A 144179-nucleotide genomic window follows, 5' to 3' on the forward strand; every position below is an offset into this window, starting at 1 on the left:
ACATATCGGAACCTGACGACGCAGATTAATATCACCCTTTCTCCCCCCTTGGAAGCCCACTGCCACTAGCAATCCCATTCACATATAACAAAAATAACAGAAATTTTTTTACATTAGTATAACTTATTCGCTCCAATGCTTTACATAAGCAAATATAGACGTATGCTTCACTGTTACATCCTACTTCTCTAATGTCTTTGCATTGACATTCTGTAATCGTTTCCATACTTCTAGTACTGTTTCCGAAAACTTACATACCAACTCCCCAGCTTTACTTTTCTTTAATTTTATCAGATCGAGCGGTGATGACATTTTCCGACAGTACACCCCCTCACAGAAGAAAAACTCAGACCCGATTGGAGTGTACTTTTGAATTACACACTGTCAAGACGTACCTAAGACATGTATTCCAATTGCTGCAATGTTCATTCAGGTAGTACCTTAACATCTTCCCAATTATTCTATGCACCCGTTCCGTTCTACCAACGGCCTGTGGATGAAGATATCTAGTTCCTAACTTATTAACATGCAACAACTGCCAACAGCTTCTTCAGTATGTCTGATACGAAATTCGTATCCTGGTCCATAGTTATGTACCTGGCACTTTACACTTTATACTCATTTCTGAACCATTGCTTGTTCAGCTATGCCTGCTGATTTGACATGGCAACCATCTCCACATACCAATAAAAGTGATCCATTACTGTTAATAAGAATTGGTTTCCTGTTGGTGTACGATTGAACGGTTGGAAATCGTCGATTCCAAGCATTTGAATGGTTTTGATGCTTTCGGTAGACTCTGCAATGGCAGTTGCTTATGATTCAAGTTAGCTTGCTGTACACACTGCACGCAGTTGCTCACGTATTGATCAACATCGACATTCCTCCCTCTCCATCAATATCTCTAGACCACTCTCTGGTTTGTTTCCCCGTACCCTCTATGATCAGCTAACATCTGATGATGTGCTTCCTTCAATACCTTCTCCTTATACAACGCTGCTACCATGGCCCCAGCTTCATTTCCTTCCTCAACAGTCTGTCGCATGTGCTAATCTGTGATTATGTTCTGTACTGTTTACAGTCACTGTCAGCACCCTGCATGCCTGCCATTCAGCAATATCATGACCCATAACTTTCAACACTGTTACGTTCCTGCTTAACACATATGCATTCCCATGCTTCTTCCCTGATTTGTGTAATACTTCATAGTCGAACTCACTCACAGGGAGCCTCTTGTCAGTCCGTTAGATGGGTCCCTCAGTCCCAATTACCAGTTCAAAGCAGCATGGTCTACTCGAAATTTTTTCTGTAAAGATAACATCTAAAGTACATGATACCATAAATTAGACTCAACCTCTCTCTCTCTGACGTTGAACTGTTCTTCTCTGCTACATTCAGCTGTCGCGATGTCTAGGCTACACGATGTGATTTACCATTAATCTCCTGGTTTAAGACACGTCCCAAAGAATTATTAGATGTGTCACATAAAAAATAAATTCCATCTGAAACTCTGTAGGTACTAGGATCAGACATAATGTCTCCACTCTTTTTAATTCTTCAATGCACCCCGACAATCTTCTGTCCATATGAGCAACTGCATGAGTGGTTGTGCTATGTCAGCAAACTCTTTCACGTTTTCAGATCTCTCAATAACCGACCAATTAACTCTGAAACAATTTAGGCGCATTTTTGAGTCCTGTCGGCATTCTCTTTAACTAATAGTGCCACCATGGTACCGAAAATGCTGTCTTTGGCCAGGCTTCATGAACAGTCAGCCTTTGATGCTAACCACTAATTAAACCCTTGGTTGGAAAGTACGGACATTCTCCCAAGCTATCAGTAATGTTGGGGATAGGGTGTGCATCTATTAGTCTTGCTCTTCAGGTGAAGGCAGTCGCAGCAGAACCTGCATTTTCTGTAACTACCTGTAGACTTTTTCTGTATGACCATGATTCCTACACGACATAGACTACTGCTACATTCTATTATCCTATCAACTATATACTGGTTGGTAATATCTTCTATACTCACCTGCAAATATTTAGGTAACTAATATGGTTTCTGATACACCAGTGCTTTTTTTTCCCTATTGATATTTGTTGTTGAGTCATGGGCCTTACTGGCAATGGGCCTAATGAAAAAGATCCTCATCTTCGAACAGCAATTCTTCCATCTGCTCTATCTCTATTCCCTTTAGATGCTCAACTTTTCTATGTAATGCAGTCCTAACGGTGGCTTGTGGCTGCTTCTGGTTCACACTCCACACGCACCACTCATCCTCATCTCAAATGGCGTAGCTTACTGTTAACATTCCCTTCCTTGACTTCACAATTTTGGAGCCAAAACTACCTATGTTTATGGGTAACACTCTCCTAAAATTCCTATCTTGAATGTTTACAACACTTCTCTTAATAAATAAGTTGCTGGATGCGGTATACCGCTCTCTTCCAGTGGCTCTACAACACATAACACAGCCACGGATAAATCAGGCTGCACATTCACCTTCAGCGACTTCCCAGTGCCAACTGGCACACAGTCGTGAATAATCAAGCCTTAGGGCAGTTGTACATTGGTCATCTGGTTCGTCCAGTATACTAGTTGCCCCTCGTAACAGTTCTACACTGGAGACAGTTATCCTAATTGGAATGTCACTCTGCTAAGATCCACTATTCGCTGTCAAATGTCAATATTACCGCAATGTTGATACAAAAAGTCTAGCCCAGGATCATGGTTTAGCTCCTATTTACATGCAGCACCAGCTCTATGCACTGCTAAGCCACCATTGTACAAAAATCTACATCCACCAAACTCAAGGGCCTCACATCATTATCCCTGAACACCATATAACCTATAGCGTGGGTTCCTTTGCCTCTGATCCACTAGGTCTCTATTGGAAACTGAAACATCCGTCTCTGTGTCCAACATAAACTTGTACTCTTCTCCTCTTACAATACCCTTTAGTACACGTTCCATCACTGTATATGTATTCACTGCATCTGTTTTTAATGCGAACGCCCTTACATGCACTTTGGTTGCCCCCTCGCATATACCGGCTGCTCACCATCTCCTCGTCCGCCACCACATCCATTACCAAACAACTGGTGCTGGTATCTTCCGTTTCCTCTCTTTCCCTGTGGCAGGCAACGCTGTCTCTGCAAATGCCCCGTCCGTCCACGCCTGTAGAAAATGCCCATCTATTCTGCACCCCTGTAGATATGTCCATTTCTTCGCATTCCATCGCTAACCTAATAAAATTCAGATGCCTCAGTGCTCTTTTACGCAGCCTTCTTAACATATCTGACGGCAACCCCCTCAGAAAATCGTTGAGTGCCCTCTACTCACTGCCTGTAACAAAACTCTGCTTGCTGTACCCCTCTGCCCCAATTCGTACATCTACATCTACATCCATACTCCGCAAGCCACCTGACGGTGTGTGGCGGGGGGAACCTTGAGTACCTCTATCGGTTCTCCCTTCTATTCCAGTCTCGTATTGATGGTAGAAAGAAGGATTGTCGGTATGCCGCTGTCTGGGCTCTAATCTCCCTGATTTTATCCTGATGGTCTCTTCGCGAGATATACGTAGGAGGGAGCAATATACTGCTTGACTCCTCGGTGAAGGTATGTTCTCGAAACTTCAACAAAAGCCCATACCGAGCTACTGAGCGTCTCTCCTGCAGAGTCTTCCGCTGGAGTTTATCTATCATCTCCGTAACGCTTTCGCGATTACTAAATGATCCTGTAACGAAGCGCGCTGCTCTCCGTTGGATCTTCTCTATCTCTTCTATCAACCCTGTTTGGTACGGATCCCACACTGCTGAGCAGTATTCAAGCAGTGGGCGAAGAAGCGTACTGTAACCTACTTCCTTTGTTTTCGGATTGCATTTCCTTAGGATTCTTCCAATGAATCTTAGTCTGGCATCTGCTTTACCGACGATCAACTTTATATGATCATTCCATTTTAAATCACTCCTAATGCCTACTCCCAGATAATTTATGGAATTAACTGCTTCCAGTTGCTAACCTGCTATATTGTAGCACATTACACTTGTCTACATTGAGATTCTTTTGCCATTCCCTGCATCATGCGTCAATTCGCTGCATATCCTCCTGCATTTCAGTACAATTTTCGATTGTTACAACCTCTCGATATACCACAGCATCATCGGCAAAAAGCCTCAGTGAACTTCCGATGTCATCCACACGGTCATTTATGTATATTGTGAATAGCAACGGTCCTACGACACTCCCCTGCAGCACACCTGTTATTTACTTTCGTTATCCCGTATTCGAAATCTTTCACAGTTTCCCTTGCCTCTTTACAATCCTGCTCAATTGCTTCCAAAAAATCTTGCACTATTCTGGTTTTTGCGCCTTTGTAAGAGCCCCTTCTCCAACAGCTCAAACTTTGCTCTATTCTTTGACGATTCTATACACTTGAACACCCTGAAATGATTTTTCAGAAAAATTAACAATTAACCCTGCGGTAGCTGGATCCACTTCACGCTGTGGTGCCTGAAGCAATGCTAACTGCCTATCCCTAGCTGTCAGCTACCCATACACCCGTGTATTGTCTGCTGCCCGCTGTGCTACCTTTTCTAACAGAGCCCTTACTGTTTCCAACTCCAGCAGCTCCTGTGTTTCTGACACTGCCATTGCGACACTAAGTTGGGTTGGGTTGTTTTTGGAGGAGGAGACCAGACAGCGATGTCATCGGTCTCATCGGATTAGGGAAGGACGGGAAAGGAAGTCGGCCGTGCCCTTTCAAAGGAACCATCCCGGCATTTGCCTGGAGCTATTTAGGGAAATCACGAAAACCTAAATCAAGATGGCCGAACGCGGGATTGAACCGTCGTCCCCCGAATGCGAGTCCAGTGTGCTAACCATCGCGCCACTTCGCTCGGTGCGACACTAAGTCTCCTTTACATGCAGTAGTACAAAAAGACATCGCAATACCAAAAAATCATCACAAACTAGCCACCTAGGCGCTCCACGCTGCCTTACAGTATGGCCATACTGATGACACGTTTAACAGTTTAGAGACGCTTTTCTGTGCATGGAGCAGTGGGCCCAAGCAGTTTTGCATACACCTTACAGGAACCAAATTTTGCTCTCTACGATTACCCCTAAACTCAAATCAGTCAGTTGTCTCTTCCGGCCTGAACAAGATAAACTTTAAAGTTGAGAGGACTACCACACCTCACTTTCAGGTCTATAACACCCTCTAAAATATAACCAAATAGTTCATGACTCACCGCACTGTGTTGACACCATAGGCCATTGTCCAAATGCAGTGCTGAACGTAAATGATGCCGCCAACTCTGTCACCAAACTGTAGCGCCCCCCCCCCTTCCCACTGCATGTAGGGGCAGCTATGAGCCATGATGATGCAAGCAGGTGGCGAAGGTGACGCGGGAGCCCAGTGGGCTCAGTAAAGGTGGCTGCAATGTTAACAGATTCGTGATTGAAACATCTGTGCTTTGTAGTATACCAGTGCAGTGGTCAACTGGCCACTGAGTTCTGCTTGACTGGCTGCATGCACGCCCACAATACTGGTGAGGAGCCTGCACCACGTGCCAGCGTTTCGTCATGTAAGCCAGCAGTGAGGCTACTGTGGCAGCCACATGTATACACATTGATGCCACATCTCCTGAGGAAGTCCAGGAGGGACTTAGTGCAGAAAGCTGTTGACCTGTCATTGCCTTGTACTCGTGACTTCTACTGCCATTTCCGTGTGGTGGCCTCATCTGGTTTAGCCTCATTATCCCGTTTGAACTGCAAGACAGAGAATAACTTCAATACAAAATGCCTAGTACTTATAGTTGGCAGTGGCATGCTTGTTGTGGATTTGCTTCGCTACCAGTCACGCCTCTTCAAACACCATTGCAACTGCCAATGTGGATATCCGCCTTGGCTCTTGCTACGCAAACTTGTGCCATACTGCTGAGTCTGCTGTTTCAGCAAGCTAACCTGCCTCGCAACACTACATCGGCCTTGTTGTGCTATTACAGTAACAAAATCCTGTACTCGTCTGCTGTCAGTACAGCAGCAAGCACAGCAAGCATGCTCCATTATGTTCATATGTGGTCGATGTGCTACAGCAGTGAAAGTGTTACCGCCTGCCAGTTGAAGACACCCTAGTTCCCCTAGAGGCAAAAACGTCCACCTACTAATGCATTTGCCACAAGAATACTGTTTGTTTTATAATTCTTTTTCTAATTAATTTGCAAAGTAGTTGTCATACGAGTATTTGTGTGTGCCAAGAATTAGCAAAACATGAAGAGTGCTAAACATTCATAAAATAAATGAGAATGGAGTGAAAACTAATGGGTGAAATGATATAAATTACAATGTGTTCAAGAAAGAAAAACTCTCTAACTTACGTATGATATCCACTGAAGATAAAAGAACTTAAACACACTATTTCAATCATAAGGTACACGTATTTCTGTTGCCAACTGTTCTTATGACTGGCACTTTCTTTGACATGCAAGAATTTTCTCCTTCTTTCACTTAAGTTTACTTTCAAATTGACAAATATTTGTTTAGTATCATGAGATATTGTTTCATTTCTGACTCTGTTGTAGCAGCAGTTGCGGAATTGGCTGTTTTTGAAGGAAAAGTTTTATTGTTTTTGTCATTTTGTTATCGCGCCTGAATGTAGTTTTTCATTTCAGTTACGGTAGCTTACCTGGAACATCAAATAAAGCAGGTACTGGAACATCGCAAGGGGCTGCCAACAATACGAATCTTTGCATGCAGCGGTTTTTATAAGATATGTATGTCTTGTGGTATCTGTGTAATTGATAAGTTTCGAGACGGCCATCAGTAATTTTGCGCCGTTGGCGCAGATATTGTTCTCAGTTTTTCGGTTGTAGCAGAGAGAAGTTGTGAGTGCATGACATGGTGTTTTCGAGAAGCTTAGTGTCAGTAACTTTGTGACGAGTTGTTCGGATTGTTATTTGAGGTATAAATTTGTGCTGTCGAATGGTGGACAATGACGAACTTGCATCGAAATTTAAATTTGGGTTTGTTTATTCAAGGTTGTGTTGGATGCAAATTGTTTAACTGAGACAATAATAGGAAGGGGTGCGTTAGGCTTCTTTTATAACCAGCTGGATTCCAACTGGTGCCGACTGATCAGTAGGATACTGTTTGGTTTAATGAACTACTTATGTGCAGGAAATACGGGCTATTTGGTCAGAGATGTGAGGACTGTGATGTCAGTGGGCAAGTGCTTGGGCGGAGCGAAATAACTACAGCTTATGGAGTTCCACCATTTTTTAATTTTTCCCAGCATCTCATGTGAGCCCAGTGCACATGCGCCAGGTCAAAGTGGTCGCAGCTCTCTGATCATCTGGATATTCTACCTGATATCAAGTTCAGGCAAACTCGCAACTGTGCAGAGAGCGTTTCATCCTCCATTGTAGTAAACAAGTAAAATGTATAGAAGACGTGACTAACAAAGAACTGCTGCTCCTGGGACTTGAAGTTGATCATTATGGATGTGAAAGATGGCGATGTCTGTACAGATAGAATGGCACAGTATTTATATCGCTCACATTGTTTACTAGTCGAAAAGTTAATCTGTCACGATACAAGCCACTGTCTCTCCCCCACAATTTCCGTCCCCCTACTCTCCCCTTCCACCCACTTACTCTGTCCAGCCAATTAAAATCAGAGATGGTGGAAGTAGTCCATTTGTGCTTTGTACACCACCCTCTCCCCTCTCTCCAACCAATTACAGCACAGCATTAAAGCGAGGCAACAGACGAAAATGTAGCTGTGGAAATTATGTGTGGTTTTGTCGTCACGTTAAAAGATATACATAATTAAATTACGCAATCTCCTCTTGAATAGGCGCCAAGGTCAAATATCACCATTATTCCAGAATAAGATTTTCACTCTGCAGCGGAGTGTGCGCTGATATGAAATTCCTGGCAGATTAAAGCTGTGTCGGGCCGAGACTCGAACTCGGGACCTTTGCCTTTCGCGGGCAAGTGCTCTACCATCTGAGCTACCCAAGCATGACTCACGCCCCGTCCTCACAGCTTTACTTCTGCCAGTATCTCCTTTCTTACCTTCCAAACTTTACAGAAGCTCTCCTGGTAGAGCACTTGCCCGCGAAAGGCAAAGGTCCCGAGTACGAGTCAGCCCGGCAAACAGTTTTACTCTGCCACGAAGTTTCGTAAGCATTATTTCCAAAACTTTCACTCGAGAGTCAAAGATATTTATGTAAAATGGCGTAAGATATGTACCTCTGTATTGTACACACACACACACACACACACACACACACACACACACACACACACACACACAAAATATGTGACTGCCTCCTCCTTTGCACCAAAAAATATTTTCATTTCTGCCTTGCTAGTTGTATCTGCAAATTTCACTGGAAATTGTATAGTATTCGCTTTGTAATATGAGAACGTGTATGAAATATATTCTCCGTAAACAGTTAACATGCAACATTGCTTATACATTATAATTATTGGGTTAGAAATATGTAGTTGCTGAAGATGAGTTTTACTTTAAATGCTGTTCCACGAAAGATCAAAAAGCAAAATAAGATCAACTTCTGTTTCATGCTAGTGTTGCTTGTTGTCACCGACACAAACAGATGGTTGGACTTGTTAATGCTCATAGTTCGATTAATGTATCATAATGCTAGGCACTAAAGAGCATAAACTAATTAATTTTCACACCAATGACTCTTTGAAAGTGTCACAGTGTTCTTTACAAGTCTAAAATAATTGCAAACATACGTCAGCAATACAAAAAAGTGCAAAGTTTATGTCAGGTATCAGAATGTTATTTTCCATCTACATACACATATCTGTCAAATTCGTGTCTAAAGCATGATTTTGAACTACCCCAGTGCTACTTCCATGCCAAATAGTTACAATTAACAGAGAGCTGAAATTTCAGGTTAGTCATAATAGTTAAACAGAGTAAATCTAACCTGCACAGGCAGAATACACTAGCTAGGTAAACTACCGGGGAAACGCATAAACAAATAGGCATTTTAATATAATTAATTAGGCCCACCCCTGGTGTAAGACTCAATGCACCTCAAATCAAATATTTTCATATCTGTAAGTTTTACAAAGGGATCCAATACATGGAAGTTGAAATAGTTTAAAGTGTGTGTTTTAGAATGTACTGTCATTGCATAACTTCTTTTTAATTGCAAATATAATCAATGCCTAACATTGTTTTTGTACTAGAAACAGTAAATTTTATGCGCAAATGAAGCGTTACAATTGCAACTATTGCTCCCTAAAACAATAACAAAGTGCTAAATACCATACACACATAGACACACCATTTAAAGAAGCAAGAAAGAGGTGCTTTTCTTATAATGTATGACTTAAACAGCGATACACAACAAGAATGTCTGCTTTGTTTACACACAACATGGCCAAAAACAGTTACAGAGATAACGCATTGCCAAAGATGATGACAGAGTCAATGTCTCGAATTTAAAATTATTTACGATAACACATAGTAGTATAATTACACATCTCGAAAATCCAAACATTAAAGCAAAATAAAATTCAATTTATCGAACACAAAACCCCTTTAAATTAAATTTTTCCATTTCTAAATTGTCTGTATTACATATTAAAATACATGCAGCTTGCATTTTGGCATTACTGGTAACAGCTTTTAGATTAAGCAGGACGAAAGTTGGATTGCTGTTTGGAGGGTCTGTGGACCCTCAAATTAAATATTTCCATGTCTGAGTTGTCTGTGTAAGTTATTAAAATGCATGTGAGTCGCTTATTGAAGCTACTTAAATAAATTATAGGTTAGTAGACGAGTGCAGTTCGATCTGTGTACCACACATTAAATACATCGAAATACACACATGAGCACTTCTGCTGGCATAACTTGCATACTAAAACGCAATGAGATTTAGCAAAGTAAGCAGTGTCATAATCTTATGCTCACAAGAAGCTGTTCGCCATTTACCCATTCGTTTTAAAAGACATAGCAATACCATATGAATTCCTATCTGCAGAACACATATGAACACTATTGGTGATTTAACTTATAGCTTAAAGTGCACTTGTCAATGAGAATTAGCAAAGTAAATATTTATAGTATCTTAGGCTCACAAAAAGCAGCCTCCATATATCTTGAAATGTATAACATTATCAGAATGCAAATGCTTTTTGTTTATCTGACATAAACCTTTGGGAATGTGGATGTTTTTTCCTCATACTCTCACCCCATCTCGGTATGTATCCAAGGATCTGGCTCAAAGAGGTAACTTCATCATTATTTATCTAAATATATCTCAATTTACTCATATGCAACTTACCATTGAGTATATGACTTTATTTTCTCCAGCTTCAGGCAATTACTCACACTTTTCAGAGCTCCTCTCCAATAGATATTATTTCCTTTATGTGTCAGTTAATGCCTACTACTTCAAAAGCCAGGAAGAAGAGTGATCGTTCTATCATATCATTAGCATTATTACAATCTAAAGTGTCCCAGTACAAAGGCAAGGTTGTTGTGAGCATAGCACTGTATAAACACCCATAACATAAACCAGAAAGTCATTATTCAAAGCAAGATCGATACCTGAATGGCGGTTATCTGAGACTTAACAGTGTCCATGTGCTGTTATAAATAAGACTGGCCCGTGGTCGCTTGCTTAGCTCCATGTTGCTGTTCGTCAGTCCACGTGACCTTGTGACTCTGTCCAGAATTCATAATACTTGGGACAGATGGAGTGGTTCTGTCTCAAACCATGAACCCCTCACCCATCTAGGTACATGTAGAATGGAGGCCATAGCCAGGCACAGGGGTATGGGTCGTGGGTGTTAGCCTTGGCTGGAAGCAACCCTGGTGTCCAGTCTGTGGGTTGGAGGTGGAGTCAAGGACAGGGACATCAACTGGAACTGCAGTTTGCCTAGATCTAGTTACAGTTGATGGTCAGATGAATTGCGTGGCAACAACAGTGAATAGCCGACAGTTCCTGTGTATGACAACTACCCCTTCGGTCTACTCCAGATGACAGCCAAACATGTGTGTGCCAGTTGGAGGTGGGCCTGTAGGTAGAATTAACATACGGCACAAGATGCAGGAGGCCTAACAAGATGCGATGCCTGCGCCCACACAGGATTTTGGAGCAGCTCTGGAGAAGTATGTGCCAGGTAAGTGGTTTAGGAATGGGAAAGACCCATCACAGTTTAATAACAAAATTCGGAATTTGCTGAGGAAGCAAAGAGTGTTGAACTATCGGTTCAAAGGAGGACATGGAAATGACGACAGCAAAAGCAAACAGAGATTCGTGTGTCTTTAAGAAGATCAATGCACGAAGCATACAGCAGCTACCATCGTCGTAGTTTTGCAAAAGATCTTGCCAAGAAAATTCTAGTCTTATGTAAATTCGCTAAGTGGATCTAAGGCTTCTATCGAAATGGCTCTAAGCACTATGGGACTTAACATGTGAGGTCATGAGTCCCTTAGACTTAGAACTACTTAAACCTAACCAACCTAATGACATCACACACATCCATGCCCGAGGCAGGATTCGAACCTGCGACCGTAGCAGTCGCGCGGTTCCGGACTGGGTGCCTAGAACCGCTAGACCACAGCAAACGGAAAACTGAAGTTTTATATTTCACATTGAAGAAATCGTACACACATGAGGATTCTAGAAACATACTGTTGTTTGACCATCGCACCAACTTCCATACAGAGGACACAGTAATAGGCGTAGTGAAACAACTGAAAGAGTTGAAAACGAATAAGTCGCCAAGTCTATGCTACTGCCCCTTAGCCTGCATTTATCGCGGATTTCTCGACTAGAGCAAAGTCCCAAGGTATAAAGAAAATCGCAGGTGACTCCTGTGCATAAGAGTGGAAAAAATGGACCTAGCAATATTACACACCAATATTAGTATGCTGCAGAATTCTTGAACATATTCTCAGCTCGAATTTAATAAATTTCCTTGAGTAAGCAAAGTTCCCATCTACTCATGCAAAACTTAGCTTGCCCTTTACTCTCATGATAACCTGCGTACCATGGATGTTGGACAACAGGCAGATTCCATAGTCTTAGATTTCCGACAAACGTTTGACAAGGTTTCTCAACGCAGACTGTTAATGAAGGTAAGAGCAGTTTCTCAGATATGTGAGTGGCTTGAAGACTTCTTAAATAATAGGACCCAGTATGTTGTCCTCGATGGCAAGTATTCATCAGACACAAGGGTACCATCAGAAATGCCCAGTGAAGTGTGATGCAGCAGCTGTTATTGTCTATCCAAGTAAATGATCTGAGAAAAAGGGTGATCAGCAATCTGCGTTTGTTTGCTGATGATTCTCTCAAGTACAGGAAGGTGTTCTTTGTTGATGGACTGTTGGAGGGTGCAAGTTGCTTAGACAGAATTTCTGGTCGATGTGATGAATGAGAGCTACCTGTAAATACGGAAATACGTAAGTTAATGCCGATAAGAGGGACAAACAATCCCATAATGTTCGAATACAGTATTATTTCTGTGCTGCTTGGCAGCATCCATGTCGGTTGAATATCAAGGGATAATGTTGCAAAGTGGTATGAAATGGAACAGACATGTAAAGATTGTAGTAGGTAGAGTGAACTGTCGACTTCTTTTTTGTGAAAATTTTAGGAAAGTATGCTTCATTTGTAAGGGAGACCACCTATAGAACACTAGTGCGACCCTGTTTTGAGTACTGCTTGCGTATTTGCACTCCCCGCCAGTCAGATTGGTGGGGAACGTTGAGGCAGCTCGGAGGTGGACTTATAGATTTGTCACCATTAGGTTCGACCAACACACGACCATTATAGAGGTGCTTCTGGAACTCAAATAGGAATCCCTAGAGGGAAGGCGATGTTCTTTTTGAGGAACAATAGTAGAGGGAGACAGGCTGATATGAGACCAGTCTCCATTATTGCCAAATTTATTTAAGATGGCGTCAGTAGATGCAGGAGCGTCACTCTAATGACATCAGTGGATGATGTCATGAGTTCCCCCTCCCCTCCCACCTCCCCCACACTCTCTCCTATCCTCTACACTCTCCAATCCCCACCCCCACTTATCAGTTGGTGGGAAAGCACAGTCTGCGCTGGGATTTTGTTGTGGAAGGATTTCTTTATTTCATAATTTTCTGGGATGTGCAAGTGTTATCCTGTTGAAAAACTTGTCCAATACCACTCAAAATTGGCGAGAAAAGTTCAGACAGATGAAGGTGTTATCCTGTTCAACAACTATTTGTCCTAATTACACTGCTACAGACCATGAATCTAAAAAAAAAATTAAGCACAGCTACAGATCCAATAACATATTGCAGAAAACAATAACAACAATCTCACCTACAGATCATAAAAAGATTCGTGAAATAATGCAGAAAATAGTACCTCAACACAGCTAAAAAAGTCACCCATGGATCATATTAAGATCTAAACATATTACAAATATAGTTAAATAATGTACGCTGCACTCCTAAACTTCACCTACAGGTCATAAACACATATCCTACATACTGTAAATGGAGTCTATAATAACAATGGCATCAGCACCTAACAGCTCTGAGCAGACGTGTGTTGCTAGAAGATACCGAAACTGCACTGTACTGCGTGCCTTGACCACTGACAGCTCCAAGTAGAAACATTGTTACTGCACTGTGCAGGGACACTGACAGGTTGAGAGGTTCCATTCCCTCCTTTGCATGTCGCCTCTCATTTTCATCAATTTTATTAATGTTTTATGTCATTGCACGGTGGTAACAGGCCAAATAAGGTTATTGTAATGAGAGTATTTGTAGTGAGAGCTCAAAATACTTTTCACTTGATTCCTATGCATGTTGGATTACTTCTCTTGCTGGCCTGAGCGAGGCGAGCACCGGAGGACGCGGCACACTGCGTTTCCAGTTGGGGGCTGCACTGCTGAAAATACTGAGAGGGTCATACATCAATGGTCTTAAGCGCCTAGTGGAACGACTGACGTCGGTCGAGTTTCGCCTAGTGTGTGCAGGGCGCAATGACCTGCGAGATGTCTGAGTCTGCTGGCACCGACTGACTGGGTTGTCCTCATGATTCTGAGAATACTTGTGGACCATGCCCTGCTGGGTGCGACTATCTGGCGCCAGGTGGCCAGTGGTCTAGGCCTGTTGTTTCCATAGCTGGTTAAACGGCAAGTTCATTGCCCTCAGCTGATTAGCAGAGGCATGATTCGTCAACTTAAACTGAGGCTAGTCGACGTCATAAAGCCCTGCTCGAAATTGGAGGGAACGGTCGCTATTGGCGCGAATGATGTTCTTAGTCAGTGTGGGGTAATTTTGAAATCAGCACTGAATGCTGATTCGTGGTTTTCGAGTATAGTAGGGAGCTGAGCAATGTTGGCTTCGCTCTTGCGTTGCGCGGGCGCAGGGGATTCTGGATCTAATCTTCATCAGAGTCGAACAGTCTTGTGACTTAATCGCACTTTTTCGGCAGAACTTAGAATTACAGATTTAAGGATTGGTAAAGTATTTTGCGGCTCCGGCATTATAAGACATGTTGTTTGTTGTTGTTGTTGTGGTCTTCAGTCCTGAGACTGGTTTGATGCAGCTCTCCATGCTACTCTATCCTGTGCCAGCTTCTTCATCTCCCAGTACCTACTGCAACCTACATCCTTCTGAATCTGCTTAGTGTATTCGTCTCTTGGTCTCCCTCTACGATTTTTACCCTCCACGCTGCCCTCCAATGCTAAATTTGTGATCCCTTGATGCCTCAAAGACATATCAATTTTATACCGAAGTCCTCAACAGCATGCGCGCTCGCTTTGCTACAAGTCCACCTTGCTTGTTTCTCCATGTGATCCCATTTGAGCTCTCACTACTAATCATGATACTGCAATATAGTCGGGAGAGTAATATTTGATTCATTAGGACCTCCAGTCATTATCGTCAGTCTATTGCATCACAGAGAATAGGAGCCCCTTCTTCTCGAGCCAACTCTTATTCTCATGACAGTTCAGTATACCCTATCCTCTAACCTACTGTTTGTGTCGGTAATCATGTGCCTTTATGTTCTGATGTAGGGTAAACCTTGGTAAGTTCGCGACATTGCTTATTTCGTGATACTTTGTGGATTCCTCTTCACGTATTTATCAACTACGCTAGAAGTGCAGTCGCTTACCCACAAATAGCAACGCATGTCCCCTACCTGCAGCGGCATTTCATGCCGCGCTACCAGCGGCCTTGGCAGTACAGCGAGTTGTTTTCTTCCGTTGGGGGTAGTTATCTTTTGCTTTCGTGCTGCAGAATCCCACATCTTTTCAGAGTGCTGATTACTCCTCATATTAACAAGATAAATTTTTTTCTTTTTGCACAGTTGTTTATGTGATATAAATATTTTTTTCTGATTAAGGTTTGTGTTTTTGCGTTAGTTAGTTTGGACATAATAGCCTTAGTAGCGCTTGAAAAATCTTAGCATTTTAACTGCCATCTTGCGCCACTCTAGACAGTCTTCGTAAATACTGGCTAATAAACGTATTTAAAAGCGGATATTTAATTATTTGTAGTAGCATGCCCGTGGTATAGATAGAGCACTTCATTTTAAGCCAGATAATACATTTAATTTACATATCACGAATTAACCAATCTATCACGAACTTAACCAGTTTTTCTCTTCTGCATGTTAGATGCCTCCAAAATATCTCAAATATGCGAACCCAAATATTCTTACAGCAGCAAGGTTGGTAAAAGAGGAGAAGTGCTCAATTTACAAGGCATCAAAGCAATGTGAAGTGCCATAGTCTACTCTGTAAGACTTTCTTAGCAGGACTAAAGGTGAATGTGTAGGTCTACCTAAATTACGGAAACCGTTTGCTTTACCTGTACAAATGGAACAAAGAATATGCAATTACGTACTTTCCATGCAGGAATTACTATTCGGATTGGCTGTAATTCAGATTCGAAAACTGGCATATAACCTAGCTGCAGCAACTGGTAGGAAACATCCCTTCAATGAAGAAGAACAAGCTGCAGGGGACTGGTGGTGGAAAGATTTTAAAACACGTTATGGGCTTGGCTTCAGAGTGCCTGAAAATATAGCTGCTTATAGGTCTTCAATCGGAAATAGGCCAATAATTACTGACTTTTATCAAAAATTAGAAGCATTAGCCACAGATCTAGGAGTTCAACATCGTCCAGATCTAGTATGGAATTGCGATGAGACAGGGCTCTCATATGTGGTGAAAGCATCCAAGATCGTTACAGCAGTTGCCAAAAAGTTTGCTGATCGAGGTGAAAATCACTCATTGCCTCCCTGTGTCAATGCTTGTGGTCACTGGATACCACCTCTGGTGATATTTACGAGTGTTCGAATGTCAGAGGATCTTCTGAAAGATGTAATTCCTGGCACCATTGTGAAACTATCACCAAAAGGGTGGATAAAAGGAGAACTTTTTCTGGAATGGTTCAATCATTTCATACAATGTATACCTCCTGCAAGACCTATAATTTTAGTAATGGATTCCCATGGATCTCATATTTCAGAGGAGGTCACTGATCTGGCCAAGAAGAACCAGATCTTTCTTCTGACATTTCCTTCTCACATTCTGCAACCATTCAATGTAGGGGTGTAAAGGCAACTTAAAACATCGTTGGGAAAATCTTTAAATAGCTACATGGTCAAGAATCCAGGTCTCAGATCCAACAGATCTGGTTACCACAAATTGTTGAAACCTGCTTACTACAGTGCTTTCAGCCCTGAGATCATCATATCAGCTTTTAGGAAGACTGGGATATATCCATTTAATCCTGCAGCTGTGACTGATGAGGCAATAGCAACATCATAGCTGACAGACAAACCTGCATAAGACAATCTGGAACCAGCATTAGATGATTCAGAAAGTCATTCAGAGGTGAATGAACTTCTTGCTCTGCCTGTCTTAACAGATGATGGGAACAAATGCAAGTGGAGGAGAAAGACAGATAGCAAGGCAAAATGTCTGACTCCAATTCAAGAAGCAGCTCCCAAAAGAACCGGAGGTAGGCCTATGCATTTTCTAAAATATTATCTCACGTGCTTCATTAACAGAGTTGACAGTTGTTGTTTATTTATTTAAATGAAATTTATTGATTTATAGGTAGGCCACGAAAGGAAGATACATTAAATCCGCAACCCAGCACCTCTGGAGTGACAAAGAAGAGGACGAAGGATGACAATAAATGTGGGTCCCGTGGCCACAGTTATTTAGAAGACGTGAGGAAAAAATCAGGGGCACTATGGATTCAGTGTAGTTTTTGTTTAATGTGGTACCATTCGAAGTGTCAACATACTTTTGAAGAGAGTGAGGACGTTTTTATCTGCAACAGGTGTCAAAACCTTTCTGATGAAGACTAAAATGAGGCTTTCATTTAATCAGTAAATTCTATTCAGTGTTTTTGCTAAGTACTTCGTCAGTACTTTATCATTATTATCATCAATAAGCCTCAATGTCGTAAAATGTCAAAATAAAATCTTTTATAGAGATACAATGCTTTCATTATTTAATTAATGTATTATCACGAAATTACCCAAGTAATGTCACGAACTTACCAAGGGGTATCACGAAATAATCTACCAAATTCTTAGTTGATGAAATCATAAGGGAGAGAATGTAGAATCAACTAATCATAACATTGTGCATATTGAGTAATGCATTTAAGGACAGGCTTACATATGTAATTCAGCATCCTTTCAAAATATTTTTATGTACTTTAAATTAACTTAATATAGAAATCCTCACGAAATTACCAAGGTTTACCCTATAGTAAATCTCATTGTAATATTTCATTCGCATATCATTTCGTAGATATATGCAGAATCCCGTTTCCTGTTGTTTGTTATGATAAAGTTCCTCTTTTTTTTCCCTGAGTAGATTAAGATTTTTATTAAATTATTGTGAGTGTGCACTCCTTATTTTACCAACTAGTAGAATCCACCATCATTTCCTTTCGTTACCATTGTGCGCGTAATTAATTAGCTGGTAAGTAAGGAGGGGGTCGAGTGCATGTCTCGTTGTCATGCAAAATTCGTCAGAATTAAAGAGGTACAAACTCTTCTCCACCCCTGCACCTCGCAAGGTTAGTGCAGAGCTGCCCGCAGCCTGCAGTAAATGCCGGAGGTCTGACAGCATAATAGGCAATTTCCACCGATCCAGCAGGTGGGTAATATTATTCTTAGATAATACATTGTGTGGTTAACAGCACACTGATAGTAGTAACATGCTGAATTAATAATGTTTCTCCCTGCATCCAAAGAGACAGTGTTGCAGTGATTTGTCTCTTCCACAACCCAAGACCAACTGACGTGTTTCCCAATGCTGGCTCCATAAGGTGCTCGAAATTCTGACATCATAAGTTTTTCCCACCTCCCTTCCCCCTACGCCACTCTTCCCCCATCCCATTTCTCCGTTGTCCCATCCCCTCCCCACCGCCCCTGGGATATCATGGGAAGCTCTGTTTGTGCCCAGTGGCCAGTGTAGAAGGACATAGGTTGGTATTTTCTTTATCTCATCATTTTTGGGGATGAGAAGGTGTTATCCCATTGAAAGAAAAAATCAAAATATCATCCCCCCATCCCCACTTTCGACCACCTCAAGCCCTCATCTTTTTCCAAAGACATGTGCTCGATTTTACATGTGGAGCTGATTGGCCTAGTTGATAATACCACCATCAGAGGTTATTCAAAATTCTGATTTCAGGGGTTATCCACCTCACTGCTTGACACAGGCCAGTCACCAGTTCAAACCTACTGGGCTGTTTATATAACCATCTGGAATTCCAGCTTAGTCTTGAATAGGATTTGTCTGACCTAGTTCACAATACTACCACCCAACCCAACATTCTAGAGCACTCACTTGGGAATCGATGGGAAATAGTCTGTGCTGTCGAAGGACATTTGTGGAGGGTGCAAGTACTGTCCTGTTGAAAGAAGAATTGACAATATCAACCCATGCACCCACTTTCTGGCATCCCCACCTCACTTTTTTCTGATTGCGGTTGTGTGTGTATGTGTTAAGTCCTCTCTTTCACAATACCGCCACCAGGGGAAGCTCGAAAATGTAACACTATGGGTTTTACCGCACGAAAATTGATGGGAAAAGCTGATTGTTTGTGGGGAAGGTGCAAGCGTTACCCTGTTGGGGGATGTTCCAGTTACGTACATGATCATTAAAAAAATCGTAAACATCTGTATGCACAGCTACAGATCAGAATATACTGCAAATATCGTGAAAAACCTCATCTGGAGATCATAAACAGACACCATACATACTACAAATGACACGCTAAAGGCTTCTGGCTTGGAGCTGTCCTTGAAGTAACCGATTTGTAACAGTTCGTTGCGTCAGGTACTTAATGGCTACTGCATCAATTGAACTACCGTTGGAAGTTGCTCCAACATCTTGAGGGGTCGCGCAGACACCGTCTGCTAACAGTTCCAAGCAGAAACACCTTTACTGCATTGCGCTGGAACTGCTGACAGGTTACTCCAAGTTGGAGAGACACAATGAAAGTAGATCATGGAATACTCGCACGTAAATACACTGCTATATATCATCAATATAAACATCTGTTATGAAGTGGTACCTTTCACATCACTTGAAAATATCTTTAAATGTATCCAGTGTACCCTTTTCACTGTAAATAGACTGTAACGTGATAAGCCTAAATCTGCTGTCTTGTAATTTTTTTTTTTTTTTGATGCATCGCTCTCAAGCACTGGTCTTGTCTGCCTTGTCTGTCACATGTGGGCTGCAGTAACAGTTGCACCAAATACCACTCTCCTTTCTACCACGCACCACTACTGCAAGGCCTAAGAGTCCATGGGAAATAAGTGTACATGAGCTACACAGCCTGAGGAGCTACCTGCAAAGCATGACCCTGAAGACAGTACAGACATACTGGGGCCGCAGCTGCCGACCTGTGAGCACTGCAAGTTGTGGGCACCACATGATGGGGGCCAGGGTAATCACTCATCCTTGGGTGTCCTGCACCGCTTAGCTGCAGTTGCTTCATGGATCTTGTACATGTCCACTCATATGTTTATCATCAAGTGTGTATTGTGTATCAAACCGAGGACCTAGAAATGATGGAGAAGCTTCATCCCGCCTTAGTTCTCAGTGGTTCACAGCCTCACAATAGGCCACAGCAGTCCACCCACCCCACCGCCGCCCCACACCGAACCCAGGATTACTGTGTGGTTCGGCCTCCAGTGGACCCCTCAGGGAACATCTCATACGAGACGACTATAACCCCAAATGTTTGCGTGGTAGAGTAATTATGGTGTATGCATACGTGGAGACAGTGTCTGTGCAGCAATCGCCGACATAGTGTAACTGAGGTGGAATAAGAGCAACCAGCTCGCATTCGCCGTAGTAGATGTAAAACCACCTTAAAAACCATCCACAGGCTGGCCGGCACACGAGACCTCGATACTAGTCTGCCAGGCGGATTCGAGCCTCATTCGACATTGAACATCATTCCACATTGTAAGGGGTCCGTAGGCCCTTACTATAACTTTGCACTCGGCACAGGTCGATAGGGCGAACAATCGATTGTGACGTGTTGCGAGAGCGAGTGTCGAGGTGCGCTAGAGTGGTTGGCGGGAATGGTGTGTGTGTGGAGGCCATTATTGGAATACAGGGTTTTTAATCGAGGGGTGACCATCGCCGTGGTTAGACCCCTAACGCATAGTCGGTTCTAAAATTTTAAACCCTGGTAAAATTTGAAAGGAAAGCATTGATGACAGTTTGCCACAGTATTTTTGCAGTGAAAGTTCACGGCAAATATGGTGTCAGATACGACCTGGGAACTGATTGATTCGGTTTATGTCTAAACTGCATAAAATTGTATCAGATGTGATGGTATACATTACAGTTTCGATTCAGTGTTACACGAAACGAAAATGTTGCACTATCGTACATCGAGAGGCAATTAACCAGTAAGTATAACCCAGACAAACTCAATGTCGATGTTTGCTCCAGCAACAACAGTCATCTTAGTGCCTCTTACATCTCGATCCGGATTGTAAAGCCAAGTCTCTAGGTGAAATGCCGATTTGCGGGCACTCGCCTCCTACACTGTCACTTCTTAGTGGGTGGATTACACCCCAAGTAAAAATCCATGCTAATTAATTTGATCCTGACATATTCTTCTGCTTTAGCTCATTGACTTATCTGTTCTCAGTGTCTGGGTTACTTCCCTTAAATTTCTAGTCACTTAATAAGAGCCCAATATACGCTTTCAACTTCAGTTCGTCCAGGACGCTTACTGCTAGGCGTTTTGCTGCAGTTAATGCTTCCAACGACAGTTTATGGAATTTCTAACCCTATTAATGTTCAATAGGTTTAGTTATGTTCAGGTCAATAATAAACTCCACCACAGGTCTTCGCACCTTCTTGCAGGCAACTCCATCAACTGCGAAAATTCTACATCTAAAACAAATACACTTCATGGGGCTGCACAGTGCATGGCGGAGGATCCATCCCAGCAATATTCTACGCACTGATAGAGTAAAAAAATGATTGTCTATATATTTCCTTACATACCCCAATCCACCCTTACGTTTCCAGGAGAAATATGTCGTCTTTCCCAAAGACCTTTTATTTCCATCCATATTCCAATGGAGTATGCAAACCTATACAATCCTAGCAGCATCAATGTGATGCTTTTGCTTTGCAGATCAACCATGTAATGCGAACAGATGTTAGCCCACAGGATTGGCAGACAGCGACTATGAAGCGCTGAGCTGTCGAATACATGTTACTGTTCACCAGTATATATCATCTAACAGCAAATAAGTCTATGCCTGTTTATGTCGAGATTCCAACTGACAATTAACTCAAAGTTGAAAAGCGGAAATTGAGAATGTATAGTGAGGTACGACAGTGGAGCTCGTTCAAACATGGTGGCGGAAGCTGTGCAGCAAACTGACATATATATCAAGGGGTAGTACGACACACTCTGTCTCAGCGCCCCTGTCTTTTTTTGTTGTTGTAAATCGTCAGGACAGCGCGAACGCAATCCTGACTGCCAAAAATTATGCGCCCGAGTGACGCGAATTGTTTTAATTTTTTTTATTTTTTTTATTTATGAACATAACATCGTTACAGCAATACATGAACAGAAAAATGTAACTGTGAATAGCTGGTTAATATTTCACATAATCGAAATGCTTTAATAACAGAAATAAATAGAACTTAAATGTGTGACAAATTATTCACAGAGAGCATTCTAAAAAAAAAATCAGTTTAAGTTGTGGAATGTAAACAAAGATTTAAAAAAGTGTATCAGGTAATAAACTAAGAGAAAATGGAAAACTCAGATGAGAAAGGAGAAACAAAAGGGATACTCCCAGTGAAAGTATTCACTGTAAATGAAGCGCCCTCTGGTATCCGTACAATAATGCAACCGATGAAGTGTTGGCAAAATGTTCGCGGTACTGCGGTGAACGTTGCAATCGCTGATGACATTCGCACAGGTAGGCCATGTACTGCACGGCGTCACTGAGTTGTAACTCAAAAATGGCGTAGGCAGTGTGTCCCAGTAGCCAGGCCACGGTGTTGCTCTTCGTTTTTGGGTGCAGTTTAAGATTAGGAAGGATAATCCACATTGGTGTTACACTGGAAGGTGCAGTCTGGTTGATAAGCCCCACCATCAATCGGCATAACTCCCATACTCTCCAGACGTGGCGGCACGCTATACGGTGGTCTCTGGTGTCGGCAACTCCGCACTGGCTGCATTCGTTCGTCTGGCTGAGGTTAATGTCTGCTAGTCGCTGCTTAGTCGGAAAGGTGTCACTGACGACTCGGTACCACAACGAACTGATGTTCCATGGCAGGAATGAGTTGTTAATGTTAGCCCATACCTGCTTCCAGGCGACGGTTGGCATCCGTATTTCCAGTTTGTGCGCTGGTGGACAGCCTAGGAGAGCTTCGTAGATCCGTCGAGCCGACGTATTCCGATCTGTAGCCGCCTCCAAGACGTAACTGCGTGCGAGATAAAATTCCCTGGCATAGACATCTTGAAGGGGATGTCCACTACAGAAACTGGAGCTCATTGTGACTGAGGCCGGTATCGATCCAATATGGCTGCTATTGTCCCGTTCAGGTGGTCGGTCTGAAGCGTCGCTGTTCGGTGGATGAGGAGTGCCGTGAACTTGCGCGGGAAGTCGGTCAATCCCAGTCCCCCGATTGACCGATCGAGGATGCAGGTGGTGGCTCGCAATTTGAAGATGGAGTGTCGCCACAGCAGCCAGTAAACTGCTTTCATAACCGAATTTCCCAGCACCTGGGCGACGTACCACGCCTTGGCGAGGATCGTCGTGTTAATGACCGCCACTGCCTGGTGAAGGTTCAGACGTCGGTTGGCTTGGCAACGGCACAATCCCCTGATGGTGTGGAGGCAGTCTCCACGTGAGGGCCTGCATTTTCTGAGTGTGGCTCACACCTTCAGTCCCAGCAGTTTGTGCTCCTGGACAATATTATACAACTGTCGTTCGTCAGGAAGGTGCAGACTGAGTGGAAGCAGGACAGTTTTACTTTTGTTAATTGCAGCTCCAGATGCACGTTCATAGATACTCAACACTTGGCGTGTGGATTCTATGTCTCTCGTGTCAGCCAGAAATACGCCGACGTCGTCCATGTAGGCGACGCAGCGGACAGTGATGATGTGAAGAGTTACTCCACTGACTGCAATTCCTAAGGCCCTCACTAGCGGGTCGATAGCCAGCACAAAGGAGAACATCGATAACGGGCATTCCTGACGTACAGAGCGACGTCTTTGACAGCTGCAGTGTTAGTGCATCAATACTAATTGTGCCAAGTGTTGCTACGTTAAAATTAACAGCTCGAGAGTCGTCACAGGACGTATTTCTGAAATAGTAATGTGTAGTGAACACTCGTGCTCTGCAGGAAATCGTATGTGCTGCAGTGGAGCAAGAGTAGATCTGTGGTACGGTTTTGCTTAAGACAGTCGCAGTATTGAGATGGAGATGTCCTGTTCATGATTTTTGCCACTCTATCGTTCTGAGATCAGCGAAAGTTCATTGCAAGATGGTGTACCTACCACATCAGGTTTTGCATGCAATAAATGTGGACTTCAAAGCATACAAAAATCAATCATTTGCGAAATACTGTCGCTTAGGTTTCAAATGTCAGTCAGAGCTATTTAAGTATAGTGATCCTGTGTGTGATACCCTCTCCCACCATTAAGAAATCTTCCATTAAAACTATAGTCTTCCATGACATTTAAGTGCATCCTGATTTCGAAATGTTATTTGCTAACGATAAAATACCAACCCATCCAGGGAAGCAATGGAAGCAGATGCATGTAACACAGTTACAAAATATCGGTTGGGGCTAAGTAAAGTGATGCTGCAGTATGTGGGTGTGTATGTGTGTGTGTATGTGTGTGTGGTACACCCTCCCACCATTAACAAATATTCCATTAAGACAACAGTCTTCCATACCATGCATACAAATTGCCTCCTGATTTCGAAATACAATTTTCTTAGTAAGAAAAGAAAAATTACCCAGCATTCCAGCGCTGTAAAGAAATGAGATGCATGTAACTTAATCTCCAAACGCCTGTCAGGGTTATTTAAGATCAAAAAATGGTTGAAATGTCTCTAAGCACTATGAGACTTAACATCTGAGGTCATTAGTCCCCTAGACTTAGAATTACTTAAACCTAACTAACGTAAGGACATCACACACATCCATGCCCGAGGCAGGATTCAAACCTGCGACCGTATCAGCCGTATTTAAGTTGACTGGTGCTGTGTATGTTGCACCCTTCTTTCATTATTAAAGGTTCCATTAAACCTTCCTCATAATATATGTCCTATGGTGATTTTAGAAATGTACTTCTGAATCGCTAGCATTTAGACAGGATCAAACTCGAACAGTCAATTTGCATAGCTACAATTCAGAGCTTTAAAACCAGGTAATTTTTAGCAGAGGAAGATTCAAACGTTTCTCCCAAACATCATGTAGTAGCACATGTCTATCCTGATAAAAAAGTAGCCTTTTATGCCACTGCTCAAGTTAGCAATCATCTGTTGAAGACCATTGCAAATGTAAAGGCTGATAGTCCATTTCAGCGTCAACCAGTTCTGCATTATGCGGATTTTTTATATTCCCGCTACATCCATAAGAATTTCTCCTAATGTACACTATGTTCTTGACTATAGAATATGATACAATACCTCTAGAGTGCATAGACATTTCACTATTAAAGTACTGATACATGGCATCATCCTTCCATCTAACATATAGTGCACACATTAAGAAACTAAGCACCTTCAACTGCCAACTCCGATTACATATGCTGCATAATGCTTTATACTAAAGTAATGTGATGCATAGCCTTAGGCAGCACTCAGATTTCCTTTTTCTCCCTGCAGTACCCTCTATACAGAAGCTAGTCGCTACTAGCTTTGTATGTGTGTGTGTGTGTGTGTGTGTGTGTGTGTGTGTGTGTTGTTGTTGTTGTTGTGTGTGTGTGTGTGTGTGTGTGTGTGTGTGTGTGTGTGTGTGAAAGGGGGCTACATGTAGCAAAGCACCTGTTACCGGATCATATGAAAAAGCTCTACAGCACAGATCTTAACAGTATTACTCTGCAGGGGAACGAAACTATGTTTCTTAACCCTATGGAAGACTGCATACGTTATCAGACCGCTGGTATTGTATGTCACTTCCACACTTCGGCGTAAAAAGTCACACTTAACGATAGACATAAGCTGACAAGCGCAAGATTTGTGAAGCGACTCTATCTAAGCAGTGCAGTATGACTACAAACTATTGATACCCCAGCCACTACCAGATGGTGCCCACGGCTTGCAGTGCTCGAAGGTAGCGGCTGCGGTCTCGGGATATCCACACCGCCTTCCAGCTTATGCTTTACAGGTAACTCCCAAAGTGTTTCCCGATGACACTTATGTGTTGCGCCAGTGGTGCATGGTGGAAAGGTTGAGTGATATTTGGTGGAATTGTTACTGCAGCTCACGCAACAGACCTGGCAGCCACAGCCAGTCCATGAGAGAAATATGTCAGTAAAATAAACGAGACAGCATATTTGGCATTATCATATTACAATCCATTTGTTTGTAGAGGTTTAACTAGATAAATTTAAAGATTTTTCGAGTGTCATGAAATGTACTACTTCATAGCAGATGTTAATGTTGATGTCTTTAGCAGTGTGATTATTTGTGAATATTCCCTGATCTATTTACGTTGTGTGTTTGCCGCCTGTGATAACCTTTCAGCGGCCCCAGCTCAGTGCACTAATGGTTTTTCCGCTGGGAACTGTTAGTGAATGGTGTGCAACCCCCTGAGATCGTGGAGCAGCCTCCAGTGACAAATCGGTCGATACAGCAGCAGTGCAGGTACCTGACATAACGAATTCCAAGATTGGGAAGGGGAGGGGAGGGGGAGGAGTGGGTGTGGGGAAGACGGGAGAAGAGGTGGAAAAGAACCCTGAAGCCACAATTTCGAGCGCCCTCTGGTTGAGGTCGGTTGGTCTGGGGTTGTGGAAGATGACAGGTCACTGTAACCCCATTTGTTTGGCTGCAGGGAGAACCATATTTATTTCGTCATATTACTACAGGGTTGAGGGAATAAAAGTGGCCCGGGTGAGTGCATATGACTGAATGTGAATGTATGTGTATACCCCGCGATGCACGCAACACACATACGCCAGCCACGTGATCCACACCAGTTCAGAGTGTAGTGCAGGCTGTGTCAGTGTGATTGGAGGAGTGCAAAGGGGATGATGGCACTCACAGTGGAGCAGGTGTTGTTGTGGGAAGTTACGTGACAACTAAGTCACAGAAGCAGTGTGGTCAGTTGTTTGCTGGAAGGTTTAATGTTGTCAAAGTGCCAGCAAAGAGTGCCACGTAACACATAGTCAAAAAATGTTCCCAAAAGAGCCCAACGCACACACCGGAAAATGTGGCTACAGTTCACCAGAAATTCTTTCAGAGTCCTACCAAATCAACCCAACGTCTGTCTCAAGAGACTAGTATATCGAGCAGATGAATACTCCACCTAGACCTGCACATGCATCTGTACCAAGTGCTCATGCATTAAAAACCAGCAGATGCGCCTCAGCACCTCCAGTTTTGTGAGTGGCTGTTCACCGAGGTAACGATGAATGGCTTGGACATGGATCTGTTCTTTATGTCTGATGAAGCCTGGTTTCACATGATTGGTTACTCAACACACAGAAACACAGGATCTGAGAAGTGGAGACTACATAGCTTCCACAACACACAACTGTGTGATCAGAAGGTTTGTGTTTCGTGTGCAGTGTCTGCACGCCGCTTTATTTGTATATCTTTCTCGTCAGATGCTGACTTAGGTGCGTTACATTGCGCACATTTCGAAACTGTTTGTGGCAGCATTAACGGAGGAGGAAAAGGCCTACAGCAACTTCCAACAGGATGGAGCAGTTGCCCATAAGACAGCAGAATCTTGGAGACCATTTACACAATCTTCACGCCTGACAAAGTTGTTAGTAGAGACCAGTCTGGTCACGGCCTTAGCTGGCTGACCAGGACACCTGATCTGTCAGTGTGCGATTACTTTGTGTGGAGAGCCCTCAAATCTAAGGTGTACTGCAATAACTCTCATAGCCTTCAGAGTCTGCAACAGAACATTTCAGAAGATACTGCAGCAGTTTTAGCAGTCCATCTTCGCTCCGCCTTGAGCAACTTGCTGACAAGGGCGCAAAAGTGCCAAGAGTTGAATGGTGGTCAATGTCAGCAGCTGCTATAATCCAGTTAGTACTGTATTTCCTTTCCTCTGCTGTGTTTCTTTGTAACCTGGAACTCTGTTCTCCAGGCCACTTTTATTTGTCCCATGCTGTACTTTCGGTGTGCTGTCCACCACTCAATGTAACACCTAAGAATGATATTTCCTAACTGCCGGATGAGTGCCTGTCGCCTCTAGTGCCGCCAGACCCCGGCAATTAGCACTGCCTCCAGGCAGCCATGCAGCAATATGTCGGCAAAACCGGCTTAGTGCGCGACATGTTTCTGTTCGAAGGTGTCCCGGCTATCAGCACATTGCAGTAACAGTGTTTTTCAGCATAGCGTATCTGTTTGTAGCTGGTTTCAGACAGTGCAAGTATTATTATAGATTACATTTTCAGTATGTATGGTGCGTATTTATGATGTCTAGGCGAGGTCTGGGAGTGTTGTATTTCATTATATTTGCAATATGTTCAGATCTTTATATAATCTTTGGGTGAGCTTTGTAGCTGTTTTCGGGTACTGTTTTCTGCAGTATTTCAGAAATCATTATATGATCGGTAGGTGAGGTTTTAGTTACCCTTTTTTGCAATATGTTATTTGATCTGTACCTGTGCTTATGAATTGTTTTTAGACTTATGATGTTTAGCAGTGCAATCAGGGCATGTAATTGCTGGACAGGGTAAAACTTTCACCTTCCTGAGCTTTTCCCGCTATTTCGAGCGGTATTGAAAAATTCTTCCAGTAGGATAATACCTGAAAATCCCAAAAAAAAAATGTTAAACTCTTCCACACTAACAGCTCAGCACAGATAGAGCGTTGCCGCCAATTCCCAAATGTGGGAATGGAGGGGGGACAGAGAGGGAGGAGGGGAGGGGAAGGAAATATGCAGGATGGAGGATGTGATGCATGAACTAGCAGAAAGATGTGGTGCCAGAGCTGGGGACCTGTAGTCAGACTCCTCCATGGCGAATGTTAAAGAACCCTGTGCGACATAGTGCGCAAAATAATTGTGCAAAACGCAGTCGGCCTGGCAGGGTAGTTTGCCACTGCAGATATGGGAGAAATTTCGCTGACATCAGCGTCAGCGGTTTCTTATCTGTGATGTCATATTACAGCTTGGACAATTGTGCATATCATATTTCGCTAACTTGAGCACCAGATTTCCTTATCTCCAAGACCGTACTGGGATCTGTAGCTGCCCAAATTGCTCTCCAGCAGCAGTGACACAGTATCTGAATTTCCTAAAATATTAAAAAGGCTATGTTTGCATTACTGAATTCCCAATATTCATTTAAGGACTTGTCCACCAGTCACACTGGTAAATTTCTTTAAAGCTGTATACTCTTCTTCATGTAGTACTGGGACAGTATTTAATATTACCGGTTTTTAAAAAAAATAATCATCACTTCTGTTGGTGGCATGCTTCTAAAACATTAAAAGGGTGCATAGAAAATTTTTACTTGTGGATAATGAAATTAAACATCCATCCAACCAGTCTCAGATCCCTATCAGACCGACGAGAGCGTTGACCGACGGCAATGTTTAGAGTCCAGTGACCGATCTAAAAAATTACGCAATTTGCGTAATTACATTGCCCGGATACTGACAGAAAATACCTGTAAAAGAGATCTCAGGGACGCTGAAATGGCTCAAATGGTTCCAATGGCTCTGAGCACTATGGGACTTAACATCTGAGGTCATCAGTCCCCTAGAACTTAGAACTACTTAAACCTAACTAACCTAAGGACAGCACAGACATCCATGCCCGAGGCAGGATTCGAACCTGCGACCGTAGCGGTCGCGTGGTTCCAGACTGAAGCGCCTAGAACCGCTCTGCCACAGCGGCCGGCTGACGCTGAAATAAAAGTTTGATAAAGTAATAGCCGACTGAACTCTAGTAGCTGTGGCCACCAAACAATTCGTCGGCAACTATCCTTCGCTGCAGCCCGAGAAAGTTCTAAAATGCATCATAATAATTTGATACGTGGTATTAATGGAAAAGGAAAGCAGATGCGTAGATGAGGAGACAGAGAGAGCTCACAGCTACTTCCTTTATGTAATCCAAAAACAAATTGCGGCAACTGCCTTCAACTTGCTTTACAGTTTCAATATATAAACATTTCTCTGGAACATTCTTTATCGGAACAGCAAAAAAATACATTCCTTACATTAAATCGTGACCTTTTCTCCTTACTTTAGAGATTTGTTTACCTAGAGAAAATTTTTTCTTAATGTATTTTGGCCGTAATTAAACGATTGGAGTATATTCTATTTATTATTCAAAAAGCAACGATTCAAGTAGATAGCATAATTCTCCATAAATAATGAAAAACTGACATTTGCTTCTAAAATATGAATAACGAAATAAAAATTCACATTTGTTGAATATGGATTTCATCTGAAATACTGTCCCACAAACACCGAAAACGCAAAATAAAAAGAAGTCCTGCTTCACGTCTCAGTTGCTCCTGTCACCAACTGATAGCTGAACTGGAATAGGGAAGATAGTTCGACCTTTGTAGCACAATTTTCTTTGAGATTATTACTGTTGCCAACAGATGGCTTCACTCTAAATAACGTGAATTGTTCTTTCGTTGTACCGTGAGTAATCCTCACTGTCACCAACAGATGGCTTCACTGTTAAAAAACCCAACCCAGTAGTAAATTAAATATTTTGCACATCTAAGATGTTGCAGTATTCTGAAACGTCTCAAAAAAATTCGTTATCTCAATAAAGTGCAATGTTCACGCCAATTATCTAGGACCCAGTTGAGTTTAAGTACAAGAAATAACGCTTTGAGACTGAAATCAATTATTGTATCTCATCTATGGTGACAACGTTCCGAAACTTCTGCAAAAATACGTCTGAAATGTACAGAAAGTGGAAGCTGATTTCCACATATACGAAATTCGCCAAATTAGTGCCCAAAATTTGACAGTATGTATTCCAAAGCTAGTCCCCCTTGCATAAAACAATTGTCATTTTGTAAGGCAGGCCTAAGGAATCAATGTCGTAAAACTGACTTGGTAAGATTTATAACTGCAGAAAGATGTGTGTTACCTTAAATACTACACTAAACAGACAAGGCATTAGCATGTTGACAGTCTGAATGTCACTAACTAAGCTTACTCAAAATACACCCTCAAAGTAGATATTTCCACATTAAAGCTGTTCTCAAGCACCATTTTAGGATGGACAAAGGTAATGCATCATGTCATACACAACAAAAAAAATAATTGACGATACTAACACTTACTGCTACTATTGCAAATGCTGCTGCAGGGTAAGTACAATAGAAGCCGTTTGCAATCACAACTACGGAGGCAATACTTTTTAAAAGCCTTATAGACTGTATTTCCTATATTACTTTCTGCATCTGTGACGTCACAATATTATAAAAGAGTTTGCAAAGTACGTCAGCAACGCGAAAAGTGCATTTTTCATATAGATTATCATGGGCCCAGTTGAGGTTACGTACAAGAAGAAACTCTGCAAGGGTCAAATTAATTACCTTATCACATCTGCAATGTCACAACATTCTAAAATGAGTCGTAAAATTTAATAAAATGCAATGTTTACGTTTCAGCAGTACCTAAATATGTAAAGTATGCATTCAATCTGTGCAGCTGCATTTCGGGATAGTTTGGTTCGTGAAAATTAATCCTGTCATCAACACCACCACCACAAACACATGCACAACATATGCGTTTTATCAGGGAATGAAGGAACAAGGTGGTCGTTTTTTAGGAAGGAGTAGTATGCTTTATGGCAATCGACTAAACTGGATTGTTTATAAACACGTATTCATGAGAGAGCCGACCAACGACGGTAACAGGTTCAGGTATGACATTTCTAGAGACAATTATTATTGGAGACGTCTCACACATTAAAAATCCAATGAGGCATCAAAGACACATAGTGCAAGACATTCTTTGTAAGCACAACATTGTATGACCACCCTCCACTGCTATAAATGCTAAACCTATTTTGAACTGCTTTCGGCAGTATGTCTTCCATTTTAGCTCAGAGTTCAGGTTGTTTGGTATAATAAATTATTGCTCTACAGTTCAGTAATACGCAAACACTCCGCCTACTACTGTAATGCACCATAATTTTAGCTGATTACCACAATAACATCACTATGAGTCCACTCCCTTCAACAAAAATTGGCTGTAAAAATTATGAGATGCGGTGTTTCAACACTTCAAAGTGTGTAATTGTGACGTCATGACATTGCTGATTTGCAGAGAGTTAATAATAAAGTACTTAAAAGAAAGATTAAAGTCATCGTGTGCATACCATGAATAATAAAAGGCCGCTACTTATTTTGAGCTGCTTTTGGACATTACGTTCTCCATTCTAACTCAGTGTCCAGGTATTTGGTATAACAAATTAATTCCACTCTACAATTTAGCAATATGCTGGACCCCATCTACTTTTGTAATGCAGCATAATTTAAGCTAATACCCTCAATGCAAAAAATACACTATCACTTGCATCCACCTTCATAGATGTGAAGACAAGTATAACGGGGGTTCGGACTTATGGTGAAGGAAAAAGATAATGCTGGGGTATGGAAATGACTGGTGAAGTAAGAAAAAAAGACATTTCTCAGTAATTATCGTTATAGATCATTTATTGAAAAATATTTTTCAATCAACAAAAAAATTATAAAACGCCATTTGATTTAACTCTTCTCCACACATTTTTAGGGTTCGCTACTTCAGCTAGTGAAGAAGAAACCCTTACAGGATCACTTTGTTGTCTCTCTGTCTGTTCGACTGTGAAAAACTCATTTTCTCACGATCAGGTAGACGTCTCAAGTTGATATTGATGCCACATACTAAGGTCTCCAGTCTCATTGCAGTTTAAAAAAGTGAAGCTAGTGCGCCAATGCAATCAAAAGATACGGCCATTTATGCTATATACTCTGATATTTGCAAAGTCACTCATCAAAACCTATACTGTACTCCCGATTTCCTAGAATAATGCAATTAGGCAAGAAGTAAGTTTTTACAGTACAAATAAAAGAAAAAAAATCCGAAAATTGTTTATTTGTATTTTTTTTCTTTCGTCATTTGTTATCCGACTGTTATTGTGTCCTTCTGTTAAGATCCCTCTTTCTCAGGAATGGGTTGACGTATTAAAAATAAATTTACATCAAATACTAGAGTCTAAGGTCCCTTGGCGATGTAAAACTTTAACCAATACAATCAAAAAATACGGCCATTTATGTTACATGTTTTGATACTCGCAAACTCACTTATCAAAACCTTTAGGGTACTTTCAGTTGACCTACAATCATCAAATTTTACAAGAAGCGATGTTCCATAATACACCTAAATTAACAAATCCAAAAGTTTATTGTCTCTTATTATGCCAATCGATATAAGCAATCAGTTGGCTCTTATCCAACTGCCTGTCTGTTCGTCTGTTAAGACCCCTTTTTCTCAGGACGTATTGACGTATCACGACATTTGTGGCACATACCAAGGTCTATGGTCTCTTGGTTATGGAAAAACTTTAAGCTTCAAAGTCAATGCAATCAAAAGATACGGCTATTTAATTCACATATTTTATAATAGCAAACGCATTCATCAAAACTTCGAACTAGAATCATGAAATTTGGCAACAAGCAAGGTTTCACAGTGCATGAACGGAAATAATCACAGAACTGTTAATTTTTAATTATATCACTCGAAAAATACTTTTTTCGTCATTTGTTATCCGACTGTCTCTCCTTATGTTAACAGTCCTTTTTCTCAGGAATGGGTACGCGTATAGCTTGCCTGTACTGAAATCGATAACAGGCAAAAACTGTCGAGATTCTCTGCTTCCACGATGGATGAACTGTCTAAATACACAACTAAGTTTGTATTCCAAACTCTGTGCGCGAGATCTTCTCGCACTTATCTGAATTGTTTTTTCAGATCCTATGCAAAAAAAAAAAAAAAAAAAAAAAATTCAAATTCCTACGTTCCATACAGCACCTCTTAATATATGGGTAGTGGAACACAATATTAAAGGAGTTTTTGGCGTAATGTAATGTGGCCGTTCATGAAAGGGCCGTCGAAAACTTTGGACCATCCACTATAATTAATCTACTATTTACACATTCTTGTAGTCCAAAAGTGTTGAATTTATTAGTTTTATTGCAAGTACCTTAAGGGGCTCCGGAACACCCTATACTTGCAATGTTAAAATAACGCTTATAAATTACATCTTTCCTCACAAAGTATTTGAGGTAGGAAGTTGAACTTTTTACAGATTGTTTATTGGAATATGGGCTACAACTTAACACAGGGATTTTACAAAATTTTAGTTCAGTTATTAAAGATGATTTTTTTTCAATTGTAATGAAAATTCACAACAGTTTTTTGGAAAAAGGCTGTGTTAAATTAAGCAGAAGGTACTGTGTAACATTTACTGAAAGTTTGAAACAAATATGTTTGGAAGATCCTTAGAAAACATGTAATTAGTATGAGAAAATAAAAGTTTTGGGAATCGAGCGACAAAGATTGGATTAACTTTTTAGTGCATTACAGGTCCATAGGATGGATTATCTTCATCCTCTGCAAACTCCTCCTCCAGCTACCTCTTGTTCCTCCTCCTGTTTACTCTTGCTTGTATTTCTAGACTCTTTACAGCCCTATCTGCAGCCCGAAGGCGTTCCTTGTCTAAAGCAAGCATCGCTCATACCATGTTAGAACCTATCTTCATTCCCATATTTCTAAATACCTTTGGCTTTCCAACATTTCTCCTGTTCTTAAAAGCCTTCAGAGGATTTCTAATAACTTTACTTTTACTCATTATTATACTTCAACAAAACAGAGACTCAAGAAACAGAATTAATTACGAATATTTTCGAGATAACGACAGAGTAAATAAACATGAAACAATCGACAATCACACCAGCGATATATATTGAACCATCACAGGTTAGCCACAACACATACTTTATCTCACATCACTAAAATGTACCTGATGAACACGGACGTTAATAATAACACCATTTGACAGCAGTTTAACAGCGCCACAGTGGGTCACGCCCAAGTAGAACACATTTCAAAAAAAATTTAAAAATAGTTGTAGTCTTCGGAATTGAATAAATTATATATCTGTTAAAAGGTAATAGTCTGCAGATTCAGAAAACGCAAAAAAGTAAAAATTGAACTTTTCATGATTTTGAGCCTTTCCGGAGCCCCTTAACCATGTGCAAAATAGAGCATTCATGGAAAAGTACTACAGAATGGATGTGACTGGTTTCACTCGTTTTATGAATGCAAACATTGCAGATACAGTACAGTGCTTTAAAATTATCTGAATATGTTTCAGTACTTTCTCTCAAAAAAAGTTGGTTTGATATCGGTGTCAGTGAAATTTCACTAACTGAGTCTCGTTCAGACGAACATTAACCAATAACACACATGTAGTTTCTTGCGTTAATTGTACAATGCTCTGAAAAATTAAACTAATGCCTTCGATGGCAACTAATCTTTGTCTTGTTTACAGATGGATTACCTCTAACAGTGCTTTTTTTCTGTAATTTTGTCGTTTTGGACATGATCACTTTATTGAAAGGCAAAGCAAGGGTTTTCACGACTACCACATCATAAAATTTGCTGCATTTGATGATCCATATAAAAGACATCTTTCTTATTATGGCATTTAATTTTACCATGCTGTTTTTCAAATTTCTGTTGAACTGGTGCGTCTAGAATACCTTCATAATCATCCATTTTTGTATCTAAGTGATCGTAGCTACACACAGCTAATGAAATATTATCAAAGCATGAAACAAAATAATTTAAGTAGGAACCGTCACATAATGTCTGAATCACATTAGTATTATGAACTTTGCTGTGACATTTGCAATAACTAAATATAACTTACAGACTGAAGAAATTCGCACACTCGGACTTCGCTGCGCGATTCACTAGCAATACAAAACAGTCTCTCACAAAATTTCGTCCTGCGCATATGTCCGGCAATAAATGGACGTTGAAGATTGGCAGCCTGCCAACACTGTAATCATATGTATCGTAAATACCTTAGCCAGCGGAGGGCAGTACTGCTGGTGCAATAGATAGCGTTTTGGATTTTCAGCAGGCGGTCGAGGGCTCGATTCTGAGCCAAGGCGTATTTGGCTTTATTTGCCATTTTCATTCTGCCACATAATATTGTAGTATACACCTTTTCTTTAGCCACGTATATCCGACATTTACATAGTACATACCTAACGAAATGTAACGTACCTGAACGAGGCAAGAACAATAGTTGGTACTAATAGATGGAACGTTTGGGGAGGGCGCACAGAAAACAGGTTTGGAATCTAGTAGATGCAGTGGTGCGAAACAATTCGCGTCCACGACGTGCAAAAGGCTTCTTTAAACGCTGGCCAATGAAAATGATTATACTTCCATTTCTGTGGTCGTAGCATTTAACTGCAAATGTTTTGCAGAAGATTCACTGTAATCGCTGTATGTCGATTAGGACGACAGATATCATACCATGAAGACTGCATTTAGCACATGAAAACAAATTCACCTCGATCCAGAATCGAACTCTCGACCTCCCGCCTGCTGATCCAAAACTCTAGTCACTGCACCGACTGCACAGCATGCAACTGCCCCCTGACAGAGGTACTTACCGTCAAGTGGATTACAGTGTTGCCAGACTGCCAGTCTTTGACGTCCATTTACTACTGAAAACATGCGCAGAGCGAAATTTTATGACAGACATTTTTGTGTTGTTAGCACTTGAGGAATCGCTTTGCGAAGTCCGAGTGCGAAAATACACTCCTGGAAATGGAAAAAAGAACACATTGACACCGGTGTGTCAGACCCACCATACTTGCTCCGGACACTGCGGGAGGGCTGTACAAGCAATGATCACACGCACGGCACAGCGGACACACCAGGAACCGTGGTGTTGGCCGTCGAATGGCGCTAGCTGCGCAGCATTTGTGCACCGCCGCCATCAGTGTCAGCCAGTTTGCCGTGGCATACGGAGCTCCATCGCAGTCTTTAACACTGGTAGCATGCCGCGACAGCGTGGACGTGAACCGTATGTGCAGTTGACGGACTTCGAGCGAGGGCGTATAGTGGGCATGCGGGAGGCCGGATGGACGTACCGCCGAATTGCTCAACACGTGGGGCGTGAGGTCTCCACAGTACATCGATGTTGTCGCCAGTGGTCGGCGGAAGGTGCACGTGCCCGTCGACCTGGGACCGGACCGCAGCGACGCACGGATGCACGCCAAGACCGTAGGATCCTACGCAGTGCCGTAGGGGACCGCACCGCCACTTCCCAGCAAATTAGGGACACTGTTGCTCCTGGGGTATCGGCGAGGACCATTCGCAACCGTCTCCATGAAGCTGGGCTACGGTCCCGCACACCGTTAGGCCGTCTTCCGCTCACGCCGCAACATCGTGCAGCCCGCCTCCAGTGGTGTCGCGACAGGCGTGAATGGAGGGACGAATGGAGACGTGTCGTCTTCAGCGATGAGAGTCGCTTCTGCCTTGGTGCCAATGATGGTCGTATGCGTGTTTGGCGCCGTGCAGGTGAGCGCCACAATCAGGACTGCATACGACCGAGGCACACAGGGCCAACACCCGGCATCATGGTGTGGGGAGCGATCTCCTACACTGGCCGTACACCACTGGTGATCGTCGAGGGGACACTGAATAGTGCACGGTACATCCAAACCGTCATCGAACCCATCGTTCTACCATTCCTAGACCGGCAAGGGAACTTGCTGTTCCAACAGGACAATGCACGTCCGCATGTATCCCGTGCCACCCAACGTGCTCTAGAAGGTGTAAGTCAACTACCCTGGCCAGCAAGATCTCCGGATCTGTCCCCCATTGAGCATGTTTGGGACTGGATGAAGCGTCGTCTCACGCGGTCTGCACGTCCAGCACGAACGCTGGTCCAACTGAGGCGCCAGGTGGAAATGGCATGGCAAGCCGTTCCACAGGACTACATCCAGCATCTCTACGATCGTCTCCATGGGAGAATAGCAGCCTGCATTGCTGCGAAAGGTGGATATACACTGTACTAGTGCCGACATTGTGCATGCTCTGTTGCCTGTGTCTATGTGCCTGTGGTTCTGTCAGTGTGATCATGTGATGTATCTGACCCCAGGAATGTGTCAATAAAGTTTCCCCTTCCTGGGACAATGAATTCACGGTGTTCTTATCTCAATTTCCAGGAGTGTATTTCTTCATCATGTATATGGGCCATCAGTTAGTTGCATACAAGATACACTAACGTAATTTTTTGTTTGAAACTGCTTCGTTTGTCCACATAAGACCTTGGAATGTCTTCTAATTCCACATGCACATTGTAACACATACGACTGCAGTAGTCATATCGCCTACATTCTGATAATGTTCAACGTTCAAATGTGTGTGAATTCCTAAGGGACCAAACTGCTGCGGTCATCGGTCACTATACTTACACACTACTTAAACTAACTTACGCTAACAGCAACACACACACCCTTGCCCAAGGGAGGACTCGAACCTCCAGAGGGAGGGTCCGCTCAATCCGTGACATGATACCTCAAACCGCGCGGCCACTCCGCGCAGCTACATTCTGATAAAGCATCACGTTCGCCATATATTTTGTTAGAAATGTATTTATAGCAAGTTATGTGATACTTTTGCATTTGTTCTGGTTTGCAATTACCCCAGCCTAGTCAGTATATTTCGCCAGCCTTTAAACACAATGACTGTCATTTTTGATTACATGGTATCGTGAAGTGCTTGTTTTCCATTGAACAAAAATTTTATTTTCACTGTCTGTATCGTACAAGTGTCCAGGGCGCCATTTAGCATCCATTTCATTTATGTCTTCACTAACAGCTGGATGAATATCTGTTGCTGTCGAATAACACTTCAATAAAATTGGTCTTCTGTAAGTTGGTAGTGTAAAAGTTTCCGGTGATGACTGCGACATCTCACCAGCTGAAGTACAAAGTGATGTGAAGACCTCGTGGAAAGTCTAGAAAATGACGTCCAGTAGCTCGACGTGCCCCTAAACGGCAGCGCTGATTATTTATAGACAGTGACCAGGACGCGTGCGCATCTAGTTTTTGGTGTAAGTGTACTGAGATAAATTATTTCATCATCATCATCAGACAAGCTTCTGCTTCTGCGTAAATCGCTGCGCGCCTGTCGGTGGACAACACTTGTGTAGACGTACGGCGAGGCTGCAGCGGAACCTGAAAACGACGAGTCGGCACGTCTCTTCCAGTTATCAGCCGTTTAACTTGAGAGACGTACCGGGTCTGTAAAGCTCTTCTCGGTATCAACCAAGGTCGAGAACCAGAGGACCGATAACTTAGCACCGTGCCTGTTGGGACCTGCACCGCGTCTGCTGGAGACATGAAAACCAGAGAGCTCCTAGCGCCTCTGTCCAAATCTCTTATTCTTTGAATAAATAATGTATTTAATGGCGGACTTCTTGGTGGTATTTTCGTTTGCCACAGCCGACCACGTTCATTTTCGCTCGATCGTGGCGCCAGACAGCCGTCAGCAATCGCGCTAATCACAATACATGTACCGGATAACAGGTATACATGCACCGGATATCGGGTAATATCTAACAGGAAAAACATAATGTCTCAAGCGTAAAAAGTAACGCCTATCGCAAGATATTCTCTGTAAGCACACCATTGTACACTAAAGAGCCAAAGAAACTGGAACACCCACCTAATATCGTGTAGGACCCACACGAGCACTCAGAAGTGATACAACACGACGTGGCATGGACTCGACTAATGTCTGAAGTAGTGCTGCAGGGAAGTGACACCATGAATCCTGCAATGCTGTTCACAAATCCGTAAGAGTACAAGGGGGTTGAGATCTCTCCTGAACAGCACGTTGCAAGGAATCCCTGATATGCTCAATAATGTTAGTGCCAGGGAAGACTGGTGTTCAGCGGAAGGGAGAGTTCCTGGAGCCACACTGTAGCAATTCTGCACGTGTGCGGTGTCGCATTGTCCTGCTGGAATTGCTCAAGTCCGTCGGAATGCACAATGTACATGAGTAGATGCAAGTGATCAGACAGGATGCTTACGAACGTGTCACCTGTCAGAGTCGTATCTAGACGTATGAGAGGTCTCATATCACTCCAACTGCACACGACCCACACCATTACACAGCCTCCACCAGCTTGAACAGTCCCCTGCTGACATGCAGGGTCCATGGATTCATGAGATTGTCTCCATACCCGTACATGTCCATTTGCTCGATCTACTTTGAAACAAGACCCGTCCAACCAGGCAACATGTTTCCAGTTGACAACAATCTAGCGTCGGTGATGGTGGGGCCAGGCGAGGCGTTAAGCTCTGTGACGTGAAGTCATCAAGGGTACACGAGTGGGCCTTCGGCTCCGAAAGCCCATACCGATGATGTTTCGTTGAATGGTTCGCACGCGGACACTCGTTGATGGCCCAGCATCGAAATCTACAGCAATTTGCGGAAAGGTTGCACTTCGGAAGGTCGCAGCAATGTCGGAGATTTGATGTTTTACCGGATTGCTGATATTCGCGGTACACTCGTGAAATGGTCCTACTGGAAAATCCCGACTTCATCGATACCTCTGAGATGCTGTGTCACATCGCTCATACGCCGTCTATAACAACACGTTCAAACGCACTTAAATCTTGGTAAACTGCCATTGTAGTAGCTGTAACGCCAGACACTTGTTGTCTTTATATAGGCGTTGTCGACCGCAGCGCCGTATTCTGCCTGTTTACATGTCTCTGTATTTGAATATCAGTTTCTTTGGCGCTTCAGTGTATGACCACCTTTGATGGCTATAAATGCTAAACATATACCGCAACAAGTTTTAATGAGATATATAACATAAGGACTTAATGATTTTTTTTCCGTAAGCACACCCATTTCCCATCGCCATTTGCTATAGCTTTTACTGAAAGACAAATACTCCCACATTTCCATTCTAAGGTATATAACACGTGATATTATATGACTAAGAAGAAGCACAGTGCGATATTCTAACAAAATACACCAGTCCAACTAGTAGCACAACAAGATAACTTAGTTAAAAATTCAAACCACAAGATGCAGATAGACGCCTGCTGGCTGCTAGATAATAAATATAATAATACCACACTTGTGTAGAATACGTGCGTCATCTAAGATGACAGTCATCTACACAATGCTGCTGCAATAGTTAGAGCCTTTACGGAAAAGCATTAAGTTGATATCAACTAAGATCACCATGCAATGGCGGTATACACAGAATATTTTCTATTTGTTCAAAATAGTATTACGAACCTAGATGACTGGAAACGGAACAGTGGTGTTCTGTAGATAGTAACGCAACATCTCATCCTGGCGTTATTCCACATTATGACCAATGGAGCCGCAATATAGCTGTGAAGCTGTTGGAGAAGGAAGGCGTTCAAAGTCACTCACAGGTAGGCAGAACCACCGAGAGAATTGAGTTGCACGGCTCGAGATAAAGATGCAGGCATCTGTCCGTAACTTGTGTTTATACCACGATACCCAACCAGCCAGCCTGTAGTTTTATCGACGAGTTCGAGGTAGGGTGCTTTGACACTCATGTAAATTAATATTTGATGTATGATTTCTGCAGCATAAAACTCAGAGACCTTAACTACAATTTATTGATAACACAATCATTAATCATAGTGTCTCAGAATCAATATCATAGAACATTACTTGCACTAAACTTTCGCAAACATCATTTCACTAAAACATAGATCACTAACTGTTTCGCAAAAAGAGACAGTATGCCTTACACTAAATTCTCTCTTGGTGAGGACTTGATAAACACAATGCATGTTGCATCACAATGAAATGAGCATAAAAAACCAATCAGAAAACGTGTAACTAATTAATATACAGCTGTAAGGAGCAATAATAATGAAAAACACCGTTATGTCCTAGCTCAGGAAAGCAGCAAGTACAGGAAATTCCCCAGAAGCTTAAATTCGTTCCGCAGTCCAAAGTTAATGTAGCAATGTCCACTTTCCAACAGCGCTTGGAAAAAACGAACATACAGGTTGTAGAAGTATGGAACCGGAATTTGGTTGCAATATTTACACTCTGTTGTTTGAAACTGACAAAAGATATTTTATTCAAAATAATTTCCATTGCTATTTATACATTTCTTCCACCTCTCCGGCAGGCTATGAATGCCAAGCGAAAAAAAAAGAAAAAAAACAGTTCTTCTTTTGACGCGAACAAGTCAGCGAGCCATTTTCGTACATTTTCATACGAACTGAAGCTTTGTTCAGCGAGAGCGTGTCCCAGCGACACAAACAGATGATGATCGGGCGGAGACAGGTCTGGAAAATAGGCCGCATGCCGTAGTACTTCCCAACCGAACGCCTCGAACGTTTCCCTGACCCATTTTGCTGTGTGTTATGGGGCGTTATCATGGAACAATACGACTTTGTGCTGCCTTTTTCCCTATTCCTGTCGTTTTTCGCGTAATGCTCGATTTAAGTCAATCATTTGCTCTTGGTAGCGATCCGTGTTAACGGTTTCACCAAGTTTTAGCAGCTCATAATACATGACATCCTTCTGATCTCACCAAACACAGAGCATTGTCTTCTTCCCAAAGCGATTTGGTCTTGCAGTGGATGTCGATGGTTTGCTTCGATTCACTCATGATTCACGACGCTTAGGATTCTCCAAATATTTCCTTTTTCATCACCTGTCACTATTCGATGGAGAAACGATTTCCTTTTGTATCCGGCGAGCAGCATTTCACAAGTGGTCTTCCCATTTGCTTGCTGTCTTTCATTCAGTTAATGCGGAATCCATTTTCCCACTTTCTGCACCTTTCCCATAGCGTTAAACCGAAGAGAAATGGCTTTATGGGTCACATTCAATTGTTCGGCGAGTTCTTGTTGAGTTTGAGTCTCATCTTCATCCAATAAGGCCTGCAATTCGCTGTCCTCGAACTTTTCGGTGGTTTCCTGCGCTTTTCGTTTCTCACGTCAAAATCACCAATTTTTTGGACCTCTCGAAACACTGTGGCTTTCCAAGAACATGTTCACGAAAGAATTTGGTGAGATTCTGCAGCAGTTTTCTTCAAATGATAACAGAAAACCAATGCTGTCTGCGAATCGTAGTTCGTAGGCACAAAACTCTACATGTTTACGGGTTTGGAACAGATACCAATGCATGGAACTTGGGATAGTGTGTGTTGACATTCGTCGTCAGCCTTACAGGAAGCAGATGGCGCTGCAGACGCGGTCTCACGGGCCCTACTCTGATGGATAGCACCATCTATAGGGAAATTCCTGTTTCATACTACTATACCCGGTATAAAACTTTCGGTGCGAGCTCTTGTTTTCTCTTAGCTTATTATGATCATCATGCCATCCTAAGCAGATGGGCGCCAAAAAAAATATTTCCACACTCTGTGAGGCGAAAGTAGGTTACTGAAATTTCATGAGAAGAGCCTGCCCCAACGAAAAACATCTTTGTTTTACTGATTGCTTCCAAATTCGCGTTATCACATTCGTGGCACTCTCTATCCTATTTCGTGATAATACAAAACAAGATAGCGCAACTTGAATTTGCGCTGGTACTGACTCCAAGCCAATCATACGCAGAGCAACGCTAAATCATGCACTTGCTGGGACAACATAAAATAGAGCATCTTCAATTTTTCGATACGCAGTGACAGCTCCATTAAATATCGGATGTGCAGCAGCATAGATTCCGCTTCTTCTTCCAATATTTCTGCTTTAAGCCCTTACAATGATGCAATGAAAATTTACTCTCTCGTTTCCTATAGAAGAAGATCTTTATCACTTCATCAGCATTCATCGTCCATGCAATAACTTGATGGGTATGCATCAGTGTCAGTCCATTTGAGCGATCTTCTGTCATCCTGCTTAGAAGATATGTCTTCGAACGGGGTAAGGTCGAGAAATATCTTTCCGCTATGTTGGTTGTTACAGGAAATGGTCGCCACAACGGGACGAAGATTCTAATATTTGGTAGCGCCGTTCGTCTTTTATAGGCCTCTGCTGGAGGTTTTACCATTTTTAAGCTCATTTGTTGTCAGATTTGTAGCTCTCTCTTGAAAACTGCAAAACAAGGGAGGTCGCCTTAGTATGATTCAGCACTTTGCAAAACATGGTCTATATGTTTATCACTTAAGTTTTGCGACAGTTCTACGGAGACTTAATGACATTACATTTAGCAAATGATCGAGAAAAGGTTGTGTCTGAAAATCTGATATGTTGATCCGTTCAAAGCGTAGCTGTGCACTGCAACGTAAACACAGTACCACCTGTAAGCATTTCCGAAAGTATTCCATCGATTATTAATAGTGTCTGTTTATTTATGTATTCAATTAGCTTTTACTCGCGGTTTCGTTCGTGCATCTCGAGCATTGTTACGATGAGTAAGTATCGGAGAAGCACAGCTCGCGATGTATACCATCCCCTCCGCTATCTCAGGGCACGAAGTCAGGTCTTATAACTTTTGTCCGTCTATGGCATCGCAGCACCGACAAGAACACATCGGTTTCAGCGCAGATTTTTTTTTATTTATTTGAAAGTTAGTTTAATAAGAATTGTCATGATTTGTGTTTGAAGAAGCTTGTTCAGCCATTTGTATATGCTGTATAAAGTAAAGAGTTTGCCGAAAGCAACACACTTCCTAATCGATATTTGGCACGTTAAATAATGTTACATTACGATATAGATCTCAAAAATCTCCACAAAAAATTCCACAAGAAGATATGTTTACCTTTTATGGTTTTCCCACACTCACCGTTTTTGTGATGTCTTTCCTATTCGCTATGCCATGTGCAACCAAAAGACAAAAATTGTTGTGGGTGAACCATAAAAGCTAAGATCTTTTTGAGATCTATCTTTTCGTACTTTACAATTTCACGTAGCTCTTATCGCCAGCGCAACGTAGTGTAAAAGAGTGTATTACAACAAAGATTTTGCTGCCTTGATTCACTGTTATCGACTGTTTTAAGTTCTGCCTACTGATTTATTTTTATAGGTAATCTTGTTCTCTCTCAGGGTTCAGGCTATCTCCATACCAGACTTCCTCAAATTCGATTCAGTGGTTCTACCATGAAAAGGTGACAGACAGAGACAGTTATTTTCACATTTATGAATCGGTATCCAATTGATTACTCAATGTGCCTCTCAGCAAGAAGTGAAGAGCTATATCATGACTGAAATGCGGGATTCCTGAAGAAAGCGCCAGTATTGTAACAAGGCCAGTCCCATTCCAAAATACCGTTATCCATGATGGCGGCCATGACGTCAGAGTCATTATGAAATGTTTTCATAACACCGTCACCATTCCAAAGCATCGTTAGTCGACAACAACAAGGTCGCACGCAGTGTATCCGGCACGTGTTGACTCTCTAGTCTTTATTACCGTAGCGGGTTGTGACATAGAGAGTTAGCGCCATCTCTCTCTATGTCGCAACCCCGCGCATACATACACGCGCTAGGCAGGACCTATATAAATCAATGCACGACCTACCTCACTCTCACACTGCTCGTATACTTCATTCATCCAATACTTGCCACGTCTTCGTAATTAAACGTGTAAAAATGAAACGATCACGAACCGCCAGTGACAGCAGCAGCAGCAAACGTGCTCATGTGGACGAAGTTCCATTCCCTGGTAAGTACGTTTTCAGTATTCTGATATCTACACCCTTTAACTCTGTGTATGAGTGCTACATATCTTTTATAGACGGAAAGGGCTCAAGCGCAGCTCGAATGTAAGTACATTTATAATACAATCATACTTCTTAAACTTAAATAATTTCATCTAATATATACCCGTTTCCTGATTGTATACATTTAGTCCTCATAAGCCGGTCTTTTCTTTGTAGATGCGCCTAATTCAACATTCGGTTCTACCACCCAAAACGTTCAAGGAGGCGGCGGTAGCGTTCAAACGGCGCCCGCCACACAGGACACTCAGTCTTTAGAGGAGGAGGAGACCAACCTGCCTGACCCGTTTGAGGAGGAGATCAACCTACCTGAGTGGTTTGAGGGTCTACTTGATTTTGGCAATGAGTTGCTCAAACCATGGAGTCAGAGCGGAGAAGGTGAATAATTTTGAACATTAACATTCCTTCACATAACCACCATTATCTACTCTTATTGTTATCATTTATCGCTCTTTTAAATATAAATCACTAAATTAATTTTTTCCTTATTTATCTTACAGGTATATCACACGGCGTAGGCCGTGTTCCTAGAGCGGTGGTTGCGGGGGCGGGACTCGGGCGCACCGAACCGCAAAGACACGCCGCGCCTTGCGTAGCCCCTATAATAAGGGCTTCGCGGGAGGTGGATGCAGAACACGCGCCAGCTCCTCCCCCAGCGCTGTCGCAACCGTTTGGCTGCGCAGCCCGTCCGCCGTCGCCACAGCCTGGCCCTTCAAACCGGCTGTCACCCCCTCCTCCTCTAGAAGCAGCAGCTCGCCGCCGCCGCCCACGCAAGGTATGCGTTCCGAGACGTATACCTCTCCCCGCAAATGATGATGATTAAGATCACCCATCACCAGCCCATTCATCTATCGGGTGGACTCCTAGTTGTAGCAACAGTAATAATAGTAATTTCCTTATGGCTAGCGGTAGTTCTCTCCCCCGTCCTATCGATAACGAATTCGATCAGAATAACGGCGTAATGACTCCCTTAGAATATTCAGCAGTTGCTAGAGCGTTTGAGGGGCGAATCTCTTTCACCAGAATTGAGAATCCAGGCGGGAGGTATCGCGATCCTGTAAGGTTTTTGGAGGCGTGCCTCCCCGTCTTGGAGACCGAGCTCCTCAAACTCTTAGAAGATCCGGAATTTAACGCCTTTAAATGCAGTGCTGTGTTATGCTGTGAACTGAGTCACCCCCCTAAACATCAAGGTGATGCGGAGACGGCTACTCTGCATTATATATGGGGTGACAATGGCGTTATTTCTCGGAGCACATCGATTGCTGAGTGGTATCGAGAATCCACCTTGAGCGCTATTATGGCCCGATTTTCCGAGATGGAAGTACGTGGATCCGCTAAAGCGCTCAGCAGTATACCACACCTCGACATCTACATGTCTATGATCCAATGAATGGAGGGTCCAGTTATATTAAACTCCCTATAGATATTGAGAAAAAGCATGCATGCATTAATGTTCAAAATAAGTATGATAATGCGTGTTTTGCATGGTCAGTCCTGGCTTGCGAGAGAAATTACAATTACAAACATCATCCCGAGCGTCCCAGCAGTTACAAAGTCAAAGATATTAAGAGACAGTATAACTTTGACGGAATAGAGTTCCCTTTAAGAATCCAGGACATACCTAAGTTTGAGGCTCAGAATACCGCAATATCGGTCCACGTTTATGGCCTGGAGAAGAAAAGCAAGTCAGATGAGCAGAACAAGCATACAGTAGTAGGCCCCCTCCATTTCTCAAAATTTGCAGGTGAGCGAGAGTTGCATGTCAACATGCTGCTCTTCTCCGAACGTGATAATTATCACTATGTCTGGATCAAAGACATGTCCCGACTCATTTCCTCCCAGTTAAGTAAAAATGATCATAAACAACATATTTGTATAAGGTGTTTGAATTATTTTTCATCTCAGGAGTTATTAGCAACACATCTATTAGATTGTGCATGCAAGGACCCGGTACGTGTTGTTATGCCCACTGAGGAAAATAACTTCATTAAATTTAAAAATGCTCACCACCAGCAGCGTTGTCCTTTTGTTGTGTACGCCGATTTTGAATGCTTGCTGGCTCCTATTACTCGTTGTGAAGGGAACCCCTTAGCCTCACACACAACCTTCACACAAAAACACGTACCTTATGCGGCTGCGTTCCAAGTTGTATGCGCATATGATTGTAAACTTAATAGCTATCAGTCTTATGTAGGGAACGACCCGGCGGTTTGGCTTCTCACAGAGCTTGAAAAACTTTCTTGGCAAGTTCACAAGCTCTACAGCATCAATATTCCCTTGACCAAATCAAAGGAAAATGATGACTTGTATGAAAAGGCTGTTAATTGTCATATTTGCGGGCTGGTCTTAGATAGAAAAGCGGAGACTCCTCGTAGAGACCATTGTCATCTTACGGGTAAGTTCCGCGGTGCAGCCCACAATGCATGCAACTTGAAGTATCAGTTACCTACACACATACTCGTCTTTTTTCATAATCTGAGCGGGTATGACGCTCATTTTCTCGTTGAGCACTTGGCTAAGTTCGGTATGAAGAATGATCAGGTCAATATCCTGCCTGAAAGTGTTGAAAAGTACATTTCTTTTTCAAAACGAATGACGCCGAAAATTACGCTCCGCTTCCTTGACTCTCTACGATTTATGCAAACTTCGCTTCAGAAACTGGTTGAGACTTTACCTCGGAATGATATGCATATCACTCGATCTGCATTTACCGATGAGGAAAAGTTTCAGCTTGCGACGAGGAAAGGAGTTTTCCAGTACGAGAATCTTGATAGTATGGCAAAACTCAATGAAACCAGGCTTCCCGACATAACTTCTTTTACCAGTACTCTCACTGGCGATACCATAACTATCACAGATTATGAGCATGCCGTTAATGTCTGGCAGGAATTCAACATCCCCAATTTGGGAGAATATGCAAGGTTATACATGGACACGGACGTTCGTTTGCTTGCAGATGTTTTCGAAAAGTTCCGGAGTGTATGTATGACCACGTACTCTCTGGACCCTGCCTTTTATTACACGGCACCTGGGTTGTCCTGGGACGATATGCTCAAAAAAACGGATTGCAACATTGAACTTTTGACTGATGCTTCAATGCTTCTATTTTTTGAGCGAGGGATCCGCGGTGGACTTTGTCAATGTGTTCACAGACACGCCAGGGCAAATAATCCGCGGATGGGTGTCGAGTACAACGCATCCCTTGATTCTAGTTACATTTTGTACTTAGATGTTAACAATTTATATGGGCATGCTATGAAGCAACCGCTGCCGGTTGCCGGGTTCCAATGGGTGCCTGAAGACGAATTGAGGGGATTAGGTGGACAGATAATGGGTCTTGCGGCCGATTCTGATGTAGGGTATGTGCTTGAGGCAGACATCGCGTACCCTAATAATTTGCATGGAGAGACAAGCGACTTGCCGTTATGTCCAGAGCAACAAATTCCACGAGGAAGCACCATCCCTAAACTGATGGCCACTGTTGGGGATAAGCAGAGGTATATTATTCATTATCGTAACCTCCAGCAGTGTCTCAGATTAGGAATGGAGCTCATTAAAATCACCCGGGCAATCTCCTTCAAGCAATCCCCCTGGTTGAAGGAGTATATTGAACTAAATACCGAAAAGAGGGCGGTCGCGAGTAATGATTTTGAAAAAGACTTTTATAAATTAATGAATAATTCCATTTTCGGGAAAACTATGCAAAATGTAAGAAATGAACGCGATATTGTTATTAGAACCGCATGGGAAGGGCGTTACGACGTGAGAAAATGTATAGCCAGGCCAAATTTTAAGCGTGCCACCATCTTCAATGAAAACTTTGTTGCTGTGGAGATGTCGAAGACTGCAGTAGAGTTTATGAAACCCATCTATTTGGGGATGTGTATACTCGATATCTCCAAATTCTACATGTACCGATTCCACTATGAGTTTGCGAAACCTCATTTCGTAGATCCAAAATTACTTTATATGGATACAGACAGCTTTATCTACTGGATCAAGAACTGTGATCCATATGAAGTAATTAGGTGCAATGGTAAAGAATTCGACACCTCTTCTTATGAGATCAATAATCCTTATGGTATTGTTCCACAGAACAAGAAGGTTATCGGTCTCATGAAACACGAGTCGAATGGTTTACCAATTGTAGAGTTTGTGGGACTGAGATCGAAAATGTATGCATATCGCACAGTAGACGGGAGCACTCTGAGACGGGCAAAGGGTGTTAGACGGATCGCGTCTCGTGCGCTTACGGTCGAGGACTACTTGCAGTGCCTGTACAGTCGTAGCGTTGAAGGCGCTCATCCACACATGGTTCAACAAACTAGCATTCGATCACGAGCTCACGAGGTGTACACTGTGCTGCAGTCTAAAGTCGGACTGTCTCCTCATGACGGTAAAAGAGTCATTTGTGAGGATGGGGTGGGAACCCTCCCATACTCACACTATTTACTTGAAAGTAGGGGTGGGGTACTCCGGTTGAGTGATAGAGAGGGAATGAGCGTGTGAATGTTACGAATGTGGGCTATGCGTGGAAATAGTATGGCTCTTTTATCATAGTGTAAATAGTTGATGAGAGTGTTTTGTTGTGTGTATCAGTTTGCGTGCTTCCATGCATGTCTGAGTGTGCGAATGAGCGCGAACTTGTGTTAAGTGTGTGTGTATGTAAATATAATCATTATTTTTTCAAAGAAAATCATAATAAATAAAAAAGTCTTTATATCTACATATTGCTGACCATTATTAATATATATATATACGAAAAGGCTATAAATTTAGCCAATTAACTTCTGTATGAAAAAAAAAATAATAAAATTTTCTCACGTAATATATGCATCACTTCTAGTCATTATAGAGCTTAGATTTTAGTTTGTAAGTTTCACCTACCGCTAGCCACCCAGTCAGAACTAGTTTTTAAGTGTATGAGTTCCACTAATTAAATTCTTTCTATATGTTCAATTGCTTGTTCTAGCGGAAAATGTTTCTAGACGTCCACTTTAAAGAAAAATATATATGTTCACCTTGTTCTTGTAGTTGAAAATCTTTAAATCGACTTACTTGGAAAAAAATATATATTCAATTTGTTGTTGTTCTTTTCGAAAATGTTTAGAGCTATTGACTTGAAGCAAATAGGTTTGGTATTAATTAAAAGTGCTTTGTTTTTCTGGTGGAACTTCATTAGCGATATTAGTTACTTTGTAAGATAGGGTAGTACCTCTGCATTAGCTTTAAAATTATATATATAATTTATCTGAAGAGAATGCTTATATATATTTCTTAATTATCTAAAATTGTTAAAAAAATTATCTAAAAAGATGTGGAATTTCAGATTTTTGGTTAAAAACCAATCTTATATCTGTAAACTCATATTTATATATAATGTGAAAAATGTTAAATTCTGAATTCAATAATAAACTCAGTTATTTCCTTCTAAAAAAATGTTGTTATTATTTGATACCCTAATAATGATTATTCTTTTTATTAAAAATATTATACATTTATTTATGTGTGTATGCAGAATACGTACATACAGCCACATCGCAATGCATAAAGTTATAAGGTTTCCTGCTTTTAATCACAAGTGCCGGACTTCTGCTAGTTGTCTCGAACACACACAGCCCACTGCAGCGCTATCTCTTACAGTCCTACGTCAACAGATACTTTAGAGATCGTAATCTGACGCATCGCTTTCCACAGCGGCCGCGAGGCCGGCAACTGGTGCAACCCCCTACCAAGCGTCAGCGGCTGCGCGTGTCTGTCGATTTCGACGGAGGCCGCGAGATCGGCATCTGACGCATCCGCGCCTAACTATGACAGTAGGCTCATTCCACTTCAAAGGCCGGGGTATGTGTCTCTCTCGGACAGTTCCCTTCATATACAATATAAAAAGAATAAACTTACAATACTAGGGACGTTGGATGTCATAGAAAGAAAAAACACTCAATCTTATAAATTATTATTTATTTCTAATAAAAGTGAAAAGTAATTTTACATTCTCATATGCAGATATAAAAGCACTTTTTTGGTAATCGTTCTTCAGTCGATGGATGGATGGACATCCGTACCATTCAAGGTCTTGAATAGATGCAAATTTAAATATTTGACGCATCCAGGAGGTTTTGTCCTTTCCCTTCACGTAAACGATGGTGTCCTTGTGATCGAATAATTTAAGTGCGATCACCACATCTTTATAGGGTATGCCGGGATCATCCCAGTGAATTCCATGATAAAAATTAGTTAACCACAATGCACTGGTCCGTGTTTTACAAGATTTCACTTGCGTGAACGGTCTTGGTGATCGAATATTTGCGGAGAAGGTTTCAATTATTCCTGCGTCTTGTGTGTAGGCCACAAAAGCAACTTGTTTAAATACGAACTGTCTTCGCTTTCCATCATGGAATCCTTGAACATCTGCAATGATCTTCACAGGCTGAGTTGCCATCGTCAAATGATCAATGCACAGGACAGCATATTTTCATTTATACAGCTCGTTGCACAACACCTGTGAGCGGAGAGTAATTGATTATTCTGTCGTGTAGGACTAATGCATATGCAGCGGTGTGTTCTGGGAAATTTGTCGATGATTCAAATTCAATTCGAACGTCTATAGGTCCAGACTTAATTATCTCAGTCTGTTTAGGGCAGTCTATTACAATGATCGGTGAAAGCTCTTTGAACTTACGAGGACTCAGTAGACACCCCCCTCCCTCTCCTTCAGCAATTTCATAGTAAGAAGGACGAAACCTTGCATACATGTCATACGCGAGGCTGTATACATTTTCATTCCATTGCAGATGTAGATTGTCATATGGGTAGAATTCTGAATTGAGGTAGACTTTGGCGTTAGTTAACTTGCAGTTATCGAACACTGTGGAATCGTTTGATGTATTTGCTCTTCTATCAGTCTGAAACGCAAGTATAATGAATCTGGGTGTCTCGATATGACTGGAGGTCTTAATAGCCCATGTTTGTCTGCTCGCGGTCGGTAACACTGGATACTCAAAGATCTCCCATGAGCGGAAGGTCAGTGACAGAAATGTACCTGAATTCAACACTTTCAAAAGCTTCAATCGTTCCTCGTCGGATACACTGACGTGAGGCATTTTCCATATTAATTTGTTGATTGTGATCCTATTCTCTTCTTGAGCTCCTTGAATGTACGAGATATTGTCTGTCGCACTCCGCACGAGAATAAGTTCCTGTTTAGCGTTCATAATAATCTGTCTCATATCCTCAAAATATCCCATAAGTATTTTTAGAGGTATGCATGCAGTAAATCGCTTGTACTCCTGGGGTGTTCTACCCTCCGCATCGTCTATGAACCATCCAGCATTTTCTAAACTGTGCAGATCTGCTGGTGATGCCGAGACGTATGTTTTAAGGGTCGATGTTAGACCAACATTGCGTGTACGATCAATCTCAGAACCATTCAGTTCATAGCGAATCTCTTGGAAGAGGAATGCCAATGCGTTGCGTGTCAGCTTGGACCCCACTGTATCGGTGCCATCAGTTTTCTTGAATGACCCTCCGAGATATATGAAACTCTTGCACGGAAGAGCGAGTGTGTCCTGGTGCTGTATGACAATCCTGATTTCATCATTCTTGTTAAACGTGGTTGAAGCGTAAGATTTATGAGAGAAGTATTCTTGACGTATAATTCTGTCATCATACTCTACTGGATTGGTTATATTGAGTGATGACGTCATTGCAGGGTTTGAGACCAACTGATTTAAGAAATTCGTAGTTCACAGGTGTTATCAGTTTGCTGTTCAGTAGCGAAGTGGCGCACTGTGTATTGCGTGCACTTGTTTTATACCGCAAGCCCATCTTGTTTTAGATGTAATCGTATAATGATTTCCTCACCGCGAAAGTCGACAAGTTTATTATTCTGATCCACAATACGCAGCTCCAAATAGCCCAATGTCTGAGCAGTCACTGGAAGGTATATTGCACTGGCAGGTGTCTCAACAATCTTATACCCCGCTGCAACTGAGGGGAAGAATCCGTAAATAGTGTGAATGAGAGTATCGTTGAGATAGGAATTGGTAGCAATGTTACACTCGACACGTATTGTGCTGACTGGGAGTATATCCACAGACTGATTGAACTTGTAAAATTTAGTTGGATCTTTCTTCAAAATCTGCCCTTTTGTGAATCCAAGCAGGGGTCCTATTGAATGTTTCTGGCTAAAGTCAATCGTTGCATTTAGAGTCCTTATTTCAGATTTAAGTGTATTGATGTTTGCACGTAGTTCAATACCTTTTCCAGACTGTTTTAAGAGTTCGTTTAAATCGTCAATATCGTATGCACCAGATTCTATTTCAAGAATGTCTTTTTCACCATTAATATCGAGATGCAGTTTATTGTTAGTGTTGGTGATATTCGGGATGCTGTTGTACGTCTCCAGTCCAATCAATGCAACACTCCATTGACCTGCACTCAAATCAATTGGTGGGAAGTAATTTGCACGCAATACAGATGACCGTCCTTTCAACGTCAAAGTGTACGACATTGCATCTGAACGTCAACTGATGAATGAAGGTTTAAACATCCTGCTTATATACGTTAGTTCTTGTTCTTATTCTTCTTCTTTGTGAACGTCAAGAGAAAGATGATGCAAAGATGCCCGCAGAGGTATGTATTAAAGTCCTGATACCGTTGATAATTGTATAGCACATGTCTTCTGTGAGTGAAGTATTGCTGTAATTCTTCGGGTGGTTGCAGGTCACCAAAGGAGTCGAAATAGTAGACTACCCCAGCGTCTTTCATAACGTACGCCACCCAGTGGGTGCCAGGACCTCCGACAACATCAAAATTCACAATACCGCATTCACCAGTTTTCCACATAGTCTTAGGTAATGTATCCCTCATAAACACACCACGGAATCTTGGTATCTTGAATTTATGTCTAACAAACTTAAGAAGGTCTGTATTTGTGAGTGGTCGATCTGGTAGGACCGCTATTGGGCTTTTTTTTTATTTATGAATAGACCAAGACCCTTCTTGTACGGTTTCAAGTATAGGCCTTTTCCAATGACTGCTGCTTCCATCATGCGGTTATGTCTTCTCGCTTCTTCTAACTGGGTTTGCGAGTTTTGCGCATCCTTGACTGTTCGAGCGATAGCTGCAGCCCCACCGGCGAGCGAACCTACCGCTGAGAGCGCGGAGAGGGCTGGGATGAGAAAAGGAATAAAACCGCCGGATGTCTTGGGTATTGGTAGAATGCGAGGTGCTTTAACGGATATTCTCGTTGGTGATTCTTTGTCCTTCATTGCGTTTTTAGCTGCATACATCGCTGTCAGGATACATTTCTTCAAGCAACCCTTCTTGTTCTTCATGTTTAGTGCGCGACGTGCAGCGTTCATAACGCGCTTGAAATTCATCACTCCTAATCCTAACTTGATTTTTCCGCGCATGGTTTTATCAACTGCGAATGCCGCGATGCGTTGACCTATACCAGTATCTTTTCTTTTCCGTATCGCCTTAGCTTTGTCAGCTAAAATCCTATCTGCAATGTGACGACTTGGTAGATTTTTATTTGCTTCGTATGCAATGTCGTGTTCCATGCACGCTTCGTCAAGCAGATTCACTCCCTTATCACCTCGCGCCAAGCGTTGCTGAAGCTTTGTCCCAGGTCCGCAGTAGTTATACCCCGGGATGTGTAATTCCAAAGGTAGTTTGTCCAGAACACCACCGCCTCCTCTAATGTGCCCTCGATCGCGCATGTCAGGCTACTGTGGTGGTTGTGGACGATGAATGTTCATTATATAGCAAATCCCTGGCATCAATCCAACTGTTTTGTGTAGCAGGAAAACCAAGCCATTTGACTAGGGCTTTATTTCCAAGTCGTCTTATGACTCTCTCCACGAGAAAAAGATCTGGTTGTGAACTCTTCTGCATCTCCTCAGTGTAGAAGGAGCCTGCAATTTCTTCACCTTTACTGTCTTTCAATAAATAAGTTCTAGGATTCGTTCGCTGCACATTTGAAACTGTAAATATCTCAGTTGACCAGTTCGGTAGGTATGATTTCTCAAATGCGGTCTTGTGTTTTGAGATACGCACCAAATCACCTACATTAAATTTCTGTTTGCGTGGATCCAGTATCTTAAAGTGAAAGTATACCGTATCCATGAATGTGTTATCACGAACATCAATTGGCCGCATTTTTATTGTGCTATGTTTGGTTCTATTATATTGAGCAATTATTTCTGGGAGGATATCTGTCCATTTGTATGAGCCACGAAGGTTAAACCGCATCCACATTCTGCCTTTTATTGTTCTGTTCAAGCGCTCTACGATACTTGCCTTCAGGTGAGTGAATGTCGAGTAGTGATGTATTCCATACCGCTGCATCACTGTCTTGAAGTACCTATTGTAGAACTCACCACCGTGATCAGTTTGGAGATTGTCCGGGCATCGATTGGTTCCTATCTGTAGCAAGCGTTCAAAAGCATTAGCGACATTTGGTCCGGTTTTTGTCTTGACTGGTACTGCCCATGCAAATTTGGAGTATGTATCAATAACAATTAAAATGTATTTGAAGCCATTATTCTCATGTGAATATTGTCGCATATCTACAAGATCAGCTTGCCACAAGTCATCCATCCCTTTAATCATGACATGCCTGCGCGGGTATGTTTTGCGTGCTGGTTTGTGTAGTTCTCGAACTACGGTCTCCATACTTATTCGATGATACCTCTCTCTCGAAGCTCAGAGATTATGGAGATAACTTCATTCGAATGAGCTGTATTACCTGCAGCAGCTGATGCCATGAGCAGACGAAGTCGATCTATTAGTTGGTTGGGGTCGTCATAATATATATACTGAGGGACTCGATTGTTCACTGTCTTAAGACCAATGTCAATACCATCTCCGCTGCTGGCACCGTTGTTGTTGTTTTGGTCTTCAAGTATTGGTTTTATAATAGTTTTATACTTCCTGTTGGTTAGGCTTTTGGTGATCTTGTGTACACCAGTCATGTGTAGTATTTGACGGTACGTGTCCTTATCACTAACTGAATAATTTATAGGTTTTTTAGTTGGTCTTAGGAAAATAAGATTCATTAAGCCTGGTGTTCGGTCAAACTGTCTATCAGCTATTTGTATTTTGTCTTCTGTTACAGTTATGGGATGCGTGCCCAACATGTATGGTCTTCCCGGGCTAACGCCGAATGTTCTATCTATCTGGCCTGGTGCGTGACTAATAATGAATTGATCAATGGCTTGACTGTCGTTTTGGGTCGTTTTTGTTTTTGGTGAGAGCTGTCGGAGAGACTCAGTAACGGGCTTAAAGGTCTCTCTTAGTGTTTGCTGACGATCAATATACCCTAACCTAAGCAACCGTAATTTCTCTCGGACTGCTTTACGGGCTTGAATGACTTTCTGTTTGGTCGTCGACATCTCAACGTATACTAATCAGACGTCTCTGCGACATGAGGCTTTATATATGCATTCATTTTCTTCAGCTTCTTAGTATGATCACGATCGCCCTTATCGACAACAATCAGGTCTACATCTATTTTTCTCTGAATATGATCGACCTTTTCAGTTAAGTCGGTTACTTTCTTACTGACTTGCTTAACTAGCTCATTTAACTCATTCACCATTCTCAGAAGGGTTTGGTAATAGGTCTCTAGTTCCCTGCGCATACCTGCAACTTTAAGAGCCATAGCTTGAATTTTCGCATCCATGTACAAGCGAATGTTCTGTCTGTGTACACCAATCATCTCAGATTGAGAGGTGGACATACGCGCGAATTTGTCCATGGTATGACGTAGAGTGATGTGCTAACGTCTATTACCTTGTTATATATGCAAAAATTCTTGAAAGTTTCGTCTGTATCTACCATCATACAGTTTTCTTGTTTTATCAATAACGAGAAACCCATACTGTGAATGGTTCCAACAGTCTGCACATATCTTTAAGAAATCATTGAACGACATATCCGTCCCCACATGTGCTTGGTAAATGTGTCTTAAATTAAGATTGTCTTGCTTGAAGGCTATAATGAGATTTGCGTTATCCATAACAAGTTGTTTGGGGATTCTGGAATATGTTTGACTTAGATAAAATACGTCAGCACCCATATGGCGACCGAAAGAGAAATATTTGCGAATTTGGTCTTGGTTTTCTACTGCAACATCGTCAAATATGAATACTGTGTTTGGTTTTGTTTCTTCAGGTGGGGGGATATCAGAGCTTTCACTGAATGTTGTGTATGTAACGCCATCTACACCTCGAAATATCTCATGCAATAGCTGATACTTGGGTTGAAAGAGTGTTTTTGAGAATAGACAGACATGTTCAAATCGGACACCTTGCACATGAGTTAGCAGAGTCATGAGGACATTAGTCTTGCCGCAGTTGGATGGGCCTACAATAATTGCTCTTATATTATCGGGAAGGAGAATTCCGTTTTTCTTGTTCTTCTTCTTCTTCTGCTCTTCACTTGAATCTTCACATGACCAGTCACCGACAACAAAGTCCTTGTGGTGAGGGTGCTTCACCCAGCCAGCCATGATAGTAAATGAGCCATGTACAAACAAGTACTTGACATATATAGAAAATATAACTGAGAGGATAATAATAATATTTGTGTGTAGCCAGTATAGTTCGATCAATTAACCGATTGAGCTATACTGCCTACACGAGGAACACATGTATGAAGAGTAAGATGGTCATAATTTGAGTAGAATTAAAAAATTATTGGATCAATTTGATTATAATAGGAGTGGTGGTCTGAAATAAAGAGAAACAGGAGATAAGATTAAATATAAATTATTTATTTAAAAATCATACATTGGATGTACTATTTCTGAGGTGTTATCACAATCTGCACGTTTCTTCTTAGAACCTGTACAATATATACGAAATAATTCTCTTTGGTTGGCAATAAATTCTGCACGTATCTCACGCAATCCGATAGGTGACTCTGAGTACTCTGGTTTTTGACACACGCATTTCAATTGGATGTCTGTAGTTTTAATGGCCATATGCGAACGAAGATGCTGCTCAAAATCGTCAATATGTATATTATTAACACGTAGAGAGTTTTTAACATCACTATATGCTGCCTCTATGCTAGGAACCCAACGATTCAGTCTCTCGAGAGCAAACCGTATAGAGAAGTCTAGGTTGAATAATTTGATTACTGACGGATGCCTTAGATAGACGCTGTCGACACCTGATTTAATGCATAAGGCGCAGTCATCATATACAGTAGTAATGGAAAGTGTGACATCGGCAAGACGAATTTCTGGTGGGGGATGAGTTGGATCATATTCGGTGGTCATTTGTTGATTGATGTAGCGCTCTGCATGACAGATCCCGGCCCAGTCGAACTCGGAACTCGGGACTTTAACACTTTTGGAAATATTTTCAATCTCCATTATAGCTTGGATCCCCCAGACATGATGGACGTCTATAGCAATGTTCACACGTTTGGAACCACTGGAGGTTAAATTATATGTCGTGGTGAATAGCGTAGCCGCACTAGACGTATTCTTTTTATTTACAGTATCTAAACTCTGCGGTTGCACTATCACGGGAGTGTTCGATTGTGATGAGTTATATGTAGGCATCCAGTACTGACCACCATTTAGTTGATCTTTAACACCACCAGTGGTTGAATTCGTTGTGTGGTGAGCAGATCGAGCGTCTTCATCACACAAGTTGCTGAGTGGGACGGAGAGCAGCAACTCCTTGTCATGCTCCAACATGTGAGCTACAGGATCCCACGTGGCCGCTACTGGATCAAATGAGTCGGCTGTCGCTGGTGTAGGTCCGGATGAGATGGTTAACGAAGCTAATGATGATGCAGGTTTGGACGCGTCTGCGGAGCTAAGCATGGTTGCGTTTGACTCTGTTGAAAAAAGAAGATGAATTATTAGATATTAGCGAATAAGTGAAAACATTGAATAATAAGGATAATGAACGAGATAGAATAATGTGAAATATGATACTTACTTTTCCGTTTGATCCTGTTCTGAGTGACTGCACTGGAGGTCGACTGGTGCATCATGATTGTTCTTCTTAGTCTTCCGATGACTGAGTGACCAAGACTGAGGTCCCGGAACTTAACCTATATATGTCCTACAATGAGGTCATAGTATAGTTGAATCCTATTTGTAGAAGTCGAACATGTGACTCAATTAAGGGATCGTATTGGATACAGCCATTTCCACCACCCCACAAAACCATCAGCTGACTTGATGACAGATTACTCTGGTGGCGGTAATAAAGACTAGAGAGGCAACACGTGCCGGATACACTGCGTGCGACCTTGTTGTTGTCGACTAACGATGCTTTGGAATGGTGACGGTGTTATGAAAACATTTCATAATGACTCTGACGTCATGGCCGCCATCATGGATAACGGTATTTTGGAATGGGCAGGCCTTGTTACAATACTAGCGCCAAACAGAACACAGAGTGCAATTTGCCAACGAGAGGACTTCGGCGAAATGTCAAGGCGCCTAGTATAATAAATGTGCTGACTGTAACAAGACTGACAAATATGGAAAATCGAAACGTGTAGCATGAAATAAAGTTGTTTATAGTACTAACTATGGTTTGCCAGAATATCATACTATTTACGCGATAGTTGTCGATATCAGCCACGTAGCAATGTCGCTTGCATAGCATTATCACTTGCACAGTACGATTCCAAAGAAAAAGAGTGGAAATTATTTCTCTAGAAACTGGAAACTTTAGTGATGAACACTACAGCAGCTTGTACCGCTACCGCGTCGGTCCTGACACCGCCTCAAGTATACTTACGGTGTACTCAAAGAATGTGACGAAAAGAGTCTAAGAAAATCTTACCGCCTAACTTTACTGATATTTGCGCCCGGCAATAGCGTGAATAGAGCACTTATTTCGCGGAGCGGACACAAGAAAGGATCATGACAATATGATGGACCGAAATTTATACTTTCGTAAAATAGTTCTCTGAGCTCTGATTATTTAACAGCGCGCGACTCACCGCCTTGTTAAGATACGATTGCGCGAGGCGCTTTTAGAATTTGTTAAAACTGATGTCTACGTGGAGCGTCCATACTGAAAAAAACGTGGTCTCAGGGATTGTATTTCGTGTTATCACATTAAAATATTGGTGCAGGATATCTTTACTTCAGTTAAATTTAATTAAAAGAAACTTTTTAGTGAAATAAAGTATTTCCCTTTTTTAAACTAATAATCCTCGTCTTGCCGAGAAGCGGCCAATGTTTGAATTCAACTGAATATTCTTAGATTTTACCTTAATACGACATAAATTAATACATTCACTTTCTTTTTCTTAATAATTATGGTGCGAGTCCATTAAAGCGTTCGCTGATGACTGAACGCAATGAAATTATTCCTACGCAAGTTATCTGCCAAGAATGATCGATTGTTCGGCCGTTCTTGTTAATTATCCAGCGTAATGAACACCTCACAAATAGTATTTTTACTTCTCCTATAAGGTCACTAGGCATATGAAAGAAAAAGTGCACGATCAGCATAAAATCTCATATATTACTTAAAATTTACAACTTACAATGCGAAATGGCCGCCGTATCGTGCGTTAGCTTCGAGACTAGAACAGAGAGTGAGTAATAACGCTGGTCTTTTTTAGTTGCTTTCGCCAGCGAGTAAAAGAACAATTAATTACCACAAAGATCTTATACAGTTATCTTAAAGAGTCTGTCTGTACCATTGTTATTTCATTTAATTATAAATTACCGTTATGACGGCTAATTGCACGCGCATTTTCAAAGTTTTTTACAATTTTCATTTTACTTTATTTTGTGTCTGACTTGTCGTCCCCGATTTGATATTTTGTGCCGTGTGTCGGTGCAAGCTCTAGAACTCAAAGTTTTCTCTCTCTGGCAGTGCCTTCAAACAAGCTAAAACTCGATAACTGGTGCGCGTCTTGTTTAGAGTTACAGAGATATTTATTTCCGTTACCAAATATCATTGTTTTAGTGTGTAAAATCAGATATTGCAACTGATATTGGTTTCTGGATCTGTTTCCCACAAAAGCGCGTGAAGTGTTTAAGGGAGGTTTCACAAGTGGACGGCGATCCTTTAGAGTCAACGTTCGAGTGCGGTGATATATTTTCACAAAATTGAAGAAAAATACTGTGCGTTGATATTGTTGAAAGTGCATTTAGAGACATATCCAATTGAATTTAGTAACTCCTGAAGCAGCTTGTGCTCAAAGACAAGAGTATTTCACCACAAAAGCCCGGACTGTCTCAGGGACGGTTTCACAAGTGTGTCGCAATCTTTTCAGAGTCTGTGTTAGCCCCTGTGGCATCTTCAACTTATGTATGTGACAATATTCCGCAACACCAGATGTAATAACTCCTGAACCAGTTGGTGTTCAATGACAAAGGGTGTACGTGCGCAGGGGATGAGAACGAGGAGGAGGGCCGTGGGCATTTCAACCCAACAGGAAGTGCTTAGCGCATGGTACTAGGGCTGCCGTATGACTGTGCTGTGAGCCGGAGCACTCCCTGGCTGTGCCGTAACCCGGTGTGTTGTCTCTCTTCAGTGGGCACAGAGACTCTGGGTTGAACATCTTGTCTCTTGCACTTTGGAAGACAGAGCGACTGGACTTTTATCGAATGATTTGTCTTCACCAAATACACACACCAAAAAAAGTTTTGCATCACCCCGGTTCTCAGAACTCCTGAGGATAGACTTTGACTCTGGATACTGTATCACAGCCACAGTCCATTTGACTAAGCAGAGATGTCACTAAACCCACCCAAACAACTATGCATGAGCAGCGCCTATTAGACGGAGGGGTCCGACAGCCGATCAGTTCCGGTATCAGTTCCAGTCATTCCACCAGGTAGGAGGTACACGGCTCATGTTGTCTGTAGTTCAGCCATGCCTAGACGGTCAATACCACGGTTCAATAGCGTCTCCATTGTTACGTAGTGCCAGGAAGGGCTCTCAACAAGGGAAGTGTCCAGGCGTATAGGAGTTAACCAAAGCGATGTTCTTCGGACATGGAGGAGACACACAGAGACAGGAACTGTCGATGACGTGCGTCGCTCAGCCTGCCCAAGGGCTACTACTGCAGTGGATGACCGCTACCTACGGTTTATGGCTCGGAGGAACCCTGACAGCAACGCCACCATGTTGAATAATGCTTTTTGTACAGCCACAGGACGTCGTGTTTCGACTCAAACTGTGCACAATAGACTGCACGATGCGCAACTTAACTCCCGACGTCCTTTGCGAGGTCCATCTTTGCAACCGCAACACCATGCAGCGTGGTACAGATGGGCCCAACAACATGCCGAATGGACCGCTCTGGACTGGCCTCACGTTCACTTCACCGGTGAGTGTCGCATATGGCTTGAACCAGACAATCGTCGGAGACGTGTTTGTAAGCAACCCGGTCAGGCTGGACGCCTTAGACACACTGTCCAGCGTGTGCAGCAAGGTGGAGGTTCCCTGCTGTTTAGGGGTGGCATCATGTGAGGCCGACGTACGCCGCTGATGGTAAAGGAAGCGCCGTAATGGCTATACGGTATGTGAATGTCATCCTCCGACCGATTGTGCAACCATATCGGCAGCATATTGGCGAGGCATTCGTCTTCACGGACGACAGTCCGCGCTCCTGTCGTGCACATCTTATGAATGACTTCCTTCAGGACAATGACGTTACTCCACTAGAGTGGCCAGCATTTCCTCCAGACATAAACCCTATGGAAGATACCTAGTATAGATTGAAAAGGGCTGTTTATGGACGAGATGACCCACCAACCACTCTGAGGGATCTACGCCTAATCGCCGTTGAGGAGTCGGACAATCTGAACCAATAGTACCTTTGAACTTGTGGATAATATGCCGCGATGAATACAGGCATGCATCAATGCAAGAGGACGTGCTACTGGGTATTAGTGGTACCGGTGTGTACAGCAATCTACGCCACCACATCTGAAGGTCTCTCAGTATGGTGGTATAACATGCAGTGTGTGGTTTTCATGAGCAGTAGAAAGGACGGAAATGATGATTATGTTGATCTCTGGCACAATTTTCTGCACAGGTTCCGGAACTCTCGGAACCGAGATGATCCTCAGATGCTAATATACTCCTCCTCCTCCAGCACAGACATATCGTCCACTGAAGACAGTAAACAATTACATCTGTCCTCCCAGTCCAGCAGCTAAACAGAGACTGAATCTTTTCCCGCCATTTTCCCCCCAGCAGACTGCCATGTTGGATTATGTCATGGGATGGGAGAAGAGGAAGGACGATAGCGCCCTGTGGTGTTGCTGCTGTGAATTAGTTCAGTTAGACTCCGCACCTCATGATGAACACACCAGTTGGAACTACTGTGTTTGACAACTCAAATTGTATAAAAAAACAATGCGTACATACGTCCATCCTATCTGGCAGCCCAGCACTGTCTGATTTCTTTTGCCACCAATTTTCAGATGGGGAGGTGATGAGAGGGTAGGGGAGAATAGAGGCTTGGAGGGGAGGGAGGAGCGGGATTAGTTCAACGGAGGTAGCCCAATTGCCCTATTTCCCCCCCTCCCCCCCCAAATGTGAACTTCCCGTCATGACGTCACTGTGACGTTCTCACATCTATGGCTGCCATCTTAGCATTGAGGTGTTAGATGTTGTTGATAGCAGGAGAGAGAAAGTAAACGACACTAAAGGGTTGTCAGCTGCCGACAAAAGTCAATTTTACAAGCCGTTATAAATTTCTGCGGGTTTTGTTTATGTATATATTTGTATGTTTAAATATATTTTTTGTACTTGCCGATAAGCAACATCGAGAGTATTTTATTTACGCACCTTAACAAGTGTTAATCGCATGTGTTTGGCAGCAGAAACGGTAGGAGATTATCCGTGAGTTAGACTATGAGAGCCAGCAAGCAGAAGCATTTGCAGCCTCATTCCCATTGCACCCTCGCATGAGTAAGTCAGCAATGATTCGTTGTTACTGAAAGGCCATTCATCCCGAATTGAAAAGTTTAAATGTACATTAACAGGTGAAACGAAGTTGAGTACCAAAGAGCTTTCCATATATGGCATGTATTCAGATTTATATTTGTAAACTATCGTGTAACTCCTCACTGATGTGTTCGGAAAAATCCATGGCCTGTGTCTTAAATCATTAACTGAATCCTGTGCCTTACATTACTTCACCTGGCATGGCATGCTATGCAGTAAATTACTCAAGTGGAATTACAGCTTATTACCGATACCGTGCAACTTCAGTTTCTTGAAAGAGGCGTTAGAGGCGGCGTTGTCCAACCTGCTGTTAGCAACAACAGATTCACGATCAGTTATGACGTAAAACTGACAAATCTTACATTATATATCATGATGTGAATAGCTTTTTCAGTTAGGCGATGTTACAGCATCATACGGTATCCTGTTTTCTATGGCTTTCTCCGGAGAGTTTTGAAACTTTTGATGTGGATGGTGTACAAGACGATTCCGACATAGATTGAATTTAACAAGTGGATCTTAAGTATCACAATTTTTCATTCAAATTTGCCCTTATTTCTAGAAAAAACTTACCAGCATCCAACAGTAGGAAACAAAAGAAAGTAATTTATGTGTCACGTGATAGGATAAACTACGATGTTTACTACAAAAATCTGTATTGGTGTTACAACATAAATTGTTTTTGAAAACGATTAATCAAATTTTATCATGTAGATAAGCACCCTGGATGAAACCATACATTGAGATTAATGCTTGATCGCTAACAATGAATTTCAGAAAAGAATTTTCAAACTGACGAATAACAGATTGCTTGGAAAAGAGTGAAAAACATGCAAAAGATGCAGGACATAAGACAAGTAATGTCCTGTGAAGTCATATTTGAAGCAGCTGCATTAATTGTCAAACCATAAGTTTAGAGAAGTGTTATTTTTAATGAAAATTCAGTTGGTATTGGACTCAGAAGGTTTAATGTAATTTTAGATAAACCCATTGAAGTAGGTATGGCTATTGTGAATATCGCAACAACCCTGCTTATTGACTTTCGTTGTGATTACGTATTAAACAAGTTTTTGCCAAATAATATAAAACTTTGCTTAACATACACGAGCAATTTGTCACATTAAATCTCTAAATGTTTATGAATATATCAGGAATGATGTCCATACGTGCTCTGATAGTTTGAATAACAGATATAATGCTCCTCTGCTAAATAAAAAGAGAAGTTGGATAATCAATTATGAACCAAATGGTGAATCTATCGCTGAATTGTTAATGAGGAAAAATATATCAACTCGAGATTCAGTCTGGATGCTCAGAGCAAAGGGTGTAGATCAGTCTTCTGTCAGTACGTTAACCATCAATGATGACAGGCAATATGTGTAACATTCAGAAATTAAGACAACTAAACATTATTTTATTGTGTTTATATGAAAATATGCAAAAAAATTTAATAACATTGAATCTAAAAACATTGTACAATTAAAACCCTTACGATTAATTTAATTAACATATAAAATTATAAGAAATAATGTATCTACAACATTTTTTGTTTGAGCTCTTTTCCTCCAATTCCCCTGGTAACACTCTGTTTGTGCTTCACGTAAATAATATTTGACAAAACATTCGTGTTTTGCCACGTAGCAGTTGGCTATCAAACACTATAACACTAATTTGAAGACCTTTTTGTCTCTCTCTGTCTCTTTCTCTAGCACTCCAACTGCACTCGAGTGCATAATATGTTTCTCATACACTGCATACACTAACAACAAAGGGTACGTATTTATAATTTTTGGAACATGGAGCAGAAATTCAGATGGATACTTTTTTTAAATATTGTGCAAAATTCAGGTGTGTGTGTGTGTGTGTGTGTGTGTGTGTGTGTGTGTGTGTGTGTGTGTGTGTGTGTATGCTGAAGGGGCGAATATCTTGGATAATGGTGTCAAATCAAGTGAAACTTATGTGTTTATTCGACATGGAACATTTTAGTATTGACAAAAATGTTTAACCATGACGCTATTTTATGCAGTTCAATTGGAGACTACGTATTTGGTTTCAACATAGCGCCATTTTTACGCAGTTCAAGTGAAGCTTACATAGCTACATTGTGACTCACTGCCACATTTGGATGCCCACTAATATACTATATTGTTTTTGGTTCGAGAGGGGATAGGAGGGAGAAAGGTGGAGAGGGAGGGGGAAGAAAGGGAGCAGGGCTCGTCACGTGATTACGTAATGTAATTTTATAAGAGCCATGATGTCATTACTAAGAGTGGTACTGTTCTGGCAAAGAGGGTGGCACTTGTGGGTTCACGGGTTGGGACTGACCTGCTCACGTGACGTCACAAATGCAAACGAAGTGCGCCAGAGATACATAGTCTTACTATCAGTTGTGTTCCATGGTGACAATAAGAAAAACGGAAATTACCACTGTCGCACATGGAATACAGCTGCATGTTTACAGCCTACTAGGTCCATTTTTGGTCATCAGCGAACAGCGGACATTTCAACTTCGCTCACAGCATGTTTTGTACGCGCTTATTAGAGCCTTGCTAGTACATGTACGGTACTGCGCCACGCCGTGTCTGATCAGGAATACGTGAGCGAATGTGCCTCAGAAAGAAGTTAAGTTTTGCTTGTGGCGCAGTTCGCACAATGCGCTGACAATGACACTATCGACCTTATCGGCAGTCGCAGATCTGGTCACACTATACTGTCCAACTGCGGCACACTGTAAGTTCTGTGTAGTCAGTTCCTTGTATACAGTATTGTATATCATGCACAGTCTGGGCGGACACCTACATCTACATCGAAACTGTGAAAATCACACTTAAGTGCCTGGCGGAGGTTTCATCGATCCAAATTCACAATAATTCTCTATTATTCCAGTCTCGAACACCACGCAGAATAAACGAACATCTATATGTTTCCCTGCGAGCTTAGTTTTCCCTTGTTTTATGATGATGATCGTTTCTCCCTATGTCGGTTGAGGTCAACAAATTATTTTCACATTCGTAGGAAAAAGTTGATTGAAATTTCGTGAGAAGATTCCGCAGCAACGAAAAACGCCTTTGTTTTAATGGTGTCCACCCCAAATCTTGCATCATTTCAGTGTCGCTCTCTCCCCTACTTCTAGATAACACAAAACGTGCTGCTCTTCTTTGAACTCGCTCCATGTACTCCGTTAACCCTGTCTGGTAAGAATCCCACACCGCGCAGCAGTACTCTCTAAAAGGACGGACAAGCGCAGTGTAGGCCTTCTCATTAGTAGATCTGTTACATTTTCTAAGTGTTCTGCCAGTAAAACGCAGTCCTTGGTTTGCCAACCCCACAACATTTTCTGTGTGTTCTTTCCAATTCAAATTGTTCGTAATTGTAATTCCTATGTATTTAGTTGAACTTATGGCCTTTACATTTGGCTGATTTATCGTGCAACCGAAGTTTAACGGAATCCTTTTAGTACTCAGTGAATGACCTCACGCTTTTCATTGTTTAGGGTCAATTGCCAATTTTCGCATCATTCTGATATCTTTTCTAAGTCGTTTTGCAGTTTGTTTTGATCTTCAGATGAGTTTACTAGAGGATAAACTACAGAATCATCTGCTCAGATTGCCTCCTAAATCGTTTATGTAGATTAGGACAGGTAGAGGGCCTATAACACTACCTTGTGGAACGCCAGAAATCATTTCTGTTTTACTCGATGACTTAACGTCAGTTACTACGAACTTTTATCGCTCTGACAGGAAATCACGAATCCAGTTACATAACTGAGACGATATTCCACTATCATGCAATTTTACTACAAGCCGCTTGTGTGGTACAGTATCAAAAGCCTTTCGAAAATCTAGAAATACGGAATGAATTTGAAACCCATTGTCAATAGCACTCAACACTTCGTGTGTGTAAAGAGCTAGTTGCGTTTCACAAGAAAGATGTTTTTTAAATCTGTGTTGACTCTGTATCCATAGACCGTTCTCTTCGAGGTAATTCATAACGTTTACACAATATATGTTCCAGAATCCTGCTGCATATCGACGTTAATGACATGGGCCTGTAATTTAGTGGATTTCTCCTACTACCTTTCTTGAATATTGGTGTGTCCTGTGTAACTTTCCAGCCTTTGGGTGAGGGTAGTATTGTCGATCGATCGGACAGCAACAGCTCGCCTCAGGTGTCCGAAATGACAGGACAAAATCTTGCAAATACTGTAGATTCAGGTTTTGCGTCATTACCCTTTTCTCAATCAAGTCAAGACGAATTTTCTTCTTTTCAAAATGCGAATGCTGCCGGTGCAAATGCACTGCCACTAAGCGCAAAGGAACAAGTTACAGACACTAATACATTATTATTGCAAATAATGCAACAGCTTCAAAAGTTAGACACAATGGAACAAACGCTTGAACAAACACGTGAAAAGTTAACTACTGAGTTATATAACATCGAAGCTAAATGTCAAAAAGTTTGTAAAGACTTAAAAACACAAATTTGTGAGAATTTTCAACCTATTTTTTCGCGTCATAAAAATGCATGACAGAATCACGAAGCAGCCATAAAAGAACTGCAAACTATTGTTCATGAAAATCACACCTTGCAGGCTAAAACTGACTTACGGTCAGTTGCATCTACCGATTCGGTTACGCAACTTGCAAAAACTCGGGAAAACCTAAAAGACACAGTAGATACGCTTTCGACACACGATGGACACTCTGAACCTTGGTTCAAAAAAACACACGAAGGAAATCAGTTCATTATCGGAGAAAGTAGCCGAACTTTTGGACCAGTTCACTAACTTATCTGCAAAGGTAGATGATGATCTGAATGACACAAGACCGGTAGCCTTTACTGACACAGAAGAGTATGAACAAATTAATAAATTTAAACAAAATCAGGATCAAATCAATACGCACTACAAAAGAGAAATGCGGGAAGTACAAGATCAGTTGACACTCGTAATGCAAGAATTACATATTTCAGAGGACACTCGCGCTCCGACACGGGAAAAGGGATTCAGAAATGAGGAAAAGTCACAAAGTAACAACACAGGGTATTTTGGAAATTTCGAAAGAAGTTGGCAAGGTGCACCAAATGGAACCGCCGACACGACATAACAATGACCCATATGCGACTGACCGCCATGATGATTATGACTATTAGCTGTTCATTACTACACGTAAATTCAAAACGTTTAAGAATTCCGGCAACGACATTCATCCACAAGCATGGCTTCATCAATTGTCTCATTGTTTTCCTCCAAACTGGTCATTAGCGCACAGATTAGAATGTATGTGTGGCTACTTAGAGAATCAACCAGCTGTAAGAATGCGATCGGTCATTCACGATTGTCAAGGTGAAGGAGAATTTTATCATGCCTTCCTCTCAGCACATTGGTCTCAAGCTACTCAAGATCGAGTAAAACATAGCATCACAATTATGAAGCATTTTGAACAGTTTGGATTTTCAAGTCCGGTAAAATATTTTAAAGACATGTTACACAAAAATCAGTATTTGACAAATCCGTACAGTCTCTTGGAAATCATCCGGATTTGCTTAATTAAATTGCCTGAACATTTACGACATATTATTTGGAAATAGACACTGACAGTTGCAGAATGCGGAAACAGGAACACAACAATTACAGGTCATATGCGTCACAATTTCATGACGACAGAAATAATAACTGGACACGACAAGAGTACTCTCATAACACAAGTCGTGGCCAAAGCAGACACCACCTGTGTGACAACCGTTGGCTGAGTAACGATAGTAACAGGGAAAGATCACCTCTCCGTGATAATGATTATGACAGAGATAATCGTAGAAACAAACATTATGGGAACCAGAATAACTATTATCAAGGGAGACAGAATAACTTCAGATGCAACGGTCCACCACGCAGTTACGATTCCGGGATAAATTGTCCACCACGTGATTGACATGAAAGAAACTATAGAAACTACCGACAAGACGACATACGATATAATCTTATCAATAGACCAGAATTTAACCAAAACTGGCGTGATTTAAACAGGTCAGGGCCCTCTCGACAAGTTGAAATTGTAGAGGTTGGATCTCAAAATCCCAATAACGACGCGAGACAACAAAGAGACAGTAGACAATGATTCACACCGTTGGCAGCCACGAAACTTACTTACGAAGCTGACGACGTAGCTACTGTGGCTATTTATTACGTAAAAATGGAAGACATTAGGGACATCTTACTCCAGGAACACGACATAAAACAGAACAACATTCCAAATCCTGTAATGATGTAAAATTTACAGCAGTAGTGGCTCTGGCAGTCTCATTTCAGTAATTAGTGAAACAGCTTTTAGTAAATGCAACAAATCGAACGATTGCCCCACACTTCCTTTACCTAAGATTAAATTACAAGGTGCAATTTTTGGAAAAAGTGTAGATGTATGCCAACAAACTAACTTAGAATTCTTTTGCCAAAGCCACAGATTCACTATGAACTTTTCTATAGTTCCATTATTGTCAACAGAAATTATATTGGGAGTAGACTTTTTGAATGAATATGAAGTAATCTTAAACTTTCACGATGCTTCAATAAGTTTAGAGAAAGAAGGTAAGTCAATAACTTTGAAATTTGAAGATTGGCTCTCAAACGATGACGAGGAAATTAATCGGCTTTACCTCTTGTTAGTCAACACTTCGGAACTTTTGATGGAACTTGACACTAATAATCACTTTGCAAGTATTGACAGGGATGATATCGACGACGTATTTGATCCTAATGACTTAACTCAGAACAAAATTCAAACAGATCTTATAATTAAATGTTGCTCTGAGACATTTAAGTCTCTTTTCATTATCGGACGAAATGTATTAAAATTTTTGCTGCAGCCGGGGCTCAAACCTGGGTCTTCTTGCCTGCTAGGCAGAAATACCAACCATTACACCACCGCAGAACGATCGTCAAAACTGCTGCACCAACTACCTAAGCTGAGTGCCCTCGCCAACACAAACTTCATTTTTCCCTTATATATTGTCACTACTCCCAATGGTACGAGGATGTCCCATTACGTCCAATGCTGGGGTGCTTGCCAGTGTCGGAGAGCCCTGGCAGTAGTGACTATGTGTAAGGGAAAAATGAACTCAAGTTTGTGTTCGGGAGGGCACTCAGCTTGGGTAGTTCGTGCAGGAATGTTGACCATCGTTCAGTGGTCAGTCTGCTTTCGGCCGGTGAGCGGCGAGGACGTCTTGTTTACGTCCCGTCCGCAGTGTCGCGGTCCCGTCGGCAGAGTCGCGAGCGCGCGTAGTTTGTTTACTTCCTCGCCGCAGCTAATACTCGCGTCCGTTAACACTGAGTCGCCATGGCTCATTCGTACAGAAAAGCTACCATCAAGATCAGCTTCCAGCCCGACTACGCACGACCACGAGCCTTTGAAGTCGAACGATTTATCCGTGACGAAGTTCAAATACCAACACAGCACATCATCGGTATCCACCTATCCATCACAAGCAGCGTCGTTTACGTCAAGATGGTCGATGACGAGTTATGTCACGCAGTTGTGAACAGATGCGCGAACACTCTCAAGTTCAAACACTCCGATGGTCACATCGGAGAGGTTACTGTTGACCATGCTGGACTAGGATTACGCACACTAAGAGTCTTCGAACTCCCTTTCGAAGTACCACCGGACGTCGTTACCTCAGCTTTCCGCCCTTATGGGACGGTAATTAGCCACGTGGCCGAAAAATGGAACACCTTCGAGACGTACCAAGTTCTCAACGGCGTCCGACAAGTGAAAATTGAATTAAAGAAACATGTGCCGTCCTACTTAGTCATAGGTGGTTGTCGAGCAATAATAATGTACGACGGCCAACCTCGTACTTGTTCTGGTTGCGGTCAGGAGGGTCATGTCCGCTCGGCGTGTATTCAACGTCGGATTACACAACTTCCATTGCATGACACGACACCACCTCCTACGCTCACGGCCCTCCCCCTCAATTACGCAGAGGTGACACGATCGACCGTCATGACAGACGACAACCCCCCCGGAAGACAGGAAGCGTTAGAATGCGCACCTGTCGCCGGTCCTGGATTGACCAACACCATTACGGTGTCTGCAGGGGTTGAAGAACGCCGCCCATCGACTCCACAAGAAGATTCGGACGAGAGAATGGAACTCGACGCTAGGGTTGTACCGACCTCTGCCTTTCTCCCTGAGGGGGATGCTATACGGGAACCACAAACTCTTTCGGACTCAGAAACCCACGTCCGCAAACAAAGGTCACCGAGAAAACATAAAAAGCGACGTCGCACACCCTCAGACGATTGCCTCCAGCGGACGTCTTCTCCAGTTGACGACCGGACGGCCGACGAAACGACGAGGAGAATGGATGACACGAGATCGCCCTCACCTGTCACTTTGTCTGATTTTGACAAATCCGTTTCCGCTCCCTCGGACAAACGGATGGCCAGCACAGCGCCCGCCGTTGGTACACAACCGGAAACAACTGCGGATTCACCCTTAGTCACTCAGCCCACAAGTGTTCTGCCGCAGCCACCGTTAACTTGCGGACCTTGGGCGGATGACATTGAAGACGATTCTACGGCCGCAGTGGTGGATGAGGAGAGGGGTCTCTCCTCCCACACCTCGGCCCCTCCCGAGTAGCAACAGATGACGGCGCGGACGCGGCCAGCAGATCACAGGCCCCACCTTTTACGGCGACACTGACGGCAGCCCCCACCGCAGGAGACGATCTACAAACCTATCGCTTAACGACCATCAACATTAACACCATTCGGACACGTACGAAGTTGTCGCTGCTCCAAGACATGCTCAATGCCGCAGACGTTGACATTGTCTTTCTCCAAGAAGTCTTCGTCGAAGATTTCCCGGGTATGTATGGTTATACGGCTCATGTGTCCCACGCCTCGCCAACTAACAGTGGAGTCGCCATTCTCCTCAGAGAGGGCCTCGAGGCGGACGAAGTCCGATATCTCCCCGACGCTAGAGGAATGGCCGTAACGGTGCAAGGCGTCCGGTTTATCAATGTGTACGCCCCTTCCGGAACGAATCGCCGTCGTGACCGATCGCTCTTCTTCGCAGAAGGAATAGCACCGCTTTTTTCAGGGCAGGCACGATGACTTGATATTAGGGGGCGATTTCAATTGCACCCAAGCACCTAAAGATCAGCTGCCACGCCATTCACCGTGCCCCGAACTTGGGACACTCATCGGCGATCTCCAGCTGGTAGATACATGGGAACATGTCTGAGGAAATAGACCGGGATACACCCATTTCACGAGTCACTCGTCTAGTCGCATCGATAGGATTTACGTCTCCCGTTCTCTCGCGGCAACGGTGAGTGACGCGGAGGTGTGGCCAGTAGCCTTCTCTGATCACGAGGCCTATATATGTGCCGTCACCCTTCGTCGCCAACGGGTGTGGCGCAGCCGACATTTCGCTTCTCCGGATTGTCGACGCGCCATCGAAGACACGTGGAGTTTGTGCGTCCGCCGCCTCCCAACGTATCCTACGTCGATTAGTTGGTGGTTAACCTGCGCCAAGCCGGCCCTACGGCGAACCTTTATTACGTATGGTCGTGAGACTGCTGCTTGGAGGCGGCAGACCCTTGATTTTTATTTCACCGTCCTTCGCGAATGCGCCTCCTTGCCACCCACACCGGAACGACAGCTGACAGTTCAGCGTGCGAAAGCACAGATCGTAGCCCATATGCGCCGACACCTCGAAGGGACGATCATCCGAGCGCGGACACCAGACAGACTCGCAACGGAACGACCCACAATGTACCACGTCATCCGAGAACGTACACTGCGAAGACGGGCGCTGATACATGCCATCACCACTGAGGACGGCCTTCATCACAGCACACAACGCGATATTGCTGCAGCCTTCTTCGACCATTACGCACGACTTTATTCTGCTCAATGTTCCGACCCGATGACGGTGACAGCAGTTTCACAACTGGTTTACGGCATTGTCCCACAGGATTTACAAACTGAATTATTGAACGACATTACGGAAGACGAAGTTATCGACGCCATCAGTAAAGGAGCGGCGAATAAGTCTCCTGGCCCCGACGGGCTCCCTGTGGAGTTTTATAGAACTTTTCAGTATTTACTGGCTCCCAAGTTAACAGACATCTGTCGGGAGCTTATGTCCCCCGCGGTGCCGCTCCCTGCGGCCTTCGTAGAAGGAATAATTATACCGGTTCACAAGCCTAAAGGTGGGGCTCGGATACAAGATTACCGCCCGCTAACACTCGTCAACTGCGACATGAAGATATTCACCAGACTATTAGCAAACCGTCTACGACCGACCCTACCTTACGTCATCTCGCCAGATCAGACTTCTCTAGGGTGTATCAACAACATCCACACAGCACTGTGTCGATACCGTGACTTAATAGCCCTAGCCAGGGCACGCCGCGTCCCGGGAGCGCTGGCATCACTAGATTTTAGCCAAGCGTTTGATCGAGTGGATCACGCATACCTAACGTCCGTTCTCCAGCACATGCAGTACCCACAGCAATTCACAGCCGTCGTGATGCGCCTACTCCGAGGAGCGACTTCCAAAGTGCTCGTTAACGGGCGTCTCTCGCAGTCCCTCCCGATTTTCCGCTCCGTCCGTCAAGGATGCCCCTTGTCGACGATACTATATGCTCTGGCACTGGAACCGCTCCTCTGTGGTCTCCGTCAACGCCTCACCGGTCTTACCCTACGTGACGTCACATTTCGCTGTACAGCATATGCAGACGACCTAGTTCTCGTGTTCCGCAATCGCGATGATGTCAACAGAGCACTAGAATGGATTACCACGTACGGTGTGGCTTCCGGCAGCTGTCTCAACGTCGCCAAATCAGTCGCCATGGCCATAGGAGACGGGTTGACCCCAGCGTGTGTCGAACCCCTACAGCTTCGTGGCACTATCAAATGTCTCGGAATAGAGTTTCATGACGACATACGGCGCACCGCGGCTCTTAACTACCGCCGCTTATTACAACAAATTCGGGTCCAGATCTTCAACCTTCGTCTGCGGACCCTCGACATTCTCCAAAGGACACACTTCGTTAATGTTTACCTCGCATCGCGCCTTCCACACATAGCGCGTGTTCTCCCAATACCGTTACTGATGGCTCGACGTCTATTAGCGGCATTCGGAGCCTACGTCAGTACAGGCATGCTCTTCAAAGTCAGTTATGAGTCACTGACCCTTCCCCCAGAAAGGGGAGGTCTTGGCCTAGTCCATGTCCACGACAGAGCTGTGTCCCTGTATGTCAGCTCACACATCAAGCTGTGGCGCCACCACCCGGAAAGTTTGACAGGTTTGCTGTTGGAGTCCTTAGCTCCGCCGTCCATTATGCCCCCACTGACGACGCAAGACATACCCCCACCCTTCTACTACTTCGGGAACTTTTACATTGAACACAGCTATTTCCGTATCGCAGTACCACCGACGAAACAGGCGTCGGCGCGGGATATATATCATGTCCTACAGCAGAGGCGCCCACCAAACATTGTGGAGACGAAAAGCCCTCAGGTTCATTGGAAGGTGGTGTGGAAGACGATTCACGCAATTCCACTGGACACAGCCGTCCGATCCACATGGTACATCACAGTCAATGGTAAACAGATCACCCGATCACGCCTCCACAAGATAAACATGGCGGAATCGCCTCTCTGCGTAGACTGCGGGATACCAGACACGGACGAACACCGTCTCACATGTGGCGCGGCAGAAGACGTATGGCGCTTGGTGCGACAAATTTTGTCGTATTTTCTACGAGTGACTCCGGAACACATTACACCTCGGTTTCTACTATTTCCGGATCAACAGTATTTCCCGCGCGCCAAGACCAACGCTGTCACGTGGATCCGTGCGCATGCGGTACACTACTTAATTCACGATGGACCTAAAGATGTATTAGACTTTTGGAACTACCTACAAGAACGTCATTGCAAGATCGTACGGAACCCAAAATACAGACAGTATTTTTCTAACTACTTAGGGAGTGCCCTACGCGACCCTCCACGCAGCTGGATCATCAACAGGTAGGAGAAGATACCCATTGAGTGAGCTGACATGACTAAGTTCGATTCTCGGTGGAACAACATGATATACGTGAAGACGTACCTGGATGATGAAGCGTAAGGAGTGTAGCGACACACCCTTCTGTATCCTGTATGAAGCACTTTTTTTTTTCGTTTTCCCCATATACATTACCTCGGTGTAGGAACGTGCCGAGATATTGTTTTCTTTTTCTCAGAGCACGATGCGGTGCTAGATACATTTATTTTTGTTGTGGTATAAAGTAAAACCACATTACGAATGTATTAAAACAGTAAATAAAAATAAATAAATAAACAATAATTCCTACAAAAGATTTCCCCTTCCCATCCCTGATTCCTTGACGGACGAGGGGGACACTGCGACCAGGCCTCGGGTTACGACCCCTGATCGCTCTGCCTTCCGCGCCCTCCCACACATTCTTAAAAAAAAAAAGGTCCTTGGTTCAAATCTTCCATCGAGTGAAAAAGGGGTGGGAAATTGCCAAAAAAAAAAAAAAAAAAAAAAAAGGTGGTGGTGTAATGGTTAGCATTTCTGTCTAGCAAGCGAGTCCCGGCGGCAGCACGAATTTTAATTCATTTCGTCTGTTTCGATCAAAATTTAAACAACTGAGAACTGTAATGACGCTGATAGGCAGGATCTTTTTGACATTTTACAAGCAAATTCCACAGTTTTTACTCACAAAACAGAAACTATCAAAGGATTTCAACACCAGTTTCGTGTTCGTGAGCATACTAAATTTTGCGTTAGATCATACATAATTCCGGCACATTATAGGGACCGTGTTAGAACAGAAATATAATCTATGCTTAACGAGGGCATTATTGAACATGCAGTAAACTCATACAACAATCCTTTACATGTTGTTGAGAAGAAAAATGAATCGATCAGGCTTCTGTTAGACTCGAGACAAAAAAAATACTATCACCATTCCGGAAGCAGACAGGCCAACGTTGGAAGAACGTCAAAATTTTAATGGTGTACAAGTACTGTCTTCTATTGATATCACATCCAGATTTTTTTACATCGAACTTCATCCAGAATGTAGAAAATACACAGCTTTTCTTTGTTTCGGCGTTTGTTATCAATTTCGGAAACTTCCTTTTGGTTTGAACATTTCTTCGGCAGCGTCTTAAAACGTCATATCACCTTCTACGTGGACGATATTCTAAGAGTTAACTTGGAAGAGTCTGAATTCGGTACGGCAAAGGTGAAGTTTTTGGGACATTATTTCTTCTAAAGGCATTCAGCCGGATCCTGAAAAGTTAGATCCTGGAAAGTTAGAAGCAATCAGAACAATTCCAGTTCCATCCACAAAAAAACATATTAGCAGTTTTCTAGGTCTTGTAAATTTTAACCGTCGTTTTCTGAATATGCAAATTCTAGTAACACAAAAACTTTGTTCTCTCACTGGAAAAAATACTATTTGGAACTGGGACGAACAGGCACAGTTGGAATTCAATTCTTTGAAAGAAGCGCTACTTAACGCGCCAATCCTAGCTCACCCAGATCTGTCATAAGACTTCTGCCTTAGCACGGATTCTTCTAAGTCTATCTTGGTGCCCATTTATTTCAAGAAGCCATAGACAATGACACTACTGTTCAGAAAACCATCGCTTTTGCTAGCCGTATGCTAACGAAATCTGAAAAAAAAAAAAAATTCCGTACTGAATTAGAAGCTTTAGCTATAGTTTGGGCATCTAACAACTACCGTTTCTTTCTGGTAAACACGTAAAAGTATACAGTGATTATCTTGCATTACAATTTCTTATGTCTTCAAAATTAAATCATGACAGGTTAAAACGTTGGGCATTGTTTCTGCAAGAATTCCACTTCACAATAGTCTACACATTCCCGGCAAGGAGAACATTGTTGCAGACGCACTGTCACGTGCACCGGCTGGGCTTGACAAAAGTTAAGACAGAAGCCAACCTCGAGAAAAATTTCAGTATACTCTACATTAGAGATGGGTCGAACTCGTTCATTCCAGTGAACTACTTCATTCATTTCACTCTTTGCCGTGAAGCGTTCAAATGAAGTAGTTCATTCGTGAAGTACGGAAGCCTGTCGAAGTTGCCCAGTTCGCCGCTCAGCCGCTGCTACGCTCGCTTCGCCTCGCTCGTACAATGAAGCTTCGTAATACTTCTTAATTTTACCAACAGATGGCCGAACTATGCAGTAACGTGCACGCAACGTTTTACGCTCTTAAGCGTCTGAGTTAACTTAAATAGAGCATGGTCGAAGGGGACAAAGGAAAGATAAACAGAGAAGCCTGTCACATATAAAGAAGGTATTACATTTAATCTTGCTCGACATTTTCTCATGAAGCGTCCAAAAAAGTCTTTATCTACCAAATGAAATATTATTTGTTGTATTCATGAACTGAAAAATAGGGCTACCAACGAAATGCAGTCCAATTTTATGTTCCTTGTAAAATTTAATCCAAAATAGAATGAGTATGTTTACCACTGTCACAGTCTATATACCTACGTTAAGTAATTATTCAGAAGTTTTCCTGTAGATTTTATTTTTGTTGAGAATAATAACCCTCCAGATTCAAAACGTAAACTGTCACCTGTAGTCATTGGTACGATTTCAGGTACAATCCCTCTTTCAGTGTTATTAACAAACCTTTTATTTTCATATTGGCTGTGCGTGCTCACACAGCCAGCCCCTTCGTTTATATCTTTAATATTCATTTGTCTGCAAGCGCTGCCAACGGTAGGCTACCCGTAGACGCGAAGTATAACTGCACAAATAGTCACAAGTATTGTCAGCACTGCACGTAGCAGCTGACGCTGCCATCCCCTCGCCCCTCACCGCACCAACCCCTCGTAAACCAATCGTTCCCAACAAACCCCGCGCGATTCGTCGACGGGCAGCAGAGGGTGGACTGAAGTGAGGGGAGGATGAGTCACGTAGCGCCGATGTAGTGGGAGAGGGGAAGAGAGTGAGTGAACTAGAAAAATGTGTGGAGTGTGCTATCTGTGAAGAGTTTGAAGTACCAGTTCATTGAAATTGAGTGGTTAGTTCACACTTAACGGAAGTGAAGCGTTCATTTGAACGACTCATTCACGAGCTCCCCATCACTACTCTACATTCAGAAACTCGTCTTTGAAAACTTCATCACCACATCTTTAAAGGACATTGCTGATGAACAAGATAAAGATCCGATTTGGAAAGACATCAAAAGTAAATGGCATCAAAAGACACACACACAGATTCGGCATTATTATCCGGTTAGAAACAACATACTCTTCAAACGTTGCACAGTTGATGACAAGCTATGGGTACTTTACATTTCTGACGATTTTGTTAATAAGCTCATTTGGTATATTCATTTCAGCTATGCACATTTTGGTCCACGAAAATGTTATCATATTCTTGGGACAACTTGTTATTTTAATAATATGGAAAAGAGAATTCGAAGAGTCTTGTCTATTTGTAAACTTTGTCATAAAGCTAAACCATCTACCATCTCACATCGTGCACCGTTGTTTCCTATCATTCCTCCTAAATTAAAAGAATTTGCTGCTGTTGATCTCTTGGGACCCCTTGTTAGAACATCGAATGGATTTTCGTACATTTTAGTCGCTGTTGAACTTACTTCAAAATTTGTTTCTTTCACACCATTACGTGAAGCCACTGGACGGTCTGTAACCAACGCCTTTGTTAAAAATTTCTTACGTGAAGTTGGACACGTTGCTAAAGTCATTTCAGATAACAGACCTCAATTCAGATCTGCTGTTTGGTCACGTATGCTTCGGAATCGTAAAATCAAACCTGTTTTTATTTCATTGCACTCACCACATTGTAACCCATCTGAACGGATTGTGAAAGAAATCAATAAGCTTTGCAGACTTTATTGTCATAGGAAGCATGAATATTGGGACAGATATTTACATTCATTTCAAAACATGCTGAATGAAATGCCTCATGACTCCACTGCTTTACCACCTATTCTTGCACTGAAGAATGAAGAACCACCCAACAGAATCAAAGAGCTTGCACATTTTCCGAATACAAGTAAACTTCGACACAAAGACATAATAGATTTGGCTATTAAAAATATTAATTCTGCTGCAGACAAAAGGAGAAAACTACACGGTAGAGCAACTGCAAAAAACTATGTATTTGTCAGAAAGTTCTCATTAAAGCTCATTCATTGTCACATAAGAAACACCTAAGTCACAAATTCTTTCGATTTCCAATGGACCTTACAGGATCCGACGTATACCACATGATAATTGCGTTGAAGTACTGAGTACTAGGAAAGGTAAAGAATTATATCACATTTCAGATGTAAAACCGTTTATTGAGAGATAATCTGCTTTTTAACTTAGTCTTTGCCATAAAATTTTTCACTTCTCGTTACTAGTACGTTTTGTCACACTTAGAAACTGTTAACATGCAACAAGTTAACTATCCAGTCAAGAACCGAGGGAACTTTTTACACAGTAATTAAGAGTGCATTTTTATAGCGAACAGACGACACTGTGTTATTGTGTGAACATTCCTGTTTGTTGGTTGCACGATTATGAAACGACTGTAATGCTTACATACTTGGAACATATACTGCAAATGAGATTTTAATGCAACATTTTCGTTCACTTGAAAAGACACTCTGTGTTTAAAGTACTTTCTCAGAGATAACAGATGACACAGTAGTTAGTTTATTTGACAGCTACACGATTATATCACGTCGCTATTAATGAGTAACACAATTTACATTATTGCTTTTGCGCTGTATCTGTTTTATATCTGCACAGTTTTTCTACATTTTTCTGGAAAGTAAAATATGTTTTAGTAGTAACCTTTGTGGCATGGCTGCAAGGAGACAGCCTTTTCGCAACGTAACAGTTCGTTACAGTACAGTATTTTCTTGATCATGGCAATGAGCATAATAATTATGACAGCTATACGCATAGCATTACACTTTTCTGGTGGACTTTGCTTACGGATCACGATAACTACGACACTTGGCACATTTTTACTGTTGTGTAATGACAGAAACTATCTTACAGCAAGAAGCACAGTTTAGCGCTATAGGACATGCATTTGAGTGATTAATTTTTGTACTTGAAACATTTTTTTCTGAAAGATTGTTGAATTACAAAGATACCAAGAAGGTTTTCGGTGATACATTTCATTCCATTGCTGTAATATGTAACACCTGAGGGTATAATTACATTAACGCTCAGGGGGGTATGCATTTACTTTGTGTATAAGCACGTGGCAAGTGCAAGGAGCCCTAAAAATATGGTGTTTGCTTATTCAGTTTTACACATCAGTACCATATTTCTCTAACATAAAATTACACAGCTATCTGATTATTTAACAGTGAGAAAAACATTTTTTACTACATCAGTGACGCATGTTTACGCAATTACACAGCTGGATAATTTCACACTTATGACATTGTATTTTGTCTGTACTTTGTGAACTGTTCATATTTTTTCGGAACCATTGTGATAATATGAGAGCTTTGTGTGATGTATTTTGTATGGGATCATGATCTTTGAAGTACATTGGAAGTAGATGACGCTATTGAAACGAGCAAGAGAGCATTTTTTTTAAGTTTTTGAGATTACTGGAGGAAGCTATGTCGGTTTTGAGATTTGATTGATGTGCTATGATGATATTATTATGACAACGATGTGTTATGATGTTGAGATATGTTTATGATCAATAAGATGGTGCTATATAAGGAATGTGGTTAAGTAAGGGTTAGGGACTCTGGTTTGTGGAAAGGATGTTGGAAACCAAGAATCGTACTTTAAGAGTTATGAAATGTGTGTACATGTGAATGTGACTACTACAATGGCGACAAAACTTTTTGGACACTGTTGTATATGAGATTTTGTGTCTACATACTTCTAATGTAAATTTTCAACCTGTGAAATTTTTTATTTGTATGAGACTGTCACTGTAGCGGAAACCGTTGTTGTAAATGTTTTGGTAAAGAAGGTAAGTGACCTTGACGCAATGCGTTGTGGGCGCGCAGCTGCGCAACAGTCGCCTGAAAAAAAAAAAAACAAAAACAAAAAAACCTTCAGTTCATGCCTTTCAGAGGCACAGGTGCAGGAAAAAGAGGCCATTAACGTCGCTACTGACATTTCTTTGTAGAAAGCGTCGCAAATACGACACACTCATAGTTGAAAACATATTACACTTTGGAGCTTGTACTTCCTGACATTTACTGAAATGCCTCTAAAATGATGGGAAATATTTTACATCTATACACCTGATGATGACTTCTGTCTTCCTAGTTGAGAGATTTTTTTCTGCCTTATGAAATGCCATATAGCTAGTGAACGATGTTTCATGCCTTGCTGTATACAGGGTGGTCCATTGATAGTGACCGGGCCAAGTATCTCTCGAAATAAGCATCAAACGAAAAAACTACAAAGAACAAAACTTGTCTAGCTTGAATGGGGAAACCAGATGGCGCTATGGTTAGCCTGCTACATGGATCAAACGGATATTGACTGTGCTTTTTTAAACAGGAACCCCCATTTCTTATTACATAGTATTTGTGTAGTACGTAAAGAAATATGAATGTTTTAGTTGGACCACTTTTTTCGCTTCATGATAGATGGCACTGTAATAGTCACAAATGTATAAGTACGTGGTATCACATAACATGCTGCCAGTGCAGATGGTATTTGCTTCGTGATACATTACCCGTGTTAAAATGGACTGTTTACCAATGGCAGAAAAGATCGATATCGTGTTGATGTATGGCTATTGTGATCAAAATGCCCAACAGGCGTGTGCTATGTATGCTGCTCGGTATCCTGGACGACACCATCCAAGTGTCCACAACCTTCACTGGTTAGTTACGTTATTTAAGGAAACACGATATGTTCAGCCACATGTCAAACGTCAATCATGAACTGCAACAAATTATGATGCTCAAGTAGGTGTTTTAGCTGCTGTCGCGGCTAATCCACACATCAGTAGCAGACAAATTGCGCGAGAATCGGGAATCTCAAAAACGTTGGTGTTGAGAATGCTACATCAACATCTATTGCACCTGTACCATATTTCTATGTACCACGAATTGCATGACAACGACTTTGAACGTCCTGTATAGTGCTGCCACTGGGCACAAGAGACATTACGAGATGATGACAGATTTTTTGCACCCGTACTATTTATCGACAAAGTGTCATTCACCAACAGCGGTAACGTAAACCGGCATAATATGCACTATTGGCCAACGGAAAATCCACGATGGCTATGACAAGTGGAACATCAGCTTCTTGGCGGCTTCTACGCATGCTTTCGTAATACTATCAGCAGAAAACGGAGCAGCTTAGTGATTATCAGCTGTGAATTGATGTTATCCAACCGGTACTTGATTATACCCAAGTTGTGATTGGTTGCGTCGGCTGTGGCCTTAATGTGGGACATCAAGGTTGCGACCAAAGTTCGCAATTGGTGCGTATTATTAACTACATCTTTCTCCAAACTCTCTAATTGGGTTGTGTGAAGATCTAGCATTCCCTGGTTGCTATTCTCATTATCCTGTACCTGCCGTAGCATTTCATTAATACTTTTAATATCTTCCATGTTAGCGGTCTCAAAAACAGTTTTTAGGATATGGCCACCTGCATCTAACCATCCTCTTTCCCTACGGACATGCGGGATTAACCCTGCTGTTTGCTGCAACTGAGCTTGTAAATGTGCAAAAGCTAAACGTAGTAGCTGATATTCCCCCTGTGTGTCATTAAACCTTGACTGATTAGCCGCCATGGAATGAAGTTCATTAAATGTATCCTCTAATTTACAGATTTCGTCTTCAACCACCTAAATATTACAGTCCATTGATGTCCGGACATAATTACGTCCGCTTGTCGCGAGAACAAAACACCACTTGATATAGGACGTACCTTCAAGGCTTCAGCTAAGTTGCAACAACAAAACAGAATAACTATGCTGAGAGATAGTGCACACCTTCCCTCTTCCCTCTTCAGCACAACCCATGATGCTGGAACTGCTGGTCTTACCAGAACGTCATGCCTCCTGAGAAACAAAAGAAAAACAACTCACATTAGCTCTTCCTTTTTACACGTGGCCTAAGAGCATAATAGCATGTCTGATTGCTTCCACAATTAACTTGGTTCTCTTGTTTATGTACTCCTTTCTTATTCTTTTTCTTAGATATATCTTTCTCTCCACTAGAAGTTACTGCAGACAATGAAGGAAGTTCCTCAAAATTCCCCTTGACGGGCCTAATTCGGCTCACATGCACAATAGTAGGGCGAGTTGGAAGCTGTAATTTTACATTCACCAGCGATGTCATCTCGATCACCTGGAAAGGAAATACAAATTTTTTTCATTTTGCCTTTTGGCACATACGGATTAGTCATCACCACCCATTGTCCTACATGATATTTGGGTAAAGCCATCTTTATATTGTGAACTTTTGTCTTGTCTCTCTAACGCTTTGGTGTTCATTTTTTTCACCTGCCGCCAGACTGTTTTCAACTTTGTGAATAAATCCTTAACAGCCGAAATATCGGTTCTTGGAGGGGTCTTGAGCAATTCAAATGGAGATGCCATCTTCTGACAGAACAGTACTTCATACAGAGACAATCCTGTACTTTCATGCACTTTTGAGTTATACGCCATGGTTACAAATGCCAATAGGGCATCGCAATTGTTGTGTTGCGAATTTACATAATAACGTAACATCTTAGCTAACGCCGATGAACTCTCTCTGTTCAACCTTTAGCCTGCGGGTTTAATGCGCTCGTTCTCAATTTCTTTACATGCAACAACTTGCATAACTGTTTCATCAAATCGGACATAAATTTTGTCCCTTGATCTGTAATTATAGTTTCAGGTGTTCCGAATTTCAATATCCATCGATGTACCATGGCGTGAGCCACTGTTTCGGCTCGCTGGTCCAGAATAGCTGTCATAGACACATAGCGAGAAAAATAATCTATTATTGTTAAAACATAGAGATTACCCGCTGGTGTTTGCACAAACAGTTCCAAGACGTTTAAGCCAAGTAATTGAAAAAGTCTATCTGCTTCCAGTAGTCGTTGCAACACAATTTTCTGATGACTCAATTCCACACGTTGAGCACACGGAATGCAATTCTTTACCTACTGATTGACATCTTGCCTACACGTTGACCACCAATAACTCTGTGCTACCCTCCTTTCCGCTGCTCTTTGACCTGAATGAGCAGAAAACATTGAATCTTGTGCTTGCCTTAAAATTTAGCTTCCCAATTTTTCTGCTACGACTATGCGTGGACCATTCATAGTTTTATGCAACAATATCCTCGCTGTCACTGCGAGGTAAATTGTTGACAATCTGTGTCAGCAGTTTGTGCCTCCTCCCATTCGTTCTCATTTATTCCTGTGCATTCCATGGCGCATACTTTACGACTCAGACCATCCGTGTTTCCGTGCGATTTACCCGGTTGATGAATCACTTCAAAATCGTACTCACTAAGACACAAAGCCCACTTAGTTAATCTACTCGTTGGGTCTTAAACCCCTAACAACCACTTTAGTGCTGCATGGTCAGTAATCACCTTGAAACGTCGTCCATACAAATAACACTGGAAATAGGTTATTCCAAAAAATATGGCAATAACTCCTTCTCAGTTGTTGAGTAATTTTTTTCTGCATTGTTTAGCTGTCTGAAAGCATATGCTATTGGGTGTTCCCGCCCATCTATTTCCTGAGATAATACAATACCCAAAGCAAAATTTCTGAAGTCACAAGATAATATAAACTGTTTACTGAAATCTGGAAAAGCCAAAACCAGACTAGATGTTAACAACTTTTTTAACTTTTGAAAAGCCTCTTCGCATTCTGCTGACCAGTGAAATTTTGCTCCCTTCTTCAACAACTGCGTGAGGGGCCTTGCAATTTCCGCAAATTTTGCAATATACCTCCTGTAAAAATTGGTGAGACCTAAATAAGACTGCAACTCTTTTACTTTTGTGGGTGTAGGAAAATTCATTACTGCCTCTAAAAGTTTTGGATCCGTGCGGACACCCTCCTGTCCTATAATATGACCTAACTAATGGACTTCTTGGAACAAAAAATGACATTTTTCCATATGAAGAGTTAACCGCGCTGCTTTCTGATGATAGAAAACTTCGCGCAAACGGCGCACATTTTCTTGCACGTCCTTTGAGAAAACAATTATGTCGTCCAAATATACCAAACACTGATTAGGTTTCAGCCCTTGTAACACGCTATCTAGTAACCGTTGGAAGGCTGCCGGAGCATTTTTGAGTCCAAAAGGCTTTCGCCGATACTGAAAATGACCTGTAGGTGTTGCTTTCGCCGATACTGAAAATGACCTGTAGGTGTTTTGATTAATAAATTCTTCCATGACAGGCTGTAAACTTTTTGGAACACGATATGGATGTTTATACACCAGTGCTTCATTCCCAGTGGGGTTGTAATGCTGAACTAACAGTGTGGCGGGCAGTGGACCATGAGAATTAAATAACTCTTTATATTCCGTCAAAAGGTTCTCCATGACTTCTCTGTCTTGCCCTTCTAAATGTGCTACTTTACCCCTCAGTGCGGACCAGTTGACAGACTCTCCCGGCATTGTGTAATCTGCTGCGAAATCCTTATCCAGTTCATCTTCCCCTATTATCTCCAGATTCGCTATTATGGTACCCCGTGCTAACTGCACCTCTTCAAGGCCAAAATTATCAATACTGACAGGCACAACCTTTTTTCCTTCTATCTCCCGCACGTAGGACATGCTACGGCGCATAAAACACTTCATTTTATCCAGCGGCTCATTCTTAGACAAAGGTTCAACGACACACAACGAATTTATTGGCATGCTAGCTTCAACATCTGCCCAAATTATTTTCCCTGTACACTTTTGTATAGTATCCCGCGAGTTAACCCTAAGGGACCTTGTACGCAGTTTAGGTGGCCCACCTGATGTCTGGGCGGTTCCTTGCGACAGTAATGGTTTTTCGGCCGCAGAACCTAGGCGAAATTGTATTCTGTCCAGTTCTACTGTACGCCATTCCAGGTTAACTTTTGCGTGATGCGCAACCAGGAAATCCAATCCGAGTATGACATCATAGCTGCTGCCAACAACTGGAAGAACTTCTACCTTCACATGGAAGTTCCTCATTTCTACTCGGAAGTTTAACACCGCTGATCCAAGTGACTTCACCTGTCCCCCACCCATGCCACTTAATGCCCAGCGTGGTGGTTTTAATTCTACTTTACCGAGTACATTTCTACTCGCCACGGATACCTGAGACCTGATAACCAATAAAAATCTGCACAGTCTGCCCCTCACCAAGCTCGTCAGAAAAAAGTCTGCCACTGATTCTGCACTAGCATTAGTCCTTACCGGGGGGTGTTGCACAGTGGACACACCACCCCCTGCCCCAATTAACTGATGGGGGTGAGGCCCACCTTGCGATTTCCTATCATGTTTCTGCCAGGACCCATTGCAATTACGCTGCCCATGACTCCAACGTCTGCATTTCCTGCACTGCACTTTCTTGCAATCACGTCTAATGTGTCCCATCCGACCACACCTGAAACATTTTATTTCTGCATTAAACACTGATTTCCTGTCCCGCATCTTTGTTACTGCTTCAACTTCCTCTAACGCCACAGCGATTCTGACTGCCACGTTTAGAGTCTTAGGGAATTCCATCCTAATCTTGTGGGAGGTTTCGGATTGTATTCCCCGCAAAAATGTGTCTAGTGCCCTCTGCTCAGCTTCCTGCAGAATGGCTTCATTAACCCTATCGGAATCCATTAGCTCATATGTATTAACATTAATTTTTTGAATTCGATCTACAAAAGCTTCTATTGATTCCCCATTCTTTTGATACATTCTATTCAATTGTTCCCGATAATATCTAGACGTATTTTTCCTCCCATACCTTTCCAGCAACCCTTTTTTGAATACTTCAAATGTCGGAGCATCCCTTAATTCTTCTTGGCATGCAATGTACGCTCTGGCATCTCAGTTACTTTCAACTTAGCCACATGCAGAAGTGTTTCTGCACCCCAATTTCCCAATTTAGTGGCCGTGCTAAAGTTCTCAAAAGAAATCATAACATCCTCTCCAGCTTTTCCCGAGAAAGGGGTGACCAAAGATGCAGCGTTAGTGTCAAGAATTACTGCATTAACAGGAAATAGTTCCTTGCTCGCTTCTTTAGACCGAGCAAGCTCTATCTCTAATTCCGACACTCGCTCAAGTACCTGCTGAATAGCCACCTCAACTGACATAGACTGCTCCATCACTACCAGCTATCAAATCAAGACTACAGTAAGCCCAGAAAGGAGAACAGGAAGGGAAGACGGACTATGCTACAGGTTCAGACAAACCACCAAACGAAAAATTGGCACTTACTTGTCATGTTGCAGGAGTTGCTGATCCAGTGTTGCCCTTCTCAGGTGCCACATATCCTCGTCGATTACCAGCCAAAATTTCTTCCAAATCCAAGGAGAAGACCACTTCTGTCACCAATTGTAACAGGAGTGTGTGACGTGCAGGTTGCCCAGCTGACGCTACTTGTAATTGGATGACCGGAGCGGGTGACGTGGTCGGGGTTGTAGGGCGTGGCTGGGTAGAAGAAGGTGGCTGTTTTTAGCAATCTAACTCTTTATTGTTGGTTCTTCCCATACATTTCCGGTAGCTGAGCCCCACTGCTCAAGTCACGGTGGAGACGTGCTGATGCACGCAGCCCGGGGAACGCGACACCCTGCTCGGTCAGCGGCTGTGCAGGTGGTAGGAGGTTAGCAGCACGAGGTCCGGCCTAGCTCGCCTCCTGCAGATGCTGTGGCTTGTGATGATGCCGGGAGTTGCTGGTGCGGGCAATGCCCTCCGCCGGCCGGTCCTCGGGGACAGCATCACTGATGACAACGATGTAACAGCAACCGAACGCCCAATTGGTCGATCCGATGCCGACGCCCACCTCTGATACCCTTAAATAGTGCAGATTGCTGCTGAATCTGCCGGTTACGCGGCGCTGTGTTTATTAGAATGTTCTCGATGAGATGGCTAACGCAACCGTGCCACACGCAGCCCGCCCCTGCGTAATTCTGCTAATGCTGCATTCTGGCTGTTGATGGCTGCTGCACACGTACACACATACTAACGCTCGTTGCAAAACTGTGTCACCTGCATAACGCACCGGCCAGGCTTCGCCCGTTGTCTGCCGTGAGGCTGGCGCATCATGCACTGAAACACACTGAATCACAATTTCGCAACATATTTCCTAAAAGTAACCCCTTGTCCTCTACATTACATTTTTCAACTGTGATACTGATTTAATAAGCTGGTATGCCTCATTTCTTTTATTCAGATCTGCAGCTTTCTTCTTACATTAGTTTTCCATACTCTAACTACATGCCAGGTATAATAAAGATTCATTGTAGGAGCTTCTATTGTACTGTTCCATGGATTATTATTAGGCTCTGCCAAATTCGACATGAATACATTGGGATAAATTGGTCCAACATGTGATTTCACACAGTTCCTGGTTTAAATCAGGAAAGCACATGTAAATCCTTGCCTGAGGTCATCCAGCACTAATAGAGTGCTAACTCCAAAGTCATACCCATTAAGCCCATGGGTTTCATGAATATTTAGCATTTCACACTGTGTGTTTGTCATTATATTAGTATGAAACCTTCACTCCTCAGTTCTTGATGTTCTCAGCTAAGTTGTTGTTTTTAAAATGCCACACATATTTGCACCTTAGTTCATTTCTTTTACCCAAGTGTCAACACTGATGGTATCATTTTGATGCCTGACTGACTTGGAGGACAGGTCTTGTTGCAAGTCCTACTAGGCTGTCAAATGGATTCTCTGCAAGTTTGAAACCTGAAAGCTTGCTTGTATGTTGTCTAGAGCTGTGTCAAATTGAATTACTATTGCAATATATACATCTAAGGTTTCCTGTTCTCTTTAATTCAGTGACAGGTAGCTTAACTCTTGCGTATGACCAATGCAGGCTGACAAAAATTACTTAGTATGTTTCACCTTCATGTACGGTGACTTTCATCTCTGCAAGGCACTTTCCATGCATTTTGTTGCTGCCTGTCAATTTAAGATGTCTTGTGCCTTTAACGTGGAGATAAAGTTATCTGACTGATAGCAAACATAATAACGTGTAGAGCTAGTTGATGCATTTTAACAAACTTTGATTGTGTCATACCTCCAGTTTCTTCTTTCCACTGTAAAAATTCATTTACACTTAAATATTGCAGATATTTGGAATTCATGTTGATTTCATGAGCAGTTTGTAAATGATCTATCGAAACTCATTTAGAACTACTTCATATTGTGTATGGCGTACACATAAAGATCAATGCCTATTCCCACAAACCATGAATATTTTATTGGTGGTGATACAAATTATTTTTAAGAGAAAAACTGTTGTCACACATGTAGCTTTGGTAAGAAGCTGCATGCCCTTTAGTGGTAACAGGCAGCCCCTGTTGATTTATTTATTCATTTATTTGGTGTTTGCAAACATGCTGCCTGATATTCTTTCCATAATTATACTTGTGCCACACACACTTTGCATTTAAAGGCACTCATATCACTTACCATCATTAATTGCTGGTTTAACTCAAATACCTGCAGCAAATAATTGAAGACATGGGTGTAAGTGCTACTCTGAGATGAACAGAGGGGAATTAGTGTCCGTCTTTGTGGTAACATCATCACTGTGCAAGATTTCTTGTAGCATAATTCACATAATGAATGTGTTCTCTGAAAAGTTTCTGATGTAATATAACACAGCTGCAAAAGTTATTAATTTTAGCTTCTTGAAATAATTAGGTACTTGCTATGTAACTGCAGAAGTAGTCTTCTAATGCACGGCTATTGATGTAAACATAAGAATGTCCCAATCAGACACTGCTGATAGATTCTCAGGATGTTTTCCATATCCTTACTATTACTTCTTGTTTGCTCTTGTGACCTACAGAAGCATGTTTTTAAAGATTGGAAAGCAACATCAAAATTGCTGCAGGGGAAAACAAATAGGTACTCTCAAATCTTAAGATTTATTTCTGTCCTTTATGGTAGTGTAAGATTGTTCATTCACTGTCATCATGGTTGAAGCAGGATTTCTCCCTCAGTGCACAATGTAACTATGTTTTTTGTATGTCCACTTGTAATGTGATTCTGTAATACTTTATTAATCATGGCATTTCATTGTGTACTAATGTATCTGCAGTTAAATGATTGGCTGTATATTGTCAGAGCAATCAGTAAACTTTAAATTATTTTATGCAAGATACAATGTATGTATCATGTAGTAATTTCATGATACTATTATAGTAGTGATTTACTACCAGAAGGAGGTTCTTGCTCATTGGTCTCAAGATGACCACTGTAGTGGTCGAAACTGGTCACTGTAATAAGTAAATTGTGATCAAGACTGTTTTTGATGGTAAATTGAGTATTGGCATTACTGCACCACCAAAGATAATGGTATCCTTTTGGAACATTAGATATTGTGTCCCAGGCTACATGCAACTTGTTCCCCACATTTGGTTTACTCAGTTGTGTTAATAATTTATGGAAATTTAATGTTTCAATAAAATTATATCATCGAAGAATTTTCATTTTCATTATTGCATTGCCTGTCCTACATAATTAAATGCTATTCACTGTGCTGTGGTGTCAAGAAAACCTAGTCATCCTAAATATGTTATGTAATGTAAATGTACTGAAGGTGATAACAAAATGAGCCTCTGAAGCAAACCTCACAGGTGGTACACAATTTCATTCCCAGCATCTCCCTCCATCTCGCTCTACATTTAACAGAAAAACAGCCCCTAGGCTGGAGTAAGAATCCTTCACTATCATTTCAATCAATAAAGCAATTCCTGGAAGGTCTTGGAGAGAGCCACTGCTTCGTTTGGAAAGATATGGAAAGTAGTAATAAATTATCAGAGTTTGATGACTGGCTCAATTGGCAAGATAGCTACTCTACAAAATCTGGTGTGGTATCTGGATTCAGATTCAGGCTGGTTCACAAATTTCATGTTTCATTAATGTTTCAAAGACAGTACACTCTATTGCACTGTGAAAGGTTTCATTTTTGCAGCATACACATCACATGTGGTTCTCATTGGTATATCACTTCCCATGAAGCTATGTTATTGTTCATGTCTAATAGTTGAAAAACTGGGATGGTACAAACAAATAAAGTAATGAAGACACCATTAATCTCATTATCTTGCAATTCCTTGGAGTTTATTTCTGATCAGTTTCTTGGTTTTCTTCAATGAAATCCAAGTGCTGCTACCATGCGCCACAGTACTTCTGCATGCTTGAGTTGAGAACTGGTAACACCTATCATCACGTCAATACACATGACATGTTGAACAATTAGTCAGGATATTTTAGCACCATGGGACATTGAGCTAGCATGGAGTCTGGTCCCTTTCTTCTCGCCTAGGTATATCACCATTACAAGAATGTTTTCTGTGTTCTGTGTGTTTACACATAATGCTTGGGGTTCTTGTTATGCATCTCAATGTACAATGGCCAAGATGGTGACAGCATAAGGATGCAATTAGTGAAACTTGTACTTAAAATAAAAAAAATATTAGGTCTCACACTGCAGATAATTGATAATATTTACAGTGTCATGGTAATATGCAAAAATTTTCAGAGGAAAATGTGATAGTTTCTTTTTGACCTACTGAAGTAACTTTGTACCAAGAATTATCTCACGAGAGAAATGTAAGCTAGCTACTGAGAAATTAATTGTCAACAGTCATGAAATATGCTGGATCTGGTGCTGTAATGAGACTGGTGAATTCTTTTTAGGGGAGGAAATTTGCATTACTGTAATAAATGTCAATATGTTTCGGCAAATGTCAATTTCACAGCAAATTCAATTACATAATCACTTTCACTACCTCCAGAGTTTCTTTGTCAACCTAATCTTATTATGATCTGAGTTATGTTGGTAGATGTCTTTGTAGGATTTTGTTGTGAAATGATGTATGATGAAATGGAGGATGCATAACACTTACACAAGCAAGCTGCAGCTAAATATATTATGAACTGAAATAAATAACTTTCTGACTAACAGTATTACATATTATTATGTCTTCAGTGTGTGTTATATCTGATCTACTACTGTACTATGATGAGTAGTATGAATCAGAAATGAAATCAGACATTATAACTTTAGAGTGAGGGTTTTCAAAATAATACTCAATTTAAAAAATAATTTTGTGTAAAGAAAACATATGTTAAAGTGACATGTTCCACATCATTATGAAATGTTGTATTCATGATCTATGGAACAAGTATTTATGTATGTATAATAGTGATGATATAATAATACTATTTTACAAAAAAAAAAAAATTATGTAATACTTTTAATTTTCACCCATCCCAACACATGGTTGAGGGATGTAGAGAAAAAAAATTCAGAGAAACAAAATTTAAACAACAAGATTGAGTCATTAGATAAACTCTTGTTAAAAAGGGGAAAATAATTAAAAATATAACAGAATAATTTTGCTGAGTAGTAAATGTGAAACATATATGGCCAACCCCAGCCACCCTCTGAACACACTAAAATCTCCCATCAAAGAAAATGACAGAGGGCCTTTAAGACAAATGTAATAAGATAATCAGACACAAACAGGAGTAGTGTGCCTGAGTAATCAACAGACTAATGTGGATTATCCAGCATCTTTAGAAAAACGCTAAAATAATTCTGTCAATCATTTTAAAAGTTCTAAAATAACAATCAAAATTTAGAAACAAATATTTGCAAAAGTTGATCTGTTGAAGGAACTCATACATTCTTCTTAATCACTTTAATTATTTTTTTCACATGAGTGTGTGCATAGACAGACTACTGCTCCTGTTCATGGAATGGCGGACATCATTCCACCAAGTCAGTAGATGTTTCTTTGCTAATCTGAGTTCTTGGGGATGAATGTGTGAGTAGCTTGGTGGAACATGGAAGTAATGAAATGCTTTCATTATGCTTATAGGCAGCCAACTGGTTGCCTATTGCCCAGTTAGCCATTTTGGGCATTATCTGTGTCAGGCCTACTTTATCTGATGTGTGGCTTCAGATGGGGAAGAAGTCACATACAGAAAGGTTGTCAACCACTTCCCAAGGTGCAGTTTCTGTCAGGATGAGCAAGCAAGGTGAGAATAGGTGTATGGTAGTAGGTGACCCTGTAGCAGTGCTGAAGCAGGTAGCATGCATTGTGTACCATAGAACGATATCTTCAGTCTGTGTGAGACCCTCATTTTCTCAAACCCTCAGCCAGGTGCCACTCACCCTCATACTAAACTGTATGCATAAAAATCTTCTAGCAGGAGAATTATCTGTGAGAACTGAGCAATAACCTCCTAGAGGGTCTCACTGTCAAGGATCTTGTGGTGGAAGACACTGTGGTGTTAAATAGGCATGTACTATGATAGAAACTGCCTGTACTGATGTCACTGACAAAAACAGCCAGCCCTCATTTTGCTCTGTCATTAGTAAAGTCTTCTCTTCAGTGGAGGCTATTGTCTCCCATCACAGGAGTGTCAATAGGTTCAAAAGTGTTCCTTGCAAACAGATACACAATGGTCTTTCATGCATTATGAGTTTCAGTTCCTCTATGTGAATTCTGCAACCCTTTACATGGGTGCAATTTCATATACTTTGTTTTTTCTACCCTCCTATTGTGACAGTGAGCAACTGATCAGTGGGGTAGGACAAGCAGGACTTACAGATGCAGACGTTGAAGCACTGGTGTTGTGTGGGCTGGGGAGTATTTGGCTTCCGGGTAGCATGCCTACCACTAGAGTTGCCATGGCCATGGCCATGGCCACTACTCTTATGTCATTATGACAAGATCACTTGCAGGTGCAGTATTTTGATCGTTTTTTAAGAGTTACCTAGTGCATACGTTTATTTTGATGTTGTAGGTAGTGCGGAGCAGGAGTGGTAATTATGATGATAAATAATCACTCACACTCTCTTCACTTACTATGAATACTTTTATTCTCGCAGCATATACACAATGTATCTAGCTTAGAATGCGTACTACAAAGAACTGATCTGGCACAGATACAGTTGTTCTTGCTGTGGTAGGGCGGCAATATTATTGGGGGATAGAGCTAGTGGTTCTACATCCCCACCGCTGTAGGAGCATAGGCCACAAATGCTGTGGTTTGGTGGCCTACAATTACTTTCTAAGTCCATGGAATGTGATTCCTTTCATTGTTTTTACTTATTACATTTCTTTTTCTGCTTAGAAAATAGGGTAATCACTTCTCCCATCTGAGAGGTATCTGAAGTAGTTAATGTACACCAGTGGGGTACATGCCGTCTGCTTCATGTGTACCTTAACATATTTTGAAAGTGTTGTTAACAAAAATTCTCTATTTAAACTAGACTGAACTGCATGTGACTGCTTTAGTCTTTAATAAAACTTGCATCTGACTGCGTATTTAACTGAACTGAACTTTATCTGACTGCATGAAAATATTGTTGGAAAATTAATACTCAAAATACACATCTGACTGCATGAAAGTTTAGTGGTAAAAATAAATGAAAGTCACCAACCTGCATCTGACTGCGTCTGTGGACTTAGCTCGTGCACTCCTTCCCGTTTAGCCAATAATAAATCATATATTCAACTCAGCCGTAGTGCAATGGCATAAAATTGTCATTCTAGATAACTTTACTCATTTTGGCCCTGTTTGTTAATAAAAATTCTGTCCTGATCTGAATAATTTGCCAACTGTGCAATGGCACATAGATTATTTTACTCTGATAAGTGAAATTATTAGCTTTACTCATGGGAACATTACTTTAATGTACCTTTTGGTTCAATGCAAGCACAGGATGCGGAGAACAACATAAGGTGTGAGATGAAACTCTAATTTTGTCTAAAAGTATTTATTGTTCAAACTTTTAAGGCACATGTGAAAAACTAAAAAAAACTTCTATAGCATGGATTTATGAGAAAGTTTCACAAAACGCTTATTGCATCAACAATGGGATTTTTATCTAGCTTTTAGACATTATTTAACAAAAGAAAACCTATTTTATTAATTATCCTTTCTAGTTTCCCAGGTATGTGCCGAGTTTCATTCAATATGTAGCTTATTATGTGCGTAGCGCCAATTCTTACTTTGACGCTGTCACGACCCGGCTGCCTCCTGCAGGCATCTAGCTCCGACTCAAAACACGTCTGCTGTCTCTGCGCATCTCCTCACCACTCTCAAACTTTTACCGCGTGCATCTAGCTCTGTTAGCTGTCAAAGATCTTACTGCTCAAAGATGTACTACTCGTCCAACCTTGCGGTTGGGAACTGTCAACATTTTTCACTGGCTCTATCCTGATCGAATCTCAGCACGTACCTTTCAATTTGCTATAAGATGCCTTACCCTTGCAGGTCATTATCATATGATACAACTAGTGATATTTGAAACATCACATGGTGCGGATGATGAATGTCCTAACCACTAGACATATGAATACCTGTGTTTACATACTGTGGTAAGAAGGAATGCTAAGTCATAATAAATGTAACTGTTTTTGCAGGTCTTTATTGTTCCTACTAGTGACTTGTTCTGCATCCATGATCTATTGATAAGCTGCTTCATATTTAAAAATCAGGTCAATGAGGTCTCTAAACCCCTTTCAACTATTGGGAGCATAGAGTCCAGCCTCACTGTTTCCTTTTCAATAAGTAGCATGCCATTAAACATATGTTTTCAAAATACAAACAATAGAAACTCAAGGGAGGAATATCAACAATGTAGGAAAAGAAACATTGCTACTTATCATAAAGCTTACACATTAAGTTGCAGATAGACACAATTAAAATACACTTAAACGTAAGCTTTCGGCCACAGCCTTCATCAAAAAAAGAGAAACACATCATTCATTCACACAAGCAAGCGCACCTCACACACATGACTGCCACCTCCACCAACTCAGGCCAAAATGGGGGAGATGGGGAAACCTTCTCAAAAGATCCCTCCCTCCTCTCATCATCAAAACCATATCATTAGATACTTGATCCCTGATAGTTGTATCACAGCTTTCAGGACAGTTATTTCAGAACTCTGACTCATTATGACTCTTTTTCATTGAACTGAGGTATTTTATGGCTCTGGAGGACTTTTTTCATATCTGATCTGCTGTTATCCATTTGTTTTGTGAGACACTGATATGATGTGGGTACCTTTGGAAATGTCTTTTCAAAATTAAATTTAAAAATGTTGAGAATTTAGAGATTTTTGCATTTACATTAGTTTCTCCATATAATTCATCCAAACTTTGATTTTGCATGTTATTTTGAAATACCTTCTATTTTTATTTCTGATAGATGTCTTTTGTAAGCTTGCAGTTTAGGGGATTTTCCCATGCCAGATTTCACTGTTGTTATTCGCCAGAAATGGTCTGACAGTCAAAGATATTTTTCAGCTACATCACACTTTTCCCTGTCCATATTTGTGGCCACATTGTCAATCACTAAAGGAGTCACTGCAGTAATATTTATTACACTATTGACCAACAGTGACATGCCAAAACTCTGAAGAATATTGATGAGGTTTCCACTTGTTTTGTTTTGATATTTGTGTTTATGTCTCCACAGGGAGGTTTGTTTACTTTTGTGTTTGAGACTTTATTTAGAACTTCTGTTAATTTATTGAAAAAAAGTTCCCACACTACCACTAGGAATTTGATGCACACACAATATGATTAATTTTTTGGTTGTATCAAGCCCTGTTAATTCAGTAGCTGATATTTCAAAGTGTTTTCGTCACTTATTGTAGCAAGTACACACCTTTATTTGAGCTGCATTCCTTTTTTTTATTTAAATGCACAATCCTCAACCCTTTGAAGTAGCCCTGCTGTAAGAGTCTGTCCTTTCATGCAATGCTAATAATACATGTTGGATTTCTGTGTCTTTACACCAGTGCTCAGTGACAGAAACTACTGAGCAGTTCAAAGATTGGATCTCAACTTCAGACTGTTGTATTTTATGTTTTATTAATTGTATGATTTCATGAAGAGTTGTTAAGTCTCTGGAATGTCCGTGACACTTTTTCTGGTGGGTTCTTGTTTTCTTATGACATGTAAAAATACCCATATTATGAATGATTGTTTCAAAAATTTTTATCTGCTGCAGATACTCTTTAATTTGAGGAATCTGTTATCTGGATTTATCATAAAAAGGATCTACTTCTCCTATGTAGGACAGCAAATATTTCACCATGCTTGGCCCAAGATACACCCCATATACTTTGATGAATCTACTGTACTAATCTGCTCTTCCTAGTCCTGCTTAAGTGTAGGACATGTCAAGTGACACACCATCTATTGATAGTACCAACTGGCATGACAGCAGCATGTGTAAATTTGACTGCCATGAGTGCCTTCTGTAACCCCATATTAATCTGCCTCAAAGCTCCATATAGGTGTGCCTGATCATGACACTGAAACAGCTCATCAAATTGTGCATTTCTGCCATGAGTCTGGGAAACTGTCTTGTCCAGGTCACCATCTATGTCTTATGAACCATTCCTGTCCCAGCTGTTTCCCACTCCCACCCGGCATGCTCACATGGTCATCTTTTGAGAAATCCTTAGCTAAAGACCCTAAGTCCTCCAGCACTTGCCATAGCCCTGAATTTGGTTTGAAAATGCTCGTTACCTTGTATGCTGCCCTAATTTTTTCTGTAATTGCGGGCCTACATCTTGCCCGTGACTACTACCTACCAGCACCACTTTTTTCTTCCCAACTCCTTGTATACTCCTAGGCTTCCTGACATCTGTTTAAATGTGTTGGACATTTCCTGCTCCTAGTCCTACCTGAGGCTCTTCTTCACTTAACTCTGGCAGTGGTAGATATCTGTTTCTGGTGTTGATAATAAAACTATCAGATTACATTCTCTTTCTTCCTAACAGCTGCCAGTTCCCAACCATTATCCTCTCCTCTGTCTTTCTTGATCCTGATCAATTCCTCCTTGCTTATCTGTTCTTCAAACAAAATGTATCTACTGAATACGCTGCAGATCCAGGAGAGAGACTCTTCTGTTTTCCCAATGTTCTCCCCATTGCACCCTCACCCCTCCCAAGTGAGAATATTTTCTACAAGACTGGCAACAAACCACCTTACTCACTATCCTATAACAGCTCCTGTATTTCTCACACATGGTTGAATTAAGTTTAACTGTAAAGAATGTCTCAAATTTGTCAAGGACATGAGATTGGCTGTAAGTACAAAAACATGATGATAAATTGTTTTGTGTTGTTGCTGCTGCTTTCGTACTGATTTAGAGATACTGTGGCAGAAGAATAAATTAGTAACTACCTTGGTTTCAGAGAAATCACATTATAAAGATTGTTTCGATATGTTTTTAAACATTAGGAACTGAAAAACTGTTTGCCTACATCACGTCTGTGTAATCAGTAAACAATACAAACTGTCTTGATAAATATTAATTGTTGTTGTTGTGGTCTTCAGTCCGGAGACTGATTTGATGCAGCTCTCCATGCTACTCTACCCTGTGCAAGCTTCTTCATCTCCCAGTACCTACTGCAACCTACATACTTCTGAATCTGTTTAGTGTATTCATCTCTTGGTCTCCCTCTATGATTTTTACCCTCCACGCTGCCCTCCAGTACTAAATTGGTGATCCCTTGATGCCTCAGAACATGCCCTACCAACCGATCCCTTCTTCTGGTAATGTTATGCCACAAATTTCTCTTCTCCCCAATTCTATTCAATATCTCCTCATTAGTTATGTGATTTACCTATCTAATCTTCAGCATTATTCTGTAGCACCACATTTTGAAAGCTTCTATTCTCTTTTTGTCTAAATTATTTATTGTCCACATTTCACTTCCATATGTGGCTACACTTCATACCAATACTTTCAGAAAAAACTTCCTGACACCTAAATCTATACTCGATGTTAACAAATTTCTCTTCTTCAGAAACACTTTCCTTGCCATTGCCAGTCTACATTTTATATCCTCTCTACTTCAACCATCATCAGTTATTTTACTCCCCAAATAGCAAAACTCATTTACTACTTTAAGTGTCTCATTTCCTAATCTAATACCCTCAGCATCACCCGATTTAATTCGACTACATTCCATTATCCCCATTTTCCTTTTGTTAATGTTCATCTTACATTCTCCTTTCAAGACACTGTCCATTCCGTTCAACTACTCTTCCAGGTCCTTTGCTGTCTCTGACAGAATGACAATGTCACTGGCAAACCTCAAAGCTTTTATTTCTTCTCCATGGATTTTAATACCTACTCCAAATTTTTCTTTTGTTTCGTTTACTGCTTTCTCAATATGCACATTGAATAACATCAGGGATAGGCTACAACCCTGTCTCACTTCCTTCCCAACCACTGCTTCCTTTTCATGCCCCTCGACTCTTATAACTGCCATCTGGTTTCTGTACAAATTGTAAATAGCCTTTCAATCCCTGTATTTTACCCCTGCCACCTTCAGAATTTGAAAGAGAGTATTCCAGTCAACATTGTCAAAGTCATTCTCTAAGTATACAATTGCTAGAAATGTATTTTTCCCTTTCCTTAATCTATTTTCTAAGATAAGTCATAGGGTCAGTATTGCCTCACGTGTTCCAACATTTCTACAGAATCCAAACTGATCTTCCCTGAGGTCGGCTTCTACCAGTTTTTCCATTCATCTGTAAAGAATTTGTGTTAGTATTTTGCATCTGTGGCTTATTAAACTGATAGTTTGGTAATTTTCACATCTGTCAACACCTGCTATCTTCGGGATTGGAATTATTACATCCTTCTAGAAGTCTGAGGGTATTTCTCCTATCTCATACATCTTGCTCGCCAGATGGTACAGTTTTGTCAGGACTGGCTCTCCCAAGGCTTTCAGTAGTTCTAATGGAATGTTGTCTACTCCTGGGGCCTTGTTTCGACTTAGGTCTTTCAGTGCTCTGTCAAACTCTTCATGAAGCATCAAATCTACCAATTCATCTTCATCTACATCCTCTTCCATTTCCATAATATTGTCCTCAAGAACATAGCCCTGTGTAGACCCTCTATATACTCCTTCCACCTTTCTGCTTTCCCTTCTTTGCTTAGAACTGGGTTTCCATCTGAGCTCGTGATATTCATGCAAGTGGTTCTCTTTTCTCCAAAGGCCTCTTTAATTTTCCTGTAGGCAGTATCTATCTTACCCCTAGTGATATACACCTCTGCATCCTTACATTTGTCCTCTAGCCATCCCTGCTTAGACATTTTGCACTTCCTGTTGATCTCATTTTTGAGACGTTTGTATTCCTTTTTGCCTGCTTCATTTACTGCATTTTTGTATTTTCTCCTTTCATCAATCAAATTTAGTATCTCTTCTGTAACCCAAGGATTTCTGTTAGTCCTCATCTTTTTACCTACTTGATCCTCTGCTGCCTTCACTATTTCATCTCTCAAAGCTACCCATTCTTCTTCTACTGTATTTCTTGCCCGCAGTCTTGTCAGTTGTTCCCTAATGCTCTCCCTGAAACTCTTTACAACCTCTGGTTCTGTCAGTTTATCCAGGTCCCATCTCCTTAAATTCCCCCCTTTTTGCAGTTTCTTCACTTTTAATCTACTGTTCATAACCAATAGATTGTGGTCAGAGTCCACATTTGCCCCTGGAAATGTCTTACAATTTAAAACCTGGTTCCTAAATCTCCGTCTTACCATTATATAATTTATCTGAAAACTTTTAGTGTCTCCAGGCTTCTTCCACGTATACAACCTTCTTTCATGATTCTTGAACCAAGTGTTAGCTATGATTAAGTTATGCTCTGTGCAAAATTCTACCAGACGGCTTCCTCTCTCATTCCTTACCCCCAATCCATATTCACCTACTATGTTTCCTTCTCTTCATTTTCCTACCATCAAATTCCAGTGACCCATGACTATTAAATTTTCGTCTCCCGTCACTAGCTGAATAATTTCTTTTATCTCATTGTACATTTCTTCAATCTCTTCATCATCTGCAGAGCTAGGCAGCATATAAACTTGTACTACTGTGGTAGCCGTGGGCTTCGTATCTATCTTGGCCACAATAATGCATTCACTATGCTGTTTGTAGAAGCTTACCCGCATTCCTATTTTTTTATGCATTATTAAACCTACTCCTGCATTACCCCTATTTGATTTTGTATTTATAACCCTGCATTCACCTGACCAGAAGTCTTGTTCCTCCTGCCACTGAACTTCACTAATTCCCACTATATCTAACTTTAACCTATCCATTTCCCTTTTTAAATTTTCTAACCTACCTGCCTGATTAAGGGATCTGACATTCCACGCTCCGACCCATAGAATGCCAGTTTCCTTTCTCCTGATAACGACGTCCTCCTGAGTAGTCCTCAGCTGGAGATCCGAATGGGGTCTATTTTACCACCGGAATATTTTACCCAAGAGGATGCCATCATCATTTAACCATACAGTAAAGCTGCATGCCCTCGGGAAAAATTATGGTTGTAGTTTCCCCTTGCTTTCAGCCATTCGCAATACCAGCACAGCAAGGCCGTTTTGGTTAGTGTTACAAGGCTAGACCAGTCAATCATCCAGACTGTTGCCCCTGCAGCTACTGAAAAGGTTGCTGCCCCTCTTCAGGAACAACATGTTTGTCTGGCCTCTCAACAGATAACCCTCCGTTGTGGTTGCAGCTACGTTATGGCTATTTGTATTGCTGAGGCATGCAAACCTCCCCACCAACATCAAGGTCCATGGTTCATGGGGGGGGGGATATTAATTAAAATGCTTAATTACACTTTTCTGGTAAAAATAGATACTACTGAAACTAACAGCTGCCTTGTTTTAACGAAATTTAAATTATTAAAAAAACTTAAGCTGATATTTTAATGTTTATGTAACACAAAATTTCGGCCTACGTCATGAGTATTGGGATTTCTAATAAGCGAGCTGCTTTTAGGAAAAAGGACTATTGAAAATGCTAAATATTTGTTTTCATAACAAGAACGGACAGTACAGCAAGTATACAAAATAAGAGCTCCTACTTCTTTAAGGCACTCCTGCACCGACACAACATTAACGTCACTACAGATAAACGAAAGGTAGTATGTAATTTTGAAGCGAATTAGTCATTCCATTGAAGTATTCAGTAATTATAACAATAATTCATAGGTTGCAATACACCTACTTCTAACTTTACATACAGATGAAAATACTATAATAATGAAATATCACATGTGTTATGTAGCTTCATAACGCTTTTCTTATCAATATCATTTTTATATTCTTTGTTTCTTTAGGTCTAATGAGTCAACCTACATTTTATAAACATAAAGATTTTGAGACAATTAAGGACATTGTAAACAAGCAGACCTGTCTATTCTTATTAGGTCATTACTGCTATTCAGTAGCAGAATTTTTAGGACATTTGAGATACAGAAGCTAGAAACAAGACAGTGCAGATAACGCAAATAGTGCTAGCTGTTTGGTTTTTTTCTTTATTGTTTTTTGACACCTTTACAATAAAGGTAGGTCAGCAGCAGCCTATCTATGCCGCTCTTCATCCATAGAGAACACATACAGGAAAAACAGAAAGACAGAAAACAAACAAACATAGTGGATAAAAACAGGAGACCGACATAGTAAAATGAATGAAGCCCTTCACAGGCTCACTGTTTGGATAAAAACGTTCATCACTGTTCACAATGGAGAAGATGTGAATGGAGGAGCACAAACGGAGAGACACTGAAGCACTGACGCGAAGACAAACACAAGCACTAGTGATGATCTACGGCACATGAAGATGCACTGTTCACACGAAAAAGCCGGGGCCTGCCAGAAGGAAGAGGTGAGGGTAGAAGGGAGAGGAGGAAGGGGTGGATGCCAGTGGGAGAGGAGAAGGGAGGGGGAGTGGAGAAGGTAGGGGGGTGTGTGGAAGCCCAGGGAGGGCGGGGAGGGGAGGGAGGGAGGAAAAAAGAGGAGGGAGAGAAGGCAAAGAGGATGCCCTGGAGGAAAAATACCGGGGGAGGAAGGGGAGGATCAAAGTTGGTAGGAGGGGAAGATGGAGGGGATGAGAGCATCATCAGGGAGGGGGAGTTGGTGGAAGCCACCTTGGGTGAGGGTATGGAGTATGGAGATATGGAGAGCAGATGGGATGTGGGAGCACAGGCGTGGCAGCAGGTGGGGGTGGAAAAGGATGGGAGAGACAAGTGGGTGAGAGGGGATCAAGTTTGCAGGAGTTGTAAAGAATCCATATCTGTTCAAGGAAAAGAAGGAAGTGTGGAAATGGAATTAAGTCGTAGAGCATCCGCGTGGGGGAGGGGAGGCGGATGTGATAGGCGAGGTGGAGCACATGGTGTTCCAGGATTTGAAGGGATTTGTAGAAGGTAGGAGGGGCATGGATCCAGGTGGGTGGGCATAACAGAGGATAGGGCGGATGAGGGATTTATAGGTGTGGAGGTGGAAGGGTCCAGACCCCATGTGTGGCCAGAAAGGAGCTTGAGGAGGCGGAGACGGGAGCGTGCCTTGGCTCGGATCGTCTGGAGATGGGGGATCCAGGAGAGGCTATGGTCAAGAGTGACGCCAAAGTACTTGAGGATGGGGGTGAGGTTGATAGGACAGTTGTAGAAAGTGAGATAGAAATTGAGGAGATGGAAGGAAGGGGTGGTTTTGCCTACAATGATCGCCTGGGTCTTGGATGGATTGACCTTGAGCAGCCACTGGTTACACCAAGCAGCGAACGAGTCGAAACGGGATTCGAGAAGGTGTTGGAACATTGCAGGGTGGGGGCGAGTGCAAGGAAGGTGGTGTCATCGGTGTACTGGAGAAGGTGTAAGGGGGGTGAAGGCGGCGGCATGTCCACCGTGTAAAGAAGGTAGAGAAGAGGGGAGAAGATGGAACCTTGGGGCACACCAGTGGAGGGGTAGAAGATGTAGAAATCTGTGTTATGGATGGTGACATAGGAAGGACTGTGGGAAAGAAAGGAGATGATCAGACAGATGTAGTTAATAGGAAGGGCAAAGGTTTGGAGCTTGAAGAGGAGACCGGAATGCCATACACAGTAGTAGGCACGTTCAAGGTCGAGGGAGAGGAAGATGGCAGAGTGATGGGAGTTCAGTTGGTCAGAGAGGAGATGAGTGAGGTGGGGGAGAGGGTCATCGGCGGAGGAGGACGGCCGAAAGCCACACTGGGTAGCAGGAAGGAGGCATTGCTGGTGGAGATGCTGGTGGATGTGTTGGGTGAGGATGGATTCCAGGACCTTGCTGAAGACCAACATAAGGCTGATGGGATGGTAGGAGGAGACAGTGGACGGCGGTTTGTCGGGTTGGAGGTTTTGTGGCGGTGTTCGTAGCGACAAACAATTCGCTGTAGAAACGGCTTATGAAGTCACCGCCACACTTTTAATAGCGGGCCGACCGGTCCGCTGGAACAGTGAACAGAAAGATGAAAACCCAAACACTCTGATTAAATAAAAGTCGGTACTTATCTTTATTTACGAAGATACAGATACTCAGTAGGGAACTCCGTGTCTACAGAATCTGTCTAGTTCGAGTCGGAGCGGCTAGGTCAGCGTCGGCTGACAACAAACAACAACTCTGCTGCGATGAACACACAACTGACTAGCAAGTACACAATTCGGTGGCGAGTATACAACTGAGCGGCGAATACAGAACTGTCCTAGCACTCGCGACTCCAGCGCTTAAGAACCCAGTAGCCAGCGGTGGCACGCGCAGACTTGCGGCGATTTCCTGTCTCGCTGGCGCTGCTTATGCGGACGGCGTCCGGACTTTGATGCTGCCAACCTTTTGGCAGCGGGCTCAGGTGGCATTACTGGTTAGGATATAACAGGAGGAACATCAGGATCTCGGAGGTTTTCCACAGGTCAGGGTAGAAGACGGTGGACAAGACCACATTATAGAGTCTGGCCAGGAAGGAGAGGAAGGAGGCAGGAGCTTCATGGAGGTAACGATAAGTAACACGGTCATGACCGGGAGTGGTGTTGCAGGGCATTGAGTTCGGTGTGTGTAATGTTGTCCAGGTACTGGAAGCCATGAGCGAGTGGAGGGGCAATGGTGTCAGTTCAACCACAGACAACTACATGTACATCTACATTTATACTCCACAAGCCACCCAACGGTGTGTGGCTGAGGGCACTTTACGTGCCACTGTCATTACCTCCCTTTCCTGTTCCAGTTGCGTATGGTTCGCGGGGAGAACAACTACCGGAAAGCCTATGTGCATGATCGAATCTCTCTAATTTTACATTTGTGATCTCCTCAGGAGGTATAAGAAGGGGGAAGCAATATATTCAATACCTCAGCCAGAAACGACCCTCTCGAAACCTGGACAGCAAGCTACACTGCGAAGCAGAGCACCTCTCTTGCGGAGTCTGCCACTTGAGTTTGCTAAACATCTCCGTAATGCTATCACGCTTGCCAAATAACCCTGTGACGAAAAGTGCTGCTCTTCTTTGGATCTTCTCTCTCTCCTCTGTCAACCCATCCTGGTATGGATCCCACTCTGATGAGCAATACTCAAATAGGTTGAATGAGTGTTTTGTAAGCCACCTCCTTTGTTGATGGACCACATTTTCTAAGGACTCTCCCAATGAATATCAACCTGGCACCCATCTTACCAACAATTAATTTTATATGATCATTCCACTTCAAATCGTTCGGTACACACACTCCCACATATTTTACGGAAGTAACTGCTACCAGTGTTTGTTCCACTATCATATAATAAATTATCCTTCTTTCTATGTATTCACAATACATTACATTTGTCTATGTTAAGGGTCAGTTGCCACTCCTTGCACCAAGTGCCTATCCACTGCAGATCTTCCTGCATTTCACTCCAATTTTCTAATGCTGCAATTTCTCTGTATACTACAGCATCATCTGCGAAAAGCCACATAGAACTTGAAACACTATCTACTAGCTCATATATATATATTGTGAAAAGCAATGGTCCCATAACACTCCCCTGTGGCATGCCAGAGGTTACTTTAACGTCTGTAGACGTCTCTCCATTGAGAACAACATGCTGTGTTCTGTTTGCTAAAAACTCTCCAATCCAGCCACGCAGCTGGTCTGATATTCCATAGGCTCTTACTTTGTTTATCAGGTGAAAGTGCGGAACTGTATCGAATGCCTTCCAGAAGTCAAGGAAAATGGCATCTATCTGGGAGCCTGTATCTAATATTTTCTGGGTCTCATGAACAAATAAAGCGAGTTGGGTCTCAAATGATCAATGTTTCTGGAATCCCTGTTGATTCCTACAGAGTAGATTCTGGGTTTCCAGAAATGACATGATACGTGAGCAAAAAACGTGTTCTCAAATTCTATAACAGATCGACGTCAGAGATATAGGTCTATAGTTTTGCGTATCTGCTCGACGACCCTTCTTGAAAACTGTAACTACCTGTGCTCTTTTCCAATAATTTGGAACCTTCCATTACTCTAGAGACTTGTGGTACACAGCTCTTAGAAGGAGGGGCCAAGTTCTTTCGCATACTCTGTGTAGAATCGAATTGGTATCCCGTCAGGTCCAGTGGACTTTCCTCTGTTGAGTGATTTCAGTTGCTTTTCTATTCCTTGGACACTTATTCCGATGTCAGCCATTTTTTTGTTCATGCAAGGATTTAGAGAACGAGCTGCAGTGTGGTCTTCCTCTGTGAAACAGCTTTGGAAAAAGGTGTTTAGTATTTCAGCTTTACGCGTGTCACCCTCTGTTTCAATGCCATTATCATCCCAGAGTGTCTGGATATGCTGTTTTGATCCACTTACTGATTTAACATAAGACCAGAACTTCCTAGGATTTTCTGTCAAGTCGGTACATAGAATTTTACTTTCGAATTCACTGAATACTTCATGCATAGCCCTCCTTATGCTAATTTTGACATCATTTAGCTTCTGTTTGTCTGACAGGTTTTGGCTGTATATAAATTTGCAGTGAAGCTCTCTTTGCTTTTGCAGTAGTTTCCTAACTTTGTTGTTGAACCATTGTGGGTTTTTCCCATCCCTCACAGTTTTACTCAACACATACCTGTATAAAACGCATTTTATGATTGACTTGAACTTTTTCCATAAACACTCAACATTGTCAGTGTTGGAAAAGAAATTTTCATTTTGATCTGTTAAGTAGTCTGAAATCTATCTCCTATTACTCTTGCTAAACAGATAAATCTTCCTGTCTTTTTTTTTATATTCCTATTTACTTCCATATTCAGGGATTCTGCAATGGCTTTATGATCACTGATTCCCTGTTCTGCGCTTACAGAGTTGAAAATTACAGGTCTGTATGTTATCAGTAGATCCAAGATGTTATCTCCATGATCGGTTTTCTGTTTAATTGCTTGAGGTAATTTTGGATAGTTCACTCAGTATAATGTCACTCGATGCTCTGACCCTACCACCCATCCTAAACATCTGAGTGTCCCAGAATATATCTGGTAAATTGAAATCTCCACCTAAGACTATAACGTGCTGAGGAAATTTATGCGAAATGTATTCCAGATTTTCTCTCAGTTGTTCTGCCACTAATGCTGCTGAGTCGGGAGGTCGGTAAAAGGAGCCAATTATTAACCTAGCTCGGTTGTTGAGTATAGCCTCCACCCATAATAATTCACAGGAACTATCCACTTCTATTTCACTACAGGATAAACTACTACTAACAGCAACAAACATGCCACCACCGGTTTGTTGCTTGGTCCCCGCATGTTCTGACTTCGCTCCCACACCCTTTGAGGCTGTTGCCCTTTCTGTACTTGACCGAGGCCATCTAACCTAAAAAACTGCCCAGTCCATTCCACACAACTCCTGCTACCTGTGTAGCTGCCTGCTGTGTGTAGTGGACACCTGACCTATCCAGTGGAACCCGAAACCCCACCACTCTATGGCATAGGTCGGGGAATCTGCAGTCCACACGGTCGCAGAACTGTCTCAGCCTCTGATTGAGACCCTCCACTCAGCTCTGTACCAAAGGTTCGCAGTCAGTCCTGTTGGTGATGCTGCAGATGGTGAGCTCTGCTTTCATCCTGCTAGTGAGACTGGCAGTCTTCACCAAATCAGATAGCCACCGAAAGCCAGAGAGGATTTCCTCCAATCCATAGTGACACACATCATTGGTGCTGACATGAGCGACCACCTGCAGATGGGTGCAGGGAAGAGGGAGTAATTAAATTGTGGATCATCAGTAAGGGTAAAGATATTGGAGAGGTAAGAAGCAAAATGGTGACCTTACTAAGATTATCAGGAAAGGGGTGGTCATCATGAAGGAGAGGGTAATAGGGAGGGAGGCCGGGGTGTTTAGATCCAGTAAGGTGGTGGAAGGCTGACCAGTACTTAGAAGAGTTGGTAGGCAGGGTAGCATTAAGATGGGTGCATATCTGTTGCCAGTCGCTGCATTTCTTGGCTGCAAGCAAATTTGGGACATGTTGTTGGAGTTGCTGGTGGTGTCGCAGTGTGTCCCAGTCACGTGTGTGAAGGAAGGCATGGTATAGACAGCGGAATTCATGGAGGAGGACAATGACCTATGGAGTTAAAGTGGGATAGTGTGGGTGGATGGAGACGGTATGGACATGGGCCTCCACGGACTCAGACAAGGTCTGCTGGAGAAAGGAGGCGGCACGGGTAACGTCATCAGGGTGGTGGGAGGCGAGAGGTTGGCTATTGATCTGGGTAGTGAGGGTATTCTGGTAGGTATTCCAGTTGGCATGGGAATAGTCATGGACATATTTTGGGGGAGGGTCAATGTGAGGGTCATGATGGGGTGACGGTACGGTGAGGAGGAGAGGGAGATGGTCACTGCCAATAGGGCCGAGGATGTCCACCGCTATGCAACCAAGGAGGTTAGGGGAGACCAGGACGACATTGGGAGTGGCACTGGAGTCGGGGTGTGCGTGTTGGGGAATGCGAATGAGATCACCTTGGAGGGTGGAGAGGAACCGATGCCACCGCCCTAGCTGGGTGGCGGAACGACTATGGATGTCGAGGTCCGCGGCAATCACATAGGAGGAGAAGGTACGGTCGATGTGGAAAGGGAAATAGAAAGGAATAGGGGCAGAGGGGCGGACATAGATGGTGGCACTGGTAATGGTAAGGCTGGGGAAGATGAGACTGAGGATCAGGTGTTCCAGGGGGTCGGGAAGGAGGAGTTGTAGCCGAACAGGGATCTGGCGGTGATGGTCAATGGCTACCCTGCCATGTGCTATCGGGAGGGGATTATTGGAGCGGTGAAGGAGGTAGGGCAATGTGTGGATGGGATGTTGGGGCTGAGAAAGGTTTTGTTCAGGAGGAAGGCATTCACACGGTTGGTCGTGAGGGTATGCATGAGAAGGTTCTTGTTAACGGGAAGGGAGCGGATGTTGTTGAGCAAGCTGTTTGGTGGATAAAGCTTACATTTATGACTCTACTGAGATATTACAGTATTTTTACTGTGCTGTGTTACTGCTTTGACTTATGTTTATCCTGTGTCTTATGATCTGCAAATAATTTTTTGGATGAATAAATTCTGTTGGCATCTGCTACGTCATAAGCTTCTATTACCGACATACAGGGTGCGTCAAAAAAATGTATACACACTTTGAAGCATCGTAGAAAATTTATTTCCCCTTCTACAATGTTAAATCTCTGGAAATGGAAAGCTTAAAGTCCAATTGGAAAAATAAATGTACTTTGCAAATGTGATTAATGTTCAAACTCGTGGCCTTCAGCATCAATATGTTTCTGAGTACGAGTCACCACTGATTCCGTACATTGTACCAAAGTGTACAATGAGATTTATGTGCACACCACCTGAATCTCATTCCAAAGTGTGTCCAGGTTATGTGGTTTACTTTTTTACACCTCATCTTTTACTGTGTCCCATAAGAAGAAATCCAGTGGTGTGAGGTCTGGAGAGTGTGCAGGAAACTCGATTGGTCCCCTGCATCCTATCCACTGGCCTGTCACATTGTGATCCAGGTATGCTCGTACGTCCCTACGATAGTGAGGCGGGGCGCCATCTTGTTGGAAATAAAACTCATCATTACTGTATAATGCACGAATGGCAGGGAATATGGAGTCAGCAAGCATTGTTAGGTATGTTTCTCCAGCAACAACACCTTCAAAGCGGAAAGGCCCAATGAGTCCACTTGCAGACAAAGCACACCACACATTTACACCAGGCAATTTGACTGTAATGTGAGGATTATCTTCAGCCCAGTACACACAATTGTGCCTATTGACAGTTTCATTGAGTTTGAATTGGACTTCATCCGACCAAATTATGCTACCCATAAATCCTGGTTCACGTCTCACCATCTCCTGAACCCATTCACAAAATTCTAACCTTCAATCTGGATCGTCGTCACTTAGCTGTTGCACCAGCCTTGGAATGTACACATGAAATTTGCCTTTCTTCAGAATGCATAGCACACTACTAGCACTTACATTACTTTCACGTGCTGCTTGCCTTGAAGATTTTTTTCTTCAGAATGCATAGCACACTACTAGCACTTACATTACTTTCACGTGCTGCTTGCCTTGAAGATTTTTGAGGCGAACACTGAAACAGTTCCAAGACCGCAGTTGTAGAATCATCACTTGTAGCTGTACAAGGTCACCCTTATCGAACTTTATGCACATCACACACTGTTCCATGAGTTTTGAATTTGTCTCGTAGACTTGTAATTGTTAACCTTGACGATGGTTCTGTACCATACTCACTTCTCCACTTTCTTCAAACCGCAGCTACATGTTCAAACTTCCAATACCACTTAATTATCTGCTTCCATGCTTTTAAGCTCAAACACCGGATGTCCGCCATGTTGCAATTACTTCCTTTCCACTGCTGCCACCTGTTGAAGAAACATAACATTACTTTCTCATGGATATTTAACCTTGTAGAACGGGAAGTAAATTTGTCTATGACAGTTCAAAGTGTGTATACATTTTTTTGATGCACCCTGTATGTAACACATTCAACCACATTATATGCGAAGTGTAGTTTTCCCGAAAGATCACATTTTATTAAGTGATTAATTTTATGGTAATTGACCCACATTATAATTAAGAGACAGCACGTTTGTACTTTGCTTTCATTTATTATTTTAAATCATTCGTAATTTTTGTTCCACTTGTTGCAAATGCCATTAGGTACCGGTAATCTGTTTTAAGTTATAGATACTTCTACTTCACCAATAACAGGCAGTTATAATCAGATTCGTGACTGTAAATGTTTAGATGGGTGAATTTTAATTTGTGAATTCTTCCAGTGTCATCCCTGTTCATTATAAATGAGATTGCTTAGGGACTATAAGGAATTGTGACTGTTGCTGTGTGATATGTTAGGATCCTACATGCTGTTTGCAAACATCTCAGGACAATAATCTCTTGCTAGAATTTGTAATGTCTGTTCCCAGAATGATATTTTAACTCTGCAGCGAAGTGTGCGCTGATATGAAACTTCCTGGCAGATTAAAACTGAGTGCCAGACAAAGACTCAAACTTGGGTTGTCAACCAAGACCTGCATGCAATTTTGTAAGTGCCATTCAAACCAGATTTTTTTTTTTTTTTTTTTTTTTTTTTTTTTTTTTTTTTTTTTTTTTTGATAATGGTGATGGCTTCTCCTAGTGTGAGCTTGCAAGAAATAAATGGTACAGTGTTTCATGGCCGTAATATATGTTCTTCAGGCTATGCCAGTCCTTTTTCCACCCTTAAAACTGTTCAGCGTACTGCCCAGTCACAAACAGTTTGTATCGACGTAGGCAAGAACAAAGTAATTTGATTGCCTTTTTGGAATTACAGTCAAAATTGGTGTTCATTTCACACATACTGTCCGAATTGTGACTTAGGTTTCAATAGTGTGGTGGTTCCACTTTATCTAAGTTCACATTATTCTTTGACAGTACATTTTTTGGTTGTAGCTTTTGATGACTTCTCTCACACTGAAGTGTGTTTCTTTAAAGAATATTTACCTAAATACTGATTAAAGAATTCAGTGGTAAGCTGTCCTTTCTTGTGTTTGCTGTGGAAGTACTTGGCACAGCTGAGGCCAATTCAGGAGGTGCCTAGTAATGTGTCTTGTAATTTAGTAGCAAAATTTACCTCGTAGCACAATATTAATTTAACATTCACTCCAAAAAGTATTAAAATTCTTCTGTACACTTGCATGACTTTGAAATGTATTGTAATTGCACAATTATGACCTAAATTCAATTGTTTATAAATTCAAGAAACTACTGAACTTTACATGCATACTTCGCTACAGTGTAGCTAAAGAAGCATTTTCCTTTTTTATTGTTTGTTGTAATATGTTAGCCATTGCCACTGTGTGTTCTGTCATTGGATATTACACAAATTAAGTACTAAATTAGTTTCACTGACCAAGTGCTGATGACAGGTGAGGGTAGGATGTAGGTCGTATAATTTTAAATTTCTACAACATCTATGTACTTAATATTTGTACAATTCTAAGTGAAGAAAGTGAAGAATTAACATGAAAATAAAATTTGAAACCTACTAATTTTTGTATAGATACAGCTTCATATGAGCATAAAATGAAGATTTGATGATGGTCTGTGTTCATTTTCCATTAAAAAAATTAAAAGTTATGTAAAATAAGACATTTAACTCATACTGCTGGCTCTGCTGTGGCCTCATGCCATTCAGTGTGTTAAATGCTGCAGATGTAAATTTTAATGTCACAGAAAACACTTCCACTTAACTTACAGTGAAGGACTGTGCTTAAAAATGTTAAAATAATTGTGCAGTGTCACATTTATGAAGGAATGAGGAGCATTAAGATAACAAATTTAGTGCGAAACATTTAATTTCAGTAGAGAAAAAATTAGACCTTCCCAAATTTCTGTGACAGGCTCTTGCCAACTTTACTATTATGATCCTTTTCTGGCCATACGAATTTATTCCCTTCTCTGTCAAGCAATTTAACTAAATTTTTTCGCATTGTTTCCTGGCAGCTTGTTCAACAAATTAGTGCAAAAGTCCTCATTCAGATTCTAGTCTAATAATAACCCACCAATCATTAAATGATGAAAGGTTGTCACTGCTGCACGAGGTAATGACAGAATCTATGAGAGTTTCTTCTTGAACACACTGGTTTGCATTAGGTATGAACTGGAAGTGTGTGCCACTTCCAGACAATGAACTTATGTAAACTGTATATTTTTGACATTGTAGAGATTGTACACTTGACTGTTTGAAGAGATTTGACATTACTCCATTGCATCTGTACCTGGCTTTGTCACCTCCTCCACTGGAACTTCTGTCACAATAACTATCAGTTAGATATTTTGTACAGTGTAGAAAAGATTTGCAATCAGTAAGGAGAGTTTGTCTAGTTCTCACATATGGCCAAACATGATGCTCTGGTTCAATCAGAGAATATTTCCACCACTCTAGGATTTTTTCTCCTCAAGTATTTTTTCTGGTTAAAAGCATGAACACCTAGATTCTCATGTTGCAGTTAATCAGATATTGGGGTACTGAAACTGGAGTGGTAACTATGTAAACCTCTGCTGGGTAAATAGTGATTTGTTTACTTCGGTGTGTGCTACTCACTTAACACTGAAGAACAATAAAAATATCACTAAAATTAATCTGGAGAGGACTATAATGATTCCTTCACAACACAATGAAAGCAGCATGCACATTGATGAGTTTTCATCACCACATGGTAGGCAAACAGAACCAGGCTCTGCTATGGCCTGTTGCAGTCATCATGTTAAATATAAAATTATGGGAGTAAAGCGGCTACATCTGTTTCTAAAATGTAAAGAGGTGTTTCCAAATACTGTATGAAATTTTTTGAGGGTCTCTAAATGATTTATTAAAAGAATGAAATAGCAAGGTAATATTCCATATTAAATACAATGTACCCATAGTCATTATGTTTTATCCACTTTGAACAAATCTTCATCAGTCCATTTTCAGTAAAAATATGAATTGTATATCATTATGGTGTGACATATTGTACAGCTTCATAAATTGTACATTATAACTTTTGAACTGATATACAGGAAGACAGAATCTACTTAATTTTAAAATTCAGCATTTTGATTTGACTTTTCATAGAATTACATGTGTAAATTAACACTGAAACCAAATAAATGACTCGCCATATCTTTCATGTATTTAAGAAAATAAATTGATTAAAAGACAATTATATACTGTACTGATGAAAACAGAAGTGAAAAATGTCATACACTCTTACATGTTATTCTCTGGAAGCAAACCAGCGGACAACAAACTGAAATAAATGGAGGTTCCACTGCACCCCTGACTATCTGTAGTGGGGAGAGAAAGAGTGAGGGGAAACTAGAGGAAATGCCATGTATAAGGCCCTGCAAATTTATTTTTCTATTATAAAGTTCCATTGCTCATTGCTGTGCATGGATTTGGATAGTCATTTATCCTGAGATGTGTTAATCTGTTTCCATACTTTACAGAGTTGTAACTTTCCACAGAGTTGTTGTATACCTCTACAGACTTTTAGTTTTTCATCTCTAACCACAATCACTGAATGTAACAAATGTAAAAGAAATCAGATGCTTCAATTGAAAATGTATACCTTTTGTGTTGTTTATATAGAATGAACCATTAATAGATGTGTTCATCACATTCCTTACAGAATTGACCAACTACCCACTTCCAACCCATCTGATCTAAAATAGTCCTCTGAAAGTTAAATAAGTTGTGTGAACATTTGCTCTCACAGAAGCTACCACTTTGGAACAGTTGCTGACTTTCAAGGTATTAATGACTTATTGGAAGGTGCTTTATGGTGATAGACATATGCCAGTAAATGCACAAGTGAATACATACAAAAGAAGTATACTGTTTTTTTTTTTAATATGTACGAGGGTGAGTCAAATGAAAACCTTAAATATTTTTAAAAATATTATTTATTGTGCAGAATTGGTACAAAGCTGTATCACTTTTCAACATAACCTCCCCCACACTCAATGTAAGTCCTCCAGCACTTACAAGTGCATAAATTCCTTTAGAAAAAAAAAAAATTCTTTTGGTAGTCCGCGCAACCACTCGTGCACTGTGTGGCATACATCTTCATCAGAATGGAACTTCTTTCTTCCTATTGCATCTTTGAGTGGTGCAGACATATGGAAATCACTTGGGGCAAGGTCTGGTGAGTATGGTGGATGAGGAAGCCACTCAAAATGCAGGTCTGTGACTGTTGCAACTGTTGTACAAGCAGTGTGGGGCCTTGCATTGTCATGTTGCAAAAGGACACCTGCTGACAGCAATCCACGTTGCTTTGATCTGGTTGCAGGCCACAGATGATTTTTTAGGAGGTTTGTGTATGATACACTGGTGATAGTGGTGCCTCTAGGCATGTAATGCTCCAAAATGACACCTTTATCGTCCCAAAAGAGAGTCAGCATAACCTTCCCTGCTGTTGGTTCTGTTCGAAACTTCTTTGGTTTTGGTGATGAGGAATGGCGCCATTCCTTGCTCACTCTCTTCGTTTCTGGTTGGTCGAAGTGAACCCAGGTTTCGTCCCCAGTAATGATTCTTGCAAGGAAGCCATCACCTTCTCGTTCAAAGCACCGAAGAAGTTCTTCACAAGCATCAACACGTTGTTCTCTCATTTCAGGACTCAGCTGCCATGGCAGCCATCTTGCAGACACTTTGTGAAACTGGAGCACATCATGCACAATGTGGTGTGCTGACCCAGAACTAATCTGTAAACATGCTGCAATGTCATTCAGTGTCACTCGGTGGTTTTCCTTCACTATGGCTTCAACTACTGCAATGTTCTGTGGAGTCACAACTCATTGCGCCTGACCTGGACGAGGAGCATCTTCCACCGAAGTCACACTATTTGCAAACTTCCTACTCCATTCATAGACTTGCTGCTGTGACAAACATGCATCACCGTACTGAACCTTCATTCGTCAATGAATTTCAATAGGTTTCACACCTTCACTATGCAAAAACCGAATAACAGAATGCTGTTTTTCCCTGGTGCAAGTCGCAAGTAGGGCGGCTATCTTTATACTGATACTGCTATGGTATGTGCGTATCTGCACTATGCTGCCACCTGCAGACCATTCTACATGCTGTTTGTAGCACACTTACCAACTTACAGGATAACGGTGCGAAATTTCGATTTGTTGTTACAAATTTAAGGTTTTCATTTGACTTACCCTCATACACTGAAACTGCAGGTTAACAATGTCTTCTACAGACTGATAACTTTAGAGGGTGACTACTGTTTTATGACATCAACAATGTTTTAAATGTGTGTGGGTTCAAAATTGTAATATTATATGTGCTGAAAGTTTATTGTGTCACATATAAACACAACCCTGGAATTCGTCTATGGGTCAGAAGTCTACATGAATCATGTATAGTAACTTGTCATGATTATATATTTCAAAATTTATATCAAATCTGTTGTAACTAACAGACACAAACATCACAAATATTGCCACTTCCCTTCAAAGGGCTTCTTCATGATGTTCTAAGTGCCAAAAACGTCTTGCTTGTTAGTGCCAAGGTAAGAGCTTTGTATATTGTAGTACATATAAGGATATCTGCAGTTAGTAAAAGATTTTGAGAATATCCAAATGTTTAGTAATCCAGATTACATCAAGCACCACCTACACTGTATAAACAGGAACTTGTGTAGCACTTCCATTTCTTCATAGCTAATGAGACTGTGATGGGGATAAGAATTTGGAAAGAAATATTTAATTTTTTTATAACAGCATACTTCAGGTGCAAGAATACAAACTTATCACATAATTCATGAGTACAAGGACAAAAGCTTTCCCATCAGCTTCATCCTTTTTATTTGTTTATTTCTGACAGCACCTTGTGATGTGCCAATCATATGTAACTGACTGACAGAAAGTAATGGTTATGAAATGTTTTGTTGCCCCAAATAACAATGTTTACCAAAATAACAGCGTCTTCAGCTACTACTGTCTTTTATGCAGCACAAAATCACAAAGCTATTGTATTATTGCAGAAGTAATGATTTGCATCAAATAGGTCTTTCTCACATGGCATATTAAAACACATCTGCATCTGTGTAATTTTTAACTCTACAGTGTAAGTTTTATGTGAGAATTCACAATACTACAGATTGGGTCAACGGAGGTGTCCAATACCATCCGTCGGCTTGGACCCGTGACGTAAGGGTGTTGTGTTGTGTGCGTCATGATGGCGTGGAGTTTAGTTTATAAGTGTGTTGTGTTTGTAGATGTCATCTTGTTGCGGTTTGAGGTGTCCTCTGTTGGTGTGTGTATGGTCCACGTGTTATGTGGTGTATTGGGTTCATTTGGGTGTCAGTGCTTGAAGTGTGCATTTATCGGTTGTGACTGCTATAGAAGAACGGGAGTTAGTGTCAGTGAGTTACAAATTAAGTTTCCGTTGTGTTTATGTTACTGGTTTGTTGTTTGTCACATGGTAAGTTGTTTAATTCAGTTTGTGGCTTCTTTTGTTACTTATGGATATGACTTCTAAGTTTAATAGTGCGCATCTGGGGGCTGAAGTGGGGGATGACATGTTGTCCGTCATTAAGTTTCTGCAACTTTTTGGGCTTATGATGGAGATAGTGAAATGCTGCATATGCAAGCAGAATATGTGAGTTGGGGGTTAGTGTGTAGCACCGGAACTTTTTTATGGTAAGTAGTAGTTTTTTTTGGGTCTATTTTTCGCGTATTAAAATGTTCAGTGGGATTTTTATGTGTTGTTGGGTTGGTGATATTTACTGCGTGTGTTGGTGGTTGATGTTTTGGCATTGGTACTTTGGGTTGATTTATATATCTTTGGAGAAGTACTCAATTGTAATTTTTTTCTTGGTATCGTCAGTTGTATTTGAGCTGTATAGGTCATGGGAAGTGACCGATTCCAATGTGTCATCATCGCTATGTGTGATTTGGTATTGTGAGCTGCTGTTGACCTATATAGGTCAAGGGAAGTGTCCTATTCCAATTTTTGTTGGTTTAGGTGTTGGTTTTATGGTATAGATAGTTGTGGTGTGATTATAATTTATGTAGTAATTGGTTTTTTAATTTGAGGTATCAACAGTTGTGGTTGAGATATGTAGTTGAAGGGTAGTAACCGAGTCCTGTCGATATTGTAAGTGTAGCTGAATTTGGGAATTTTGTGGTGTTTTTATGTTGTCATTTTGTGTGGTTTGGGATCGTGGTGTGTGTCTGTACATGTTCATATGTAACACCAATTGAATGATTACTGTTGTTTCAAGGAGCCATATACCGTTATTGGTACACTTTGCATAAATATAATGAGACTAGTGTGGTTTAAGCATTGAAAGGATTGTGAAGCACATTCCATTTCTCTTTCTGATTTAAAAAATTTCTCTTCGCTGGAGAATACTAGGTCTCCAGATTTCACATGATTCATGTGAGAATTGGAAAAGATCCATCAAGCACACATTGTACACTTCAAACTTTTCTGCTGCCCTTCCCCATGAATATGTTGTTGTTGGTGTTGTAAACTGCCCTAAGTAAAATGCTTAGTGTATAAATAGCACACTGGTAGGTAGACGAATGTTCATTATTTGTAACAGGAGGCATTATTTCGATCAGCTTCTGTGGGTTTGCTGTGGAAAAATGCCACTTCAGAGGCCTGCAGTATTTGTAGTCTTTTCCTCAATGTTAACAATTAAATGCACTTATTTGAAAGTAATGTTGCAACACAGAAACATGAATGGTAAAACAGTGTTACAATGATGATGCAAACTCTGTTAAACTCACAAATGAAATGAAGAAAAAACTCAAATGCCCCTGCAATGCATAAGCAGAAGTGGTAAAACACTGCTAAGATGTCCAGGGAAATGTAAAGACACAAACACTATAAAAACACAAATAGTGCAAAGCGGTAAAACACTGCTCACTACTGTACTGTGCACACAAACACAGTAAACCTTGTCGGCAATTGAAAACATGCAATGCAGGCCAAGGACTATGTACTCTATTGGAAGATCACAGAGAATGTACTTGGGTGCAGTTAGTCGCTGTGGCGGGGGTAAAACAGTGGGACTTGTTCTGGTACTAGTCCCTTTTTGTGGAGGGGAGTGAATGGGCGGGATCTGTCGAGGGTTAAATCCTGGCACTAATGATTCCTTTTCACACTACCACTTTTGGCTTCACTTCAAAATCAGTTCTTGGAATCCATTTCTAGTTGCCAGTTTTCCGATTCTGCAATCGATTTTCGATCATGTGTAAATGCAACCGATTTTGAAACATGTTTGGACTGTCAGGTTTTGTCTTGTTTTTAAAAACTTTCCGCTAATATGGACGGAGTGGCTTTTCATACGGTGAGCGATAATTAGAAATATTACATTGACGGTGTTTACACGTCATCTAATCGAAGAGAAAAAGCTATTGTGGTGACAAAATAAGAAACTATAACAGCTGTTTTCAAGGTGTCATATTTAAATGGGCTAGCAAATCGGCTTCAGATCTTAACATGTAAACATGACAGCAAAAAAAAAAAAAAAAAAAAAATGTGGTTTTCATTTATTTGGAAAATGTGCTGCATGCTCTTAGACCTGTTATGTTGGTAGTAAGCCAAGGATGCAGATGATTGACTCGACTGTCTAAAATTAACGCTATACACAGACAAGTCATAGTCGTATCGATTATGTATCTACAATTAGCTCATGAAAATTAAAAAAAAAATAAGGATAATGTAAAGCAGAAATACCTAAAGAAAGCAGTAAGATATTTGCATATATGAGTTACTTCATTACTTTTTGCTTGTGTAATGGGTGAATTTTAACTTCTAAATTCTTCTAATGTCGTGCCTGTGCATTATAAATGAAATTAATTTAGAGACTATGAAGAATTGTAGCTGTTGCTGTGCCACAGGTTAGTGTCCTATGCACTGTTGCAAACATCTCAGGAAAATAGTCTGTTGCTATAGTTTGTAGTATTTGTAGGGGTAATTTCACTACATAAAGGAAAATGCTTGCATGGATTTTTTACTGGGAATAATCACTTTTATTGTACCGCACAAACATAATACATACATCCGTTAATGTGGGAAACGAACACACTGTTCCTTCCAAAGAACCTCAACTGCAAAAAGAATGTTTCAGTGTCCTGTTGACTATCGACTTGTCACTCCCACACAGCCCCCCCACTTAAGTGCGGAGCACCCGGTATGGTGGGGTACTTAAACTTCACCTCTCAGCCTGCCCGAGTGCGGATAGTGTGGGTGTGGGTGCTGCTTGATGATTCCGCTGCTGCATTAGATTCCCTGGTGTGGAGCTCTGATGGGTCACAGTTGTCTGGCTCTGTGGAAGGTGTGGGTTCGTTGCGAGTTGTGTCTGAAGTTGTCTGTGAGATTGCAGTCGGTGCTGCCATTGTCCAAGTAGGTTTTACCCGCTCAATGGAAACCTTGGTCGACTTTCCCTGGAGGAGGATGTCCACTGTGTGTTTGTCCCGTCCTAACACTTGGTATGGTCCGGTGTATGGTGGCTGTAAAGAATGACGTACCAGGTCTGTGAGTGCATGATGTGGGAACAAGTATTGAGGGACTTGTGTACGAACACTGGATACGTGCCATGCTGAGATGTCGGGGCTGCACATAGCATCTGTGCCTGCTTCCACATTTGTTGCAAGAGGTGGGGTAGTTGTCTCTCATCTGGGAGAGGAACTGGTGCAAGGAATTATGCTGGAACACGTAGTGGTTCTCCGTATGCCAACTCTGCCAAGGAACAACTGATGTCTGTTTTTAATGCGGTCCATAGCCACAGCAAAACCAATGGCAACGCTTGAGTCCATGAGTCCTCGTGGCACATCAGAGCAGCCTTTAGAGTCCGGTGCCACCTTTCCACCAAACCGTTGCTGGCTGGGTGGTAGCTAGTTTCGTTGGAAGCTGCAGAGTTTTGACAGTTGTTGGAACAGTGTCGACTCAAATTGCCATCCTTGGTCAGTGGCAACGAAAAATGGGCACCCAAAATGAGCTACCCAAGTTTCCAAGAATGCCCATGCAGTAGTCTCTGCAGAAATGTCCCTGATTGGTGTGGCCTCTGCCCAGTGTGTGCAACGATCCACTGCCGTAAACAAGTACCTGTAACATTCTGAAGGGGGGAGGGGTCCAACCAAGTCAATGTCTACATGCCCAAAACGTGCTGTTGGTGGGGTTGGGAATTGTCCGACTGGAGCGTGAACATGACGTCCCACTTTGCCACGTTGACACTGATAGCAGCTGTGGGCCCACTCCTGTGTATCTTTCTTGATTGAAGGCCACACAAAACGGTCTGTCACTAACTTCACTGAGGCATTGGTTCCTGGGTGTGCCAGGTTGTGATGCTGTCGAATACCTTTCGTCGGAACTGGGCAGTGATGTATGGGCGTGGTCTAACCATGGAGGTGTCGTACCAAACCTTAAATGGGCTGCAGGGGGTGTCCACAAGTTGTAAATGTAGGCCAATGGATGAGTCCACCAACAAGGACTGCATCTGCGCATCTGAAGCCTGTGCCCTTGCCAATTCAGAAGAATCCAACACTGGACTTATCCCATTAATGCGCGAGAAATAGTCTGCCACAATGTTGTCGGCACCATGGATGTGACACATGTCTGTCGAAAACTGGCATATAAACCTGATATGGTGGGCTTGGCGGGGGGAACATGGATCGCTGATTTTGTAGAAAACTGCCACAAGAGGTTTATGGTCGGTGTATATGGTGAATTGACTGCCCTCAAGGAAAGGGCGGAAGTGCCTAACACTTTCATACATTGCGAGGATTTCCCTGTCATATGACTCCAACAAGTTTTACCCATCTGTAGTTTTTGTGAGAAAAAACTTAGTGGCTGCCAATGACCCTTCACTCTCTGGTGCAGTGCTGCACCAATTGCAACTTGGCTTGCGTCCACTACTAGGGCTAGATGAGCTCTTGGTGGAGGGTGAGCAAGGCCCACTGTGTTGTGAAGGCTGTTTTGCAGTGCCTTGAAAGCAGAGTCCATCTTGGTTGTCCATGGGAGTGGGCGCTTGGCAATTTTGTTGTGTCTAGCCAAGGCTTTGTTCAGTGGTGTCTGGATTGCTGCTGTTCCGGGGAGATGGCGATGATAGAAATTTATCGTTCCTAGGAATTGTTGGAGATCGTGGTAGTTTTGAGGCCGTGGTAGGGTATGCAACAACTCCAGACTCCAGCTTCTCTGCAGTGGGAAAATTCCCTGAGCTGACACTTTATAACCCAAGAAGGTCACCAGCGGTTACCAAAACATGCACTTGTCCTTGTTAAGTGTTATTCCATGAACACTAAGTCTGCTTTGCACCTCGTTTATGTGTTTCTGATGGTCAGAAACATTCCCCAAAAACGCCAGAATATCGCCTAAATAGGTGAAACAATATGGTAGCCCTCTTAGCATGCTGTCCAGAAACTGTTGCCATGTTTGAGCAGCATTTTTAAGCCTGAATGGCATCACCAAAAATTCAAACAGCCCGAATGGGGTTGTCACTGCCATCTTTGGTATGTCCTGCTCTGCCATTGGGATGTGATTATAAGCCTTACGGCAATCTAAAACACTGAATATTGTCGCCCCGGCCGAAATCCTGTATATGTGGCACAGGGTATCTCTCCAGAACAGTTCGAGCATTCAAAGATCGATAATCACCGCATGGGCGCCATGACCCATTCTTTTTACGGGCAAGATGCAGAGGAGAGGACCACGGACTGTTGGATGGCTGTATAGTTCCTTCTTGTAGCATCTCATTGAAAATGGTCTTGGTTTCCCACAAGCGATCAGGTGCAAGCCTGCGAATGTGTGAGGAGACTGGTGGGCCTGGAGTTGTATGGATGTGGTATACAGTCTCATGCTTCGCCCTGTTCTTACTTGTTCCGTGTTGTGGCTTGGGTGTCGCCTTTGCGGTTGAAACAGCAGGAGCCAGTTGTTGTGCCATCAACTGTTTTGGTGTCATCTGAGCCATCTACAGGTCAGATTCCTTCGTCGCTATAGTGTCCACCCAGATGGGTGTGCTGAGGTTATCTACCCTTGGGCATGCACGCGAGGTCGGACGTCCTTGTATTCCCAGGATAACCCATCCATTGGCAGAATGGACGAGTTGTGACTTGCATAAATCCACGGACAATGCATGTTTTGCCAGGAAATCAGCACCTAGTATAGGTTGGTCAATATCGGCCATAACGAAGGTCCAATTGCACTTTTCTGGTAGCCCTTCATATGTGTGGATGACTGAATCGTTGACTGCTTTCAAAGTGGTGTCTTCAGCACGTTTGTCTGAAGGGAAGAAATTTACAGGCAGAGTGCTGACATCTGAGCCGGTGTCAACCAAAAACATCCATCCTGTAGAGCAATCAGGAACAAAAAGTCTTTGTGAAGCTGCGTGCCTTACAGCTGTGGGAGCAGTCGATCCACATAACGTAGGCTCATGCTGAAACGGGGATGTTCTCCTCCCACGTGTCTGTGAGTTTAGGCAAAGTTGCTTGTTGTCATGGTCGGCTGCACCTAAAGCAGGACGTGGGATGCATTTGGGTGTGAACACGGCGCCTTATACTTCATAGCTTGCCCGCCGAAATGCTGGTGGAACCAGCAATAACTGGTGCTGTTGTTTGCTTGCTGCGGCGGGCGCGTCGCCTGGCGATGACGCGTGTGTGTGTCAGCTGCCACAACGTCACATGGCTCTAACCGCTGCAGCTGGGCGGTCAGCTGATCGATGGCAGTGCGGAGAGATTGGAAATCTTCGGTCGCATCTGGCGCTTGTCGTGCAATGATGGCAGCACAAGCTGGAGGCGCCACGTCAATCGGCTCCGGCTGTGCTTGGCTGATGTCGTTGGCTGAGGTGGTTGCGGAGGTGGCCACTGTGGCATGTGAGTCAAGCAGGGAGTGTGCTCTATCAGCCACTAGCAGCGTCTCGCTTAATGGCTGGCCCTCGTAAGCAATTAAGGTTAAGCACACCTGCAGAGGTAACTGCTGTTGCCAGATGTGCACAATAAGGTGTCTGAGTAAACAGAAGGGTCCACCATAACACGTAAATGCCGGTAAAAGTCTGAAGGCAACCTGTTACCGGGTTTCTCATGGTACAGGAGCTGCGTTACCTGCTGGTCCACAGGTTTTGTGCAACACAAAATCAACACCGTCTTGAGGGTGGCGTAGGCTTGTTGTGGTGGGGTTTGCATAATTATATCCGATACCACTGATGACACACGTTGGTCCAAGTTGCATATCACTAGTGTGAACTCTACAAAATCATCGACTATTTGTTGTTCTATGAAAATGTTCTCCATAATAGTGAACCAAATTTCCGAACGTTTGGGAACGAAAGGTGGGGGACAAATTTGTGACCGCGATGCGCGTGGGCCATGCGAGCCGGCAAATGGAAAGTTTGAAACTCGTGGTAATGTCACCTACACAGGTGATGAAAACGCGAACACATTTGATCTGATATCGGCATGTCCTGTGGGCTGATTGTGCGAGGCAATATGCTGTGGCTTAGGCGCAGGAACCGCTGGTACACGTGGCGTGGATGGAAACTTAACGTCGTGGACGCAGTCAGTATGAGATGTAGTAATCTGTGGCACTGTGAACTGAGGGGTTTGCTGCATTGTTTTGAGCTCCTTCTTGATATTCTGGATGACGCTGTCGATGTTGTGAAAGAGGTTCTGTGCAGATGACATGTCGATACGAGACGGCGCGGAAAATATTTAAAGAAACTTGTCTACTGTCACACCACTTAGTTATGGGGTCACGACTTATGTAGGGGTGATTTCACTACATAAATGAAAATGCTTGCGTGGATTTTTTACTGGGAATAATCACATTTATTGTACCGCACAAACACAATACATACATACATCCGTTAATGCGGGAAACGAACACACTGTTACCTCCAAAGCACGTCAACCACAAAAAGAATGTTTCAGTGACCTGTCTACTATCGACTTGTCACTCCCACATATTTGCTGTCAACCAAGAGATTTATGCAATGTTGTGTCATTAAAAAAAGATCTTTTTTTTTCCTTCTTCATTGAAAATGGTGATTTGTATGTTTGACCAGTGTGGGCTTGCAGGAAATAAATGCTACAGTGTTTCATGACTTTGAGCTATGCTAGTTCTTTTTCCAACCTTAAACATTTGAGCAGAACTGCTCAGTGAATAATACATGAAAACAGCATGTATCAAACTAACAAGAACAAAGTAATTTGGTTGCCTTTTAGAGTCACAGTCAAAACTGGTGTTTGTTTCACACATACTGTCTGAATTCTGAATGTAAGTTTCAACTATGCTGTGGTTCCATTTTCTCTAGGTTCAAATTGTTCTCTGAGAGTAGGTTTTTTGGTTTTTTCTTTGGGTGAATTTTCTTGCACTTTAGTTTGTTTCTTTATAGGATATTCACCCAAATACTGAGAAAAGAATTCAGTGCCAACCTGTATTCACCTGCATTTGCTGTGGAATTAACTGGCACACCTGAGGCCAATTCAGTGGGTGCTTAGTAATGTCTTGTAATTTTGTAGCAAAATTTTCCAGCTAGCAAGATACTTTGTAGACATGCAAAACTTTTAAATGTATTGTAATTTCACAATTATGACCTGAAATCAGTTTTTACAAATTGAAAAAAACAACTGCACTGTAGATGTATACTTCACTTCAGTGCAACTAAAGCAGCATTTTCCTTTTTTGTTGTTTGTTGTAATATGTTAGCCATTGCCACCATTTTTTCTGTCATTGGATATTGCACAACTTCAATATCAATTTAGTTTCACTGACCATGTGTTCATGATGGTGTGAGGGAGATTTAGGTGGAATAATTTTAAATTTCCATTCTTATGGACATAACATTTGCAAAATTGAAATTGAGGAATTAACACGAACATAAACTCAGAAAGCTACCTTAATATGAACAGCATAAAATCAAGATTTGATGATGCAGTCATTATTCATTTTTGATTAAAATAATTAAAAGTAAGGTTTAATATAAAATAAGGCAATTAACTCATACTGCTGGCTCTGCAGTGGCAGTCAATGTGTTAAATGTTAGAGGTGTAAATTTTAATATCAGACCTAACATTTCGACTTAACTTACAGTGAAACACTGGGATTCTGTACTTCAAAATGTTAAAATAATTGTGCAAGGTCACATTTAAGAATATACTAAGAGCATTAAGATAACAGATTTAATGTGACACATTTAATTTCAATATAGAAAAAGTGGGGCTTTCCCAATTTTCTGTGACGGGTTCTTCCCAACTTTACTTGTATCATCCTTTTCTGGCCCTTCTCTGTCAAGCAATTTAACTAATTTTTTTCATGTTGTTTTTTGGCAGCTTGTCCAAGAAATTAGTGCAAATGTCCTTATCGAGAATCTAGTCAAAAAAACTCACTGCTCATTAAACAATGAAAAGTCTTCACTTATGCTACAGACAATGAAAGAATTTGAATGTTTCTTCTTGATTGCTCTGGCTGGCATCAGGTATCAACTGAAAGTTTGTGCCATTTGCACACGACAATCTTATTTGAACTGTATATTACCTGGTGGTGCAGAGAGGGTGCACCTGAGTGTTTGAAGGGATCTGGTATTATTCCAATGCATCTGTACCTTGTCAGCATGACATTGTCACCTCCACTGGAACTTCTGTTATCATAACTTTCAGGTAAGGATTTTGTACATTTTACAATAGATGCACAATCAGTAATGAGTGTTTGTCTTTCACATACTGCCAAAAATGCTGCTTTGGTTCCACCAGAGAATATTTCCACCACTTCAAGATTTTTTTTCCTGAAGTATGTTTTCTGATTAAAAGCGTAAACACCTAGATTCTCAAGTTGCAAATAATCAGATACTAGGGTTTTGAAACTGGACTGGTAACTGTGTAGGCCATTGCTATGTAAATAATGATTTGTTCATTACTTCAGTGTGAATTCCTCACATCTTGATGAGCAACAAAAATCTCACTGAAATTAATCTGGATAGCACTATGTTTCCTCCACAAAATATTGAATGCAGCATGCACATCGATGGGCTTTCATCACCGCACAGGTGGACGAACAGCATCAGACTCTGCTGTGGCAATTGGCAGTCACTGTGTTAAAACATTAAATTATGGGAGTAAATGAGTTGAATGAACCATTTTATTCTTTTGTTTCTAAAATGAAAAGAAGTGTTTTCCAAATATTGTATGAAATTTTTTTGTAGTTCTCTAAATGATTTACTGATACCATAAAATTGCAACATAACATTTTGTACCAAATATAATGTACCAAAAGACCAATCCTTTATCCACTTTGGGTAAATCTTCATCAGTCTATTTTCAGTAAAAATATAAATTATATCTCATAATGGTGTGTAACATTGTACAGTTTCAGGAATTGAACATTATGACTTTTGAATTGATATACAGAAAGACAAAATCTATTGCATTTCAAAATTCAGCATGTTGATTTGACTTTTCATCGAACTGCATTTGTAAATTAACACTGAAACTACACAAATCATTAAATATATCCTTTATGCATTTATGAAAATGAATTGAAGAAAAGACACTTGTTTACTGTACTGATGAAAATGGAAGTGAACAATGTCTTACAATCTTACATGTTATTCTGTGAAAGTGAACCAGAGGACAACAAACTGAAATTAACAGAGGTTCGCCTGCACCTCTGGCTGTCTCGGTTGTTGGCTGGTAACGGTCTGTAGTAGGGAGGGAAAGAGTGAGGGGAAACTGGAGGAAATGAGGCCTTGTATAAGGACCTGAAAATTTATTTTTCTCTAATAGAAGTTCCATTGCTGCACATGGATTTGGACAGTCATTTATCCTGAGATGTGTTAATCTGTTTCCAAACTTTGCAGAGTTTTAACATTCCACAGAGTTCTCATATACCTCTACCTACTTTTAGTTTTTCATGTCTTACCACACTCACTGAATGTCGCAAACATGAAAGAAATCAGATGTTTCAATTGAAAAGTATACCTTTTGTGTTGTTTATATAGAATGAACCATTAATGTGTTTTTTCATCAAATCCCTACAGAATTAACAACATATCCATTTCCAACCCATATGATCTAAAATAGTCCTCTGGAAGTTAAATAAGTTGGGTGAACATTTGCTCTCATAGAAGCTACCACTTTGGAACAGTTGCTGACTTTCAAGGTATTAATGATTTTTGGAAGGTGCTTTATGCTGACAGACATATACCAATAAATGCACAAGTAAATACATACAAAAGAAGTATACTCTTCCTCTGATACATACATTGCAACTGGAGTTAATAGTGTCTTGTACAGACTGATAAATGTAAAGGGTGAATACCAATTTATGACATTAGCTCTGGTTTAAATGTATGTGGGTTCAGAATTCTAATTTTTGTGTGTGCTGAAAGTTTGTGACAATATAAATACCACCCTGGAATTTGAATGTGGGTGGGAAGTCTCTGTGAATCACATATAGTAACTTCTCATGATTATATATTTTGCAATTTATCTGAAATTTATTGTAACTAACAGACACAAACATTACAAGTATTGCCACTTCCCCTAAAAGGGCTTTTTCATGATGTTCCAAGTGCCAAAAACAGTGTTGCTTGTTAGGGCCACACTGAAAGGTTTGAATATTGTAATCGTATTAGTATACTTGCAGTTAGTAAAACATATTGAGAATATCCAAATGTACAATAATCTGGATTACATCAAGCACCACCTATACCCGGGCCGGTGAAACATGTCACTTGCCAGCTCACGTGTGGTTGGCTACACTGCGGTTGCAAGGTTGCAATAGCTGCCACTGCACATGCCTACAACTGCAAAGTACATTTTGTAAATGTAGCTACAATCAACGTTTATACGTAAGTGCAACAAAGTACGTTTTTCTAACAATGGAGAGGATGATGATGGAGACAAAGTGTTTGATAGTATATGAAACTGGGAAATAAAAACACCCTAAGCTAATGATAATATCTATGAAAACTCTTTCCAAATTGTTACAGTAATAGCTGCATGTAAAGTGTTGTATAATAATGTAAATCTAAGCATACCAAATAACGTGCTATCCACCCTCATAGAAAGAAATAAAGCAAAACATGCATAGCCTACCAGATTGCAGAGAGAAAGAATTAATTCTGTATACATTTACACTCACCAATTTATGATGTCAATGGCGCAATTCCATCCAGTTCTCCTTCACTATCATCATAATCAGTGCGAAAACCCTCGTCGTCATCGTCATCATCAATTGTTCATTTTCATTTATAATGCCATCTATAGTCTGTGCTTCTCTTATCAGTTTAGCAACATGGTCTAATTTTTTCCTCCATGAGGTAGCATCTACAGTAGCAAAAGCTTCACATAGCAGTCTTTCCACTTCTGTTATAGTAAAAGTCTTGTTGTTACTTCTAATGTATACCTTGACTTCACTCCAAACCAGTTCAATTGGATTAAAATGGCAGAAAGAAGGCAGTAGCCTAATTACCAAGTGACCCTCTTTGCTTGCAATTTCATCTACAATGTATTTAGGCATCACAGGCTTATTTTGTTTTACAAGCGAGTATACCAGCAGCTTTGTCATTCTCATGTCCGCAGCAGTGTCTCTCATCTGCAACAACTGCACCATAGTTTCTTTACGGTCCCTAGTGGTGGGAGTTTAGTCTAAAATCACGGAATAGTGTGGTGTGCCTTGTCCATCACAAACACTGTTGGAACATTAAACTGGAGCAACAAACTTTTAAACCACTGTAGAAACCGTGGGTGGTCCATATCCCCATGATAGTCACTGTTTTTTATTTTTCATTAAAAAAACTAGAAGTCCTTCAGGCACAAAGCCGTTTGAAGATCCTGTATGTGCCACAATTAATCGGGATCCTCTTCCAGTTGCCTGATGACTGCTGCTATTCAGAGTATCATCTGTCCAGCACTTCTTAACTGATCCTCCAGTGCTGACTCAGATTTCGTCTAACCATAAGACTGAGTGTACGTCCTTTCCTACACTTTTGTGTAAGAAAATGATATGAGCTGCAATGACATGAGCTTTTTCTAGTAACATTTTTCGTCCATCTAACTTTTTAAAATGGAAGCCCATATTTTTAATATCATCTTAAGTGACCTTTCTCCCCGTAAGTAAAGTTCACTTTCTTTTAAAGAAATTAGCAACTTCGCTATTGTGGGGTATTCTTTCCTTTTATAGTATCCGTATATGTGCTGATGAATTGCATTGGATTGGAAAGAATCAATATCTGTAACAGGATGAGGCTGCTTGATAGGTTTCCAGGAATTATGCTGGAAAATATTGTAAAAACTGCAGGATGAGGCTGCTTTTTTTTCTTTCCTGGAGTACATAAAATCACACTGTTTCTCCCACAGGGGCTTTCTTCCACACTGTTTACTTCAGTGTCTTGTAAATCTTGAAGTAGCACCCCTTTCCTTATAACTGTTCTTTCACTCAATCCTAGAGTTTTCGAGGTATGTTGTAAAACTTTATCAGCAGGAATCGACGCATGCTCATGAACGGAAACAAATTCTTTTTCTTGCTCATAAAACTCATGCATCCTCCATAGCAATTCCAAAGCCTGACTATTTAATGGCATTCGAAGGCCCAACAGATTGTTGCTTGGTGGACAACATCATTTTGGTGACATTTTTTAACAAACAAAAACTGTAGGTGAGGTGGTAACACAACACAACAGCACGTGTTCATGCACTAACGTACAATGTTTACACGGAAGCCGGCAACAAGGTAGTGTCGATGCTGGAACCTGCTATTGTTTGGTGCTGTTACTGGTTCAGAAGATGTGGCCCCTCCCGTTCCTCACTTATTTGTTAGTTACACTACCAGCTCTACGGTGCTTGTGGAGTGACCTTGAAGTGACATGTTTCAGTTGACCGGGTATAGATCATGTAAACAGAGGCTTGTGTAGCACTTCCACTTCTTCATAGCTAATGAGAGTACCATGGGGATAAGTATTTGCAAAGCAAATATTCAGTTCTTTATAGCAGTATACTTCACGTTGTAATTTTTTTTCCTATCTTTCTACGTAATTATGTAGCTCTCAATTCGTTCGAGCAATCAATCATTCATGATAGGAACCACAGTCATAGCTCAGTCACTCAAAATGATTCTGAAATTTTACTTGTTAGAATGAAATCAGGCGATGATTCTTCTTCTCTGCAGGCCCGTGCTTTGCGGCAGTCTGCTAATCTGTACAAATAAAATGCCTCGTAATTTTGGGAGCATTGTATAATCAGTCGGGAAACCTCATATCAAGCGGATATTTGGCTTTGATGAAGTTTAACCTTCTGAAGAAGTAATGGAGCTCTTGGATTATTAAATGCAGGTTCGTATTCAGTCTTTCGGAAGTTCCCTTCTGATTAACAACTGTGCAATATATCGATAAATATCATTAATTCTTAAATTTCAAATACACACCTTTTATTTGAAGGAGCAATCTATATATATTTCCTTTTAATCATACAGTTTGTATCAGTTATCTTCTGTGATAAATCTCAATAATCAGATTACAGTTCTTCCAAACCAAGCTCAGGCTAATCGGCACGAAGACAATCCCGGAAGCACCCTTTCTTTTTTTTTTTTCTAACAACCACCAGAGAGAGTACTACAAAGAATACTTATGCGCTCATGGTATAGCTATTGTATGAGCTACTTTTCGCATGGATTCTGCGAGTATGAAGATAGAAAATTAGTAAACGTCATTCAAGGGTAGAATTGTATCTGAATAATTCATCGAATATAAAGAGATATTACAATGTGCAGGAATACAGTCACATCTCATAATTCATGAGTACATGGACAAAAGCTTTCTCAAAAGTTGTTTGTTTGTTTTTTATGACTGTACCTTCTGTTGCGCAAGTCATATGAAACTGACACTCAGAAAGAAATGGTTATTAAATTATTTGTTGTCCAGAATAACAATACTTATCAAAATAACAATGCTTTCAGCTACTACTTTCATTTACACAGAACAAAATCACAAAGCTGTTACATTATTGCACAAGTAATCATCTACATCCAACAGGTACTTCTCACATGGCAACATAGTAAAACATGTCTGCATCGGTGTGATTTTGAACAGTAGACTGTAAGTTTAGGGTGTAAATTCATAACACTACCATTCAATATGAGTAATTTACCAAGGGAATAATAAGCCAACAGTTTAAAGTTGAGAGATTCCCCATATAAAGAAATGAGGTACACTGCTTTTACTTTGATGGTCACCACAAATCTAAATTGAAATTTCAATCGCCGCACCTCAAATATCCAGCACAGTGACTAATTTGCAAATATGTGAAATCAGCAAGGTAATGAATACAACAAATTCTATGATGACACACTTTTAATGACTCAGTAAAATTCTTGTAACTATTTAACACACTGGAGTAAAACAAATGTGGTAACAAGTTGTAGGTGACATACAACTGGATATCTGATAGTTCAAATTTTCAGTAGGCTTTGGTAGTGTTATATGCTAACAGCAATGATAAAGTTCAGTGGTCATGAATGATTTCATTCTGTTAACTCCATAATAGATTTTTAAAGATCTTCAGTGTTTGTAACAGTGAAACAAACTCTGACTATGTGAAAGGGATAAAAGCACGTGTTCTAGCTTCATCTAAAATTTAAATCTTTCTCAAATGTCTTGAAATAAGTTAAACCCCAATTAATTGATTACTGTTGCTTGAGGGTGCCAAATATCTTTATTGGTACATTTAGCAAAAATACAGTGAGACTAATATGGTTTTAGCAATGAATGAAATGATTCTTCACACATAAGTCCTGTTTGTATTGGAAAGGATCCACCCATCACTTTTTAGAATCAGTTTCAAATGCACATATCATACACTTAAATGTTTCTGTTGCCCTTCCTCATGGAATATTAAGCTGATGGTGGTGTAAACTACTTTAAATAAAATCCTTATCACATAAGTAGCACCGATAGGTAGATGAACGTTCATTATTTTTAACAGGAGGTGTTATTTTGCTCAGCTTCTGTGGATTTGCTGTAGAAATATGCCACTTCAGAGGGCTACATCAATTGTACTCATTTTCTCAAATGCCACATTTAAAACATTCATTTAAAAACACTGTTGCAATGATGAAGCACAAGCGGTAAAATAATGTTACAATGACAAAGCATATGCTGTGAAAGTCACAAAGGAAACATGCATAAAACGCAGATACTGCTACAGTGCACAAGTACACTGCTAAGATGTCCAAATTAATGTGTTAAAAGATACAAATATGGCAAAGTGGTAAAACACTGCATCCTATTGTAATATGTAAATAAACGCAGTAAACCAGGGGGGTCAATTAGAAACATGCGATGAAGACCAAAGATTATGCTCTCTATGGGAAGATCCCAAAGAATATGCATAGTTACAGCAGAGCAGGTGAAAGGGCGGGATTTGTTCCAGTAATTGTTCCTTACTGTGGAGGTGGGTGAATGGGCGAGATCTGTTCCCAGTGAAATGGCACGTAGTCTCTGCAGAGGGGGTGAAAGGGCGGGACTTGTTCCGGTCATTGTTCCTTACTGTTGAGGGAGGTGAATGGGTGGATCTGTTCCTGGTGTAATCCTGGCACTAAGGACACATCTGCCATTGCCCTCGCTCTCTGGTGGCTGTGTCTGCTGTGGCGCGTTCACATCCCTAATTGGGGGAAATTCGGCAGTGATATTCTGTGCTCTCTCAGCGTACTGGTCTTTTTCGTGGGCGTTTGTTTCTCCTGTGTCCTGTAGCGTGGCAGATGGAGCAAGTCTGCAGCTGTCCAGTATATGAGACGAAACCCCTGTGCCTACAAACGTTAATGAAACATGGTATGTGTTTTCTGAGGTCCATTTCTACCATTCGGACGCCCGAGTCCACCTGTATTCGATAAGCACTTTAAAATTTTTACCTTCTAAACCAAAAAACATTTCCCTAAAGGCTACAGCTCTTTATGATTTCCTCATCCAGTACTTAAAATGGTAAAGTGTAGATTTTGACGTTCCTGATACCATAGCCAGAAGGCTCTATGTTTAAATTTCTATATTCCATGATTTGTATTCGCCAATCTGTTAATTTCCACAGGAGTTACAATTTTTATAAACAGGGCATACAGAATAAAGTCCAATTGAATTCCAAGAATGTCCTCTATTGGCACTTTGACATCATCAATAACCCAGTTGTGTATGTAGACAGCAGTCGGCTTCTCCAAATTTCTATCGAATATGTACTGGATCACATCTTCACAATTGAACATTGCCATGTGATTTTATGATTATTAAACAATAAAGTTACAAAGTTTTATACTTGTCAAGACAAAGAGGCAGCAGTTCACTCAGCGTCCACCTCTGATGGCGGGCATAGTGCAGGGACGGTCCGTAGGCTGGCCTGTGACGGTGGGGCAGCTGGTAATCCTCGGCTACCTGGGACTCCCAATGGGCAGCAGCAAACATGTACACAGGTGGGCAGCAAGTCAACCACAATAATTATTACGAGGTAATTAATATCACTATGAGCACAAAAAATATTTGCATCGGCCGGGAATCGAACCTGGGCCACCTGTGTGGCAGGCGATCATTTTAGTATTGAACCACTGATGCCGACAATCACTCAACAACTTTCTGTACTATAGACTTAAGTCTTCCATTTATGTCAATTTTTTATTTCATTATTAGCAAAACTGTATTAAACTTCTGTGTCCTTGATTCAAAAAACTTTTTTATAATCAAAACTGTCAACAAGTTAACAAAGCTAGTGATATCTAGTCACAATGAGATAAACATTGTGAATGTTTTATATTGTGTATGTAGGCTAAATACTTTAAGATATTAGATTAAGCTGTTTTGTCCCATGTTAAGAGTACCCACTCAGTGTATGATGTAATCAAATGGGACCAAATAAAAAGCAAATCAATCCATCAACTACGTACTTACAGCTATTGATAGGAAAAATGGTAGAGTATTTGTAAAAAATCTTACTTTCTAATCATTACTGGCAGATAATAAAGCTAAAAACAGGTTAGTAAAACATGTGAAGCTGCAGGTCTGTAAAAGGATCTCCTTGGAACTTCAATTACATGCTTTTTGTAGGACATTGGCTAATCAAGCCTGGGCTAGAATGTATACAGAAAACAATGTAAATGCTAAGTTCTCTAGACTCTGCACATTGTTTAACTTAATTTTTGAGAATACATTTCTGAAATTACTGGTAGCAATCTCTTAAGCAGCACTTAAGAAAAAAGCATTGCACTAATCCACAGTTACTACATTAGTATCACAGGTATAAAAATATGTCTGCGAGGCTCCAGCAAGCTGCAAAAAATCATTGAATGACAAAATAATATGTAACACAGTAAAAGAACTAAAGTAATGTGGGCTGTCACAAAACAAGAAACTGGAAAAGGCAGGCCAAGTATAATAATATACAAATAAAAAAACAGGGCAGAATAGCAGAAAATCAAATTTTGTGACTGACTGTTCTCTGGTACTGCAGAGAAGTTGCAGCAAAATCTTCCTAAAACACACGCAGCACTCACAATGACCCACACAGCAAGCACAGTGATGTTTCCACTACACAACTTTAAGTCAGGAACACAAATCAGAAATTAGAAAGACAAGAAGCCAGAAGGTATAGATGAAGTTCCAGTCTGTTCTAAAGAGTTGTGTGGATTTGTCCAATGCGTTTGACTCAGTTGACCATCAAATGCTACTAAACAAGGTACAAGTGATATATGTCAGAGGAATAGTGAATGAGTCTGTCTTACCTGTAAAACAGGTGAAAAAAGACAGATAGTTCACACAACAGCAGATCCAGATAGTGACAGACATGGAGAAGAAGTTATTTTTGCAGATGACAGCAATATCGCAGCCACTGATAAAATAGAAGAGCCCTTATTAGAGAAATCAAATGAAACCCACAAGGATGTTTATGACTGGGCAGTAAATAATGAATTGCCACTGATCATAAAGAAAAAAAAAACACTGTCCTCTTCAGCACAAAGAGGAGAAACAATTTAGGTGCATTATGCTTAGATGGTATATCTGTAGACTGTGTAACAAACGTGAACCTTACAGGGATAATATTCCTTGTCAATTATGGAATGAACACTCGAGGATACTAGCAAACAGAATGGCATTGACATGTTATATTCTTAGCGTTTTATCATCAATTTTGTGATGGACACACCATACCTACACTCAGTTCCCAACTATGGGATTCCTTTCTGGTGATCGAAGGCACAAAATGTAAACACAATTTTCAGACTCAATGGCTACAAGAATAGTAACTATAAGTAATAATTGAGATCAGTGTAAAGTGCTGTTTAAAAAACTGGGCATCCTTACTGCTGAAAGTAAGTACATGTGCCAATGTATGCTGTCTGTCAGAGAAAACATTACTAAGTAGTTCACTAATAGTTTTATGGAGCAAGAGCCAATTTGGACTTACGACTACCAGGGACAACAACAAAAAAATCCAAAACAGCATTTTCTATCAGGCAATAAAATAGTCTAATATATTTCCCAAGCAAATGAAAGAGATTACTAAAATACACCTATTCAAAAATGCAGCTGAAACATTCTTTGCAAGTAATGCATACTACACAGTGGCAGAGGCTAACTTAGCACCCACTGCTTCACATATAGACTGTATGGCAGTCTGTACAGATATTTCTGTTTTGCTTTAATGTAATTTTTATGTTGTTCATGAACTGGAACATCATCTATACTTTTCACACTAATTAAGGCCATGCATGATGTTTTCCATACGTACTTCTGACCAAAACGCTATTCTATATAAAACCAAAGATGAGGTGACTTACCGAACAAAAGTGCTGGCAGGTCGATAGACACACAAACAAACACAAACATACACACAAAATTCAAGCTTTCACAACAAACAGTTGCCTCATCAGGAAAGAGGGAAGGAGAGGGGAAGACGAAAGGAAGTGGGTTTTAAGGGAGAGGGTAAGGAGTCATTCCAATCCCGGGAGCGGAAAGACTTACCTTAGGGGGAAAAAAGGACAGGTATACACCCCGCACCCCTACCTTCTACCTTCTTCCTAAAATCCACAAACCCAATCATCCCGGCCGCCCCATTGTAGCTGGTTACCAAGCCCCCACAGAACGTATCTCTGCCTACGTTACGCGTGGAATGTTTCCTTCCATTATATCAAAACGCTATTCTGGTAGCTACAGTCTGTAGTTTTTGTTAATCCTAACTTCTGAGCTCTTCTGGTTATACTTCCATTGAAAATTTCATCCCATAACACATACTTCTGTATTTCAAAGCGCTAAGTCAGATACTGGTACCAGTTGTCATATATTTAGGTTTAAAAACGCTTTCATAATGAAATATTTCAATAAAAGCTTTCATCCCCATCAGGGTTAAATTATCTGAAAACATTGAAACACAATTTTAATATTTCTAACTGGGCAGTCAGACACTGGTTTTCATACACACATATTTAAAAATTATTTTTTAGTTCCTTAATACTGATTTAATTTCAAAAAAAGTTCCCTCACTATTTCACACTTATAGGGTTAAAATTAAATACATGTTTATTTATTTCTGCCCGAGAAAACAAATACCATTTTTCTAGCTTCAAAATTTCCGTAATACAGACACATTTTCTAAAACCCTTTCATCCCTTGTTTCACTCCCTTAGGAATGGAATAAAAAAAAGCCTTCTTAAATGATGCCTAAGGTATAAGATCAAATCCCCCTCCAAGTTTCTATCCTTAGCAGTGTGGGCTGGACAATGATGAATCAGTCAGGACATTTCCTTTTATATATAGAGAGCAGCTTGGGTACCTGGCTTCACTTAGGGAGTTGATATGAGGCTATACAGTAGTTGAAATAAAAGAGTTCTTCATTATTCCATCCATTCATTCTCATTTGTTGGGAACTTAAAAGTGCTTCACACTCTTAGTGTGTTTCATTTTTGCACTGTTCTTTTTGTTTTCGCCATTTTGCATCAGAACTGGTAAGATCTACTCCTCTTTTACGTTTGGGCATTGTCTAAAATATAAATGAAATCAGATTTTCATTAACAATTGCATGAAGTACACTTAAAAACACAATTTATTTTCGATTTATATGCAGTCACTCTACCATTTTGGCTACTCATGCTCACTGTTTGTTGTTAATCACTCAGTGCACTAATTTTCCGGTTCCTCCCTTTGTCACTGATAAGAAACTGATGTTCAAACCCATGTTGGGTCTTGCTTTATATGGTTAGTGTCACCAGTGGCAAATTCCAGAACCTACCAGGAAGGCTTCGGATGACCAGCAATGTTCCAGAACATTCCACAACATTTGAGAGTGTTCTGGAATGTTCCAAAATGATGGGAAGTTTGTAGTGATTACAGCATTTCTGTGTAATCTCTAATGTCTTGAACACATGATGATCTGGATGTGAGTGTGGGATGGTAGAATCCTACTTCACATCACATGTTTGTGTGTGCAGGTTTAAAATCAACCGTGGGAAGAAAGTAGATGCAGTGGTCAGACGGCACTGACAAGTACCTGTCGGGCAATCCGTAGATGTTTTAGTGAGTGTGTGAGGAAGAACCATGGAGTTTATATGCAGCTTTATGCTTATTGTGTCATTGACTATTGTTATTAAAACAAGAACAGTTGATAAAGTACTCTTGTAGACTCTTGAGATAACCTTGTTAGAGGCAAGACTCATTTTATGATTCATGTTAAGAAAGGTCGTGGTATACAAACCAACTTTCTTTTAACTGTAACTCAATTTGTTTCTAACATCTGACTGTATGAGAGACTTACAGGAAGTTACATATTCAAGTAGAAAGTGAGCTTTTTATTGTGTATGGAGGTCAAATACATCATTAGTTGATGAAAAGTAAAGTTTGTATGTCTACTTAATTCATAAGTAGAAAGAGTCTAAAAATTCCTCTGACTAGCATTATTTGACAGAGAAGAAGTCAAGATGGTTTCCAGCAACTGGCTATTCAGTAAAGAAGAGTGGCTGCAAATTCCAAGTAAGTCATCTCGTGAAGAAGTGGAAGGTGGTTTGGGGGAATAAGCCGATATAACCCGGATCCACACTCACACTTTAAGTCATCACAACATATTAGAATGTGGTGACCTGTGTGAAAGGACTGAGAAAACAGGAATTTTAAGTCAAAAATTAGAGAAGAAACTGTTATGTGTTGCCATAGCAACCAAACATAATAAGACAAGGGAATTACTCCGAGACATTGAAATATATTCAAGTATCCAATGAGCAAAATTTAAATGGAAAAACTGTGAAGAAATGAGAAATTCACAACAATAAAAACAGCAAAGAAGATTTTGATGTGCGGGGATATATTCTCAGCTCTCACACACATCGCGGAAATGCAGACGCGGAAACCAACATACATCCGACGATGCCGGAACCAAGTGCTGTTCACCGGTGTTGACCTGCCTCCACATCTGCTCAACTACACAATGCGAATTCTATGCTGGGTAGCATGAAACAAACCTTGATTACTTTAGTACAAAGTGGTACAAGATACTGTTGAGTGAATTTTTATTGTGTAATTATCATATTTAAAGTTAGTTTTAAATGCTTACAACAGCTAAGGCATATAAAAGTATGGAAAATATACAACAAGATGGGGAAACTCAAGACCCAGCTATGGCCATGAAGATTAGCAAAGAAGTGCTTGACTGGGCTGAGTTGATAAATTTAATCAAAGCTCAGAGTCATAAGTTAAACTCATTAAGTTCTCAATTAAATATGCAAAGTGAAGCTTTAAATGCTCAGAGTGCAACTCTAAGTAAAGAACTAGACTTAGTAAATTCTCAGTTAAATACTCCGGGCGAAACTCTAAATATTCTAACGACAAATTTAGGTTTGTTAAATGCCAAAGTTGACTATAAAAGCAAATAATTTAGTAATCTATGTGAAGACATGGGTGCTTTGAAGGCTGAGTTCGATGCTATAAGTAATGAAATAGAGAATTTAATAGTAGATTTAAAGAATGAGTTGACAAATTCATTGACCACTCATATAAATCACATGTTTACTGACCTTAGACAGAAACAGAATGATACTTTTCAAGATTTATCGAAAATGTTAGAACTTGACATTGAGAACAAATGTAATAATGTAAAATCAGAACTTATTGAAAAATTAGGATCTTTTGAAGGCGTGTACAATATTAAATATAGTGATGTAAGACAGGGAATGCATACTTTGAAAGAGAGTGTAGATAAGCATAATGAATTAATGCCAATCATTTACTCACAAGTTACAGGTGCCAATACACAGGTAGATAATGTAGAAAGGAATTTCAAAGAGAAAATAGCTATCTCTGATATTATAAATGTAATTACTTTGGAGGAACAATTTGTAGAAATTGTAGATCAAAGGGTTACCAAGAGAATAACATTGGGGAACGTGTCACCTATTCCTTCTTCTGAACTTAATGATGCCAGGAAGGCTATGGATGACCTGTGGAGAGAAATTAAGCTTATCCAAGACAAAGTAGAAAAAAATTGTAACTTCACCTAATGTTGTGTTAACTAGAAAGTGGTGACTGATTTGCAATGGGGAGCTAATTCATGGTTATCTAGACAATTCCCTAAATTTAAGCTGGACGGAGATGTACATCTGACCTATTTCTTATCAATATAATAGAAGGAAACATTCCACATGGGAAAAATTATAAAAACAAAGATGAGGTGACTTACCAAACGAAAGCGCTGGCAGGTCGATAGACACACAAACAAACACAAACATACACACAAAATTCAAGCTTTCGCAACAAACTGTTGCCTCATCAGGAAAGAGGGAAGGATAGGGGAAGACGAAAGGAAGTGGGTTTTAAGGGAGAGGGTAAGGAGTCATTCCAATCCCAGGAGCGGAAAGACTTACCTTAGGGGGAAAAAAGGACAGGTATTCACTCGCACACACGCACATATCCATCCACACATACAGACACAAGCAGACATATTTAAAGACAAAGAGTTTGGGCAGAGATGTCAGTCGAGGCAGAAGTGTAGAGGCAAAGAAGTTGTTGAAAGACAGGTGAGGTATGAGTGGCGGCAACTTGAAATAAGCGGAGATTGAGGCCTGGCGGATGACAAGAAGAGAGGATATACTGAAGGGCAAGTTCCCATCTCCGGAGTTCGGATAGGTTGGTGTTGGTGGGAAGTATCCAGATAACCCGGACGGTGTAACACTGTGCCAAGATGTGCTGGCTGTGCACCAAGGCATGTTTAGCCACAGGGTGATCCTCATTACCAACAAACACTGTCTGCCAGTGTCCATTCATGTGAATGGACAGTTTGTTGCTGGTCATTCCCACATAGAATTCACCACAGTGTAGGCAGGTCAGTTGGTAAATCACGTGGGTGCTTTCACACGTGGCTCTACCTTTGATCGTGTACACCTTCCGGGTTACAGGACTGGAGTAGGTGGTGGTGGGAGGGTGCATGGGACAGGTTTTGCATCGGGGGCAGTTACAAGGATAGGAGCCAGAGGGTAGGGAAGGTGGTTTGGGGATTTCATAGGGATGAACTAACAGGTTACGAAGGTTAGGTGGACGGCGGAAAGACACTCTTGGCAGAGTGGGGAGGATTTCATGAAGGATGGATCTCATTTCAGGGCAGGATTTGAGGAAGTTGTATCCCTGCTGGAGAGCCACATTCAGAGTCTGGTCCAGTCCCGGAAAGTATCCTGTCACAAGTGGGGCACTTTTGTGGTTCTTCTGTGGGGGATTCTGGGTTTGAGGGGACGAGGAAGTGGCTCTGGTTATTTGCTTCTGTACCAGGTCGGGAGGGTAGTTGCGGGATGCGAAAGCTGTTGTCAGGTTGTTGGTGTAATTATTCAGGGATTCCAGACTGGAGCAGATTCGTTTGCCACGAAGACCTAGGCTGTAGGGAAGGGACCATTTGATGTGGAATGGGTGGCAGCTGTCATAATGGAGGTACTGTTGCTTGTTGGTGTGTTTGATGTGGACGGACGTGTGAAGTTGGCCATTGGACAGGTGGAGGTCAACGTCAAGGAAAGTGGCATGGGATTTGGAGTAGGACCAGGTGAATCTGATAGAACCAAAGGAGTTGAGGTTGGAGAGGAAATTCTGGAGTTCTTCTTCACTGTGAGTCCAGATCATGAAGATGTCATCAATAAATCTGTACCAAACTTTGGGTTGGCAGACTTGGGTAACCAAGAAGGCTTCCTCTAAGCGACCCATGAATAGGCTGGCGTACGAGGGGGCCATCCTGGTACCCATGGCTGTTCCCTTTAATTGTTGGTATGTCTGGCCTTCAAAAGTGAAGAAGTTGTGGGTCAGGATGAAGACACGTCCGTCCACATCAAACCCACCAACAAGCAACAGTACCTCCATTATGACAGCTGCCACCCATTCCACATCAAATGGTCCCTTCCCTACAGCCTAGGTCTTCGTGGCAAACGAATCTGCTCCAGTCCAGAATCCCTGAACCATTACACCAACAACCTGACAACAGCTTTCGCATCCCGCAACTACCCTCCCGACCTGGTACAGAAGCAAATAACCAGAGCCACTTCCTCATCCCCTCAAACCCAGAATCCCCCACAGAAGAACCACAAAAGTGCCCCACTTGTGACAGGATACTCTCCAGGACTGGACCAGACTCTGAATGTGGCTCTCCAGCAGGGATACGACTTCCTCAAATCCTGCCCTGAAATGAGATCCATCCTTCACGAAATCCTCCCCACTCCACCAA

Source organism: Schistocerca piceifrons, chromosome 1 (genome assembly GCF_021461385.2).
Source record: "Schistocerca piceifrons isolate TAMUIC-IGC-003096 chromosome 1, iqSchPice1.1, whole genome shotgun sequence".
NCBI lineage: Eukaryota > Metazoa > Arthropoda > Insecta > Orthoptera > Acrididae > Schistocerca > Schistocerca piceifrons.